Source organism: Pistacia vera, unplaced genomic scaffold (genome assembly GCF_008641045.1).
Source record: "Pistacia vera cultivar Batoury unplaced genomic scaffold, PisVer_v2 Contig272, whole genome shotgun sequence".
NCBI classification, from domain to species: domain Eukaryota; kingdom Viridiplantae; phylum Streptophyta; class Magnoliopsida; order Sapindales; family Anacardiaceae; genus Pistacia; species Pistacia vera.
The window spans coordinates 402,601-539,669 of record NW_022196082.1 but is presented as its reverse complement, the minus strand read 5'-3'; the positions used below and the strand labels follow the sequence as shown (position 1 = coordinate 539,669).

Sequence of the window (137,069 nt, the reverse complement as noted above, 5' to 3'; positions counted from 1 at the left end):
TTTAAAAGAGACTTCAAGGCTCAAGCGAACCACTTGTATGGTTTTCATATTATGTTTTTACCACTTTTTCTTTTTCCTTTTTCTTTATATTTGAAGGGTAATATTCTTTGTGCACTTTTTTATGAGAATCCACAGCCAGAGCAAGAGCATAACATAAATCTGTAAACACTGTTGATAGTTGAAGAAAGAAATACATGAAAATTATACTCTTTGTGTGTTGTCCAGTGAATGGTATTTTCACTTTTTAGTAGTAACCTTTTTATCAAACAATAAAGATTACGTACAAGAGGAGCGCGGTATGCCCACAGCCCACACGTGCTTGGTACGAGTTCTCATTTGGCTTTTCTACATTCACTTGTTTACTAGCACATAATTTTAAGATGCTTGTTCTAGAACTCTAAAATATTAAAAGCTTTAATGGGATAAGAATATGTTATTATATATAATAAAGATAACTCTCTCTCACCACCAATTTCAGGTTTTTATTGATAAAAAAATTTAAGGGTTGTCAACTAAATTTTGTAGAAGAATATTTGTTAGATTAGGTTGTAAATATAATATTATCTTATTATATATCATTATTTTTTTATTAAATATACATGACGATAATATTGTTGTCCGTTTATTTTGATGTGTGCTTTATTCCCGTAAAACAAGTCTTTGAATTGTAAATAACGTTCTTTATATTATATTTATGCTTTATTTTTATTCTCATTGACCTAACTCATAACAATTATTACAAAGTAATTATTATTTATGTTATATAAATTAATTAATTAATTAATTCATTTAATTGTTGTAGAATCCGGCTGGCTATATATCTTTTCCCAATAAAACACTCTTTAATACCCATTTAAACAAATTTGAACTTATCAGATTTTTTGCTTTATATTGCATATTTTTTTCTCACAAAATCAATAGTTGCTGAATAAAATAAAAAATATAATAAATAAATTTGGTATCAAAAGCATTATTAATTTGTGCATAAAGTATAGATCATTGATAATTGTTAATTATATCATAGAAATCTTTTTTTTTTTTTTTTTAATCTTTTAACACATAGATAACAACGATGCCGAATTGTTTAAATTGATCATAAATGCATAGGTCAAGATTCATTTAATCTTGGGTTCTAATTAATGGTTTTCTTTGCTTTGGACCATTAACTAGAACATCAATCTATTTTTACAGTTAGGTAAATCGAAGTTGGATCCAATTGCAGTAATATTACGTTCAATTATTGTATCATAAATGCAATTAAATTAAGTGTGCCCTTCATCCTACGATTTCTTAAAAAAGCCGTCTTAATTTATTATTTTTTAGTAATAGGAGTGTTCGAACTAACTTACTTAACTAATTCTCAAAGTTTATTGAACAAACTCAAAATATTATAATGTTATTATAATAAATGATTCTAAAATTTAAATCTAAAAACTAAAAGAATGAAGTAAATCTCAATCTTTTGAGATCATCTTAATCTATTACAAACTCCTTACCTTCAAAAACACCGTTGAAAGATGATAATAAAAATAATGATGCTAGAGAAGTCGGTAACCAATAGCCATAGGAGGTTTGTGATTGGAAGTGTTGCTTCCTTATCTGATTGATCTGGTAGAAAATGATTCTTGGTTTCCCTGATTAGAACGGTTGGTAATTAGAGAAACTGGAATAATAATAACATATTTAGTATTAATATATATTATTTAATTATTTATATACAGACACCAAGCAATTTGGTCGGCCAAGCTTAAAAGTCCTTTTGAGAAGAAAGACGACATGTCGACACCTTATCCCAAATTCGTTCTCGCCCTCTATCATTGCCAAATTCTACGCTCCATAATCATCAAACCCCCACGGAATCAAATGCGCATCATACCAAATCATTGCTGGCCCCATTCTGTCTATTACTCTCTTCTCTTGACACCTGTCCCTTTTTATTTATATTAGTTGATCGTCAATTAATGTGCATGTTTAATTTCAGTTGCTTTAATTAATTGCTATTTGTTTTGTTTTAAGTGTGAATTATTAAAGGAATTAGCTTTAGCTATAAGTGAAGTGCTTGGTGATGATAGGAATACCCACTAGTTTATTCCCTTTTATTATCACTTTATTGTACGGATTAGATATCGGAGGATTTGATAAATCCAATGCTTAAATTACTTTAATATGTAATTATTCCCAATCATCTCTTAGAAAGTGAAAGTTGGGGAGATACCACATCATATAAATATATAAAATTATAATTATAACAAAATATAAAAATGAAATTTTATTTAATATGCACTGTGTCAAAGTCAATGTCTATCTACTTTCTCCAACTATAATGGCTATGCTGGCTGCTGTTTGCTTTTGGTATTCAGCCACTCACTGACAAAAGATTTGGATAACCCCATTTTTCTCGTCTATTGGAGATACACCTTCTAGCTTCCCTATATAATAATAATAATAATAATAACAATCATGCTTTTTCCCCTATAATTTTGTTGTGCTCCAGTTGTTTTCTTTTCAAACTATGATATTTTTTTAGCATTTGCAGATGAACTGCGCCCAGGTGAAGAGAAATTGCAGAAGATCAAGAAATAATAAAATAATAAAAAGTAGGTGAATCACGTCGTATATATGCTCTGAGTTAGCTCAGATACATGATATATCAAGTCAGAATTGGCAAATATTGTTATGATTTTTGGTCAAGGTAGAATCTCGTAATATACCCACAATAAAAATTCCTTCCTCAAATAATTGGACCTCTTTCTCAATTGTGTTTACATTTCTATGCTCTGTCATTCAAGAAGGATTCACATTTATAAATATGCTTTAATTAATTCTTCCCCAGGAAGCACGCACGCATATATGAAGTCTCTTATTCTTTATTCACCATTTCCCCCATAATTTAAAAAGAAAAAAGAAAAAGCACTTCACTTGTGAGAGCAACCTGTGTGTTCTCTTTTATTTCCTTCCATTGATATCATTTTAAAAACGTTACAGATATTAAAAAATAACTCATCCTGATGATGATCAAGATCAAGATTAAGCTAGTCGTCATTGGCGTTCCCTCGCTGCCTTATGCGTCATGGCGCACACCTGCTGATTACTCAATACAAATTCGAAATTCCTTTTTTTTTTCTTTTTCTTTTTCTAATTAAATATCTATTTGATCATCCAGTTTCTGTCATATGCCGTGAAAACAGGTGCACCACACTTTCCTGATAGATGACTGGATCAAAGGACCATCCATGGTATATAAATGATTTTCATGATATAAAATTTGAATATAATTTGGTTTCAATGATATCATTACAAATTAAGATGTTACTAATTCATATAAATAACATGTTTTTGAGGAGAGAAAGTGGTATATAAATAAATAGAGCTAGGTTTATCATGTTTTATGGGTGACCTAACTTCTCATGAAACATAGCCGACAAGGCATTATTGAAAGTGCTTATACAATGTATAGAGAGAGAGGAGTAGGACCCAAGAACTCCAAATCAACTTTCTAGTTAAGCAAAGATCCGGATTCTTGTTGATGAATCATATTCTGGCACCATTATAACTCTTTGAAACTCCAATGGTGTCTTCTACCTACTTTCCTTTTTATTATTTTCACAAGAAACAAACAAACAAACCACGATCATCATCATACAATTCTTGATAGTGCACATCTCTATCCATCTCATCTAATCTCCAATACTCATAATAAGCAAGAAAAAAAACTACCCACCTTCTTCATTAATCAAAAGAATTTCAATTTAGTAAACAAGGTGACATGATACCCATCTCTACCCACTTAAAACCAGGCATGGAGTTGGAGACAGTTCATGTGGTCTGTCATCAAGGGAACTTGTTCAATATCCAATCAATCATGCCTTGTATTTGATCAAAAACAAACATTTTCTTTTCTTTTTAGTTAATTATCAGAGTAAGTAAGTGAGTAATCTTTGAATGAATGCATAGAACATGGGCTAGGTAGCTATTTATTAGTGTTTCGTAAAGAGTGAGCAAAGAAAAGAAATTAAAAATGAGAAATAACAAGATCACTGGGACAGGATTTAAACAAAGAAAAAGTTAGACAATAATTGATAGTTCAAGAGAGATGAAAAAAGTAAACAAGATATATATGCAGAGAAAGAAGAGCATATATCGGAAAAAAGTAAGTGGTAACAGTTAATTTTGGTACGTTAAGGGGTGGCCAAGAGCTGACGAATCATGCTCTTGATGTGTTTCCCACTCCCATGTGAATTGTAGTATTCTTAGTATGAAAGAGATAGAGAGAGAGAGAGAGAGAGAGAGAGAGAGAGAGAAAGTGTTTTTATTTATTTTTTTTAATATCGAATTTTCTTTTCTTTGTTTTTCTTGTTTTCTTTGCTGTTATAATGGAAGATAACAGTAGTGGGGTTCAAATGGTCAACCTTTGTATAGAGAGAAAAAGGGTCTTTCATAATTTCTTACACCCAGATTCGTTTCTTTACTCATTTCATTCCCTCTGATTTAGCCACCCACCCACCCAACTCCAACTCTTCCCCTACATACCAAAAAGTCTTACTCATTCTCTCCCCTTCTTAATAAGACCTCTTTTCCTTCTTCATTTTTATCATTCTCATTCTCATTCTCAAACTTTCTCTCTCATTTCTCTCACTAACAGCAATCACTAAATGGGTTTAGATGATGGATGTAGCACTGGCCTTGTGCTGGGTTTAGGTTTCACGGCAACACCTATTAATCAGAACCCTTCAAAACCCATATCTAAGAGGCCACCACCACCCTTTGATCCATCTCTTACTTTGAGTCTTTCTGGCGACTTTTATCACGGAGTTGCTACCAAAAAGGGTAGTATTATTGATGTCAACAAAGGTTTTGAAGAGGCTGCTGTTCATGACGTCTTTCGTCAAGCTTCTCCTCCTCACAGTGTTGTTTCTTCATTTTCTAGTGGTAGAATCAAACGGGAGAGAGATCTCAGCTGTGAAGAGTTCGAGGTCGAGAGGGTTTCTTCAAGAGTTAGTGATGAAGATGAAGATGCCGTTAATGCTAGGAAGAAACTTAGACTCACCAAAGACCAGTCTGCTCTTTTGGAAGAAAGCTTCAAACAACATAGCACTCTCAATCCTGTAATAACCTCTGCCTTTCCTTTTTCTCTCTCTTACTAATGGTTATTTTCTTGATTAATATCGTTCTGACCGTTAAAATCTAATCTTTTTCATTGTGATTCATCAACAACAGAAGCAAAAACAAGCTTTAGCAAGGCAGTTGAACCTTCGACCAAGACAAGTGGAAGTATGGTTCCAGAACAGGAGAGCAAGGTAAATCAATCATTTATATTACAAACCCAGTAGATATCCAAAAGGCCCACATAATAATTTCTGTCCCCCACCCAAAAAAACCGAAAATAAAAATAACCATAGTAGAAATTTTCAATCACAAAGGAGTTGTACTTACAGGAGACGTAAGATTATGTTAAATTTTGAACCTCTTATCTGTATGGTTTTATAAATCATTGAGTTTTTTTATCATTATTATTTACAGAACGAAGCTGAAGCAAACGGAGGTCGACTGTGAGTTCTTGAAGAAGTGCTGTGAATCACTGACTGATGAAAATAGGAGGCTGCAGAAAGAGCTTTCAGATCTCAAAGCTCTAAAACTAGCGCAACCTTTTTACATGCAATTGCCGGCGGCGACACTTACCATGTGCCCTTCTTGTGAAAGGATTGGCGGCGTTGGTGATGGAGCATCTAATAAACCTCCATATTCAATGGCTGCAAAACCTTCTCACTGCTATAATCCCTTCGCCAATTCAGCAGCTACTTGTTAAGTTGTCAAATAGGATTAATTAGGATAATCAAACAGGAATTGATACATAGAACCCAGAACCCCTTCTATTTTTTTGTTTTAAGGGTTGTAGTGAAAAAAGGAGTTAGTGTAATTAATTAATTAATTGGTAGAAGATAGTTATCATCATCGCTGATCATCAATCTCAATGTTATGATCATATCTATTTACAAGAAGTTTGTAAATTTTTAAAACAATTATATATTATCGGAATTTGCATGTTTTATTGTTTATTTTATTGTTTGACCCCTCTAATTGTTGTTGGGTTTAATTATTTTGATGATCAAATGGGTCTTGTCCTTTGATCCCAATCTCGGGACAACCTCAGAGCTGAGTTAGGTTTGAAGACATTTGGCGAATATTTAGCCTCATATTTGCGTTTTAATGATGAGATAATATATGTTTAGTCATATATTGACTTTGAAATGAAAATAAAGTTAAAATCTAATAGTTTGTTGATTAAAGTATTATGAACTGGTAAATACGGCATTGGATCAGTGGCCCCATTTAATGTTAAAATGAACACTTTTATGAATCAGCAATGGAGGTAGATGACTTTGAGATTAAGGAAAGATTTAGTTTAATATTAAGATATTGAAATTCAATTATTCACGATTTAGAGTGTGTGGTTTGCCGTCATTGATTTAAGGGAGAAAAAGGGTGTGAAAGAGGAGGAGGTTACCTCACGTGTATTTCATCTTAATTCAGTTGTTAATAAAAAAGAAAGAAAGAGTCAAGAGATGGGTGGTGCGTGGTGAGTGGTGAGGACTAAGGACTTGAGAGGCGTGTAGACAAAGAAAGGAATGGATGATTAAAACTCGGAAAAGAAAAGAAGAAATTAATAAGAGGCTTTAGGTCTCGTGACTTGCTCTCTCTTTTAGGGTACTTGTGGGGTCAATTCCCACGTGATTTCCTCGTGGTCGTGGCCTTCCAAATCTCTTCATCCAAAAAAGCTTTAGAACGTATCTTAGGTTGATCACCATAATCAACGGTCTACATTCATGGGCTTTAAATTTATCTGTTTAAATTCATAAACAAAGCCATCATGATTGGTGTAGAAAGCTCTCCTTATAGTTAGTCCAACACATCATGATTTGATGCCCTCAAATTATGGTGTGGACCAATAAATCATCAGATGACTTTCCTGCAAAAATGCCGAACTTTCCTGGAAACTACTCTACCTTATATTCTCATCATCGCTTCCATCATCAAAATTTTTTAAATTACTGAAAGCTAAATGTAGTTTTGCTTTTTTCCTTTGGTTACTTACCAAATTCAAAATTGGGTTGTTCCTTGTATTGGGAGACAAATCAATATCATATTAATATTTTCTACATACGGGTATTGTAATATTCAAATGGGCCTAAAAAGTTATCGGCAATAAAATAAAGTTGTTCAGAAATGTTATTTTCAATCTTAATCCCTTGTCTTTTGATGATTATAGATTTGCTTTATGTGTGCACGTCCAGATAATCATAATAAAATAACAAAAGACATGTGTCTTATGTTGGCTAAATTGTCGGCCTGTCCCGTCTAGTTTAGATTGATATGGTATTATGAATCGGATTTTGAATTATTTATTTGTATTCTTCTCATCATTTGAGATTGAAAGCAACCATAACTTATTATTTATGTTCTTGTCAAATTATACGATTATCAAAACCCCTCATTCAACTACTACGTGTTACATGTATAAATTGGCATCAATTTTGTTTTCACCAACTTTTATTTTCATTTTTAGCCAGTTGGGTTTTGTTAGGTCTTGCAATTATTTAATTAATTAACCAGATTTGGGCTCTTGGAAGCCGTCCTACAGTGGACGATATTTGCTCAATAATTAAGGTTTAAGTGACTTGAAACTTAGTCAAATTCTATTTATATAAAAACTAAAATAAATTATTTGAGTAGAAAACGTCAAAAGCAATCACTGGACTTTCAACAAATAATGTCCTACTTAAATAACTCCTGATTGAGTAATTAAAGCAAAAGATATGCACATCATGTGTTTTGTAGCCCTTCTTCGGGACAGTTCAATTGTTCATGAAAGCCTTCATCTAACCATATCATATATCGCCATAAATTTGTCGGCAAATATATCATCAAAATTATTCTAACGCTAACAGTAAAAAAATTATTATTATTTTAATTTTCCAATTAAATTTTAGGTTCAAATCAGAAGTTGATATTATTGAAATTTTGACTTCATTGGAACTAGTCTAGTCTACTGCTATTAGGATTTGATACAAAGCCTAATACTATAGTCCCTCCATGATATCTCCAATGATGGAATCGGTTACCGACTTTCGTTGCTTAAAAGTGTAGTTTAAAATTTAAATTAAACTATTTTCGCAAGCCACTTAATTAAATATGTAATTTCTTCATTCGTTGCTTGATTACCGGGCTATCACTCATCATTTTACCTAAATTCATGGCTTAATTTTTTCTTCAAAGTTATTTTAATAAACAATAATCATTATTTAATTTTAATTTCTTATAAAAATTTCATATTGGAGGTAGAAGAAATGATAAAAGAGAGAGAGAATCAAATCAATCATGGAGATGTGGACCGGATGAAAATAAGTAAAAGGTTGATGGGCCCCAATTTGTCACATGGCGGCCCATATTGTGTGGGGAGTGTTTCACATTAATTTGTAAGTAATCCAAGTGAAGACAAAAAAGATGAAAGAATTACCTATCTTTGATTCCAACCGACACTATAAATAAGATAAATATTTAAAAGAATTATTATTAGCCCCCACCAAATTATCCATAAACTAGAAACTACTGCAACCGGACAATGATGAAGGCAGTTTAGACAACAACCCTTTATGGTTAAGCATAGACAGTTACCTATCACGTTACACGAGTACTCTTCTCTTTCATACACTTTGTCAATCTCATTTATTTTTATCTAAACTAATTTTTATTAATTTTGTAATTCACGTAATAATAATTTTTATTATTTATTTATTTTTAATTTAAAGTCTAATTTTCTCAATTTCTAATATTAGGTAACTTTTCTTTCGGTATGATGACACTGTGATGAACAAAAAGGATGAAATATATTCTTTTCTTTTTTAAAATTAAAAAAACTAGAGCCTTCAAACTTTTAATTTTTAAAATTAAAATTGATTTTCTTTATTTTTATTATTATTAGTTTGATAGTTGAATTTTAATTTATTTTATTTATATTTTGCTATTATATAATTACAAATATTTTATGTGTTAAATGTGGAAGCCTGAAACAGCATCGTTTTGGGTAAAAAGAATACGACGTCATTTTAGGCATAATAACCGAGACAAATTTAGACCGCAGGATGCACTCCAAAACTAACGGCCAGGATCAACCACTCAGTCAAACCATATATAAACTCACTTTCGTTCAAAATATAGAGAGACACACATTTTTTAGGGTTTTCTGGGTTTGCACTTCTCTGAGTTAGGATTGAGATTATTATTCTAGATTGTGGTGTAATCAGTCGAGTGGTTAGGGAGATTAATCATTTAGGTGAGAGTGTTGTTCTCTCGGGTTAGGGATATTCAGAGAGTATCTTGTAAGGTTGATTGTGGTTTGTATTTGGGTAGATCTGGTGAGTGTTGAATCTATGTAATCTTGATTGTTCTTGATAATAGAAAGTGCAGCGAGCTCATACAGTTCTTGAGCTCAACGTGGATGTAGCTTATCCATAAAAGGATAAGTGAGCCATGGTAAATCGTGGCTTGTTTATGTGTCTGTTTTGTTCTTGATTCTTGGTGTTTTGTTCTTGATTCTTGGTGTGATTGATTTGTGTTGGTGTATAGATCAGTATTAAGTTTGTGTCCTAACAGTGATATCAGAGCCATTTCTTGAAGTTGAAGTTTTTTTTACAAAATTAGGGTTTTGCGAATTTGGGATTTTTGCAAAATTAGGGTTTCGTAAAATTAGGGTTTTGAGAAATTGGGGGTTTTTCGAATTAATTCCTTTGAGTCTCCAAATTGAGTCTAGTGAGTCAAATCTTGATCGAGTGTAAGGGTATATCGGCTGGAAAACTAGTAACCGCCTTAAAAACTGCTTAGTAGTAATTGACAACCTCTGGTGTAACAACGCCACGTACACCTTAGACTCACCTTCTTTGATGTTGTTTCTATAGAAGAAGTTTTTTTCACGAAATTAGGGTTTTGCGAAATTGGGTTTTTTTTTTTTCTTTTTTGAAAAATTAGGGTTTCGGGAAATTGGGGTTTTTCGAATTAGTGATTTCTTTGAGTCTAGAATTGGTTCTAGGGAGTCAAATCTTGATAAAGTGTAAGGGCATCTCAGCTGGAAAACCAGTAAACGCCCTAAAAACTGCTTGGTAGTACTTGGGAACCTCTGGTGTAATAACGTCACATACACCTTAGACTTTCCTTCCCTGCCATTACAAGAAAGATGAGCACTACCCATATGGAGATCTCCCAATACGATGAGAAAATCGATTTCGGGAGCTGGAAGAAGAAGATGAAGGCTCTTCTCTCACACAACAAGGTTGCAATCGCACTGGAAAAGGATCCCAAGAAATGGTTAGAGGAGAAACTGGAGAAGAAGGAAGAGGTTGATGAAGAAGCTTATAATCTGATCATGATGAATCTTTCAGACAGTGTCCTTCCGAAGGTAGATGGATTCGAAACTCCTCTTGGTTTATGGGTAAATTAGAATCTTTATATGCCTTACAGTCTGCACCGAATTTGGTTTTCTTAAAGGGAGCCTTATTCTCCTATAAGATGGATAATTCGAAGTCTATTGAGGAAAATTTAGATGAATCTAATTTTCAAAGGCACATACCAAGAACTAGGGCAGACAAGTCTTGCCATGATATTATTAAATTCTTTAACTGAAGACTACCAAGTAGTCAAGAATGCCCTTCAGTACTCCGGTACTGTACCCAGTGTTGATTTGATAGTTGCTGGTCTTAAGGCTAGAGAATTAGAGCTTAAAACTCTTAAGAGGAACAATAGCACTCTGTTTGTGAAGGGTAGATTAGAACCTGGTCAGTCTAGTAAAGGATTTCAGCCAAATCAGGGGGGTAAGAACAAGAAGAAATGGAAGGGAAACAACAAAGCCAAAACAGAAAGCAGGAAATGTTACTACTGTAATAAGACAGGCCATCTAAAGAAAAACTGTTTTGACTGGAAGAAGAAACAAAAACTAGGTAACATAGAGAGAAACTTAGCCACCACTAGTAACCAAATAGATAAACCAGAAGTCCTAACAGTGTCAATATCTGACACTACAAAAGAATGGGTTTTAGATTCAGGTTGTACTTTCCATATGAGCCCTAATAGGAGTTGGTTCCAAGACTTTGAGGATTCTGATCATGAGACTGTATACATGGGGAACAACCAAGCATGTAGGGTTAAGGGATTGGCTGTATAACCCTTAGGTTAAGTGGGGGAAAACTAATAAGGTTAACTAAAGTCAGATATATACCTGACTTAAAAAGAAACCTCATATCATTAGGCACCCTGGATGAAGCAAGCTGCTGCTATAAGGCAAACAATGGGTGGTTGAATGTCTATAAAAATGAAAATCTTGTGTTGACAGGAGAAAAGAAAAATGGTCTCTATGTACTTTGTGGTAGTTTTTATTCTGATTGCAACAGCACAACTCTTGGGTCTCCAAATTTATCAGTAACTGAAAGGTGGCACTTAAGGTTAGGTCATATGAGTCAGAAGGGAATGGATGTACTGAATAGGCTAGGACAATTTGGGAAAGATACTGTTACCAGTCTAGAATTCTGTGAAAATTGTGTACTTGGTAAACAGCACAGGAACAATTTTCCTAAAGGAGTTCACTTAGCAAACAAATGTTTGGATTACTTACATTCTGATTTATGAGGGCCAAAAAAGGTTAAATCTCATGGTGGAAACAACTATTTCCTCTCAATAGTAGATGACTATAGCAGGAAGGTCTGAGTATTTTTACTTAGGTCAAAAGATCAAGCCCTAGCAAAGTTTAGAGACTGGAAAACCCTTGTTGAAAACCAGTCTGGCAGAAAGGTAAAAGCCTTTAGGACTGACAACGGGCTTGAGTTCTGTAATCTGGAGTTTGACAAGTTTTGTAATGAATAGGGGATCCTGAGGCATAGGACAGTGAGAAATACCCCTTAGCAAAATCGGGTGGCTGAGAGGATGAATAGAACACTTCTAGACAAAGTCAGGTGCCTCTTGATCACTTCAAACCTTCCAAAAACTTTCTGGGGAGAAACACTCTCCACAACTGCCTATTTAGTGAATAGGAGTCCTTCCACAACAATAAGTCTAATCAGTCCAGAAGAAAGATGGTCTGGAAGAAGATCAAAACTAGGGCATCTAAGAGTGTTTGGCTGTGCTGTATATGCTCACACAATAGGGGGAAAACTGGAACCAAGATCAACCAGGTGTGTGTCCCTTGGATATCCTAAGGGCACAAAAGGATACAGGCTGTGGGACAGAGAGTCACCAGGGGTCAGGATCATAGTGAGCAAGGATGTTGTGTTTAATGAGGGAGTATTCCCATGCAAAGGCACTAACCCTGATGAAGGTACAATCGAAAGCACAGAAGAAGTTATTAGACAGACCAATACCACTCAGATTGAGGTGGAGCACATAACCCATCAATTAAATCCACCTCAAGCACAAGCACAAACTACCCAGCAGCCTGAAACTGAAACTACATCTAAGGAACCTGACCAAGTTGAAGATGAAGAAGCAGAAGAGTTCCGAAAACCACAACAAAATGAACTGACAAATTATCAACTGGCCAGAGACAGAACAAAAAGAGAGGTAAAACCACCCTCAAGGTATTCATACGCAGAACTAATTTACACTACTCTGCTTGCAGGTACTGAGGTGCTTAGGTCTGAACCTGATACATATCAAGAGGCCATGAAATCCAAGGATAGGGACAAATGGAGAACAGCTATGGAGGAGGAAATGCAATCTTTAAAGGTAAATGAAACTTGGATATTGGTTCCAAAACCAAGTAATCGGAAGCTAACCCAATGTAATTGGTTGTTCAAACTTAAAGAGGGCACTTCCATAGCTGACACACCTAGGTATAAAGCCAGACTTGTGGCTAAGGGCTACACCTAAAGCGAGGGGATAGACTTCCATGAAGTCTTCTCCCCTGTGGTAAAATACAAAACAATTAGGTTGATGTTGTCTGTAGTTGCTTATCAAGAATTGGAACTAGAGCAGTTGGATGTCACCACTGCATTCCTTCATGGAACACTAGAAGAAAAAATCTATATGAGCCAACCTATGGGGTTTACTGACCCTAAGTTCCCTGAACATGCATGCCTCCTAAAAAGGTCCCTATATGGGTTAAAACAGTCCCCTAGGCAATGGTACAAAAGGTTTGACACTTTTATAATAGGTATAGGATTCGCTAGAAATCAATATGACAGTTGTTTCTATTTTAAAATGGACAATAATCTGTCTATTTACTTGCTATTACATGTTGATGATATGCTGTTGATCAGTAAGTCAAAAACCCTGATCAGTGAATTGAAGAAGAGAGTAAACACTGAATTTAGCATGAAAAACCTAGGAAATGCAAAGAAAATTCTAGGCATGGAAATAAATAGGGATAGACAGAGATGTGAACTTAGACTACAACAACAATCTTACTTACTGAAGCTAGTCACAAAGTTTGGCATGGCTGGTGCCAAACTTGTCTCAATGCCCCTAACCAGTCAGTTTATTCTCAGTAAATCCCAATGCCCCAACACTGAGTCAGAACTGTTGAAAATGAAGTCTGTTCCTTATGCTAATGTTATGGGGTCACTGATGTATGCCATGATTAGTACTAGGCCAGACTTAGCCTTTGCCATTTTCATGTTAAGCAGGTATATGTCCAACCTTGGTATGAAACATTGGACTGCTCTAAAATGGATGCTAAAATATATAAACAGTACTATTTGTGTTAGGCTTGAATACTGTAAAAGAAATACTGCACTTGATCTGGTTGGTTTTGTAGATGCTGATTTTGCAGGTGATAAGGATACCAGAAAATCAACCACTGCATATTTCTTTACACTTGGTAGAAATTGTATAAGCTGGAAATCACAATTGTAGCCTATTGTAGCACTGTCTTCAACAGAATCAGAGTACATTGCAGTAACTGATGTAGTTAAAGAAGCCTTATGGCTAAAAGGAATTCTGACAGAAGTAAAACTAATTGGTGGAAAGGTGACAGTGTATTCAGATAGTCAGAGTGCGATCCACCTAAGCAAAAATCCAGTGTATCACGAAAGAACTAAACACGTGGATGTCCGCTATCACTTCGTGAAGGATCAAGTTGCAAGTTGAATCATTGAACTTAAGAAGGTACCCACAGAAGAGAATCCAGTAGATATGGGCACCAAGATTATCACTCCAGCCAAGTTCAAGCAACTTGTTGTATATCAAGTAGTCTGGAGTGATAAAGAGCTATGACAGAATGGTACCAGGCAAGCTGCACAAAGAGACTGTTTCCAGTGCTTCCAAGGTGGAGATTGTTAAATGTGGAAGCCTGAAATAGCGTCGTTTTGGGTAAAAAGAATACGACGTCGTTTTAGGCTGGACAAATTTAGACCACAGGATGCACTCCGGAACTAATGGCCAAGATCAATCACTCAGTCAAACCATATATAAACTCACTTTCGTTCAGAATAGAGAGAGACACATTTTTTAGGATTTTCTGGGTTTGCACTGCTCTGAGTTAGGATTGAGATTATTATTCCAGATTGTGGTATAATCAGTCGAGTGGTTAGGGAGATTAATCATTCAGGTGAGAGTGTTGTTCTCTCGGGTTAGGGATATTTAAAGAGTATCTTGTAAGGCTGATTGCGGTTTGTATTTGGGTAGATCTGGTGAGTGTTGAATCTGTTTAATCTTGATTGCTCTTGATAATAGAAAGTGCAGCGAGCTCATACCGTTCTTGAGCTCAACGTGGATGTAGCTTATCCATAAAAGGATAAGTGAACCACGGTAAATCGTGGCTTGTTTGTGTGTCTTTTTTGTTCTTGATTCTTGGTGTGATTGATTTGTGTTGGTGTATAGATCAGTATTAAGTTTGTGTCCTAACATTATGAATTTTAACATTCATCTGTTTATGTATAAGAGTTTAATCATGTTATTATTGGTTAATCAGAAAAAAAAAGTAAGCTTTTAATGGTTTGGATTTATGTAACATATTAAATAAAGTTTAGGCTTGGATTTTCATACGGAACCCAATAAGTTAAAGGATTGGTTGGGTCTGGAAAAATTTGATAGGCCGAACGGCTTACACATACCCAAGGTTTGCCGTAATAACAGATTGGTACCCAAAAGGTTTGGAAACGAAAAGCAGGTACCTTCTAATGGTGAAAAGACTAGAATGCCCTTGAAAGTTTGATATTTTTGTTTTTTATAAATTTAAAAATTTCTAAAAAACCCCATAGGTTTGCTAATTTAACTAAACACCCCAATATATAAATTTTTTGTAAAATGATAAAAACACCCCACCACCTGCAGTGCCAGATTCTGGCTACCACCACCGGAATCTGGCCAGAAAATTACATTACGACACAGACCCATCGGATATGTGTCGTAATGCGTCGATCTGGTCGTCGAGGTTGCAAAACTCCATCTTTGGCGATCAGCGACGGCCAAATCTTGGCCATCGTTGACAGACAACGACGGCCACATCTTGGGCTGTCGTTGATGGCCAAGCGACGGCCCAAGATGGAGTTTTGCGGCCTCGACGACCAGATCTGGCCGAAAAAGGCCAGATTGACGCGTTACAATATAGATCCGACGGGTCTGTGTCGTAACACAATTTTTCGGCCAGATTCTAGCGGTGGTGGCCGGAATCTGGCACTACAAGTGGTGGGAGTGTTTTTGTCATTTAATAAAATTTTTATATATTGGGGTGTTTAGTTAAACTAGCAAACCTAGTGGGTTTTTTAGAAATTTTTATGAAAAACTAATATATCAAACTTTCAAGGGCATTCTAGTCTTTTCACCATTAGAAGGTACATGTTTGTCGTTTTCAAACCTTTTGGGTACCAATCGTCATTACAACAAACCTTGGGTATGTGTAAGTCGTTCGGCCAATTTGATACGACATAAATTGCGTATATATTTCAACATGACTCATTTCTAACTCCACCAAAAATGAATATTCTCTTATTTAGTTGTATTAAAAAACATTTAAAATTCATCTAAGAGTTGATTTAAATATTTTGTTCCTTTAATATTTAGTATTACTGAAATTGATAAAAGGTTATTTTATTTTTATTTTTAATAGAAAAGGAATATTTTGATTTAAGCATTGATGTTTCTCTGTCCAATATAACATATTTTACCAAATCAACCATTTTTCAATTTCTCACACCATAAGGATTTACATTTCACTCTGCGTTTTAAATCAAATTCTTTTTTTACCTATTTATAACAAATCCACGTCAATGGAAGAACATAAAATCTTCAACTTAGTAATTTGTTGTTATGAAAACTCGCAATAACTAGAAATATCCAGTCGACCACGGCGGGACTAAGTAAGATGTACGTTTGATTATAAATAATTAGCTAGGAATGGATTGGTGAATTCACAATGCAAGAACAAAAGAGACTTTTAAAGTAGTTCGGCGGCCACTACTATATTATTGCTTATGTTTGCTTATACACCGAGTGATTACAAGGGGGAAAACATCTAACAACGAGCTAATAAATCTGACATTTAACTATCTAAATTTTCATAATTATTGAAATCTAAAATCCTCTTGTTTTGATGAAAATATGTTATTAAAAGTACTCACACAATGGAATGAATCTAAATTTAAAGAAGATAAGTATGTTTCAAATTTAAAATTGAGGAGAAAATGTATAAACAAAAAACCTAATCAAGTTTGAAATTATTGGAAGGGGTAAACCAAAAAACTAAATCAAGTTTAGAAGGTTATTTTCGGTATTAAGTTAGGTTTAAAGAGTTTTTTTCTTTTTTTAAATATAGTAAATGTGTATTCATCAACGGAGGATATTCATCAATTATATAGGAGCTAAAATTACTTCCCTTAACGTAGGGACTTGCACTAAAATCCCTTCGGGTCAAACTCACTTTGTGGCCCGATTACTTAAGTAAATCTAGCACCCTGTCCACCTACAATTATAATTAATTTCGGTTCAAACATAGTTTAAACTTCAAATCTAGTTAAAAATAGCTTATGTAAGAGAAGAGAAATGAAGTGGGAAGTTAGAGTTGGTTATATTTGAAGGCTGAAGTCATTGGATTACCATAAATCAATGGTCATGGATTTGTATTATAAAGTTGTGTTTCCAATGAGTTGGCCCACTTAAAATGTAAACCAATTTTCTTTGAAGTCCACAGTGGGTGAGTTTAAAGAGTATTGGAAATAATATTATCCCCTGGAGAGTATGGTTTAAAGATTGTAAATATTTACAGTATTATGAAATAAATGAATATTTCTTACTCTTAAAAATTGAAAAATTGAAACTTTTATTATTATAATATTGCATACAAGTGAAGTTTCTAGAAGCAGAATACATCAACCTGATTAAAAATATTTAGTATAGGCTCTTAGTTGCGTTTGGTTGGGAGTTATATGATATTATTGAGATAATATAATTTTATATTACTTGATTTTTACGTTTAGTTATCAAATAATATAAGATTCTTATAATCTTTCACGTTTGGATCATATATTATGTTTTAATATAGGAGATGTTATATTAACGGAAAGATAGAGATCACCTTGAAGATTACTGAGAATATTTAGAAAATGTATTTAGTTGGTTCAAATAAATTGGTGAATAATATATTTGGTTGGGAGGACAAATGGGTGAGTATATTATATAGATTACTAAATTGCCCTCCTTTTTAAATATTACTATAATATTATTTTTTGAATTATTTCTTTAACCTCCTATATTTGAAATTTTACTAAAACACCCTACCCATTAGACCTGGCAAAACGGGTATGGACCCGCGGGTCGGTCCGTACCCGAGTAAAAAATATAGGGTATGGGTTCAATAAATTAAACCCATTTTTGTGTGACCTGTACCCGTACCCGGTCCAATAAATTACGGGTCATACGGGTGAACCCGTGGGCATCCGCGGGCACCTGTATAAGCCTTCTATTCTGTTTTGATTTTTGAACTGAATGAATCCCTAAAAGTCTTTTATTTTTTATCACAGACTTCACAGTTCATGCCTGACGCCTCCCTCTCACGCCTGACGCCTCCCTCTGATGCCTCCCTCTCACGCCTGACGCCTCCCTCTCACGCCTCCCTTTCACAGAGTCACAGTCATCACGAATCCCTCTCACAGAGTCACAGTTCACACTCACGCAGTCACGCCTCCCTCTCACGTCTCCCTCTCTCGCATCTCATCAGTCATCAGACTCATCACGAATCACGGTCACGCCTCCCTCTCACAGTCTCACTCTCATCTGAACATCTCATCTCTAATCTCTCAGTCTCAGATCGCGGCCGCATTGTCACTTCGTCATCAGTCTCTCATCACTTCAGTCATCGCCTCATCAGTCTTCTTCGATTAATATTCGTCACTTCGTCACTTCGGTAACGAAATAGAGGCTCAGAGAGAGATCAGAAGCGAAGTTCGGCAAAAACAGGTTTCTTCAAAAACAAATCCTTTTCGATTATTTTTATTATTTTTAATTTTTTTTAATTTTTTTTTGGGAAGCGAATGAATTTTTACTCGAATAAACTTGACTTAGAAAAAGTAATGAAAACCATACAAGCAAACCTCGTTATTGAAATTTTTACTTTAGAAGAAATTGTAGATTTACTGATTTAGCGTAGTATGATGTTGGGGTTGTCAGTGAAGTAATTCTTATGTTATCTATGGGTTTTAGTTTTGCTGCTGTTTGATGTGTTCATTTAATGTAAACCACATTTCCCCTAGTCTCTTTGACACTTTTATCATAAATTTTAAACATTAGAATAATATACTCTGTTCATCTTCAAACTTCCAACGAAGAAATGTCATATAACTTATACAAGTTTAGTAGATTAATTATTAACAAAAGTATCATTAAAACATAGAAATGTCATATATTTAGACATACATACAAGATANTCATTTTTTTTTTTTAATTTTTATGTTGAGCTTCAATAAAAAATAACATAATACAAATAAATATCTTCAAAAAACACAAATTTTGTAAAAATAAAATAATTTTTCTACAATTGTCCTCGGCGAGTTTTCATACTCTGAAAACATTAAATAATCATTTCATCGTCAGTTGTATCAAATACATTTTTCTCAATGTAGGTGACCAAGCAATCATTCATCCATTGATCTCCCGTTCGATTGCATAATCGACTTTTCACAAAATTCATTGCAGAAAAAACTCTTTCAACAGTCGCAGTTGCAACTAGTAAAACCAATGCAAGTTTTACAAGTTTATACACCAACAGATAAAAAATGTCTTTTTTAAACTGAACTAAATTCTTAGCTAAATCACCAATTCCTTGTAACTCAACAAATTCATCACAAGAACGCATGTCAATTACATAAGTTTCAGCTTGGTTCTCAAGTATCATCAATTCAAGTGCAGAAAAATCAGATGGATAAAATTGGGCAAAACGGATCAACTTATGCTTGTTAAAAACAGAGAATGAGTTACTTAGATCTAAACATGTCATACAAAGAAGCAGCTCAATACCAACCTCAATAAAACGAGTGATAAGTTCTTGAAGTTTCATATCTATCACTTTATAAAACAATTCAACTCGATAGTGATGCAAATTTGTCATGTGCCCAACTCTCTGTTGTGGCCGCCTTTGAATTGCAAATATATCATCCATATTCAAAATAACAACATCATGCTTTTGGCAAAATGAAGAAACTTCACTCAACAAAAATTATCATCCTTCATCTCTCAACAATTGGAACTGTCGTTTGGAGACTTTGACTAGGGCCATAGCATTTACAATGTCTTGACCTTTTCTTTACAATGCTTGTGACAACTCATTAGTAATTGCCAATATATTTTTCATCATATGCAAGTTAAATGCAAAATCAAAGGAATATATTAAATCTAATAGATTTCATACTTCACCCCTTTGTTCATGATTTAAACCATCTCATTCAATAACCTTAAGCACATCACCCACAGAGGAGAACAAAATGATTAAATTGATCAGCTTTCTATTATAAAAATACGCAAATTTCTCCCCCTCAGTTATGTGCGAACCCATCAGCTTTTGTTCCTTTAATTTTTACTCTCAATAAAACTTTTAAAAACTAACAAATCCCCTTGCATAAAAATAACAATCGCAAACAATATGTAATAAATATATTAGGATTAAAAACGGGGTTTTACAAAAATAAAATCCAAACTTACGATGGGGTCGGGCCGTTTTATTCTTAAAATCTCAAAGTTTTATAGGAACAAAATTTAAATAAATATAAATATAAAATTTGAAAATTTAAAAAAATTGAGTGGGGGCCGTGGTTATTAAATCCGCCCCTGGACCAAAGTACTACTACCTGTTATGCAGAGGATTAGATCCTGAAGGCACCCCTCTCTTGTCATCAAGAGAGACATTGCAAGAAGCGCCATTGCAAGAAGAATTGAACTGAGTGTAATTAGAAATCCCTCGACCATCCCGCGCAGCAGCTACAAAGTTCGCAAAAATCAGAAGAATCACCACTACAGCAAGCATTCCCATATTCACCTTTCAAACATATATATACGCTCCTTCCATTACTCCATGATAACAAGAACACTGGCTTCAAAGTTCTTGATGATGAAGTGAATAAAGAAGAGTAAACACAGCTATATAACTCGAGACTTGTTCCAGAGAGTATAAATATAACTTTGTTAATTGATCTGCAGAGACCTGCGATGAAGGTTCTTGAACTTCTTCTTGGCGTCTGGCTTATTTGTCCACAGGTTTTGAAGACATAATATATAGTGTTGATGATTTGTTAACTTATTAAACGTAAATGGCAACCCAGTGGGCAGACATATTATATAACCATATCTCCTCACCCTATTCAACCGGTTATTGTCTCAGTCTTCAATGGCATCATCGCCAATCTCTAGGCTCCTGGCTCACTTTATAGACAACACCTGAAACACAGGCATGTTGTTTTGTTAGTATTTTATTCTCTTCTCTTTCATTATAGAATTCTCAAACTCCAAGAATTATACATAAATTTTAGTAATCCTCATCTCATCTAAACCACTCAATTTTTTTTTTTTTTAATACATTTGGATTATAATTAAATATTCTAAAATTCATCACAATCAGTGTTGCTAGCTCTTGCATATTGCATATTGCATAAGGGTAGTTATATTTCTATGTAGAGGCACTACTATGAACTCTCTTTGATGAAATAAATTCTCTTTTGTCTTAATTTTATCAATCTTTTGAAAAATATTGTGACATTTATACATTTTAATTCATTTATTATATTCTTTTTTATGAACTACACTAATTACAAATTTCTACTTTTATTGAAGTCAAAAATTAGATCAGTATTGAGTCATTATAAACCTCTTTAATTGTAATATTTGATTCATTTATTATGAATTTTTTATATTGAATTGAGTTATAAACCAGTAAGTTAAGAGAGTTCTGGGTGAGATGAAGCGATCATAGTGAATTTGAAAACTGAGGAATTTTAGTGGCTATCTCCAAAGTAAATTCCAATAACCATTGACTCAAACATGAGCGGTTTAAATAAAATTAGGGGTTTAAACTATTTACATCCCCTGAATATCCAAAATTGACAAGTAGACCCAAAGGTATGCCATATTACACAAACACCTCCCCTACCAAGCTACCATCAATCTTCAGGTTTTCATTTACAGTGAAGTTTTTCATGCCAAGAAGATCGATAAAATGACAGTAATACCAAAACAAGAATACGAATATTTCCAGGTTGCAATGTATATGCAGCATATTGTAGCACAAAAACCTGTATGGCAAGAAAAGGACTTGAGATTTCCTACAGATACCCCTATAGCATCAAGATCAATTTCTAACCATCTCAAAGTATTAGTAAGTGTGAATAGTATTAGAGAGGGGAAGCCTGAATTTTCAGAGAGGAACAACATGGGGAATTACAAATTATACAAAATGAAAATTTAAAATAAATGAACACAAATAATAGAAGTATTGTCATTGCACTGACCACATGAAGAACCGGTTGAAATAACCTTTTTAGAAGAGCCACCATCTCCTTTGCCGAGTCCTCTGTAACAAGATATAAGCAAGCCTCAGTCACGCATATATACACATAAAAAACCAGCTAGATCACGCTTGGAACCGCTGATTCACCACAATGGTTATCAAAAGAGTAATAGAAGGTCCTTTTGGCATGACAATTTCACTACATTAGATGCTAACTAGTAAATATTCGATGGAATCCAAGTATCACTCAATTCATTGGCTTTTGGTGTCCATAAAAAAAAAAAGAAAAAAATATCAACTAGACCAAAGCCATGTCACAATTTTATTGCATTATGCCCATAAAGCATATTCTCCACTTAGAAAGATCTTTAATTCCCACAAAGATTAGTACCTCTCATCTGGGAAAGTCATGTTACTGAACCCAAAGTGTCAATGAGATTCAAAAGTGGAAAGAATTACGGTTAGGAGAATATCTTACTTCCTGCAAGTGTTCCCAGACAGGACTTCACTTGGCCACCACCTGCCGAAGTTGATCATACAGCATAGATTCCTAGACCACAAATATCAAATTTCATGATTTCCATCCTGATTTCTACTGCAGTTGCAGTCCACGGAATTAACTATGAAGCATACAAATCAGCAACTCCTCAAAGTCTAGGGGATCCATGTCTGAGGCTATTTGTTTCATGGATTGTCCAACAAATATATAAGTATATGTGCATGTAAGCAGAAGTATATGATAAAAAAAAATGCTAATAATAACAAAATCATAATTGGTTTTAAATTAAACAGCTGAAAAACCATATCACTTCTGCTATCTACAAAGTTTTAATGTTGAAGACTACAGAAAAAAGTTATAAGAGATCTGTTGAGAATGATCTCATCCAATCAATTCATCCAATCAATTCATGGAGTAAAAGTCTTAGAAATGCATGTCAATTGATTCACTTCCCCTTCTCTGTGGCTAAGGCTTAGCAAGCATATTTCCAAACAACAACTAACAGTGAAATGTAGCATTAAGTGGAATTAGAATCTCATTCTCTAACTTCCTAAAGAATACAAGATACAGTTTCTCAATTCTAACAGTAGGACGAAAGCCTCTGTTGTCAAATACACTTTAAAAGAAAAAGCATAATACAGAACAACATTCAGCTCAAATCTTATTTCAATTTTGTCTTTAATTTACGAATTATCTTAATTTATGAATTCCATTTCAAATTGTCTTTCATGAACTCGTCTCTTTGAATTCAGGATCTTTGATATTTCCAAACCAATAATGCCTTAATAGGATCAAAATATACAAATACAAAAGTTAAGGATCTCAAAAAACGAAGAAAGAGAAAACAGAAAAGAAATTTCGAAATAGAATATATACCCACTACAACAGTTGATCACAAACCACTGCGTCGATTTTAACTTGATTCCTGCAAAACATTTTCTCCACCCATTTCTAGTAATAAACCATAATTGTTTACCGTGTTGTTTAATATGTGTCCATTCCATTCAATAAAGATGCGATAACTAAAATTATTTTATTGGCTTCATAACTAACCCATCACAACAGATTTGTAGCACATGCCACATATTATGTACATTCTAATCTCCTGGTTTCTTTCCAAATTGAAAATAGAGAAGAACCCAAAAATTTAAAGACAAATGGAGAACTTTTAGCATAAAATATTACCTCTTTTGACAGCTGCAGATGACGTTCCCTAGGATTGTGATCTTCAAAGGCATACGAATTCAAACGCTAGAGCTTCAGCAGGTAAAAGTCCCTCAACATTGCATCCACTCGGCCACTCCACATCCCTTGAACACTTGTTCTTCTCCCGGGAAGAACGGACCTATTGCCTCAGGCCTTTCAAAATTCTTTATCGTAAATATCACTTAGATCCATAAAGAATCATTAATATTGGGTTTCAATATGTTCCGATAAATAATTGGGGTTAAATGATATTTCTTGAATATGACTGGTCGCTTCAAATATAAATAAATCGCTTTAAATATAAACGACATGGCGTTTATTACTTACCAAACCGACATCGTTTCTAAAACTAAAACGACAGCACATGGAAAACAAAACGACTTGTCATTTTCTTGATGAACGACATGTTGGTTATAACAAAAAAATGACGCCATTTATAAATGAAAAAACAATAGTGTTTATTTCAGTCAACATTTTATTCATCAGATAAACAAGATGTTGCTTACTTTGACAACCACGTCATTTTAAGGAAACAAAATGACATTATTTCTGTTATGTGATAAATATATTTAAACCCCCGATTTATATCTTTATATCCAAAATGACAATACTTTCTTGATTCTCATGTACCTAAGCAATAGTTACCATAAACTTATGAAGTTTACAAATGGCATGTCATTTCTCTCCAAACAACACGTCGTTTGTTACAGCCAAGTGCCAACGTTGTTTGTGAAAAATGAGACAACATCGTTTTATTTATGAACGACGTGCTGCTTATTTGCTTAGTGGGTGGTGAATGATATTTACCATCATGAATAATGTGAATCTAAATTTAGAAAAATATCCTAAATAATCTCTCACAAAGTGTGTATTTGTTTTAAAATTAAGTTAACTTATTTGTTTATAACTATTTTTGGCTTATAGTTTAGGCATATAAGTACCAAAAAAATAAGTTGGGGACCAATTTTTTTTTTTTTTTTTTCTTATAAACACTGTTTATAAGTTATTTTCATCAAGTAAATTGAATCCATTGAGCCCAAATTAGTTTTTCATGGGCTGAACAAGTGTAGACCATTTTTAAATCCGACCCGCCTGTCTTCTAGTGTGAGAATTAGATTTTGTCGACGATTATGGAACCGTAGTACTGGTATTTTCACTGTGAAAAGCCTTCATCCGCCGTGTTATTTTCTAAGATCATTTCGCCAAATCAAATGGTACACTGTTCAATTATAAATGCTTGCTTTACATTGGTTAGAATTTCATTTGGGAATGAAAATGAGTCACTCTAATGCTTTCTGTTATTATTTGTATCTTCATTTTACTTTCAGGAACGTGTTGAACAGAACAGACACAGAGCGTTGGCCAATTTCTCGTCATTTAGTCGCGCGGTGTACTCAGAGGTGACTTGAATCGTCATTGCTCTTTCTTACTCCTAAAAATTAAACTACTTTATATGTATGTTAAATTTCATTTCTTTGCGCAAGTAATGGTGTCGAATTCAAGGATTTTTTTGCCTTTAATTTGATGTCTATTAATTTCTTTAATTTCACATTACAGATAGAAGAGGTTGGATGGGAGCATCTAGTGAGGCTGAGTGAAGACCTAAAGTTTCTTAGCTTTCGTGTTTTGTAAGATTCTTTTGCTTCAATCCTTTCTTTTATATTCATTTTTGTAGAAATAAGCAAATGTGTTTGTTGAGATTTAAATTGAAAAAAAAAAAAAAACTCTTTAGAAAAGAGCTCCTAAAAGTCTCTTTAGAAAAGAACCTTAAATTGATTTCGCAATGATCTATATTTTTGAAATCGGGTGAGACCTAAGTGATTAAGCATGTTTCCTGTATGACTTAGTTTTGGGATACCATGTACCAGATTAATCTTTTGTGTTAGGGTATTGCTTTTCTTCCTGTACAATGACCATGGCTGTTTGTTCGTTAACAATTTTGTTACTAGCACGCCAAAGTTTAAGGAAAAAAATTGTATAAATTTGTTGACTTACAATTAAGGCAAATGATAAGAATTCCAGATATTCTTGCATAGAACTTCTAGAATACCAATTATAAGCTAGGTGTCTAATATGCAATTTACATCCAAATTTAATAAGAGTAATGCTATGCTTACTCACAATCTTACTAACCATCTTACAATTCTGGAAAATATAACGTCATAGTACGGGTACCATACGCATAGTACCCGTACTATGCCGTTATATTTATCAGGATAGTAAGATGGTTAGTAAGATTGTGAGTAAGCATAGTTTTATTGATTTAATAAATTACATGATTATATTACCGGTTCTAATTTCTTTCATTTTAGGCAGATTTTAAAGGGAAAATGTTCTTTGTCATGCAGATCCATCTTACTAATAGTTATACTACACTTTTTACAGAATCTCCTGTTCCATGTGGGCCTTGTATAGTAATATACATATGCATTTCTTGGGACTTGCAAATGGAAGATGTTTAGTCTTAAACATGAGTTGGCATAAACGAACTTGTAGTTTTCTTGCTGGTATACCATATTTATATAATGCTGAGAAAGATTACAATTGTATCTCCCAGATTTTTACGATAGCATGTTGCAACTTAATGCCATTTTGGTGGCAATTTTCTTATCAATTGTTTGTGAATGCCTCATTCCTGTTATGTGCCTTTATTTCCTCAGTTGTTTATGTTTTTTTCATGCTCTTTATTGTATTTTACTTACCACTTTGCTATTTGAGTGCTAGAGATAAAAAGAAGAGAGTGCACTATATCGAAATTCAATTGGATAAAAGCTATCCCAAAAGCCCACCTTCGATTTCAGTGGTTGGTATCATATTATTTTATTATCTTTCAATTTTTTCATTTCAGTTCTTATGCCTTTTGGACCTCTTCCTCAGGATGTGCCATGCATATTTAGGTTAAAGTGGTCTAGAGATTCAAGATTGAAAGATTTGCTGCAGCAGTTCCAAGAGGTATTTGTTAAGATTTCTTAGAATTAATTTATTTTCTATATGCACTACTAGTTACCACTTGAGGACTCTGTTTATCTCATCAATAGGTCATCCTTGTGAGTTGTTGCTTTACTAAACAGTGCCGACCTCTCTTTTTACCTAGCATCTGGAGAAACTTCAGGAAATTTGGACTATTTTGGATGAGATTGACAAATCTCTTTGGGTTGTTGACTTGAACCGGCTGTCTCGTGCTAATATCTGTAGACAAATTAATTTGGGTAATATTAGCTGTGTATGCTTGAATTTATAGCTCAGTTCTCGTTTTGGTCTGTTATCATTCTAAACTCTTTCAGGTTTATAAATCTTGTCCTCCAACTTCAGGTAATGATTGCTTCATCATGTTGTGTATACATGCCAATGATCCTAAGTCTTTGCCTGAGTAAGTCTTTATCACCAATTACATACTCCACTGCATTGCTAACTTCTTTACATTCAGTAATTTTTTTTCAACTTTCGTTAGGTGTCGCTTTATGGGTTCTGGTCCGACCTTGAATTCCTTGAGGAAAACATGGCAAAGAAACAGCAAGAGATGGTGAGCTTTCATTTTCTTCTTTAGCCTGATTTTTTTAGTTTTTGAACTTGTTTAGTAGAAAGTAATAGATACCATAGAACAGCCATTTAGAGGGATGTATTTGCTTCATCTGCAAGTTGTTAATTGTCTTTTGTTTTCAATAGTCCAGCTATGTTTAATTTAATGTCCTGAGGTTTTCCTAGCAGGTTGAGATTAAGAGATAAGGAAAACTGAGATAGAATAAGTATTGTTTTAATGTTGTAATCGTTTGAAGGTTTTGGATGTTGGTAAAAAGAAAAAGAAGAAACACCTGCCTGCCTTGTCTCCTCCCCTCAAAAAATATTGGGTATATGTGTTATATTACCAATTCGGTCTCTTGCATGAGCCAACCATTTCTTTCCTATCCCATTTTACTTGTTTTCTGAAAAAAAAGTTTTCCTTTGATCTTCCAATCTGTTTTAAATTATTGTTATATTTTATACATCTATTTAAAGGAACAAGGACAAGCCATTTTTGGAAAATGTTGCAAATCTTTTGGATGCTGAACTGCCAAGGCCCCCAGATTACCAGAACAGTGATCAGCAAGTGGAATGTGGGATTTGCTATGCTCAATTTTTACCTGTTGGTAATGCGTCATACCTTTGATTAGATTTTCCCAAACATATACCACATTGATTTTCCTTGACTTTGTCAAGTTTTTGTAGATGACGAGCTGGGAGCTAAGAGTGGATGTGGAACTGATTATAAATGTGATAACACCAGTTGCAGTAGGGCTTTTCATTCTGTATGTCTTGCAGACTGGTTGCGCTCCATCACAACAACAAGGCAGTATGTTGAGTTTTCCAACTTTTGAGGTTTTTCCTTATATACCTTTTGGTAGGATACTAGGATTTGAAGCTTTATTTGGTTCATAAAGGAGGAGAGAATTAATTTTCCCTAGCTATGCATAATGATAAAAGTTGTAAGTTGATATTGTTTGTGACATTTCCTACCGTTCTGATATAAACTATACTAGTGTTCCTCGTTTTTTGGTTGTGTGTTATCTAGAATTTGCTTATCCAAACATGCAGAAGCTGCCTTATAGTTTTGCTTAGTTTTTGCAACTTTACATGAGAAGTTAAATTAATATTGTTTTGTTGCTGATTGGAAGTACTGACCGGAAGTATATATTACATAGGCACAAAGTACTTCTATTGGATTGTTTTCAAAAAATAATTGGAACTTTGCCTTGTTAGATGAAGTAGTGTTAGGATTTGTATTTTTTGAACAATGGATAAGTTTTTCTTTCTTACAATGCTCTGAAAGTATAGGTAAACTTAATCTCTAATCCTATTGTATTTCTAAATCTGACCTCATGAGTGCGTTTTCCCATTTTTGCCTGCACACTATGCTTCTGCTGCTTCCAAGCACACTTATTACCCATAATTAATTAATTATCATCACACCAAGTCATGACAACAATTTGTCTACAAGATTATTTTGGATGAAAAGAATATTTTAGTGTGTATCGGTGGATGAAGTGAATATGCAGTAGAGAGGTCTGGCTAATAATGCATCACATGTGGCATTAATCATGGATATCTTAGATGCTCTAGTGTCCATCTTGGCTGCTTGTTTTATGGTTCCAGTGTATGCTTGTGTTGCAGGTCATATGATGTTCTGTTTGGGAATTGTCCATACTGTTCAGAGCCAGTTGCTGTCAAAATCAACAATACAAAATCATAATTCATCAACATTATTTCAGTTTCATCGAAGATGGAATCCTATTTCTTGCACCCATCATTGAAGATAAGAAGCAGTGAGTTCCTCAGTTACAACTCGCAATTATTCTATTAAATATATTGGATTGTGAAGTTATGAGGATCTTTAAACCTCTTCGGCAAATGCAGCTACAAAGAACTTATCCTCCAAAGATTGAAAATTTGATGTGAATGACATTAATAGTGCACGCACGTAGTTTCCCCACTCATAGTACTCTACTGTTTCATTAACTGGGACCTATGATTTAACCATGAGTGTCCCTTGCTGTCCATACTTTTTGTTTTAATCTTATCCATTTGGCTAGTGACTTGATTATAGGTTTTTGCACATGATCGGGACCTGCCAAAGACATATGGGTATTTCAACTCCATGATTTGTAAGTGATTTCCTGCTGAAGTATATATATTTGGCCGCATGTGTTCTGCTTTGAAGCTTTCCAATGATACTGTTTGGTTGAAACATTGCGGTTGTGGCTTTCTTTGTTATCAATTCTATTTTTCAGTCACATAAGTTTAAGAAAAATTAAAGTTTGGGAATTTTTAATTCAGGTGTGTTAAAAAGAAAACCAATTAGTAAGTTTTTAAAAAGACAAAAAATAAAACGCTTAATGGTATACGGCCAATCGTGTAAAAATTCGCTTTTTTCATCAATCTCGTCGGTAACCTATTTTAGTGCTCGGTGGAGTAGAGACTGTAACATGTTAATTATATATTTGTTTTTATTAATCATCCATTTAAACAAGGAGAAGATGTTACTGATGACAAACATGTGTCTTGCCAAAGCTTTCACAGGGTGGTCCCTCAGTGTCTCAAATCAAAGAACTTTGGGGTTGAGAGAATGAGGGTTGGGGTCCGTAATTAAACCTCTAGCTAATCTCTTGTTTAATCAAAGCATGCATGATTTTGATGTCACTGGTGGGAAAACGTATTTTTATTTACAGAGGATGTAACTTGTGTTTTATTTGTAAGTCATTAAAGTTACAAGAGTCAGGTTTATCAGAATTTTCTTTCAATATCTCTTTCATTAGTTTTAATATGATATCAAAAATAGAATAAAAATTATTTCAAAATATCAAAACTTGAAATGTGTAACATTTATTTGTTGAAAAAAGAAGAAGCAATTTTATATTTGACATTAATTTCTTTACAATAAACGATGATCCAATTTTTTTTTTTTTTATGATCAAGGTGTGTGTGCCAATTTGTGTACATCTCGACTAATCATCAGGATTCATTGAATATCTTACAAACTTAATGTTCTACTGTAAGTTACAAACATAATAAGTGGCGTTAAAGCTTGAACACCGGAAACCAATGAAGACCAAACTTGCTTTGCACACTCTAGTGCTTATGCAGCAACTTGTTGGTACAAGTCGTCGTTTTCAGTTCTATTTTCTCTTTGTTGGTGTTCAATTGTTACGTTTAAAAGATTTTCATAATTAAGGAAATAATTCAAATGTGATCGATTGTGCTTCTATCTAGATTTTTCCGTATTGGATTGAGGTGTTAATTCAACAAACAAGCTGGTAAGATTAAGCACTATAAATTCTTGTATGGAAACGCATATTTGGCATCACGCTCACACATTAACACGCCAGCTTTCTCATTAATAAGGTCGTGGCCCTCGCCCCGGGACCATCTATTGGCTACGTGCGTTTAAGCAAAGAGACCCAGATATCAATCATTTTGGTGAAGTTGAATTGTTCATTTGAGGTGATCTAACTATTGTTATAGGTAACTTGTAATGAAATAGCATTTCCTTTTAAGAATAAAACAAACACAATACAATCCAATCCAAAACAGTGGCAATTCCTTCTCTTTTTCATTTCTATTCTTTTGCCCATAACAGACTCACCAGTAATAACTCAAATCTTAGAAGATAATTGCAGTGTCGGTGTTCCCTCCTATTATTTGTTTGTCTGCATTCTGCCGTACTGGACCCATTATAGACTTAACCTTTTCCTTCGATATTTCAACACTCCATTACTCAAAGTCTCAAACAGTTGAAATTATATATAGCAAGAAGATTTTTTTCTTCTTCACGTTTGAAAACTGAGTGTGTAAATTAAATTAAAGTGGGGCAACTCCGTTTTCACAACTACACACATATGTTTTTATTGGCACAGAATACTGTGCATTAGATACAGACATATATATTGTACAAAGTAGGTAGAGAAGTGACTTAAATTTCTGGAATCCCAGAATTACACTTATTCTCCTTTTCACCCACACTTTGCATGGCTATCATAGCACGAAATGGTTTACAAGGACAGTGTGAAGATATATGAATATGTATTTTGCAATTGTTTGATTGGTTTGACTTGGATTATATGCCGGCCATGCATTCGGGTGGGGTAACTGGGTATCTTGATTTATCAGTGCAGTAATCATAAATCATGTGGTTGATACGAACCCACCTGTATTTTCTTGCTTCAATAGCGTTGAGGGCTTGATAATTACTTGCTTCCCACCAGTTTCTGGGGTTTGCGGCACAGTTTGTTGGTCCTGGAACTGGGCATCCTTCAATGTCAAAGTCTTTGTAGTATGCATAAAAAGGAGCTTTGCTCCAATCAATTTTCTCCAGACCTCCTCTTGTCGCCCAATCATCCGCTTCCCACAGTGTTGAGTACACTCCCATCGGTTGGTTCGTGGGATATGGGGCCCTGCCGCTGTTCTTGTAAACCCTGATTGGCACGTCATCCACATAGAATCTGCATATGCCCACATCCAAAACAAAAGGTTCATATTTTGTAAAAAAATACATACTGATTCGAGAAACGTTTAGATGATTTGTTTATGGTTAAATAGTTGACTTACACAATATGGTGATGGTTCCAGAGAAGGGAGTAAGTGTGGAAATCAGCTGCAGGATCAAACCAGAGGTTGACTCTTTGTTCCCGGTCACCTTTCCCATGAGCATAAATATTGGTTTGAACTGTGTAAGGCTGACCAGTTCGATTCCCCAAGAACTCAAAATCCAGCTCGTCTCTTATAGTGTTGGTGTCAGAATTCATCTATCAAATTAACACCAAGAAACCAGAAATATATGTTCGTTTCATTATATTTTAGACAGAAAATTAAGTGTACTTAAGACAAATAATGCTAACTTACATAAAATGCCGTGACAGTTCCAGCAGAGTCTCCAGGAATAAGCTTGATCTTCAAGCTTACACGCCCAAACAAAAACTGCCTTTTGGAAGCAAACCCACATCCTGTAAATGCATGTTTTTTTTTATTATCAATAAACCTACAAATTTTAATCATGATCCAAAAAAACAATTATTAATTTACTAAAAATAATAGCCATCGACCCCACCTGAATTTTGGTCTAGAACCAGTTGGATGGCCCTCCCTGCATCAATTTGCCTGATATGGGACTCAGACCATGTGACTTTAAAGTCTTGAAGAAACGTAGCCGGTCGTCCTGAAACTAAGAGACAGAATGCAAGACTGAAGAAGCAAAGTAATACAACAGAAATTCTTAAGGAACCCATAAGTTTGGAGTGGTGAGAAGAAAACTATATAGAAAAAAGATAGATGATTATTATGAGTATGGTTTAGAAATGTTATGTGGGTATGTATTTATATAGGCGGGAAGCTTAATGAGATAGAATTGATGCAGACTGCTGCATTCAAATTGAAAGGGCCATCGCTGATATAGCTTTCCATCCAGCTAAGCACAAGCCGTCATCAGGCCCTACCCAACCCAACCCACCCCCATCTCTTCTGATTATTCATTCTTGTTTTCTGTTCTCACCCTATTCTTCATTTAGCCTTGTCTACCATATAATTCTTCTGATCTTTTTCTTTGAACTTAATTTAACAAAAAGAAAAAAAAAAACTAAATTTACTGTATTATTGCAAGGGATGTTAACACTGCCTAACAAAATTTGTAACAGTAAAGATGGGGTTGAGGTTTCATATTGACACGACCCACACGCAACTAACAAAAACAGAGGAATTCACTTGCTCTTAATTATTATGTCTTCTAATTAAAATTAAAACAATCTCTTGATGTGTGATTCAACTTTGGTCAACTATTCTTGAGTTGAAGTCATAGCAATCCACCCAATTATTTATTCACTCTATGTATCTGTTTACAGCCGAGAGACGGCGATTGATATCGATCGTCAATTGGCGTTTAACTCCCCATCAATTTGTGGGTCTAAATTTACAATCTCGCTAGTTGGACACCAGAAATTGTTATGTTAACCTACAATGATATTAACTCTTGCCGCCATCTATATGGTATAAGCCTGAACTTGTGAGTATGTTTTAGTGTATAACATGCGGAGATGAAAGTGTTGTCATATTTGTCATTACATTTGTATGAATTATTGGAGATGGGGACTGGTTGATGATTCGAAACCAATAAAAAGACCATTATAGAGAGGGCCATGCATAAGACTACATAAATATACGTATACATAGCGACAGCGTAGGGTAAATTGGAAATTTGTGAAGTGAGAGGAAAAGACTCATACTCAGACTCAGAAGCCAAAAGCTAAACTAAAAGACATAGAAATCACTTTTCTTTGTTGCATAATTGAAATGAAGAATCCCTGAATTTAACCAATTAATAAATGCCACGTAGAATCCTAAGTTGAAAGGAGGAACTGGCCACGTTTTATTTGGAATTGAGAACCCTAACAGCTGAACTTTGATGGTTAAAGTGGGGGAATACATCAGAGTTTTTGGGAGGAGTAGACTGACGCAGTGGGTCTAGACCTGATGAATTTGTCGGAATAGATTTGTTATTTTGAAATGAAATGAAATGAAATAAATCATTTTTATCAAAAAAAGAGTCAAACAACTCCAACCCTACATTTTATTTAAGGTACAATTATTTGAGTGAGATTTTTGATAACTGGAAATAACCAAAGTCGTTGTTGAGTGATTGAAAAAGAAAAGAGATGGATAGTATAGATGTGAGATGAAGAATGGTAATTGTTTGAGATAGAAGTAAGCTTCGTGGCTTGAAGCTATTTTGAAGATGCGTGTAAGTGACAGTTGTTTAGTGGTTGCTTAATGTGCACGAGTTTCCAAACTTTAATTCTGTTAATTAACTAATAATTAGATGGTTAATCTAAGACTGATCTTCGTTAATTTACTGATCAAAACACGACCTATAATGTGAAGATTAATGAATTCCAATCATGTTGTCTTGGAAGAACAAGATAAGAGCCTAAAAAAATTAACAATAATATTATATTTACAAAGAAATCTTACAAAGATTTGCATACAAAAGTGAGGTGACAAAAAATGAATGGAAGAGTGAAACAAAAAGTCAAACTCATTAAATTCACTCTTCCTTTTATTTTTTACCATATCACTTTGTATGGAGATCTTTGTAAATTTTTTTTATAAGTGTAGCATTACTCAAAAAATAAAGTGTACTTCCTGTCAAGCCCATACCGCTTCAAAGATATCTTATACCAACCCTATCTCATTTTAAGAAAAGAAACGATGAAAGCTTTTCATGTGTCAAAACAACTTGCAAAATACTCATTACATTGGCCTCGAAGGTGTATAAATTGACACTTCTCTTCACGAAAAGGAGGGCTAGACAGATGAGAGCTAAACATAGATTTAGACATAGATTTGAGCTTCATTATTTCTCTCTGTCAGCAAAGTATTTCTTCATCTTTGTATGTCTTACGGACAATATCATAGAAACAGTTAGAGAATAATAAAATAACAGTGGATATAAGAGTTACTTTAAGTATCCGAACCACTATAAAAACTTTTCTTATCAGTCAATTATTTATGTTTCTGCAACATATATAATATCAACACCATATTCAAATCTCATGGATCCATCTCGTGTAATTTTTAAGACTCTCTTAATACTTTACACATACGAATCGTTGGTATCCAAAATCAAGCATCAACCAGAGCCATTAACTCATAAGTGTCCCAAATGGAAGAAAACTCTCATCTATTAATCACTGTTTGCTCGAAAGTTTTGGGCAAACTTTTGGTTTGACATTTCCTACTGTGTTTTTCTAAGACGAATAATAGAAACATTCAGGATAACATTTGCCAAAAGATTTATAATTATTTTATTACTGACTCAGTAACTTTATAATTACAATATTAAACAAAATGCTATGTTTACTCACGAACTTATTAACCTTTATAAATATAAAATATAGTATGGGTACCATATACATGTACGGGTATATATGTATTTAAAAAGGTGAGTAAGTGGATAGTAAGTTCGTAGTAAGCATAACATTACCATTATAAACCATCATTGAATGACTCAGTCATCAATTAGAACTTTGAGTATGTTATTTAAAAAGTTTGAGTTCAATTCACCTTGTAATAGGGATGATACTGAAACTCTTACTTGATCGATAGTCTAAAGTGGAGGGATTAATTCCAGAATCACTTTAAATTACGGAAACTATATAGATATAAAAAAATCAACCAATAATAACATATTTACAACTATATTAGCTTTAAAATAAATGCATAATCGAATAGATGCACATCTCAAGACTTTTCATATACCATGATGATTAATCTAAACTAATTCAGACGGAAAATTGAAGAAAATAAAACAAAAAATTTAACAACTTAACATCGACTAATACTAGGTAGCTATTTGTTGACCTTCAAATTATATACAGAAATAGCAAGAAATAGAATTATGTGCATATATATATATTATATATAATAATAACATTGTCTTACTGTTAAGGATTCGGATAGCAATGTTAATATAATCATTGAGCTCCGATTATTACTATAAGGAAATTAATATAATGTATGATGAAATCAAATCAATTCTCTGAAGTCTGAATAAAGTCATCAGATTTCTGTGTCAAAGATAGGTCAATTAGTAAATTACAAAAAAGATTGTCATTTCGTATTAGGTTTTATTGCAGACATTATCTATATTCTATTTTTTGCCGGTGATAAAGTGATTGGATTGACTAACCAACAAGACTCAAATTAAGATTCTCATTTTCCTTTATAATTTCCTTTTTAAAATTTAACCCTTAATATAATGATAACATAATGTTACAAATATAAAGTTACATTTTAATTTTGTATGTCAAATGATGTGGTGATGTCTGTCAATTTCATATTAATTAAGAAAAAAGTTATTCACTTATCACATTCTTTATAATTAATAGACGTTGATCATTAACAGTCATATTTGGGATAGAAGATTGATGGAATATAATCCTAAGATATTATATTTGACTTCATTCTTAACCCTAATATATATTTTCCTTCATTATCTGAAAAAAATATTGTTTATCGCCTTTCAGCCTGCCTTTATTTTATAACAGTTCAAATTAAAATCTTCATATGACTTAATAATCAGGTATGGCAGGGTCAGCTCTTTGAATGACTGAACGGGTATTTGCCAAACCTACATGTTCGATTATTCGATAAGATGGTGTCACACTGGGCAGGGCATTTCGATCGAGTGGTGGTGATGTAAGATGTGATAGTAGACACATTTATGAATATATAATTGGATCCTTTAGTTGTTATTCATTGATGGAAAATTAATTGGAGTTGGAGCCTAGTTGGTTTTCGTTCTTTTCCCTATCCGTGCACAGACCAAAACTAAAATGATAGAGACCACAAGTAATATGATTTGAAAGATTTATTGAAGGTAATATCATCCCATTATGTATTCAAGTAAAACATAAAGACATGAATTAAAGGAGGACAACCCACATGCTCAAATAGTTGAGGTTTGGATAAGAATCATAATATATACTATTATCATGATGTGTATACTATAACCAACTCATATTAAGAAGGTTGAACAGATAAACAGCCGACAATATGTGCGTTAATTGTATATTCTTTTTAAATTGTACTCGGATGGATGATTAAATTTCATATATTATAGAGTATATTATACTTACAAAGATCTTATACAAAGTAATAGCAAAAAATAAATGGAAGAGTGAATTAATGAGTTGACTTTTGCTTCACTCTTTATTCATTTTTACCATCTTTTGTATGAAAATCTTTGTAAGATAGTATATTGATTAATATGAGTTACCAATTGGGAGAGCCATGCCTAACCTGAGTTCACATAGTGAGACAATAGGACTCCGGTTTATCTTCATTAATCAATTTCTAACCAGTAGCCTAAGTTTACTCAAACAACAATATAATAAAAGTCAGTTGTACTGTTTGACAAGCGAATAGAGAATGAGCTTTAATAGGCGGTATATTCATAATATGAATAAAATTTGGATGGCCAAACAAAGCAAGCCCACATGCTAAATAATAATGCACGGTGGCTCACACGTGCTGATAGAGACTGCTTGAAAGGAAACATAACATCCATTGATTCTGTCAAATTTTAAACCCATCACAATACGTACCTGTATTAATTAATACCACTGAAATATGCATTAGAGTTGGAAAGGCCAAGAACCAGTTAAAGGTAAACAAAATTAAGCAGCTCACAGTCGCAGTCATACTTGCTTTTACAATTAGTGCTTATCTCACAGGTGTCATGACAATATTGAAATTATTGAATAAATGTAATTTGGTCTGATCTGCAGGTCAGAGTTAATGAATTTGTTTTCTGATACGACGTTAATTCAAACTTTAATATATCTGGCAAAACACCGGTTTCTGATCAAAATATATTATGTAATAAAATAAGTATATTAGTTGAAGAATAAATACAAACAATTAATTTAAAATCTTGACTAGAACAGGTTGACCAGGGTAGCATGAAAAATATGTAATAAAAGTGGGGCATACATAAAGTTAAAATGGGGGGTGGGTGCAAAACTGGGGATCCTATCCAGAACCCAGCTAAACAATTTTTAATAACATCCAACCATCTTTGGTCAATATTACAACCAGAAACGTTCCAAATCTATAAGGAACCATCTAATTTAACTACAAGAAGCCTGTGTTTTATATACAGCTGGTAAAGGATATGTATAGCTAGAAGCAAAAGAGATTGCAGCTGTTGAGCATAAATCATGTTGAAACAAAAATATTGGCTTCTATTAACAACTTGTTTATTTCACCTTTCAGGGTTACTATCAAATCAAACATCAATAACTCGTTGAAATGTCAATTGGCCACGTGATCCTGTTTGGGAATCTTTACGGTGGAGTGAAAGGAGTGTCGAGCGACATATATAAAGATAGAGATAATATTATACAGAAATGTTTGTGATAATTCCAGAACCGCATGATGGAGAATCTCAACAACAATTTGCAGTGGAAATTCAATCATCATTATTATATTTGTCTACATTCTACTGTATTTCATATGTTTTATGTCTTCTCTTCTCGTTTTTAACACAAAACACAAGTTCAGCACATCCCTAAGAAAAGCTTTCGAAAACACTGTCCATTACAACTCTCTCTCTCTCTCCTGCATTATGAGAGATCTGTATAACAGAGAGATCTGCTAAATAAACATTCATAGGATAACTAGAACTCAAAATTTACAGACTTGTTTATATATTATTATTCAGACTTTTTATTTGTCCTATCAAAGTTCATCATACTCAAGCGAAGCTCTGACATAGTACAAATCAAAACTATAATGGCGAAGATCTAGTTGTACAACATAGATAAGAAGCATAAAAAAGAGGTTACAATTGTCAAGGACAGAAACGAGTCTCAAACAGAGATTATGAAGATTCAACGGATCGGTGAGCACAGCAGCTACCTTCTGTAATATTACAAGAAAGAGTGAAGACTCGAATACACAATGAAGGAAGAAAATTGACAGAAAAGAAAATAATTTAAAAGTGACAGGTACGATACAGCAGCCTCAGTGCTCAACTGGCAGGACGGTTAGGGAGAAACCACTCAGTTATTTTAGCAGACGGTCTTATATGTAGGAAGTTTATGATAAAATCTGGAAAAATCTAAGGTATATGTGGATAAATTCAAAAGGTTCACTAAATTTGTTGGTATTTTGAATTTCAGTCCAAATGTTAAAATTGTAGATATATTAGGCAGGGAACCTGTATCCTGATTGTATCCAAGGATGTGTACCACATGATGTATGAACTGAAAAAACATTAAACACATGAAAACGGAACCTAAAGATGCAAATATTTTAGCACCATCTTGAGAATTGAGTAAGTGGAAAACAAAAATAGTATAAACCCAAGAATTAGAAAATGAATATTCACTAACATGCTGGAATGGAAAGGCATAGAATCAAAAACTTTACATGTGCCATCCAACAGGATAACATGAAGATGCAACTTCCATAAATTTTTTTTTTTTATAAAAGTTCCCTTTACAAATGCCAAATAACCAAAGCAGCACAAAGTTCATTTTTAGGAAGATGTTTCCCAGAAAAATAAAATGTACAACATTCAAGCTTTGAAACCTGCACCAATATAGTAGCTTCGGGTAGAACATGCAGAAGACAGTAGCAGATCAAATCTCAAATGTAGAAACACCAGCCAACTCATAATCCTAGCTGTACGTAACAGTGGAATGTTAAGTAATGAAGAAGTCCTAATTAAAAAAAAAAAAAAAAAATTAGTTGTGTGTTATCAAGAATCTTGGTTGAATTTTGAGCATTAGTGGAGCCTACCTACTATTATGAAATTTTAGTCTCCACAAGTTTGGATATATTTTGGCTCAAAAAGTTTTTGCAGGCAGGTTTCGACAAGTTCAGATGTTGTTTCATCATTATAGTAAATGTTGTTTGATAATTCTTTTATAAAATGATGATGTAATCATAGAGATGATGAGGTTGAAAACAAAAATCTTAAATAGCATCAAGTACACTTTCATAATAAAGACCTATGAGTGAAAATGTTTTTTCAGTACAGAAATTAATCAATCTATAGAAGGTATTGTCTATATTAAGGCCAAATCAGTGAAGGAAGACTTGTGACTTCGAGGTTCAGTTGATGATGTAAGGATTCAAAAGGATCATGTACAATTTTGTGGCAATCAACGTTATTCTTTCAGAAAATTTCAGGTTTTCACACAGGCCAAACATCTCAATATCTATTTTTCTTTTTAGCGGTAATCATAATGATTGAGATGTTTTTTTTGCGAAGATTACACTAAGGATAATTCAACCAACATGATGAAGAAAGAGATTATATCTCTTAAAACCATTTGGACTAGTCATTATCCTATCAGCGATTAGCATCCACTGAGCATCCTAGAGGCATAGCGAGATAGTGTTTGCTGTTGAGGACAGGCTCATCTGTCCAAATTCTTGAATAGGTTAAAGGTTGTGCTTCGGATCATTTTGAACAGAGTATCATTAAACACAATTTATTTTATTTAAAAAAAAAAGGAATAAATAAATAAAAACCTAGAAAGTGTATAAGGAGAATTTTTTTTCCCTTTTGTCAGAATTTGGATTGATTGAGAGTTTGAGATGAATTATTCTGTTCACAGCTTCGATATAATCCTATTGTTATGGAGTAAGAGAGTATTGCAAAATCTTAATCACAATATTTTTTTTTTTTTTTTTTTGGGTGTACTTGTCTTGTAGTATATCTTTTCTATCGTTGTTCGATTAAATCCTTCATCGGGCCATTGTTTGCTTTATCTTAAGAAGTTTGATCTGAAGAATTTAATCTAAAAACCAAACAAATCTAGCAACAACTACATAATTAGACGTGAAATTCTGTTTGAATCAAATCAATATAAGAGCACATAATAAATTTATGTGCTATACCGACCGGCATTTTCTAATAGCTGTCCCCAATTGATTCTTATCCTTAAAACAAAAACAAAAACAAAATTCAGATTCAGATTCATCCAAATTCCAACTCTACACTTAATCAAACAATTAAAAATTAATATTTATAAAATAAAAATAATTTTGAGAGAGAACTCAGAACCTTCCCTAAGTCTCTCTTGGGGACAAATGCGGTGACGCCTCTCATCACTGAACAGAATCCCGATACGGCGCTAAATCCATAAATTATGCACAAATATTCGAACTTGAATTCGATTTCTATAAGATTTAAAGGTTAAGCTTGTTACAAAACTAATAGAACTTACCTTTGGCTCGTTTGAGTTTGGCCTGGACATGAGACGAAGCTAGGTTGACGATGCCATCAAGTTTGAGATCGAAACAATACAATTTCAAACTCAAAGCAACGGCTATGGAGAGCTTGCGTACTGCGTAGGGTTTGAATTGCCAAGAACTGTAACAGACTCGGATATGGGCCGTAATGAGCCCATTATTTCGAGAAATATTTTCAACCCCTTTTCCCCTTAATTCTAACATGATAAACGATTCTCATCAATTCTGAAATCTAGGGTGTGTTTGTTTTATTATTTTGGATAAGATTTTTTAAAAAGTTGAGTTTGATTATTACGAGGTAAGATTTGAAAATTAAGAAAAACACTTATCTAAGTTTGTTAATTTAGCTAAACATCTGTACAATAGAACATTGAAAATTAACAAAAACACTCCCATCCAATCATTGAATGTCGGCAACCGGCCACCATTGTCAGAGGGTGGCTGACATTCGCTATAATGGTGCACAACTAGCTAGATCTGGTCGGTCGTATGTCGATATGACCTTTTTCGGCTAGATCCACCGTCGATCTAGTCGGAAGAGGCTAGATCTACAACCATATATGACCATGTTTGGTCGTCAACGACGACCATATCTTGGCCGTCGTTGACGACCAGCTACGGCAAAAGATTTGACCGTCAACTGTCAGATCTTTGGCCGTAGATTTGGCCTTTTCCAGCCAGATCCATGATGGATCTGGCAAAAGGCTAGATCGGCATACTACTAGTTAGATCCAGCAAGTAGTGTGCCATTATGCCAAATTTCGGCCATCTTCCAACAGTGGTAGCTAGAATCTGGCAAATGTGGGTGGATGAGGGCGTTTTTGTTAATTTCTAAACTTTTTTTGGGGGGTGTTTAGTTAAATTAACAAACTTAGGGGGTTTAAATAGTTAAATAAAATAGAATTGGATTTTAGAAACAAATTTATCTAAATTTATGAAATTATATATATATAATTTCATAAATTTAGATAATGCAACATAAAAATGATGGGATATAATTTGAACTAATTTAATAGTTAATACTGTTTTAACAAGTCCTTTTTAATTTTTTTTATTATTATTATTTTGTTTACCATTATAGTTGATAACATATTCAGTATAGTATCTATTTTTAAGCTTCAATTCACTACATTTGAAATGGCATTGAGTATTAAATAAGAAAAAAGATATATACAACAAGACTCACGGTTTTTCTGTATCTTAAAAAAATAAAAATATTGAGCCCTTAATTTGGATTTTGGAAAGTTACAATCATCATTATTATATTTGTCCTAAATTCTACGTATTTCCATATGTTTTATGTCTTTCTTCTCGTTTTTAACACAAAACAAAGTTAGCACATCCCTAAGAAATAGCTTTCGAAAACACTGCAATTACAACTCTCTCTCTCTCTCCTGATTATGAGAGATTGCTATAACGAGAGATCTGCTAAAAACATTCATAGGATAACTAGAACTCAAAATTTACAGACTTCTGTTTACTATATTAATTCAGACTTTTTATTTGTCATAATCAAAGTTATCATAAGCTCAAGCGAAGCTCTGACATAGTACAACTCAAAACTATAATGGCGGATCTAGTTGTACAACATAGATAAAGAAGCATAAAAAGAGGTTACAAATTGTTAAGGACAGAAACGAGTCTCAAACAGAGATATGAAGATTCAACGGATCGGTGAGCACAGCAGCTACCTTTCTGTAATATTACAAGAAAGAGTAAGACTCAATACACCTAATGAGAGAAGAAAATGACAGAGAATAATTTAAAAGTGACAGGTAACGATATGACAGAGCAGCTCAGGTTGGCTAACTGGCGGATCGGTTAGGGAGAAACCACTCAGTTATTTTAGCAGACGGTCTTTATATGTAGGAAGTTTATGATAAAATCTGGAAAAATCTAAGGATATGTGGATAAATTCAAAAGGTTCCATAAATTGTGGTATTTTGAATTTCAGGTCCAAATGTTAAAATTGTAGATATATTAAGGCAGGGCAACCTTGATCCTGATGCTATCAAAGGATGTGTACCATCATGAGTATGAACTGAAAAAACCATAAACACATGAAAACGGAACCTAAAGATGCAAATATTTTAGCATCACATCTTGAGAATTGAGTAAGTGGAAAACAAAAATAGTATAAACCCAAGAATTAGAAAATGAATATTCACAACATGCTGGAAATGGCAAGAAGAATCAAACTTTACAGTGCCATCCAACAGGATAACATGAAGATGCAACTTCCATAAATTTTTTTTTTTATAAAGTTCCCTTTACAAATGCAAATAACCAAAGCACACAAAGTCATTTTTAGGAAGATGTTTCCCAGAAAAAAAATGTACAACATTCAGCTTTTGAACCTGCAACCACACCCATAGTAGCTTCGGGTAGAACATGCAGAAGACAGTAGCAGATCAAACTCAAATGTAGAAACAAAGCCAACTCATGAATCCTAGCCTGTACGTAACAGTGGAATTGTTAAGTCAATGAGAAAAGTCCTAATAAAAAAAAAAAAAAAAAATAGTTTGTGTGTTATCAAGAACTTTGGTTGAATTTTGAGCATTAGTGGAGCCTACCTACAATTATGAAATTAGTTCTCACAAGTTTGTCATATATTTTGGCTCAAAAAGTTTTTGCAGGCAGGTTTCGACAAGTTCAGATGTCTTGTTTCATCATTATAGTAAATGTTGTTTGATAATTCCTTTTATAAATGATGATGTAATCATAGAGATGATGAGTTGAAAACAAAAATCTTAAATAGCAATCAAGTATACACTTTCATAATAAAGACCTATGAGTTAGAAATGTTTTTTCAGTACAGAAATTAATCAATCTATAGAGAAGTATGTCTATATTAAGGCCAAATCAGTGAAGGAAGACTTGTGACTTCGAGGTTAGTTGATGATGTAAGGATTCAAAGGATCATGTGACATTTTGTGGCAATCCTAGTATTCTTTCAGAAAATTTCAGGTTATACACACAGGCCAAACATCTCAATATCTATTTTTCTTTTTCTGAGGTAATCAATATGATTGAGATGTTTTTTGCGAAGATTAACACTAAGGATAATTCACAACAGATGAGAAAGAGATTATATCTCTTAAATTAAACATTGGACTTAGTCATTATCCTATCAGCGATTAGCATCCACTGAGCATCCTAGAGGCATAGCGAGATAGTGTTTGCTGTTGATTGGAAGCAGCTCATCTGTCAAATTCTTGAATAGGTTAAAGGTTGTGCTTCGGATCATATTTGACAGAGTATCATTAAACACAATTATTTTTTTTATTAAAAAAAGAATAAATAATAAATAAAACCTAGAAAGTGTATAAGGAGAATTTTTTTCCCTTTTGTCAGAATTTGGATTGATTGAGAGTTTGAGATTGAATTATTCTGCTTCACAGCTTCAGATATACTCATTGTTATGAGAAGTAAGGAGTATTGCAAAATCTTAATCATAATTTTTTTTTTTTTTTTTTTTGTGGTGTACTTGTCTTGTAGTATATCTTTTCATATCGTTGTCGATTAAATCCTATCTTGCCCATTATCTAATATATTCTATTTTTTTGCCGGTGATAAAGTGATTGGATTTGACTAACCAACAAGACTCAAATTAAGATTCTCATTTTTCCTTTTATAATTTCTTTTTTTTTAATTTTCAACCCTTAATAATAATGATAACAATAATGTTACAAATATAAAGTTACATTTTAATTTTGTATGTCAAATGATATGGTGATTTGCTTGTCAATTTCATATTAATTAAGAAAAAAGTTATTCACTTATCACATTTCTTTATAATTAATATGACGTTGATACATTAACAGTCATGTCATTTGGGATAGAAGATTGATGGAATATAATTCAGCCTAAGATATTATATTTTGACCTTCATTCTTAACCCTAATTATATATTTTCCTTCATTATCTGAAAAAAATTATTTGTTTTATCGCCTTTCCAGCCTGCCTTTATTTTAATAACAGTTCAAATTAAAATCTTCCTTATGAGACTTAATTAATCAGGTATGGCAGGGTCCCGCTCTTTGAATGGCTGAACGGGTATTTGCCAAGCCTACGTGTTCCGATTAATTCGAATAAGTATGGTGTCAACACTGGGCAGGGACATTTCGATCGAGTGGTGGTGATGTATAGATTGATATAGTAGACACACTATTTATGAATATATAATTGGACATCCTTTAGTTGGTTATCTCATTGATGGGAAAATTTAATTGGAGTTGGAGCCTAGTTGGTTTTTGTTCTTTTTCCCTATCCGTGCACGCATCAAAACTAAAATTGATAGAGACCAAAAGTAATATTATTTTGAAAGATTTATTGAAGGTAATATGATTCCTTATCATTCCATTATGTATTCAAGTAAAACATAAAGACATGAATTAAAAGGAGGACAACCCACATGCTCAAATAGTTGAGGTATTGGATAAGAATAAAGATATATCAATCATAGGTTATATATACTACTTTTATTATCATGATGTGTAAGTCTATAACCAACTCATATTAAGAGGGTTGAACAGATAAACAGCCGACAATATGTGCGTTAATTTGTCATATTCTTTCTTAAATTGTACTCGGATGGATGATTAAATTTCATATATTAATAGAGTAATATTATACTTACAAAGATCTTCATACAAAGTAATGTAGCAAAAAATAAATGGAAGAGTGAATTTAATGAGTTTGACTTTTTGCTTCACTCTTTCATTCATTTTTTACCATCTCATTTTGTATGAAAATCTTTGTAAGTATAGTATTATTGATATTAATATGAGTTACCAATTGGGAGAGCCATGCCTAACCTGAGTTCACATAGTGAGACAATAGGACTCCGATTTATCTTCATTTAATTAATTTTCTAACTCAGTAGCTTAAGTTTACTCAAAACAAAATAGTCAGTTGTACTGTTTGACAAGCTGAATAGAGAATGAGCTTTAATAGGCAAGTATTTATTCACTTAATATGAATAAATATTTGCATGGCCAAACAAAGCAAGCCCACATGCTAAATTAATAATGCACGTGTGGCCTCACCCACACGTGCTGATAGAGACTGCTTGAAAAGGAAACATTAACATCCATTGATCTTCGTCAAATTTTAACCCCTCATCTCAATGACAATACGTACCTGTATTAATTAATACCACTGAAATATGCATTAGAGTTAGAATGGGCCAAGAACCAGTTAAAGGTAAACAAAATTAAGCAGCTCACAGTCGCAGTCATACTTGCTTATACAATTAGTGCTTATCTTATTCACAGTTGTCACTATTGAATATTATTAGATATAAATGTAATTTGGTCTGATCTGCAGGTCAGAGTTAATGAATTTGTTTTCTGATACGACGCATTAATTCAAACTTTAACTATATCTGGCAAAACACCGGTTTCTGATCAGAATATATATATATGTAATAAAAACTTAAGTATTTAGTTGAAGAATAAATACAAACAATTAATTTAAAATCTTGACTATGAACAGGTTGACCAGGGTAGCATGAAAAATATGTAATAAAAAAGTGGGGACATATCCACTTAAAGTTAAAACTGAGGGGTGGGTGCAAAACTCGGTGATCCTATCCAGAACCCAGCTAAACAATTTTTAATAACCTCTACAACCATCTGTTTGGTCAAAATATCTACAACCAGAAACGTTCCAAAATCTATAAGGAACCATCTAATTTAACTACAAGAAGCCCTGTGTTTATATACAGCTGGTAAAGGATATGTATAGCTAGAAGCAAAAGAGATTGCAGCTGTTGAGCATAAACATCATGTTGAAACAAAAATATTGGCTTCTATTAACAACTTATTTATTTCACCTTTCAGGGTTACTATCAAATCAAACATCAATAACTCGTTGAAATGTCAATTGGCCACGTGATCCTGTTTGGGAATCTTTACCGGTGGAGTGAAAGGAGTGTCTGAGCGACATATATAAAGATAGAGATAATATTATACAGAAATGTTTGTGATAATTCCAGAACCGCATGATGGAGAATCTCAACAACAATTTGCAGTTGGAAATTACAATCATCATTATTATATTTGTCCTACATTCTACTGTATTTTCATATGTTTTATGTCTTCTCTTCTCGTTTTTAACACAAAACACAAGTTGAGCTCATCCCTAAAGAAATAGCTTTCGAAAACACTGTCAATTACAACTCTCTCTCTCTCTCCTGCATTATAGAGAGATCTGCTAAATAAACAGAGAGATCTGCTAAATAAACATTCATAGGATAACTAGAACTCAAAATTTACAGACTTCTGTTTACTATTTATTAATTCAGACTTTTTATTTGTCATAATCAAAGTTCATCATAAGCTCAAGCGAAGCTCTGACATAGTACAACTCAAAACTATAATGGCGAAGATCTAGTTGTACAACATAGATAAAGAAGCATAAAGAAAGAGGTTACAAATTGTCAAGGACAGAAACGAGTCTCAAACAGAGATTATGAAGATTCAACGGATCGGTGAGCACAGCAGCTACCTTTCTGTAAGTTATTACAAGAAAGAGTGAAGACTCAAATACACATAATGAAGAAAGAAAATTGACAAAAAGAAAATAATTTAAAAGTGACAGGTAACCTGATATGACAGAGCAGCCTTCAGGTTGGCTCAACTGGCAGGATCGGTTAGGGAGAAACCACTCAGTTATTTTAGCAGACGGTCTTTTATATGTAGGAAGTTTATGATAAAATCTGGAAAAATCTAAGGTATATGTGGATAAATTCAAAAGAGGTTCCAGTAAATTTGTTGGTATTTTGAATTTCAAGTCCAAATGTTAAAATTGTAGATATATTAAGGCAGGGCAACCTTGCATCCTGATTGCTATCAAAGGATGTGTACCATCATGATGTATGAACTGAAAAAACCATTAAACACATGAAAACGGAACCTAAAGATGCAAATATTTTAGCATCACATCTTGAGAATTGAGTAAGTGGAAAACAAAAATAGTATAAACCCAAGAATTAGAAAATGAATATTCACTAACATGCTGGAAAGGCATAGAATACAAAACTTTACATGTGCCATCCAACAGGATAACATGAAGATGCAACTTCCATCAAATTTTTTTTTTTTTTTAATAAAGTTCCCTTTACAACTGCTAAATAACCAAAGCAGCACAAAGTTCATTTTTAGGAAGATGTTTCCCAGAAAAATAAAATGTACAACATTCAAGCTTGTGACACCTGCAACCACCCCATAGTAGCTTTCGGGTAGAACATGCAGAAGACAGCAGCAATCAAATCTCAAATGTAGAAAAACGAAGCCAACTCGAATCTAGCCTGTACGTAACAGTGGAATTGTTAAGTCAATGAGAAGTCCTAATCCAAAAAAAAAAAAAAAAAAAAAAAAAAAAATGAGTTTGTGTGTTATCATGAATCTTGGTTGAATTATTGAGCGATTAGTGGAGCCTACCTACCAATTATGAAATTTTAGTCTCCACAAGTTTGTCATATATTTTGGCTCAAAAAGTTTTTTGCAGGCATGTTTCGACAAGTTCAGATGTTCTTGTTTCATCATTATAGTAAATGTTGTTTGATAATTCCTTTTATAAAATGATGATGTAATCATAGAGATGATGAGGTTGAAAACAAAAATCTTAAATAGCAATCAAGTATACACTTTCATAATAAAGACCTATGAGTTTGAAAATGTTTTTTCAGTACAGAAATTAATCAATCTATAGAAGGTATTGTCTATATTAAGGCCAAATCAGTGAAGGAAGCCTTGTGACTTCGAGGTTCAGTTGATGATGTAAGGATTCAAAAGGATCATGTGACATTTTGTGGCAATCCTAACGTTATTCTTTCAGAAAATTTCAGGTTTATCACACAGGGCCAAACATCTCAATATCTATTTTTTCTTTTTCTAGCGGTAATCAATACTGATTGAGATGTTTTTTCTGCAAAGATTAACACTAAGGATAATTCAACCAACATGATGAAGAAAGAGATTATATCTCTTAAATTAACCATTTGGACTTAGTCATTATCCTATCAGCGATTAGCATCCACTGAGCATCCTAGAGGCATAGCGAGATAGTGTTTGCTGTTGATTGAAAGCAGGCTCATCTGTCCAAATTCTTGAATAGGTTAAAGGTTGTGCTTCGGATCATATTTGACAGAGTATCATTAAACACAATTTATTTTTATTTTAAAAAAAAAAGGAATAAATAAATAAAAACCTAGAAAGTGTATAAGGAGAATTTTTTTTTTCCCTTTTTGTCAGAATTTGGATTGATTGAGAGTTTGAGATTGAATTATTCTGCTTCACAGCTTCAGAATATACTCCTATTGTTATAAGAAGTAAGAGAGTATTGCAAAATCTTAATCACATAATTTTTTTTTTTTTTTTTTTGGGTGTACTTGTCTTGTAGTATATCTTTTCATATCGTTGTTCGATTAAATCCTTCATCTGGGCATTGTTTGCTTTATCTTAAGAAGTTTGATCTGAAGAATTTAATCTAAAAACCAAACAAATCTAGCAACAACTACATAATTAGACGTGAAATTCTGTTTGAATCAAATCAATATAAGAGCACATAATAAATTTATGTGCTATACCGACCGGCATTTTCTAATAGCTGTCCCCAATTGATTCTTATCCTTAAAACAAAAACAAAAACAAAATTCAGATTCAGATTCATCCAAATTCCAACTCTACACTTAATCAAACAATTAAAAATTAATATTTATAAAATAAAAATAATTTTGAGAGAGAACTCAGAACCTTCCCTAAGTCTCTCTTGGGGACAAATGCGGTGACGCCTCTCATCACTGAACAGAATCCCGATACGGCGCTAAATCCATAAATTATGCACAAATATTCGAACTTGAATTCGATTTCTATAAGATTTAAAGGTTAAGCTTGTTACAAAACTAATAGAACTTACCTTTGGCTCGTTTGAGTTTGGCCTGGACATGAGACGAAGCTAGGTTGACGATGCCATCAAGTTTGAGATCGAATAATACAATTTCAAACTCAAAGCAACGGCTATGGAGAGCTTGCGTACTGCGTAGGGTACGAATTGTCAAGAACTGTAACAGACTCGGATATGGGCCGTAATGAGCCCATTATTTCGAGAAATATTTTCAACTCCATTTCCCCTTAATTCTTACATGATAGACTATTCTCATTAATTCTGAAATATAGGGTGTGTTTGTTTTATTATTTTGGGTAAGATTTTTAAAAAAGTTGAGTTGGGTGGTTATTACGAGATAAGATTTGAACATTAACAAAAACACTCTCCTAAGTTTATTAATTTAGCTAAACATCCCTACAATGGAACATTGAAAATTAACAAAAATATTCTCACCCACTCATTGAATGCTGGCCACCACTGTCGGAGGGTGGCTAACAGTACCTATAATGGCGCACAACTAGCTAAATCTAGTCGGTCGTGTGTCGATATGACATTTTCTGGTTAGATCCATCGTCGATCTGGTCAAAAAAGACTAGATCTATTGCCAAATATGGTCATGTTTGGTCGTCAACGATGATCATATCTTAGTCGTCGTTGACGACCAGCTACAACGAATACGGCGAAAGATCTGACCGTCAACAGTCAGATCTTTGGCCGTAGATTCAATATTTTCTAGCCAAATCCACGGTGGATCTGGCCGAAAAAGGCTAGATCGGCACACTACTGGCTAGATCCAACAAGTATTGTGCCATTACACCAGGTTCCGACCACCTTCCGACAGTGGTAGCTGGAATTTGGCAAATATGGGTGGATGGGGGTGTTTTTATCAATTTCTAAACTTTTTTTAGGGTTTTTTAGGGGTGTTTAGTTAAATTAACAAACCTAGGGGGTTTAAATAGTTAAATAAAATATAATTGGATTTTGGAAACAAATATGTATTTTTATGTTGCATTATCTAAAATTATTAAATTATATATATTAAGGGTGGTAAATTAAAATTTGTGGGTATAGGTTTAATTAATAAGTGATGGGATATATTTTGAACTAATTTAATAGTTAATACTGTTTTAACAAGTACTTTTTAATTTTATTATTATTATTATTTTGTTTACCATTATAGTTGATAACATATTCAGTATAGTATCTATTTTTAAGCTTCAATTCACTGCATTTGAAATGGCATTGAGTATTAAATAAGAAAAAAGATATATACAGCAAGACTCACGGTTTTTCTGTATGTTAAAAAAAAAAAATATTGAGCCCTTCATTTGGATTTTAAAGTTTTAATTGCTTCCTAAAGTTATCAAGTTAACGGTATCATATACATCATGCCTAAATCCTAATAACATTATGGGTTTTGATTTTCTAATCTTAAATTAAGGTTGCCACTTAAATACACCATTTAAGAGTGACATTATTTGGAACACCTAGTTATTTAATATATATACTATTTAAGTTTCAAAAAATTATTTTTCATTAACTTTCAACCAAATATATATATATTATTCAGCATAATTCCTCTAATTTTGCACTGAAATTTAAAAGAATATGTACGATAAAATGAAATAATTTTAAAATTTTTTAATGCTACTGACAGTGAATGAGTAAATTACTTGCAGTAGTAGCATGCTAAATAATAAATGCGAAAAAACGACACAAATTAAATAAGACAAGGCTTGTTTGGTTCAAGTTTCAGAATATTACTTTTAGTATTCCCAAAAAAGTTAAACAGTAAAATACCTAAAAATTTTAATTTTTGGGAATACTACTCTCAATATTATTCAACTTTTTTTAAACCCCTTAAATTTGATAATTTAATTAAATACCGCTAAATATTTTTTTAAAAATTACAAAAACACCCAGTAATTTATATTTACCAGATTCCTGCCACCACTGTCGGAAAATGGCCGGAATCTGTTAGAATGGCGCACTCCCAGCTGAATCTAGCCTGTAGTGCGCCGATCTAGCCTTTTCCGGTCAGATCCACGGTGGATCTGGCCGGAAAAGGCCAGATCTAAGGCCAAAGATCTGGCCGTTGACGGCCAGATCTTTGGCCGTAACAGTTTATAACGACGGCCAACAAACGGTCGTCGTTGACCATCAACGACGACCGTTTATTGGTCGTCGTTGACAAGCAAATACGGCCAGATCTGGCCGGCAAAGGCCATATCGGCGCACGACCGGCAAGATCCAGCCGGTTATGCTCCAATAAGGTGAACCCGACCACCCTCCGGCGGTGGTGGCCGGCCGTCCGTATTTGACATTGGGTTGGGGGTGTTTTTGTTAACTTCTAAGATTTTATTATGGGGGGTGTTTTATAAATAAACAAATATAGAGGGTATTTTATAATTTATAAATCCTACATCGTAATACCCGCTCAATTCAACTTTTTTCAGAAAACTTTTCCCAAAAATACCCAATTGTGAACCAAACGAAGCCTAAGTTTTTGGGTACATGGCTGATACCGACAAGTTTTTGGGTACATGACTACATGGTGATTCCCTTCCTTTTCAAGGAAAACATGTAATATTACTAGTATAATATTTTTATATAATATTTTTCGTATAATTTAACATGACATAATATAATTGATTTATTTTAAATTAACGATAAATTTTTACTTAATCACCTTTTATCACATTAGTTATTAAGTTATATGAAAAATATTGTATAAAAATAATATATTTATAGTATTATGTGGTAAAATAACCTTACCCATAACAAGGTTTATACATGTAGAAACATAATGTATCAATTCAACATTATTGAAAGAAATGGAAGAAATTTAATTAAAAGAATAATGTTATGCTTACAACTGAATCATACGATCAGACATATTTTTTTTAAAATTTATGTAAAATGACTATTCTATCCTATTTTTTATATGGTTATATGATTCAGTTGTAATCATATCATTATTCTAATTAAAAATAAATAGTAATTAAATAACAAAACTGATATTAGAGGCCTAAAATCACAAGACCAATGACATAAATTACAGAATTAATTAACTGTTGGAAAATCACATGACCACTGCATGAAGTTAGACACTTTGGGGGCGTTTGGTTCAGGAATGTTAGATTACTGGGAATATTGGATTACTGGAAAGATAGATTACCTTGGAAGATTACTGGGAATCTTTAAGAAAATATGTTTGGTTAGTTGATGGGTATGTTATATTAATATGTTTGGTTATGGGAATAAATTGGTGGGTATGTTATTTAAATTACTAAATTGACCCTCTTTTAAATATTAATATAATATTATTTTTATTATTAATTTTTGAATTATTTTTTAACCCCCAATATTTCAGATTTAGCTAAAACACCCCCGCTTATAAAAAAACTTTAATTCATGACGAAATCACCCCCACCTCCTGGCGCCGCCTGCCGCCACCGCGAACAACCGCCGGAAAATCGCCGGAGCCCCCAAAAACACTGGAAATTCTGTGGGAGGCTCCGGGAGGCTTCGATATGGCCGTTTTTGGCCATATTGATGGCTGAAAACGGCCATATCGGGCCAGATCTGGCCGGAAATGGCCAGATCTATTCTGGCCATTTCCGGCCAGATCCCTGGCCATTATCGGCCAGGTCTGGACCAGACCTGGCCATTAACGGCCAGATCCCTGGCCATTATCGGCCAGGTCTGGACCAGACCTGGCTGTTAATGGCCACGGATCTGGCCGTTAGCGGCCAGATCTATTCCGGCCGGAATAGATCTGGCCGCTAACGGCCAGATCTGTGGCCGTTAACGGCCAGGTCTGGTCCAGACCTGGCCGATAATGGCCAGGGATCTGGCCGTTAACGGCCAGATCCCTCGATCTGGCCGGAAATGGCCAGAATAGATCTGGCCATTTCCGGCCAGATCTGGCCCGATATGGCCGTTTTCGGCCATCAATATGGCCAAAAACGGCCATATCGAAGCCTCCCGGAGCCTCCCACAGAATTTCCAGTGTTTTTAGGGACTCCGGCAATTTTCCGGCGGTGGTCCGTGGTGGTTGACCCGCTGTCGGCGGTGGTGGCTGGGTGGCTGTGGTGGTGGTGGCTTGGTGGCAGTGGTGGTCTGTAAATTATTTTAAATATAAGGGCATTATTGTCCAAAATTTTAATTAAACAAGGGTAAAATTGAAATAGGATATTAATGTAAATTTGTTTTAAAGTAGGGGTATTATTGTCCAAAATTTTTATTAATAAGGGATAAAATTGTAACAAAAAAAGATAACCCTGGTAATCTCAGAAAACCTAAGAAAATGGAGGTAATCAGATTACCTCTTATATTACCAATAGTAACCACTATTGGTATTTGAAGATTACTGGTATCTTATATTACTTGACAACCAAACGTGGTAATCAAGTAATATAAGATGACATTACCCCAGTAATGTCACTTAACCCCGAACCAAACTGACCCTTTAAAGTTTCTGTTTGCCATAAATAGTAACAAGAATGGCTACACTGGAAACCCCAGATTTTGGGTTCAGATTGGCTTTGTTATTCATTTTCAAAATCAATGTGTTTTCCATTTGTGTTTTGGTCTTCCCCACGCATACTGTATCCGAATCAACAATTTAGTATCTGGTGGAGAAAACCCACTGACACTTTTATAAATAGATAGTGAAATACAGTTGCTGTTGCCTTCTCCATCTCCACATCCATTAGGCTACCGCCCATAACTTCCTGCAATACATTAATGAAGTTCTGTAGTTACAGCAACCTTCACCTTCTATTGAAAGTCAAAAGCAAATGCGTACCATATTTTTGTAGCATCCAAATAACTTGAAGTAATGATATTGATCGAACTTTCCATGTATGGTAATAGGTAGGAGGTTCATTCATTATTCAGAAGCGCTCCCCTTCCACAGTATTTATGACCATAAATACCTCCACACAAACGACACAATTTTCATCAATATGGTATCCATTTTGAGGATTCAAAAAAGCTTTCATGCATAAACCTGCCTTATACTCTCCCGTCTACTGCAACAAATGGAGCACTCATTACTAAGAAAATTTGTACACAATTTTCAGTTTGCTTTCTCAATTTATCTCCAGGATAATAAGCACTAAGGAAGCACATAAACTGTTTGACGAGACTGATCAATGAAACTCTAAAAACGAATAGTCAAGTTGTAATTATTTGAGATTAATGAGATAGCAATAAAAAGGAAAATCATATTAGTTTATTACATATGTTGTTGATCAGGGGGGCTACCTTGGGGACAACCTATTTCTCCCGAAGATAATCACATTGATTTGACACCTGGACAAGAAAAGATCACTTGAATTTATTGTACTTGACGGGTTGCAACTGATATTCGAACTCCATAATTAAATAAAGCCTACAAGATACTTTAATAGTTACCAAAAACAAGCATGAATCGAACCTGAAGCCCCATGCATCAAAATTTTTCGCGATAAATTTCTCATAGAACGTTTAGATAATATTTGTTTTTTTAATGATTATTAGTGTTCAGATTTACTTATGAGTACCTCAATTAATACTTTAGAACTCTAAAATTATTAATTGAGTGAGAATTCTAGTGACTATCTTTATTAGTAGTCGATAAGAAATTTAAACTCAGAATTTTTTGAATAATATATCTTAGAGTCCTTATCAAATCACTCTATCACTCGTAATTACGTTTAGATAATTAATAGGGAGAATGACTTCATAATTTAAACAAATATGATAGAAAGATTTATGCGTGTTTAAATACAATAAAGATTGACTCATAATCTAATCTAATAAATTTTTTCTTACAACCTCAAGTAGTAATTCGCAATTGAGCAAATAAGATTTATTGCAAATTAATCAATTATAAATTATTATATCAAAATTATATGAAAAAAATTATAAAATTATGTTATAAGTATAATATTATCTCCTTTGCGCATTCAAAATCATCAAATTGTTTAAATTCTATTCTAATTGGAAATAAAATGCGTTATTAAAGTATTCTGACCAACGCACAATTTTTCCTGGGAAAGAGGTTCAGGCCTGGGAAAATGATGATGAAAGCTGATGAGTTTTATGTATCCTGAATCAACCAGCTCGTATAACAACTGTATTCCAATGAATAACCTGATGCAATATCTGGTATTCATCTTCATTGTTTGGCTGCTCAAATAAGGAAAGGACACAAGTTCATGTGAACTTTAAAGCACATAAAAAAAATTTGTTCAATAACATTTTTTATTTCTTAAAAAATTGGGGTGTGAAAACCGACCGGGAGAACGACTTATACATACCCAACGTTTATCGAAACAATAAGTTGGTACCTAAAAGGTTTTGAAACGACAAATGGGTACCTTTTGTCATATTCTGTTAGTGATTTTCGTTAGAGAATAGTGAAAAGACTCAAATGCCCTTGAAAGTTTAATTTTTAGTTTTTTATAAATTTAAAAATTTCTAAAAAGCCCCCTAAGTTTGCTAATTTGACTAAATACTCCAATATATAAAAATTTTATAAAATAACAAATACACTCCCGCCACCCACAGTGTCAGATTCTGCCCACCACCGTCGGAATCCGACCAGAAAATTGTGTTACGACACAGACCCGTCGGATCTGTGTCGTAACACACCGATATTTCCTTTTCCGGCCAGATCCGTGACGGATCTGGCCGGAAAAGGCCAGATCTACGTCTGGCCTTTTCCTGCCTCGACGGCCAGATCTGGCCTTTTCTGGCAAGATCCTCCACGGATCTGGCCGGAAAATGCCAGATCGACGTGTTACGACACAGATCCGATGGGTCTGTGTCGTAACACAATTTTCCGATGAGTTTCCGGTCTTCACGGCCAGATCTGGCCGTAGATCTGACCTTTTCCGGCCAGATCAGCCAAGGATCTTGCCGGAAAATGAAAGATCTACTCGTTACGACACAGATCCGATGGGTCTGTGTCGTAACGTAATTTTCCGGCCAGATCCCGACGGTGGTGGCCGGAATCTGGCACTGCGGGTAATGGGGGTGTTTTTGTTATTTTATAAAATTTTTATATATTGGGGTATTTAGTCAAATTAGTAAACCTAGGGGATTTTTTAGAAATTTTCAAATTTATAAAAATCTAAAATATTAAACTTTTAAGGGCATTTTAGTCTTTTCACTATTATCAAATAAAAATCACTAACAGAACATGACGGAAGGTACCTATTTATCGTTTCAAAACCTTTTGGGTATCAACTTGTTGTTTCGACAAACTTTGAGTATGCATAAGTCGTTCGACCCGCCCAAAATCCAAAAAGCCGAATCAATATAAACTGATCATTCGGGATTAGGATAATGGTTCAAAAATGCTTTAGCCCTATCTTTCAATAAAAAAAGAACTCCTATTAGTTTTTTCAATTATTAAATTATTTCGAATGATGCAATCCAAATTAAATTAGTTTTATAGTTACAAATTAAATAGACTGTTCCGAATAGATGGATACCCATACCTCTTCTTGGTGTCATGTGGATTGGCCTTACAATAAATAAACACATAGGTTCCGTTCAGTGGTGGAAAAAAATCCAAAAATAAATAAATAAGATTGAATAATAAATAAATAAATAAAGATGGGGTATGGGGAGTGGAGGGGCGTCGAATGTGATCACAGTATCATGATTGGAGAGAGAGATACGAGGAGTAAGTTATGTATTCATATTCGTATGTAATTTCTTTTCTCGGAGACAGATAGAAATCGAGATATGGCGTGATAAGGTGGGACTGCTCAGACCAACGACCACAAGAAATCTCAATTCATTACAATAAATTTATATCAAAACACTCCAAATGCGCCAAATACAGCTTTAATTTTGTGTCCATTTGCGCTGTTCGAGTCTTTATCACCTCTTTAACTTCTCTGTACTGTTTATTGTTGTGTTGTTGCTGCAAGCAGTCTCAAGTCTCACTCCATCTCATATATCTTCTTCCGTTGCTTCACTTTCTTCTATGTTGTATATACAGACTATTACAGAGAGATCAACACTGGTGTATATTGCAATGCAAGTTATGGCTCATTAAACGAGGTTTAACTTAACCCTTCTCTTTGGTTTGATTCTTCACTTTCTTTCTTTTTGCCCTAACTCCATTCTCCCATTTGTCCTTCAACGCCATCCTCAGTCTCAGAACAGAACACAAAAGAGTGAAAGGACGCTTGTATTATCATACTTAATTATGCTGTCATTCAACTACTGAACTCCCCTTGTGCTGCCTTGTTATATATACGTATATATAAAAGATAAATTATTTATCAAACCTTTAAATATTGGTCATCCATCTTTTGCTTTGAAAAGTCATCTTTCTAAACATTGCCTCTCTCGCTCTAAAAAATGGGATTTGTTCTCAGCTTCATGTTTTGCCAGAAGCTTCCTTCTCTCTTCTGTTTCCTTTTCGTTCTTTGATCATTTCCTCAACACAGATGGGATTCAAGGCTGAAGGTAAGTGAGTCCAGGTTAACTTTGTATATACGAAAAGGTACCCAAGTCATATCCTGTCCTTAAAAGCTTTTTCTTTTGCGTGTAGCAGGAAGAGTAAATCTCAAATCTTTTGACTCCTCTCAGGTGAGATTAATGGATTTTTTTCATATTTGTTTCTCACATCTCGGAGTCTCAGCACTAATTGGTTATGCGTTTGGTTAGTCTGGACAGAGAGTGGAGGACGATAAAGCTTTTCTGGGTGCACAAATGGGTCAAGGCCACCAAAATGTGACATAAAGTGTCGCCATGTGGGCACTGTGAAGCCATTCAGGTGCCTGCAAGTCTGCACAAAATGGGAAGAAGAACTCTTCAACAGTAGCCTACAATGTCGCCAATGCAAGAGGAGATGATACCACTAATTACAAAACCATGAGTTGGAAGGTCAAGTGCGGCAAATACATCTTCAATCCATGATCACTATCTACAAAAATTTTCAACTAGCTAGGTAAACAATATCCCATTCTTGGAAAATATTAAGTCAGAATTTTTTTCTCTTTTCGTGGTTTATAATATGTGTGTGTAGGAGTAGCACTCTTCTCAGGCCTACACTCAATAGTCCATCCAGGCTTCTTCTTTTTTCTCTCTACTTACGGATACATATTATCACTAAAGTTCTGTAATATTTTGGTTACTGACCATATATATATTGCCAAAATTGTAATGTGATTGCAGTGTGAATTAATGCCTAAGATTTATGACTCTGTAACGTGTAAATTCTGTTTTTTTTTTTTTTTTAGCCGAATTTCTGTCCTTCATATAGTGATAAAAACGTTACGTTTGCTTCTGGTTAGATCGCAGTAGGAGTCCATACCTGCATGCTTTTTTAAGTTATTGATTCTCATAAAAATCCAGAAGAAATTGAAATGAGGATGAAAGATTTGCTTAAAGTAGCGAACGGATTACGTCTGACTTTACCATACACGAGACCATTTGGTTTCCCCAAAATTTATTCTAAATTTTTTTTTTTTTTAATATTGTAGAATAATACGAGCAAGAAAATAACTATTCCGCGCAGAGAGTAGTATTTTCGAAGCTCTCGCAGGACTTTTCACCGCCAGATTTCGGTTGTCTTCCCAATAACCTTGACGTGTAAAAATCAAATATTAACCACTTCCCAAAAATCAAAATCTGGGTAAATACCTTTGAGTTATTGGTCAGGTAATAGTTGGTTCCCTGTTATTGAATTAAATATAAATTTCTTGTTGTCGATCACTAAGTCAGGAGGAAAACAGCGTCTTTTTTTTTTTTTTTTTTTTTTATCATCGGTTTCTGCGTATTTCAATGAATCATTCGAATTCTGAAACGATCGGGTAGTTTCAATTTGTGGGTATTTTAATTAATCATTCAAGGTTCTCAAACTGCAAATGAAGACTCAAACTTAAGAATTTCAAGAGTAGTTAAACTGTGTGATTATTCATAGTCTATCGGTAACTCAAGTCTATTAGTAACGTCAAACTTTTGAACAAGGACCCGGTAAGTATTTTCAGGAAATCTTTTGTTTTTACAATAAATGATGTGGAATAAAAGTATTTGCTACATGTGAGTGAGTGATTGATAGCAATGTTTTAAAACCCACTTGGTTCGGCCCGGCTGGTTGAATGAGGACCTAAGGGTTGAGTCGGGTTTTACATGACAGAAAATTGAAAAAGACAGTTCACTGTGTTGACACGTGGTTGGACTGGTGTTATTGTAGCAAATCACTAGTTGAATCGGTTTTGGGCCAAAACTAAGTTACTCTAATTTAATAAATCCCCTTTCAATTTTTTATTTGAATTCAATCCTACTTCCACTCCACCACAATCAAACTTCGGTCTCCTTTAGAATTACATCTTCTTGTTCTTCAGATCTTTTTCATCTTCTTCATATGCTCATCTTTGTCTTCTTCAATGCTCATCTTCATCATCATCTTCTTCTTCTTCTTTAGATCTTGATTTTCTTCTTCTTCTTCACAAAATTTTATTTATTATCGAAAGTGGAGAATATATGTAACTTTGTGAAATTGAGTAACTTTGTGAAATTGAGGTTCCTTTGCATAATAATAATTATGATGGTTTATAAGTTTGGTAATAATGATGATAAATGTATGGAAAATGACAGAGTTATAGAAAATTACACACTGAATCTATGCACCGAATGACGTGATAAAATCCTGACGGTTGATTAATATTAATTTATAATGAATCAATGGTTAGGATTTCGTCACGTTATTTGGTGTACAAATTTGGTGTGTATCCTTCGATAATTGTAGCATTACTCTAAATATATTATTTGCTTATTTGATTGAAACATGAGATTGGAGATTAATTCTACGGCAGGGTGAGCTAATTTTAACTCACCAAATTTTCTAGACTGCCCCAATGGAAAGAAAGATAATAGGAAAGTTGTAAACTTCAAATACATAATATGGTCAAACAAGAGTATTGACCAATTTGACCAACCCGAAACCCAGTCATCTAACCGATTCATTGATCGGGTCGGCTATGAAAACATTGATTGATAGAGTGAAGTGCTGTTTTTCAAAGGGTTGATTTTGATTTAAAATAACGAAGTTAAGTTCACATTTATTTTTTACTTATTTTGTTTCCCCAGGGAATAACCAACCTTGATTAAGTTGTTGTAATATTAGTAAACAATATTCAATGAATGTTGTTCCTTATTGGGTATCTATCTCGAGTATCACAATTTTAATTATAAAAACATAAATTGAATTGACATTCTTCTTTCATTCAACTAACCGCCTCTTTTCAATTCAATAAAAAACTTCTAATATCAAGTAATAATTACGCCTGATTCAGTTTACTGACTCTTGAGCTCATGTTATAATTTGATCCAAATAAAAAAAGTAGTCAGAGAAAACGAGAGGAGGCCTTCTATTTGAAGGTAATAAATCATGAAGAAAATGTTTAAACTTTTAAAGAAAGCCCCTTTCTAACAAAACTCTGTAAATGAAAAGATAGAAGAGAAAAAGAGAGAATCATTATTTGATTCGGGAGATTTGTATTGTGTCCTCTTAAAGATAAAAATGATGGAATATTTTGCTTTATCTTCTCTCTTATTCCTAGTTATTACTACAAATTTATGCATCTCTAATGTGCTTCAGAAACGAAGTGATTTGAACAGGATTTCCATACATGCAAAGTACGAGTTTACAGCATAAATCAATCAATTAAACAGTGAAATACTGTTCCTGAAAGACAACACACTGTCACACAGAGAGGCACAACATCAAAAGATTTGTTTTTTTGATCAAATGAGGCACGCCGGTCTAGTTTAATTTTAACCATTCTCTTTTCTCTTCATTGAGACACGACAATTCGTGAAACCCCATTTATAAAAATGAGAAAAAATTATCAGACTTTTTTGTCTGTGATAACTTATATATAATGTTTCACATCATCCTCACCAAAACGAAACACAAAACTTTAATGGGTTATTCAAGTTCAAGTTGATTCTGATAGCAGTGTGTTGGAGCTCTCTAGACATTTTATGATGCTGAACAGTCACGTGGAGTGGATGTTTCAGGCTTCATCTCATTCTCCATCTCCCATCTCCTAAACTCCAAACTTAGAATAATGTTTGGTAGAAAGGCTGAGGACAAGACTACTGAAAAGTTAAGAGGGGCCACATTGTAAAACCGATTCTGATTCGCAAAAGCCTTTTCTCAAATTTTTTGTGCTGTATTCCACCCTTTGGTCCTGCACGTATTATATTGTACCATAACCATCAGGGAACAGCTATAAGATTCCCATTTGCTGAAGATGGGCACCAAGAACCACGGTGGTGCATTACAGATGGCGGAATAAGCCACTGGGTGGGCCTGTGGGAAGCTTTTGAAAAGCTGGTTGGCCTAAAATAGGATTGATGTGAAACAACGAGAGAAAGTGGCTTGTCCTATATATTTATGTACATATGTATGCATCAGCTGAATTTGAATGGATTTGCATATGTAAATAAATCTACTCCATTAAAGAAACTTAATCATGTGTTTAACCTGTGAAAACTTATGAATCCTGCAATCAGGTGTACGAAAAACAGAGGAATCTTGAATGAAAATTGAAAACTTTAATGGCTTAATCAATTCTCCCATATCACTTCGTAACTCTGCTCACAGTGGAGTTAAAAACGGTTAATCAAGGTCTTACGGCCCCTCTTTATGCAGGAGTTTCGAATATCAATCGGATTTTATTGGGTGTATCATTCATAGAGTCAACTCTCAACCAAGATTTTCTGTTTTCTCATTGTAATTTTTTATTCTCATAAAATTTAGATATCCATTCAACTGAAAAAAAAAAAAAAAAAAAAAAATAAAAGGATACGAAGTTTGGAATTGAGGGAATATAACGCGCAATTAGTAAAAAATGGGAAAGTGAAGGGCATTTAACATTTATGGGCCGAACTGGATGGAATAGCCTTATTGTGAATGTTATGTATTTAATCTTATATTTTTATATTGTTAACTATATTATATCCCTGAGATATTTGTCGGGATTTTTTTCGCTTTTAAGTTTTTTGAACTTTCATTTAATTATCTAAAATTTAACTTTAGGAATAATGATGGTAGAGAGTTATAACGTAAATGAAAGTGTCACTCTTTTAAAATCTATTAAAAAATATGGAAAAAAGAATTTATGAAATTTAGGGGATGCCTAAAAAAAACTTCCAACCTTTTTACAACCGAATATAAATTTTTTATGCTTAAACTACTATTTTTGCAGCCAAAAAAAAAAAAAAAACTTCTTCTATTAATTCACCTACCAAATGTTTCTATTTTCAACTAAAATGAGAATGAGCAATTTTCAAAAGAAAGAAAAGAAATTGAAAATACTTAGAAGAACAGTAAAAAGGAGTATAAAACATGGTTATTTAGAAAATACGAAAAAAAAAAAAAAAAAAAAAAAGAGATTGAAAATGAAAAGATATAGGCACAGTTTGGTTCATAATTTTGTGTTTTTGAAAAAAGAAAAAAAAAGGTTGAATTAGGCAGGTATTATGATGTAGGATTTCTAAATTCTAAAATAACCCCTATGTTTGTTTATTTGCAAAACAACCCCTATAATAAAACATTAAAAGTTAACAAAAACACCCCCAACCCACCCTCAAATACGGACAGTTGGCCACCACCACCAGAGGGTGGCCGGAGTCATCGTATCGACGCATGATCAGTTGGATCTTGCTGATTGTGCGCCGATATGACCTTTTCTGGCCAGATCCACTGTGGATCTGGCCATATTTGCTGGCCAACGACGACAGTTTGTTAGCCGTCGTTACCGACTGTTACGGCCAAAGATCTGGCCGTCAACGACCAGATCTTTGGCCTTAGATTCGGCCTTTTCCGACCAAATCCACCGTGGATCTGACCAAAAAAGGCTAGAGCGCCGCACTACCGGCCAGATTCAACCGGTAATGCGCCATCCTACCAAATTCCGACCATTTTCCGTCAGTGGTGGCCGGAATCTAGTAAATGTGGATTACTGGGGTGTTTTTGTAATTTTTTAAAAAATATTTAGAGGTATTTAATTAAATTAACAAATTTAAGGGTTTCAAAAAAGTTGAATAATATTGAGAGTAGTATTCCCCAAAACTCTGGTTTTTAGGTATTTTACTGATTAACTTTTTTGGGAATACTAAAAGAAATATTCCCAAAATGCAACCAAACGAAGCCTCTGGTTCTTGGGTATTTTACTGTTTAACTTTTTTGGGAATACTAAAAGTAGTATTCCCAAAATGCAACCAAACGAAGCCATATATTTTTGGTAATATGTAACATATCTCCTTCAAAAATCGAAAGAATTTAATGATGATACCCAATCATCAATAAATCAAAGTTAAACCTTAACTAAAGAAATCCATTAGGCAAACATTTATAAAAGAATGAATTGTTCCAGGTTTTGCAATTCTGTATTTTCAAAAGTCTAATTTAAATATAAGGCAACTGTTTTTCCTCCCAACACAAAATTGTGAAATAGTCAGCAAAGACAAAACGTAAATATATATATATGATAAAGGTACATTTCTGACTCTTAATGCCCAAATAGAGAGATAAAAGTTGTTCCTGCATGGAATGTATATGAATTACAGAAAACTAAGCAACCACTTACGAGCTAAAATTTGGTTTCTCAAAAGGCAAACTCACAAATCACATAAGCCTAAAATTATCACGAATGACTTCTTTATGAAGCTCAAAAAACTTGGCTAGACTTAATAAAGCTCCAAGTAGTAAAGATATGCAGCTGTTAGTTCTACACAGCTAATGAGGGAATATTAAATAGGATTGATGAAAAGCTTGTCCCTAACCACATCTAAATTGACTCAACAAGACCAGCTCCAGTCAAGCTAGACCCAAAATGAACTACATTGAAATTAGATTACCCCATTCCATGATCCATATAGCTTCTGTCATATCCATCAAATCCTCTGATGCCATAAACAACATAAACTATCTTTGTTCCACTACAACCATAGCAAGTGTCTCAAGCAAAGTCCTTAGTACCTGGCATGAGAATTCACTTACCTAAATGCTACGTCTAAAGCTAATCATCTATTGACTAATACAGACAAATTACAGTAACACGAGATCCAGGCCACTTACAAGAAGAAGCAAGTTCACCAACTGGCCCTGACAGATTTTTCTGTGTTTACCAAATAACACTAGCAAGTTGCAAGTAAAAATCCGGTTTTATTGACAAAAATGAGAACTTCCTTAGATTTAAGGAAAAATAAGGTACTCGTTGGGTCAAAAGGAATCAAAATTCATCCATTGATGCCTTGGTTGTAGATTTGCATGAACATGTAACTAATTATCAAGGGATGTAGGTAGTGATGGTGAAGTTGGGAAAGCAATAGTCTAATAAAATTTGGGTGTCCCATTCCCCAACCTCTAAATATTATCTCATTGTTTCAAGAGCTTGCATAAGTAATGATTAAATAAGCAGGCTGTGAACATAAATGAGATGACAAAGACTACCATGACCATATCTCTCCTTTAACTCTCTACAACTGGGCATAGCAATACAAAGAGACAAGACAACTTAGCAACTATGTTGGCACAATAAGCATCACAGAATGAATGGAGTTCTCAACAACTCACATCCATTTTTAAAGACAAACACAATTCAAAAATCCCGTTACTCTCTCAACAATATAAGACCTTCTACAGGCCCACACTGCTTTTTGACATATTAAGAAAAAAGAATAGACATCCCAACTTACTCATCTAAATGAGTAGCTGAAAAAAAAAAAAGATTTCTATTGTTAATAACAACCAACTGGGGCAATGTATTCAAGTTATTTTCTGTAATTTATATTTGTGCAATGATTAAGTGGATATAATCTCAATGCATATAGTTATACTTATAATTATATAAGATGAATATAAAAAAGGTAATAATAAGCAATTAGTGTGCTTTTCATTCTCTCATGCTCATTTATACGGCATACTAAACTAAGAGTATAATACAAACCCAAAAGGCATATAACCACAACTGTGTTAAAACCATAAAAAAAACATATGTAATACAGTATGTTTAGACCAACCAAATGTCAAAGATACCTCTACTGCCAGAATTATATCATAGAACACTATGATAGTTCTACTGTACATCCTTTTTTTTTTTTTTTTTTTTTAGCCCAATTTCTGTCCTTCATAAAATGATAAAAACGTTACGTTTGCTTGGTTAGATCACAGTAGGAGTCCATACCTGCAGCTTTTTAAGTCATTGTTCTCATAAAAATCCAGAAGAAATTGAAATGAGGATGAAAGATTTGCTTAAGTAGCGAACGGTTACATCTGACTTTACCACACGCCACCATTTGGTTTCCCCAAAATTTATTCTAAATTTATTTTTTTTTAATATTGTGAATAATACGAGCAGAAAATAACATTCAGCGCAGAGAGTAGTATTTCTAAGCTCGCAGGACTTTTCACCGCCAATTTCGGTTGTCTTCCAAACCTTGACGCGTAAAAATCAAAATATAACAACTTCCCAAAATCAAAATCTGGGTAATACCTTTGAGTTATTGTCAGGTAATAGGCGGTTCCCAGTTATTGAATTATATAATTTTGTTGTGTCGATCACTAAGTCAGGAGGAAACGCGTGTTTTTTTGTTTTTAATCATCGGTTTCTGCGTATTCAATGAATCATTCAGATTCTGAAACGATCGGGTAGTTTCAATTTGTGGGTATTTTAATTAATCTTCAAGGTTCTCAAAGCAAATGAGACTCAACTTGAATTTCAAGAGTAGTTAAACTGTGTGATTATTCATAGTCTATCGGTAACTCCAGTCTATTAGTAACGTCAAACTTTTGAACAAGGACCGGTAAGTATTTTCAGGAAATCTTTGTTTTTACAATAAATGATGTGGAATAAAAGTATTTGCCATGTGATGAGTGGATTGATGTAATGTTTTAAAACCCGTCCGGCCTAGCTGGTTGAGGAGGACTCAGGGTTGAGTCGGGTTTATATGAGTTAGCACTCTGTGTTGACACGTGGTTGGACCGGTGTTACTGTAGCAAACATAGTCCAATCGGTTTTGAGCCCCAACTAGGGTACCTCTTTAACCCCCTTTTTTATTTGATTAATCTACTTCCACTCCACCACAACAAACTTCGGCTCCTTTAGATCTTCTTCTTAGTTTTCATCTCTATCTTCTTTTCTCATATTTCTCATTTCTTCATTGCTTATCTTGTTTCTTCAGATGCTTTAACATCTTTCTTCTTCTTATCTTGATTTTCTTCTTCTCTTCACAAATTTTATTTATTATCGAAAGCGGAGAATATGTAACTTTGTGGTTGGGTTTTGCTATTTTGTGTTTAGTTTGGAATAATGATGGTTTATTGCTTGTTTATTTGATTGACACGAGATTGGAGATTAGTTCTGCGGGGTGCGTAATTTTACTCACCCCTTTTGTAGGTTGTCCCAATGGAAGAAGTAATGGAAAGTTATAACTTGCAAATACATAATATGGTTAATAAGAGTGTTGACCAGTTTGACCTATCATCGCACCTTGACCGATCATCTAACCGATTCATTGACCAGGTCGACTATGAAAACATTGATGATAGAGTGAAGTGCTGTTTTTCAAAGGGTTGATTTGATTTAAAATACGAAGTAGTTCACATTTTTTCTTATTTTGTTTCCCCAGGTAACCAACCTTGTAGTTGTTGCAATATTAGACAATATTCAATGAAGTTGTCCTTTTGGGATCATCTCGAATCCATTTTAATATAAACATAAAATGAATTGACTTCTCTTTCTTCAACTAACCGCCTCTTTTCAATTCATAAAAACTTTCATATCAGTAATAATTACGCCTGATTCAGTTTACTGACTCTTGAGCTCATGTTATTTTGATCCAAATAAAAAAGTGTGAGAAAGGGGAGGCCTTCTATTTGAGGATAAATCGAAGAAGAATGTTTACTTTTAAAAAGCCCCTTTCTAACAAAACTCTGTAAAGAAGATAGAAGAGAAAGAGAGATCATTATTGATTCGGAGATGTATGTGTCCTCTTAAGTAAATGATGGAATTTGTTTTATCTCTCTTATTCCTAGTTATTACTACAATTTATGCATCTCTAATGGTCAGAAACGAAGTGTGTTTGAACAGATTCCATACATGTAAGTCGAGTTACAGCAAAATCATTAAGCGTGAAATACTGTTCTGAAAGACAACACATGATACACACTGACACACGAGGGACAATCAAAAGATTTGTTTTTTGATCAATGCAGCACGTCCGTCTAATTATAACCATCTTTTCTCTCTTGAGCACGAAATTCGTGAAACCCCATTTATAAAAATGAGAAAAAATTATCAGACTTTTTTGTCTGTGACTATATATATGTTTCAATCATCCTCACCAAAACGAAACACAAAACTTTAATGGGTTATTAAGTTCAAGTTGATTCTGATAGCAGTGTGTTGGAGCTCTCTAGACAATTATGATGCTGAACAGTACCGTGGAGTGGATGTTTCAGGCTTCATCTCATTCTCCCATCTCCTAAACTCCAAACTTAGAAAATGTTTGGTAGAAAGGCTGGGACAAGACTACTGAAAAGTTAAGAGGGGGCCCATTGTAAAACCGATTCTGATTCGCAAAGCCTTTTCTCAAATTTTTTGTGCTGTATTCCACCTGTCTCAGTATTATTGTACCATAACCATCAGGGAAAAGCTATAAGATTCCATTTGCTGAAGATGGGCACAAGAACCGGTGGTGCATTACAGATGGGGAGAAAAGCCACTGGGTGGGCCTGGGGAAGCTTTTGAAAAGCTGGTTGGCTAAATAGGATTGATGTGAAACAACGAGAGAAAGTGGCTTGTCCTTAAATTTATGTACATATGTATGCATCGCTGATTGAATGGATTTGATATGTAAATAAATCTACTCATTAAGAAAATTAATCATGTGTTAACCTGTGAAAACTTATGAATCCTGCAATCAGGTGTAGAAAAACAGAGGAATTTGAATGAAAATTGAAATTAATGGCTTAATCAATTCCCCATATCACTTCGTAACCTGCTCACAGTGGTTAAAAACGTTAATCAAGGTCTTACGGCCCCTCTTTGCAGGAGTTTCGATATCAATCGGATTTTATTGGGTGTATATTCATAGAGTCAATCTCAACCAAGATTTTCTGTTTTCTCATTGTAATTTTATTATCATAAAATTTAGATATCCATTCAACGAAAAAAAAAAAAAAAAAAAAAAAAATAAAGATACGAGTGGAATGAGGGATACTAACGCGCAATCTAGTAAAAAATGGAAAGTGAAGGGATTTAACTATTTATGGCCGAACTGGAGGAAGGCTTATGTGATTGTTAAGTTATTTAATCTTATATTTTTTATATTGTTTAACTATTATACTGAGATTATTTGTGGGAATTTTTAGCTTTTAAGTTTTTTGACTTTCTATTAATTATCTAAAATTTAACTTTAGGAATAATGATGGTAAGAGTATATAACGTAAATGAATGTTCACTCTTTTAAATCTATTAAAAAATATGGAATAAAAGAATTTATGAATTTAGGGGATGCTAAAAAAAAAACTTCCAACCTTTTTACAACCGAATATAAATTTTTATGCTTAAACTACTATTTTTGCAGCAAAAAAAAAAAAAAAAATCTTCTATTAATTCTACCTACCAAATGTTTCTATTTTCAACTAAACAAGAGAATGAGCAATTTTCAAAAGAAAGAAAAGAAATTGAAAATTATTAGAAGAACAGTAAAAAGGAAGTATAAAACATGGTTATTTAGAAATACTTAAAAAAAAAAAAAAAAAAAGAGATTGAAAATGAAAAGATATGGCACAGTTGGGTCATAATTTTGTGTTTTGAAAAAGAAAAAAAAAGGTTGAATTAGGCAGGTATTGATGTTAGGATTTCTAAATTCTAAAATAACCCTATGTTTGTTTATTTGCAAAACAACCCCTATAATAAAACATTAAAAGTTAACAAAAACACCCCAAACCCATATTGCAATGCAAGTTATGGCTCATTAAACGAGGTTTAACTTAACCCTTCTCCTTTTCTGGTTTGATTTCTTCTCTTTCTTTCTTTTTGCCCTGACTCCATTCTCTCATTTGTCCTTCAACGTTCCATCATCTCAGTCTCAGAACAGAACACAAAAGAGTGAAAGGACGCTTGCATTATTATCATACTTAATATATGCTGTCATTCAACTACTGAACTCCCCTTGTGCTGCCTCTGTTATATATACGTATATATAAAAGATAAATTATTTATCAAACCTTTTAAATATTTGGTCATCCATCTTTTGCTTTGAAAATTGTCATCTTTCTAAACATTGTCTCTCTCTCGCTCTAAAAAATGGGATTTGTTCTCAGCTTCATGTTTTGCCAGAAGCTTCCTTCTCTCTTCTGTTTCCTTTTCGTTCTTTTGATCATTTCCTCAACACAGATGGGATTCAAGGCTGAAGGTAAGTGAGTCTTGGTTAACTTTGTGTATACCAAAAGGAACCCAAGTCATATCCTGTCCTTAAAAGCTTTTTCTTTTGCGTGTAGCAGGAAGAGTAAATCTCAAATCTTTTGACTCCTCTCAGGTGAGCATTAATGGATTTTTTTCATATTTGTTTCTTCACATCTCGGAGTCTCATGCACTAATTGGTTATGCGTTTGGTTAGTCTGGACAGAGAGTGGAGGACGATAAGGCTTTTCTGGGTGCACAAATAGGGTCAAGGCCACCAAAATGTGACATAAAGTGTCGCTCATGTGGGCACTGTGAAGCCATTCAGGTGCCTGCAAGTCCTGCACAAAATGGGAAGAAGAACTCTTCAACAGTAGCCTACAATGTCGCCAATGCAAGAGGAGATGACACCACTAATTACAAACCCATGAGTTGGAAGTGCAAGTGTGGCAAATACATCTTCAATCCATGATCACTATCTACAAAAATTTTCAACTAGCTAGGTAAACAATATCCCATTCTTTTGGAAAATATTAAGTCAGAATTTTTTTTTTCTCTTTTCGTGGTTTATATATATGTGTGTGTAGGAGTAGCACTCTTCTCAGGCCTACACTCCATAGTCCATCCAGGCTTCCTTCTTTTCTTCCTTTCTCTACTTACGGATACATATCATCACTAAAGTTCTGTAATATTTTGGTTACTGACCATATATATATTGCCAAATATGTAATGTGATTGCAGTGTTGAATTAATGCCTAAGATTTATGACTCTGTAACGTGTAACATTTTTTTTTTTTTTTTTTTTTAGCCGAATTTCTGTCCTTCATATAGTGATAAAACGTACGTTGCTTCTGGTTAGATCGCAGTAGGAGTCCATACCTGCATGCTTTTTTAAGTTATTGATTCTCATAAAAATCCAGAAGAAATTGAAATGAGGTGAAAGATTTGCTAAAGTAGCGAACGGATTACGTCTGACTTTACCATACACGAGACCATTTGGTTTCCCAAAATTTATTCTAAATTTTTTTTTTTTTTAATATTGTAGAATAATACGAGCAAGAAAATAACTATTCCGCGCAGAGAGTAGTATTTTCGAAGCTCTCGCAGGACTTTTCACCGCCAGATTTCGGGTGTCTTCCCAATAACCTTGACGTGTAAAAATCAAATATTAACCACTTCCCAAAAATCAAAATCTGGGTAAATACCTTTGAGTTATTGGTCAGGTAATAGTTGGTTCCCTGTTATTGAATTAAATATAAATTTCTTGTTGTCGATCACTAAGTCAGGAGGAAAACAGCGTCTTTTTTTTTTTTTTTTTTTTATCATCGGTTTCTGCGTATTCAATGAATCATTCGAATTCTGAAACGATCGGGTAGTTTCAATTCGTGGGGATTTAATTAATCATTGGAGGTTCTCAAACTGTAAATGAAGACTCAAACTTAGAATTTCAAGAGTAGTTAAACTGTGTGATTATTCAAAGTCTATCGGTAACTCAAGTCTATTAGTAACGTCAAACTTTTGAACAAGGACCGGTAAGTATTTTCAGGAAATCTTATGTTTTTACAATAAATGATGTGGAATAAAAGGATTTCCTACATGTGAGTGAGTGATTGATAGCAATGTTTTAAAACCCACTTGGTTCGGCCCGGCTGGTTGAATGAGGACCTAAGGGTTGAGTCGGGTTTATCATGACAGAAAATTGAAAAAGACAGTTCACTGTGTGACACGTGGTTGGACTGGTGTATTGTAGCAAATCACTAGTTGAATCGGTTTTGGGCCAAAACTAAGTACTCTAATTTAATAAATCCCCTTTCAATTTTTTATTTGAATTCAATCCCTATTCCACTCTACCACAATCAAACTTCGGTCTCCTTTAGAATTACATCTTTGTTCTTCAGATCTTTTTCATCTTCTTCATATGCTCATCTTTGTCTTCTTCAATGCTCATCTTCAATCATCTTTTTTCTTCTTAGATCTTGATTTTCTTCTTCTTCTTCACAAAATTTTATTTATTATCGAAAGTGGAGAATATAGTAACTTTGTGAAATTGAGTAACTTTGTGAAATTGAGGTCCTTTGCAATAATAATTATGAGGTTTATAAGTTTGGTAATAATGATGATAAATGTATGGAAAATGACAGAGTTATAGAAAATTACACACTGAATCTATGCACCGAATGACGTGTAAAATCCTGACGGTGATTAATATTAATTTAATGAATCAATGGTTAGGATTTCGTACGTATTTGGTGTACAAATTTGGTGTGTATCCTTCGATAATTGTAGCATTACTTAAATATATTATTGCTTATTTGATTGAAACTGAGATTGGAGATAATTCTACGGCAGGTGAGCTAATTTTAACTCACCAAATTTCTAGCGCCCAATGGAAAGAAAGATAATGGAAAGTTGTACTTCAAATACATAATATGGTCAAACAAGAGTATTGACCAATTTGACCAACCCGAAACCCAGTCATCTAACGATTCATTGATCGGGTCGGCTATGAAAACATTGATTGATAGAGTGAAGTGCTATTTTTCAAAGGGTTGATTTTGATTTAAAATAATGAAGTTAAGTCCATTTATTTTTACTGATTTTGTTTCCCCAGGGAATAACCAACCTTGATTAAGTTGTTGAATATTAGTAAACAATATTCAATGAATGTTGTTCCTTATTGGGTATCTATCTATCTCGAGTATCACAATTTTAATTATAAAACATAAATTGAATTGACCTTCTTTTTCATTCAACTAACCGCCTCTTTTCAGTTCAAAAAAAAAAACTTCTAGTATCAGTAATAATTATGCCGATTCAGTTACTGACTCTTGAGCTCATGTTATAATTTGATCCAAATCAAAAAGTAGTCAGAGAAAAAGAGAGGAGGCCTTCTATTTGAAGGTAATAAATCAGAAAAAATGTTTAAACTTTTAAAGAAAGCCCCTTTCTAACAAAACTCTGTAAATGAAAAGATAGAAGAGAAAAAGAGAGAATCCTTATATGATTCGGGAGATTTGATTGTGTCCTCTTAAAGATAAAATGATGGAATATTTTGCTTTTCTTCTCTCTTATCCTAGTTATTACTACAAATTTATGCATTCTAATGTGCTTCAGAACGAAGTGATTTGAACAGGATTCCTACATGCAAAGTACGAGTTTACAGCATAAACAATCAATTAACAGTGTGAATACTGTTCCTGAAAGACAACACACTGTCACACACAGAGAGGCACAACATCAAAAGATTTGTTTTTCGACAAATGAAGCACGCGGTCTAGTTTAATTTTAACCATTCTCTTTCTCTTCATTGAGACACGACAATCGTGAAACCCCATTTAAAAATGAGAAAAAATTATCGAACTTTTTTGTCCGTGATGAACTTATATAATGTTTCATATCATCCTCACCAAAACGAAACACAAAACTTTAATGGGTTATTCAAGTTCAAGTTGATTCTGATAGCAGTGTGTTGGAGCCTCTAGACATTTTATGATGCTGAACAGTCACGTGGAGTGGATGTTTCAGGCTTCATCTCATTTCCATCTCCCATCTCCTAAACTCCAAACTTAGAAGAATGTTTGGTAGAAAGACTGAGGACAAGACTACTGAAAAGTAAGAGGGGCCACATTGTAAAAACCGATTCTGATTCGCAAAGCCTTTTCTCAAGTTTTTTGTGCTGTATTCCACCCCACCTATTATATGACCATAACCATCAGGGAACAGCTATAAGATTCCCTTTGCTGAAGATGGGCACCAAAGAATCACGGTGGTGCATTACAGATGGTGGAATAATAGCCACTGGGGGGCCTGTGGGAAGCTTTTGAAAAGCTGGTTCGCCTAAACTAGGATTGATGTGAAACAACGAGAGAAAGTGGCTTGTCTATATATTTATGTACATATGTATGCATCAGCTGAATTTGAATGGATTTGCATTGTAATAAATCTACTCCATAAAGAAACTAATCATGTGTTTACCTGTGAAAAATATGAATCTGCAATCGGTGTACGAAAAACAGAGGAATCTTGAATGAAAATTTTAATGCGTAATCAATTCTCCGATATTACTTCGTAACTCGCTCACAGTGGAGTTAAAAACGCTTAATCAAGGTCTTACGGCCCTCTTTATGCAGGAGTTTCGAATGTCAATCGGATTTTATTGGGTGTATGATTCATAGAGTCAACTCTCAACCAGGATTTTCTGTTTTCTCATTGTAATTTTTTTATCTATAAATTTAGATATCCATTCAACCCGAAAAAGAAAAAAAAAAAAAATAAATCGAGGGATATCGAAGACGCAATCTAGTAAAAAATGGGAAAGTGAAGGGTATTTAACTATTTATGGCCCGAACTGGATGGAATAGGCTTATTGCGATAGTTATTTTAATCTTATATTTTTTATATTGTTTAACTATATTATGTCTTGGGAATATTTGTTGGGAATTTTTTAGCTTTAAGTTTTTTGAACTTTCTATTTAATTATCTAAAATTTAACTTAGGAATAATGTGGTATAGAGTATATAACGTAATGAAATGTTCACTCTTTAAAATTATTAAAAATATGGAATAAAAGACATTTATGAGATTTAGGGGATGCCATAATAAAAAACTTCCAACCTTTTACAACCGAATATAAATTTTTTTATGCCAAACTATTATTTTTGCAGCCAAAAAAAAAATAATAATAAAAATCAAAAAATCTTCTATTAATTCTACCTACCAAATGTTTCTATTTTCAACTAAAGAATGAGAAATGAGCAATTTTCAAAAGAAGAAAAGAAATTGAATATAACTGAGAAGAACAGTAAAAAGGAAGTATAAAACATGGTTATTTAGAATTACTAAAAAAAAGAAAAAGATGAAAATGAAAAGATATATATTTTGGTAATATGTAATATATCTCCTTCAAAAATCGAAAGAATTTAATGATGATACCCAATCATCAATAAATCAAAGTTAAACCTTAACTAAAGAAATCCATTAGGCAAACATTTATAAAAGAATGAAATGTTCCAGGTTTTGCAATTCTGTATTTTCAAAAGTCTAATTAAATATAAGGCAACTGTTTTTCCTCCCAACACAAAATGTGAAATAGTCAGCAAAGCAAAAACGTAAATATTATATATGATAAAGGTACATTTCTGACTCTTAATGCCCAAATAGAGAGAAAAAGTTGTTCCTGCATGGAATGTATATGAATATACAGAAAACTAAAAACCACTTACGAGCTAAAATTTGGTTTCTCAAAAGGCAACTCCACAATCACATAAGCCTAAAATTATCACGAATGACTTTTAGAAGCTCAAAAACTTGGCTAGACTTAATAAAGCTCCAAGTAGTAAAGAATGCAGCTGTTAGTTCTACACAGCTAATGAGGGAATATTAAATAGGATTGATGAAAAGTGTCCCTAACCACATTAAATTGACTCAACAAGACCAGCTCCAGTCAAGCTAGAGCCCAAAATGAACTACATTGAAATTAGATTACCCATTCCATGATCCATATAGTTCTGTATATCATCAAATCCTCTGATGCCATAAACAACATAAACTATCTTTGTTCCACTATAACCGTAGCAAGTGTCTCAAGCAAAGTCCTTAGTACCTGGCATGAGAATTCACTTACCTAAATGCTACGGCTAAAGCTAATCATCTATTGACTAATACAGACAATTCAGTAACACGAGATCCAGGCTTACAAGAAGGAGCAAGTTCACCAACTGGCCCTGACAGATTTTCTGTGTTTACCAAAAAACATTAGCTAGTTGCAAGTAAAAATCCGGTTTTATTGACAAAAATGAACTCCTTAGATTGAAGGAAAAATAAGGTATCCTGGGGCAAAAGGAATCAGAATTCATCCATTGATGCCTTGGTTGTAGATTTGCATGAACATGTAACTAATTATCAAGGGATGTAGGTAGTGATGGTGAAGTGGGGAAGCAATAGTCTAATAAAATTTGGGTGTCCCCTTCCCAACTCTAAATATTATCTCATTGTTCAAGAGTGCATAAGTAATGATTAAATAAGCAGGCTGTGAACATAAATGAGATGACAAAGACTACCCTGACAAAACTCTCCTTTAATCTCTACAACTGGGCATAGCAATACAAAGAGACAGACAACTTAGAACTATGTTGGCACAATAAGCATCACAGAATGAATGGAGTTCTCAACAACTCACATCCATTTTTAAAGACAAACACAATTCAAAAATCCCGTTACTCTCTCAACAATATAAGACCTTCTACAGGCCCACACTGCTTTTTGACATATTAAGAAAACAGAATAGACATCCCAACTTACTCATCTAAATGAGTAGCTGAAAAAAAAAAAAAGATTTCTATTGTTAATAACAACCAACTGGGGCAATGTATTCAAGTTATTTTCTGTAATTATATTTGTGCAATGATTAAATGGATATAATCTCCATGCATATAGTTATACTTATAATTATATAGATGAATATAAAAAAGGTAATAATAAGCAATAGTGTGCTTTTCATTCTCTCATGCTCATTTATACGGCTACTAAACTAAGAGTATAATACAAACCCAAAAGGCATATAACCACAACTGTGTTAAAACCATAAAAAAAACATATGTAATACAGTATGTTAGACCAACCAAATGTCAAAGATACCTCTACTGCAGAATTATATATAGAACACTATGATAGTTCTACAAGGACAACAGAAACAAAACCTGGATTAAGCCCGAGAAAGGTTATGCTGCTCTACCCCACAGGCGGTTACCTCTATCTGAATACAATCCAACACCCCAAACTGTCTCAATGTTGTGACCATTGTATCTGTTGATGTCAATCCCTCTTTCAACATCTCATAAAGCGGGCTCATTTCCTAACTTCTCAACTGTTACAGTAAGATCAACAGCCCTGTCAACCTCAGCCTCGGTGGTAAACCTCCCAAGGCCAAACCTAATCGAAGTATGAGCCTATTCCTCCCACTCCAATGCCCTCAAAACATAAGAGGGCTCCAAACTCGCATATGTACAAGCACTTCCACTCGACACCGCCACCTCCTTCAAACCCATCAACAAACTCTCTCCCTCAACATAAGCAAAAGACAAATTCAAATTCCCGCATATTCCTCTCCATACTACCGGTATCACCACGCCGTCAATTTTCTCCCTAATTCCATTCAACAACCGATCTTGTAACGTGGTTATTCTCTTATGATCATAATCCATTTCCTGTTTAGCAATCTCGCACAGCAGAGCCAAACCCCACAATTAACGGGGTGGGCAAAGTCCCACTCCTTATCCCTCTCTCTTGTCCACCTCCATTTATCAACGGCTCAACTCGAATTCGTGGTCTACGTCTCAAATACAGAGCTCCAATCCCTTTTGGCCCGTAAATTTTATGCCCACTTAATGACATCAAACTAACATTCCATTTCTCCACATCAATTTGAATCTTCCCCAATGCTTGAGCAGCGTCTGTGTGAAATGGAATTTTAAATTCTTTACATATTTGACCTATTTCTTCCATGGGCTGAATCACACCTATCTCGTTATTAACCGCCATAACGGAAATTAAACCGGTGTCTGGCCGAATAGCTGCCCGTAATTCATCCAAATTAACAAGCCCATCCGACCCAACGGGCAAATAAGTAATTTCAAATCCTTCCTGCTGAAGATGCCGGCACGAATCGAGAACACACTTGTGCTCAGTCTGTGTCGTGATGACGTGGCGCTTCTTGTCCTTGTAAAAGTTCATGACTCCTTTGATTGAAACATTGTTGGACTCGGTTGCGCCAGAGGTGAAGATTATTTCTTTCGGAGAAGCGCCGATAAGATCAGAGATTTGAGAGCGGGCGGTTTCGACGGCGAAATCCGATTCCCATCCGAAATAGTGGGTCCGAGAGTGGGCATTGCCGTAACGGGAGAGGTAAAACGGAAGCATCGCGTCAAGGACACGTGGATCGACGGGAGTGGTTGCCTGCATGTCGAGGTAGAGTGGACGACCCGAAATTTTCACTCCCTTAATGGAAATCCCACTTTCATCTTCAAAGGATTCGGGTATCGTAGAGGCAACGGCTGCGGCGGTGGAGAGAGGGCGGAGGACAGAGGCTTTAGTGGCTCCCGTTAGGGCTTTGCGTAAAGTTGAAGCGAGAAGCTTAGAGGCCATCTCTGTGGAGTTGTTTCGTTACTGGATGTTGTGGTAAAGCTTGATGAAACGAGACAGGGATAAGTTGGGGTTTAGGGTCACCGACTGCTTGTGATTGTGATCTGGATGATGGACACGTTATTTACCCAAACCCAAAAAAAAAAAAAAAAAACAAGATGGACACGTGGCTTTCGTAGTGAGTTTAGCATTTCTTCGAATGAGATATGACCGTGACTCATTAATTACGATGAAAATATTTTGATGTCAATACTGAGTCATATTACTAATCGTTAGATGATGAGAATCAACAGTCATAAATAAAACTATCTCAAATTATTTATGGTTTTAAGAACAAACAAAATCTATTTTAGGGATGGGCACAAAGCTGCGGCAACTATTCGGGTGATTGTAACACACACATATATATATTTATATAAAATTAAAAATTAATCATATATACTTATATTAATTTTAATATTTAAAAATCAATCATATATATTTATAATAATTTTAATATTTAAAAATTAATTATACATTATACAATGACAAATTATAATTGTGTAAATATTTTATGAAACTATATACAAATAGATAATAAATAAAACTAGATTAAATATAATAAATTATATATATATATATGGTATTTGACATTATATATTATATATGGTATATACTATATAAGTATAATGTATATAACGTATATATGTTGTACATTATAATTTATACATAATTTGTTACTATCTATAATCTTACGTTAATACATAATATATATGTAATATATTATTTGTTGTTTTGATTGATTATAATAAATCAATAAATTATTATAAATTTATTTTTATCCCTTATTAAATCATTATTTCAATTCTATTACTTAATTGTCTTTATTATATTGTGATAGCTATTTATTTAAAATTTATTATAATATACATGTATAATGTATCATATGTAATACATTATATATGTTAATACTTATTACTTAATACAATAATACATAATATTATACTGTTAATATATAATATATTTATATATATGTATAATGTATTATAATTATCATTTTGATATTTGAATTCATTATAATCATTAATCAGGGACGGATCCAACACTTGTTGAGGGTGGACATTTTAACAAAAAAATACTAATATATATAATTGTGGGGTGGGTCTTTTTGGCCGTTCATGTTTTGAATATTGATAATGTCATGTTTTGAATCTTTTGATTATAAATCTGTCACATATTATAATATATTATCAATTTAGTATGATGATTTTTATTTTTAATATGTACATTATAAATTTAATTTCTTTTTTGATGATATGGTCTTTATGTTTAATATGTATATTATATATTTAATTTTTTTTTGTTGGTATATATAATTTGGAGAAAAAGATAGTAAAACTAATAAGGATACAAAAAAACAGAAAACCCTCAAACGGGCTATTTTCGGGGATTCCCCGAATTCTCATAATGGGCTTCGGCCCGGGATAGAGGATTCTTCTTGGGCTTTCGGGCCAGGCCGGAGACAGGGGTCCCGTGCCCATCCCTAAATTCTATTTCAACTCAACGATGTTATGTTGAGTATCGAAATTTCCATCACAAAACGGGCATCGTTTTGGTATTTGAAATAAATTAAAGCAGTTAAGTGACATCGTTTTAGTTAGGGTGTCAAGTTATACGGTGTCGTGTAGTGGTATCTGGAGTCTGGACATTGTAGTTGAAATGGACGTTTGATATGGTGAATGGTGTTGGTGAATTTGTAGTTTTTTAAGAAGCACGAAAAGTGGTGTTAAAAACTAATAAAATAAAAAGCAGTTGTTTTCAGTTTCAGATCTAATCTTGAACACCACACAAAAAATCAATTCCAGGTCTTCTGTCTTGTTTCATTTCTACCTATTTCAGTGGTCTCAAACATCACCTATTTGTCTATATTTACTTCCAGAAAATTAAAACTTAATCAACGCCAAAAAGCTACTTTTCTTTGCATCATCTGGGTAAGTCTAAGTTAAGTTTTTGAATCATTTAGTGTATGTTAGTGTTTCATATTTCGTGTCAATGCCAGTGTAGATCTGTGTGTATTTGTTAATGTAATCGACTGTTCAATGTTTAAGTATCTAATTTTTTTCTGTTAATTTTTTTGTGGGGTTGTCCTGATGAAGGCTAGATCTTTGTTTAAAACAAATGTTAGGTTCGTTATTCTCTGTAGTTTTACAGTCTGCAGTAGATTTCATAGTGTCTCTGTAGATCAGCTAAGTGATATGAGGATCGTATTGATTAGTCACCCTGAAAATTAAGAAGTATAAGATGTTTTCATTTATAATCATGTTTTTGTTTATGATTTGTACTTATGAATTTTTCAGGAAGCATAGATTTGTGACATTTTAGATTTTCATAGGTGTTTTTAATTGAGTGGGTTTGGTGATTGCTGTTAGCACAGGTGGGCTTATTTTATTTTGATTTAGTTGAGTTTGAGTTATTTAACAGGAGATGAAGAATTTGATGTCAGCTGAATTTTGGCAGGTGGGTGAACAAAATTCATGATGTTCAGGTCACCACGGAGTAGAAACCAAAGATCAAAAGGTTTCAAGGTGAAGCATGCATTACAACTATGCCTTTTGCTTGGTGTCTGCATCTGGCTTCTTTACCAGGTTCGGCACTCTCAGGACAAGAAATCTGCATATGAGGATAGCGCAAAAGCTGGGAATGACATCATAAAGCTAGGGAGAAAGGACTTCCCTCAAGTTGAGGACCCATTGATTAAAGATGCAAGGCACAAGGAGGTTGATGTAGAAGAAGAAGAAATCAAGAGTGAAGAACAGAGCAAAGCTGAGGAGAGTATTAATGTTGGTAAAGGGGCTGGCGATGAGGAGGTAAATGATCAGGATAAGAATGAGCAGGAAGCTGAGAATAGAGAAGATACGATTGATGGAGAGAAGGATAGGGAAGACACCAATGAGAGTGAAGAAAGCAAAGAGAATAACATTGAAGAGTTCAAGGAGAAGGATAGTGAAGACAAGGAGAGTGAAGAGAACAAAGAGAATAACATTGAAGAGAGCAAGGAGAATGAAGAGAGTAAAGAGAATAACATTGAGGAGAACAAGGAGAAGGAGAGTGAAGAGAGCAAGGAGAATAACATTGAAGAGAACAAGGAGAAGGAGAGTGAAGAGAGCAAAGAGAGTAACATTGAGGAGAACAAGGAGAAGGGGAGTGAAGAGAGCAAAGAGAATAACATTGAAGAGAACAAGGAGAAGGAGAGTGAAGAGAGCAAAGAGAATAACATTGAAGAGAACAAGGAGAAGGAGAGTGAAGAGAACAAAGAGGATAACATTGGAGTGAACAAGGAGAGTGAAGGCAGCAAAGAGAATAACGTTGAAGAGAACAAGGAGAGTGAAGAGGGCAAAGAGAATAAGATTGAAGAGACAAAAGAGAATAACATTGAAGAAAGCAAGGAGAAGGATGGTGAAGAGAGCAGAGAGAAGCAGAGTGAAGAGAACAAAGATAAGTATAGTGAAGATAAGGCAAATGATGAGAAGAAACACGTGGAGGAGATTCAAGAAAAAGAAACGAAGGAGACTGGAGATGAGAATGAAAGTACATCAAAACAGCAGTTCCACGATGAAAATGGTAATAACAATGAGGAAGCAAGGGAGAAACATTACAAGGGGGATGATGCTTCCAGTGAAGTAGTCCATGAAACTCAAAATATGAAAGCTGAAAATGTTCAAGGAGATCAACAAAAACCCAATGAGGTGGAGCAGCAAGGAAAAGAAAATAATGAATTTAAGCAGGAGAAGAAACAGAATAGCACCGAAGGTTATCACCAAGATGAATCAGCCTCAAATGTGCAAGAAACTGGAACTATTGAGAAGAATGATTCCACAAATAAGGCATCCAGTGATGGGGGTGTTCATGAAAGCAATCATCAGTCAGAAACAAATAATGGATCTAGTTCCACAACAGAGACACAATCAAATGAACACCAATCAAGCTCCAACTCCATGGAAGTCACCGGAGAAACTCATGATTCATCTGCGCAAAATGGGACAGATACAACATCTGATACAACTCAGAATCAAAATGAAACTGTGAATAACAGTTCTAAGGGAGATGACTCTACCCAAGAAAATGTTGTTCTACAGCAATCTGAGAAATCTTACTCAGATACCAATGGTGAGCAGACAGATGTGAAAGCAACACATGCTACTACTGAAAATGAACATTCAGCTAATGGAGAGTCCAAAGGTTCATCTAATAATGCTGAAACTGGGCAGACTAATGACTCCAACTCATCGTCTGGAACAGAGAACAATGCTCACGAGGGGACAAAAGAAACAGTTATACAGTTAAACACAAATAACAAAGGAGATGCAGGTCAGAACGAACAAGTTGATTCTTCAAACCATCAAGAGAACAACACATCAGCAAATGATAACGGAGATGCCAATCAAAAGGAACAAAATGGTTTTTCAAACTCTGAAGAGAAAGACAAACCGTCAAACACAGATGCAGGCCAGAATGGGAATGAAAATGCTACCCAGAACAGTACAAATGACAATCCAGAAGCAAGACAAAAAGAGGCATCGACAAACACAGATGGCAACACCAGTACCACCCAGAATGATTCTTCGATTACTCTAGAAGAGAAAGAGAATCGCATAGATCTCGGAACTTTGCCTGAGACTGGAACAACTGTGAACAATGGTGAAAATGCAGCTGCAGAGTGACATTTTTGATAAGTTGGGTTTTACTGTTTGTTACATGATTGTTCATTCGGTTTCTTTCCTTGTACTTCCTGAGGTGATTGGGCTAGTTTGTAATGTTTCTTGCTGCATCCTGTGCCTTATTGCAATAATAGTGTCTAGAAAATATTACACCTAGTACTTGGTAATTGCTAAGGTAACATAATATGTGACTCAATGCAGGTTTCAATTTTTCATAGACAAAATCCTTTTGTTAAATGGTAATTGATAATTTACTTGTGTTTCTGCGATCAAGTATTTAGTGTCGCGTGGCAGTTGACAGTCATGAAGAATTCTCTACTTTTAACCACATACTGGGTGATTCGTTGCTTGTGATTTTTTGGAATAGAGTACAGCCTTTTCTCTCCATGTCAATATCCTGGATCTAGTAGAGCTTGCATTACACAGGTGTTTGTTATCATGTTATAAGATCTGATAATGCCCCTGGAACCCTTAACCGAACCTCTACCTTAACTTCAATTCGACATCTCAACCTTCGCTCGTAGATCCCCTAACTTTTCCTCTTTAATGACTTGAATTCTACGCTGCTTTTCTCGTGTGTTATTGTTTTCTTTCTTTTTCCAATGTTTGATTTACGAGAATGAATCTAGAATTTAAAGGGTATTCGGTAGCAATCCCTTTCCTGCCTTTGGTTGACATGAATCCATCAGAAAAGGATAGTTTACCAAAAACAGTGAATCTATATTTTCTGCATTTGGTTACATGAATCTTCAGAAATGGTTACTTTACAGAAAAGATTGAAATGATATAAGTCTCTCAGAGATGAGAATGTTAGTTTCATTTATTGATTCTTAATTGACAAACTTTTATAGGTACTATTTAGAATTACACAAACTCATATTTCCTAATTAATATCCAAATAAATAACTGCAACATGATTACATTCTATTATAATGTAGTAGTCATTTTTTTTCAAATCATAAACCAGACGTCACGACGTACTTCAGTTTTGGGCATGGGTCCCCTATTTCAACTAAATAATGAAATAATTTTCATTCTATATCTCAATTTTATTTTCATCACCAAAACCGCACCGTAATTTGATTCAAATTGATGAAAAATGATCAAATTAAAATGAAATCAGTTGCTTTGGAAAGAAATACCATATGAAATCCCATCAGTTGCGTCCAACAGTGTTCAATGCTCAATCTAACAGTTGATAGCTTTACGAACCAGTAATTAGCCACTTCCCTGATAGATTCATTTTTCTCTTTCTACAGAAAGTTCCACACTACCTACTAATGCCAAACCTCTTCAATAACCAACATTTCCACATAAAACACTGTTTGATTGCACATGAATAAGAAAGGGATAATCAAATATCATTCATCAACCTTATTTGCGAGCAGAGTTTTACAGACACGATTAAAAAGGTTGAACTTGCAGCAAGCTAGTCTTTAAATCCCCAATTGAGATCCGCAAATGGAAATCCTAACATTCATGAGCAAGGAAATTATCTTGATTGTCATTAAACCAATTGACAGAATATGAGAGCTAAAGAAGAGAAGTCCCAGGAGATATCTCCATGAAAAAAAGCCATCAAACGACCTAGTGGTGCTTGCTCTCAAAAAGACCATCTGGACCTGAGTATTACAAATTGCACAAAAGATGATGACCATTAGAAGACAGAGCTATAGAAAATAAGTTCTATATATATACTCAATTTAGATTTAGAATATAGCATTGTCATTGCCAAATAGAATTATCTCAGCAATAAGCTCCAACAACTGGAAACAAAAAGACGAACACCCCAAACCTTGTTCTCCACCACCATGATGTATCATATAACAACATAAAAATGCTAAATAAGCTTTGCATTTACAAACATGCAATTTTAAATAGATAAATCAACTTCATTAGCAAGTAATAATCAATAACAAACATAAAATAGATTTGACAACCATAACAATACAAATTGCAACCAGTTCTTAACAAAAAACCTAACAGTTCCATTCACCTTGCACAAAGACATCCAAAACACTTATCTATGACCAACAAATAATACAATACTCTACCACAAACTGCAGCTATTTTTCTCATAATTGTCCTTATGAAAACATTTTCAATGCAACAGACTAATCCGTTACCCTTAAAGGTTATACAAAGAGCAACTCTTACGTTTTAACTGAACAATCCACCTGTAAGGTAGGCCACAGTAGCTAGTTGCTTAGTAAGACATTCATTGATCTCCAGACATAAGATAATTATAGCATAATGATAGGAGTTGTCAACTTCAATACATAGTACTCATATATGTTATTTAAATTAGTTTGCTACACTCCTTATTTACTTGAGAATGTAGCTCTCCACTAAATATACTGAGAAACTAAGATGACATCAAACACAAGGCACAAGAAGCAGAGAAAAGATAAATCGATACTGCTAGTTATTTAGGATAACAAAAGAACTTAAAACAAAGACATAATGCCAAACTCAACAAGCAATCAATAAGGCAACCCAAAGTTTGAATCTCAAGACAAAAAGTGCCATCAAACACAGAATCAATGTAATTAACACTATAAATGTAACAACAAAATAGACATTTCTTCTTCTAGGGCTATAGACACAAATAAATTTATTTAACTCTGAAAAACATACCCCATGGGAACTCCTTGTTGCGAATGTGCAAATATGGGTACGGCTGCATACAAGTAGATGGCATTCAGATGTTTTTCATAATGCATATAGTAGAAACCTTTACAAAAACCAAAAATAACCACTGTAAATTCAAGAAAAAAATCTTAAAGGAAAAAAGAAAAATAAAAGAAAGCTCACTGGAGGCTCTTCATGGTGGGGATGACCCTTTGAGAGGTTGTAAATAGCAAGCACAGTGCATGTAGCGATGCCTAAATATGTTATCTTCTCCCACTTCGCAGTCTCATCTAATAAAAAAATTTCAAGTAAATCAATCTCACCAATTGAAATCTTCAAAAAGATTTTTCTAAATACACAGGCTATATAGACAGAAAATATTTAGATTCTCATTTCGATATACCCAAAAACACAACTAAACATGCCACAAGACTGTTTCCTCGTTACTCTCATCTTCAAAGAGATTCCAAATTTTATAGGCCTTTCATACAAAATCCAGGAACTCCCACGCACTGTTCACGATTCATGACATAATCTAATCCTCAGAATTACAAAGCAAAAAACGAAATTCTAACACAGAATACTTCCATATACAGACCAAAATCGCAAATATCTCAAATGCATGTGATATGATGACTAAATTAAAATATGAATCAAAACCTAGATTAACGAAAATTTTTACGGATGCTTACAGGCATCGTCGTGATGACCAGAAGAAGCGAATCCTCGCTTGAGAGGAGCAGCGGATGTTCTAGAACCTCCGCGAAGAGCCGTTCTAAGGACACCAGATCTCACCATCGCCATCGCCATTTTTTCTGTTTTAACCCTTCCCTCTCACTCGTAATCGCAAATAAGATCAAACCCTTGTTTTTCAACTCCGATGTCTACGTTTCGACTGGCACGTGCGAAATTTATAATGGGCTGGGCTCTGAGTTGTCATCAGTTTGGGCTTTTAGGCATTCTCTTATTCTTTCAATTTAGAGTAATAGAAACTTTAAAATTTTATAATATAATAATAATATTAATATTTAAATTTCTACAAATTTTGTGAAAGATTTCACAAATCTAATAGCATTCTTAACCCTCAAGCTTATCACATTTTTTGTATTATAGCCAATCTCAATTCTATAATTTAATACTTTCTAGTCTGTACTTATACTTTCAAAATACAAATTTCAGAATTTTAAATGATGTGATTTTATTCTTATATCGATTTCAGAAAAAAGAAAAATTTAACATCTAATTTAAAAGAAATTTTATGACACTTAGAAATTCCTTGGTCCAAACCGAAAATTGATAAAAAAGTAAGATAATGAATCCTATACAAGATGGATAATTTATTTAATTAGTTCAAAATCTGAATGTACGTTGAGATTGCAATTTAATACTGACTTTCCTTACCAAACACTAATTCCTTCTTAACTTATTGTTCTATAGTCTCATCTGAAGACTTTGTGGCATGACTTGTATCAGCAATTGAAGAATATATCAAAGGAGAAGTCACACAGATTACGCGTTATAATATGTTGTATCAAAGAGCAATTAACATGACTATTTATTCAACAGGGAACATTTTATAGAATTTCAATTATATGTTCTTATTTATCATTCCAGTATGTATATATATATATATATATATATCGCTGAGAGTATAAGATCATGTCATACAAAAATGAACATGTATATCAAAAGACACATCCGAAATGACTAGCTGAGAAAAACCAATTTCCATCCGTGCCATCGCCGTTGGGATCAAGAGAACCACCCTCAGCCAGGTTAGTCACAGCAGAATCAACAGAGTTTTCAGACTGGATATAAAATTTCTGGCGTTCGCTGGAGTAGTTTCACATTGCCGTCTGTTAACGGTCCCTTGACTGTCAACAGTGGTTGAGCTCATCAATTAGCTTATCCATCCACTATGTCCCCGGTTCTCTATCCTTATTTGCTTCAGTCTCTATTTCGCTTCTTCTCTACTTCCACTTGCCCAAGCAGATCAAGGTACTCCACGTTAAGTGCTCCCAGAGAGGCCTTTTGGTCAGTCTGCACAAGCTAAGTTGAACCAGAATCTGGCTTCCCAGAGTGACGAAGCTCATTCACGATTGTGTCAACACCTGGATGGCCAAAGGAGAGGCTTTGTGCATTGTGATCGAGGGAGAGGATGACAAGGGCAGTCTCGGCAGCACACAAGTTACAAAATTCATTGGCCTTCTTGAGGTGACTGTATCAGCTTTTTGAGAAAGCAACTTGAAGAAATCACTTCCTTAATCATCTTCATTTTGGTCTTTTTGCGGCTCATACCTGTCATCTTCACAACAGAAAAACTACTAGACCAGCAAAGGGAGCTAGTTTCCCCGGATGTCATTAGGAAATTCAGAGCAACAGTTATTTACAGGCCTTCCCTGCCTCCGCTAGTCTGAAACCAATGCAGTTGCGCTTCTCAGATTGGTCATTTTCATTTCCTTCTGTAAGTTACCTATAATTATCATGAAATTATGAGAAAAGGTGAAAATCTTATCAGTTTTGGACTACATATTGCGTTCATATCCTTGGTTGGCAACACTTAATCTACAGTTGAATGTTTGCCTTAAAAACAAAAGAAGAGTTGTACCTCCCGAATAAGCCAACCGAAGTAATGTGCAGAGAAAAATTAAGATTGATTCAATGTTTGAAAAAAAAAATTTTCACTCTGGTCATTTGAAAATTTTGAAAGTTTTTAGACATTAAAAGGTTCATAAACCAGACAGTAATAAATTCGTAACCATGTTGTTCTTTGTGTAGCACCACCATCCTTGGAGCTGAACGACAACCATGCCAAGAGTTCATAAGCAGTGCTTCAATGCTCTATGTTTCTGGTCCAAGCGCCCGTACCCAACCAAATTCTATAATGAAAAGAAGTATCTTCGATGAGCCACATAATAACTAAGAAAATAACAACCACAACAAGATAGATAAAACTCTGCCCTCCATTAATCTCATGATTATAACAAGAAGCTAAAATATTAAAGAAGCAAAGTAGTTAAAACCATCTTTACCATTAGTTTGTTATATGGTAATGCTAAGCAGGTTGTCAATAAACAATTGAATTGAATAACTTTCCCTACCTACAGAAATATGCCTTATATGGACAAGTAGCTTAAGTTCTATTTACTGGATAAGTAGTAGTTTCTGCAAATAAAGTTGCACATCATAGCACAAGTACACACAGAGACACGTGTGTGCATGTGTATGTGTATATACTTTGTGTTTGCTTGCAGGTTGTAATATAAAAATATCACATTCTTTCTATTAATAGTGTGTCACTTACGATGATTATAGGAATTATAAAAGTTTAAATATTAGTGTTCAACCATTTCCTATAGCTTAAACTTGTTAACATCAAAATGACAAAATCCTGATAATGGCATTTTAAAGTGTGTTCAAAATCACACATTGATATCTATGTGTTTAGATTTGCATGATAATTCATTAATTAAATTTGATTATAAACAGAAGAGGACATGTTAGAGTCCTAACACTATAGTTGGGTCCTTTACTATAAGTTTAACATTGAGATTGATCATTACTCAAAAGGAACACTAATTGATTTTCTTACAACTAAACATGAACTAATCTATGCGATTAAATGTCCAAAGATATTCTCATTGAAAAGTATTGCACCTTTCACAACTTCAAACAATTAGTTTTCGTTTTTGCTTTGATAGAAGTAACTTTTTTGTTTTAAATCAAAATTCCACCAATCCAAGAATGAAGAATTTGTATGTCTAATAATAATATGCTCACTCAACTGAGACAAGGAAATTAGATAACTTTCTCATATATGAGCACAACTCAAAATAATGACATAATTTGACCGCTATTGCTCTACAAACGGTACTATGCATGCATAGCAAATACTCGTAACTAGTTTAAGTAACTTAAAGTGCATAGATATCAGCAAACATATACCTACACCTGGTTGGGGATGATATACTTCATGAATTGTACTATATTATTTTAAACTTAATGCACCTTTCTAACTCAACTATGTTACCATGTAAATTTATGTAAATACTATAAGTGGCATAACTCAATTCAACTAAAACACTACACCCCAGTCAACGAACCATTTGTAAACCATTGGTACTACCAGATATTCATCAGTCTGGACTCTGGACAAACTTCACCAATTTGCATGGAGAAGGCCAGGAACTACCAGTTTACAAATTATAATATGTATTAGTTACCATATGATGTTTTATTCATAGAAGGATTTGAATGACTACTGTGAATTTCAAGTCAGATATCATCATTGTAACATTAATATTAATGGCTTCGTAGTTCATTCATGTCAGATATCACTGTTTCACTGATCTTCTAATCTTTGCAGGTCTGATGTAACACTTGGCCTAATTTGCAACAATTCGAAGAAAGAAAATAGGTATTCATGAATCATGAGACCAGATCCAAGAAATGAAAGCACATATTACCACAAAGACTCGCAAAATACTTTGGAGCAAATAGGTAAAGTACTCTTATGATTATCATCATAAAAGCAGTACAACATCTGCTTGAGTGGTTAGGGCTCATATATTGTGGAAGATGCCAACAATTACAAAAGATTCTCTTCAAATGCTTAAATATTTCACACATCCTTTCATCTACTCTCAGTACCATAGGAAACAAGAGATTCATTTTGTAACCAGTTTTGTACTATTTGTCGGCCTTCCTAGGTTTGCCCAGCTACTTAAAGTGAAATCATAAAACATTAACCAACCAGTTATGATGAAGGATTCAACTCCATTACAATGTAAATGCAATCAAGTGAAAGCACTCACCAGTGAGCTAGTTACGGTTAACATTGCCATTAAACATCGAAAACATTTCAGAATGGCAGATCAGTAGGCATGCACGCTCATACACAGGCACACAGCAAATTAGCAGTGTCAATCACAGCTGAAACCAATGATTTCACTCAACAATTCAAGCTTCATGGTTACCACACGAACCAAATCTATAATATTATAGTCAAAGAAGAAAGGGAGATACAATGCGGCTTATATATTTTTAGATTTCCATAAATGCTCCAACATTTGAAAGTTGTTACAACCAGTATCAATTCATAAGCATGAGCTAATTAGAATAGCCAATATCATATTTCTTAAGCGCCTCTGTCCTTACAATTCAGTCCTTATATAGAAAGACTAACAAATTAGCAAAGTTCTCTATGTAACTAACTTTTAGGACGCAATTACACTAAAAGTTTCTTTTCATTCTACAATCTAATTTATAGAAAAACATCTCTAACAGTTCACCTAATCCTTGATCTTTTCACCAATTGGCCGTTTCTCTAAATTAAATGCTACAAAAACGAAGAACTAAAAACTAACGTAGAGACCAAGATTACACACAATGTAAATAGCAAAGTAAAAAAAAAAAACATATATTTAATACTGTTGATGATTGATTTTGACACCAACGACTCACACGTGCAAAGTGCTAATTGGGCTTAGAAATTATACGTGATATGAAAATATGCAGTGAGAAAATAAATAAGAAGCGGTTTTTAAAGTTGTTCGGATGCTCAAAAGCGAATCCTACGTCCACTGTGGTTATATTAATATATGGTTACAGTCAGGTCGCGTGTAGCGAGTTAAATTACAATCTAGAAAGAATATAGAGAGAGAAAGAGAGAATGTATGGTGTTTAAGACTAAAGATACGCTAATCCTGTAAATGAGAGAGGAGCCCTTTATTTATAGTTGGAGGATTCAAGGTAGTAATCATGAGTTTGCAATCCGGCAGGTGTGGTACAATTCCTAACCCGCTTCCCATTGGTTGTCAGCACGAGAGACATCCTTAAATCGCATAGGGCTTGGGCAGGTGGACAATTCCTAGCCACTCACAAGCTTGACATTCACCTGCCGCATTGACGATAGCCATACCTATTCCGTCCTTGAGCGACGTGGCACTGTCTAGACGGCACAATGCCTCCCTGAATTTTGATTGGCCTTTACTGATGAGAACCCACATCAGCCTTGACTTGACTTATCCTGAATGACGCTTGATTGAGCTAATCGAGCTATAAAGAGGTCGCAAAATAGGTCTCTAAGAATAGCACAAGCGACCTGAGACAGCCTTCTCCCATAGGTTCAGCGACCTGGGTTAGACCTTACTCAGTGCCATACCGACATGCTTTGAATCTCATCTGTAGCTCACAACCTGAGAATACTTAGCACATTTTTACTGAAACTAAGGAATCACATCATCTTGAAACCGATACATGGGAAGAGTGTTTTACTCGAACGACCTCTTCAGATGTTATCCGTTGCGTTTGACAGCTAGCCTGGTCAATAAAATAATCTTTATTCTGACAGACGTGTCTATTGTGCAATAAGTGCCAGCCATGCGCATTAAATGCAAGCCATGCTGAAACGACATTTTCTTTCAGAGTATTAAATGCGAATGAGGGCACATTTAATGTAGAGGAGGTAACCGCACCGACGCTTGGTTGCTCCAATGGAGGGAAACGTTGATTGGCATTCACGAAGTGTGAAGGTTACTTTTCCTCGTGGATTAACGACACGTGGTCGCAATCAATGGCGAGAAACGTATCCCACCCAAGCGTCGCTTGCTTAGGGAAATCAATCATCGTTTTTCTCCCTATAAAAACCCAGGTTCGCCTCAAGTTTTGCCACATAACTCACATACAAAACTCTAGCAAAATCAGTCTGCCCTTCTTTCTGTTGATGCACACTCTCCGTTACGATAGGAAGTTCGTTCCCAGCAGTCAAGAGGTAAGAAGGACTTCTCCTTCGTTTTCTTCTATTGTTTTGTTAATAGCTTAACTTTACGGTAATGGTGGGTATGAACTGCCTGATAAGCTTTTATGGTGCGTATTTCTGGATAGTGGTGAGAAGACAACTTTTTTCTTTATAAAAAAGTGAGAACTTAAGGCACGAATCCTTGGGGATTCATTCCCAAGGGTTTTTCTAGGGGTTAAGGAAGGTAAATTAGGGTTTCTTTTGCTCTTTCACGTCATCGTACGGAACACTATATGGAGACTGAGTTATCTCTACATGTTGCCCCTTTTTCAGACTTTAGGAGCAATGGATACTTCAGCTACCAGAGCAGCCGAGGGGACGAGCTCACAGGCGCTAGGCACCCTAGCAGGTTCCGTGTAAGAGACCTTATCAGTGGCCACCTAGGACAAGATACAAAAAGCGGTGGACCAGTACGCACTTAGCGTGGATGTCTACTAGCATAGGACATACACAACTCCGAATCTGCCAGAGGGAATGGCTGCGATTTCTGAGGTAATCTTTAAATGTGGGGCGTTGATACCTTTTCACCCCTTCATTAGATCGATCCTCGACCACTTCAAGGTTGCGTCATTGCAATTGACGTCTAATGCGTATATGATAGCTGTTGCTATGTATATTACATGTGGCAAAAATGGTATTTGTGAGTTAACAACGCTAGAGCTCGCATGCGCTTACTATCTAAAGAAGAGCAATGATAAATACTCTTTTTACCTTTCGAAACGATCTACGATTGAGGGAGGAATATTTGGTTACCCTAGTAATGTCGGGGCTTATGAGATCAAATTTTTCTTTTTTGAGTATGATGGCGTTTGCCAATTTAGAGAGCCGGGTAGCTTTTACTTTCCTTCAATTTGCGAACTGTTCCTTTTTCTCCAGCTCTTGTTTTTAACAAACTTTTTGTCTCTTTGCAGGAAATAAGAAGACCAGATTGACGGCTCTAACAAATTTTAACCGAATTGTGACATTCGATCGTCTACCCGAGCAGAGTTGCGATGCAAGATTACTCGTGACTACTGCCAACCTAAGAAAGTACGGTTTTTTTAATTTGGAAGCATCTTTGGAACCCTTAGTCCGTAAATATCCTCACACTTAGAACCCATTTCTTTTGTCTAAGGTGACCTTTTTGCTAACATGCTTTCATGGCGCATAGCGACCATGCCATTCAAGGTTCCAAGGCCGACCACGAGGACTAAGGGGTTCGTATTTTCCTGGGTCACCCTAACTGAGCCAACCGAGGCGATACCTAGTGATATCCCCACAGGAGAGATACAGATTGGCACCGAAAGACGAACACTCACAGAGCAACATGGGGAAGCTTCTTGGCCCGTGGCTACTCACGCCGCTAAGCAGAAAACCATGGGCCAGAAAATCAAGAAGAGGAAGCAGTTGCTGGCTGATGAGGAATCGGAGTCCGAGCTGGAGGGCTTAGGGGTGCTGCCGGGGGGATTACAGCGTTACCAGGCTTTTCGCTTAGGGGTGCCCCTAAGAAGCGCACCAGACACTTTTGCGGCCCTCGAGAGCCCGTGTAGAGGAGAGGGGGAGGTTGTGGTTGCCCAAAGGAAAGCGGGCAAACAACGGGTCGATGAGATGCCAGTTCCTCTAGGGTTAGACATGTTTGTGTTGGATTCCATGGGACAACTCCCGGAGCATCTGCAGCCAGTGGTGTATACCCTGCTAGAGTGCCAACTGGCTGTGGCTTTTAAGGAGTTCGTGGCTTCCCGACCTGCGGACCTGGTGGCCACTACTCTTCAGCTGCAAAGCCAAGTAAAACAGCTCGTTCTTGCCGAGGATTTTCTAACTTTTATGATTCTTGGAAAAAATGGAAGTTAACTCTTGTTTCTTTTCTTATGCAGTCCTTGCTCGCCTTGCATATGACCCAAAAGAAGATTGATTTGGACTCTGTTGGAGGGTTCCATGAGTTGAGGAAAGAGAATACCAAGTTGAAACAAGACTTCGCCACTTTGGATGTAGAGGCGAAGGCGATCCATATTCAGGCGAATCAGTACTTGGTAGAGAGAAATTATGTCCTTCGCACAGTGGACTTCTAGAAGGCTAAGCTTGAGAAGAGAGGCGAGGAGAACAAATAGCTCTAAAGGGCAGTGGCCAGACTCACCAAAGAGTGTGGCGAGAAAGAGAAGGAGCTGAAGGTAAACTTTGAGCATGCCATGAAGGCGAAGGAAGACAAAGCTCGACTGTGGGAAAACTCTGAGAAGCAGAAGAGAGCTCTAGAGGTAGACCTTGAGCTGGCCCAAAGGTGAGTCGCTTCATTAACTGATAAGATGAAGCGGCAAAATCTTGAACTCGAGAGGAAGGCCACTGACTAGGCAATATAGGTCATCTACAGCTTGCGACCAAGGAATCCGGGGATAGACTTCTCCGACCTCCCAAATGAATACCAGGACATCCTTGCTTCCATGGCCCAAGTTGACGATGCCGAGGAGGAAGAGGGACAAGAGCCTCCTCTAGAGGATGACCAGTTGGAGGCACACGTCCCTGAGGACCCATCAGTTGATCGGATGGTTAGCGACCATCCGGGGGATACAGAGGTTACGCCGGCAGAGCCTGGAGGCAGGGACTAAAGGTGGAAAAGTAACCCGCCCGGCCCGCGGCGGGTTACATTCTTTGGCGGGTTGGGCCTAACCTGCCTACCAACCCGGCCCGCCAATTTGGGGAAAATGGCTGGCCCAGCCCGGCCCGCCAACCCTAACCCGCCGGGTTAGGCGCGGTTGGGGCCGGGTTAGCCCGATTTTTTTTTTTTTTGTTTTTTTAATTTAACTTTTCAAATAAATAATTATAAATATAATTGTTTTTAGTTAACTTTTCAAATATCAATAATTCAATTCAATTCAATTTTTTTTTTTTTTTGTTAACATTTCAAATATTAATTCAATTTTAATACAATAAAATTGTAATATAAGAAAAATTAGACTTATTCATTTATCAAAAAATAAAATAAGAAATTACAACAATTATTGCCTCGTTAAAAACCTCACCAAGAAAAACCCAATGGGAGAAAAACTTGGTAAAGAAAAAAGAGTGCAATAATTGACAATTAATTTACAAATTACATTTTACAAAACAACTAATTTGGGGGTGGTTCACTAGGACCTCCCTCATCTGTATCATCTATATTACAAAATTGAAATGATTCTACTAAAGCATTGTCGATAACCTCGTATTGATCTTGATGGCGCGATCGTTCCCAATCTCGAAGACATGTGAGGACTTCAATCATTTTTGGAGCAAGTTTAGTCCTCCTTTCATTTAAAATCCTTCCACTTGCACTAAATGTTTGTTCGGATGAGACGGTTGAGACAGGAACAGCGAAAACATCCAAGGCAAGTCTTGATAATACCGGAAAAATACATTTTCTGGCTCTCCAATACTCTAAGATATCAAAGTGACCTGTTGAAAACATTTCGGGGGTTGCCAAATATTGTTGAAGTTCATTACTCTGCGACTCCATGGAGGACAGTATATTAGTTGTTGTTGTTGTTGTTGGTGGTGCTTCTGAAGAGGAGGCTGTGCTTCGGATTCGGGTCCTCTTCGGCCTATTCAGTGCATTCCAAGAGTATAAGTCTTCATTTGTTGTTTCTTCTGCTACAGCTTCTCTGGATATTTCGCCTCTTTGCGACTGCGGGTTCCCATACCTGTTTTCATATTGGAAATATACTTTGAAAAGACTATTTTTTACCTCTCCTATTTGATTGACATATGATTCGGTTTGTAAATTTTCACTTAAATTGTCAAAACCATTTTCTAAACGTGCTAATTTAATTCTAGGATCAAATATAGCACCTAAACAATAAAGAAAAGGAATGGGTTTCCAATATTTCAAAAAAAAAATTTCCATTGCCTTTATTGGTGCATGTAAAATTTCATTGTCTTTGTTTTTTGTAAATAACTCGGAAATTTTTATAATTGTATGTATTACCAATGGACTAGTAGGATAATACACACCAGAAAGTTGTAAAGTGGATTGGTAAAAACATTTGAGAAAAGAATGAAATACTTTAGCTATCTTCCAATCATTTTCTACCAAATAATGAGGACCTCTATTATTTGCTACAAAATAACTAATTATATTAGCATAAGGTAAACATGAATCAAGCATTAAATAAGTACTATTCCATCTAACAGGCATATCTAATGCAAAAGTTCTAGGAGATATATTTGATTTTATACAAGCTTCTTGAAATTCAACATTTCTTTTATTACTACCAGTAATCCAAGCTAAAGATTCCGTAATTCTATCAATATTTTGTTTAATTGCTTTCAACCACTTTTCACAATTAAATTAATAACATGACATGCACAACGTTGGTGAAAAAACTTCAAATTGTTATATAAAAGATAATTATTTTGAAAAAATTCTATAGCTTTACTATTAGAACTTGCATTATCTAAAGTTAAACTTATCACTTTATCAATAATATCATAATCTTCTAAAACTTCAACAATTTTATTATAGATTTTTAAACCACTATGATCCACATCCATTAATCTAAATCCTAATAAAGATTTATTTAATTTAAATTCATTATCAAAATAATGACTAGTCACACAAATATAATCTTGTTTAGCTCTACCACTCCAAATATCGGCAGTTAAAGCCGTACTAATATGACAAGTATGAAATTTATTTTTTAATTCTAATTTCATTTTTTTAAACAATTTTATTAAATCATTTCTAGTTGCAGTTTTAGAATAACTTTTAAATCCTGGAAAAAATGAATTTTGAACAAATCTTTCAAAATATTTATCTTCTGCCATATTAATAGGTTGATAAGATGTAGCAATATATAAAGCTAACTGTTCCCTATATACATCAGAATTATAATGCCAAGTAGTACCCATATTAGTTATTTGAGTTTGATTGCTTTCTCTATTTCCATGTTGATTAATATATTTATTAGCATGCCTTTTTAAAGTACTAGTACCATTACCTGAATCAACTTTATAAACATTTGCACAATATTTGCATCTTGCTTTCTTGACTTGAACACCGTTTTCTGTCTCGTAAAACTTGTCGAAATGCGCCCAAACGTCTGATGTGTGTCTGTTTTCGCTTTAAACGGCAGTTGATGATCCCGCCTCAGCTTGAGATGAAGTTGGACGAGGACGACGATTACGAGGACGACTTCTAGAACCACCGGGAGTTGTTGGAATCGACGGCATATTTTGAGGTGTATCGGATTCTGAGACTGGGATTAGGACAGCGGGACTATTTAAATCTCCTGCATTTATAGTAAAATCAGCGGGACTAGGACTAGGATAATAGTTTTCTTCATCATTGAAATTGATGGGAGAGAAATATCTATCCATTGTAGACTTGTAGTTGAAAAAAAAATTGATGTAGAAGAAATAAAAATTAAAGAAAGAGAATTGGAATATGGAAATTGGAAATTTGGAATTTAAAATTGGAAATATGAATTGAAAATTGCGAAAACTAATAAAAATTAAAATAAGAGCAAATTGATAACAAAAAGATTAAGAGAATAAATGAATAATTTAGAGAATAGAGATTAGAGAATATGAGAAAATGAGAGAATTTGAGTTGTGAGAAAAATATGAGAGTTTAGGGCCAATTTATAGAAAAAAAATGGGGAAAGAAAATGACGAAAAAGACCCCTCCAACGGCTATATTTCAAGGGTAAAAAGGTAATTGAAAAAAATAAATAAATTTTACATTTTTTTTTAATTTTTTTTTGGCCAACCTGGCGGGTTGGCCGTTGGCAATAGCCAACCTGTGCCAACCTGCCTGCAACCCGCCGGGTTGCGGTCCTCTTGCAGAGAGGACAAAATAGCAACCCGCGGGCCGCCGGGTTGCCATTTTGCAACCCGGCCCGCCCGGGGGTTGCTGGCGGGTTGAACCCTCTTCATTACGGGCTGGGTTAGGGTTGACTCGCCTAACCCGGCCCATTTATTCCACCTTTAGCAGGGACCAGTGATTGCTTCTTCTACTTTTGCACAACTTTTCTTTTTACTCTTCCTCTTTCTTTTTATCTTTTCTACTGCCCACCATACTTATTTGATACATATGTATAAAATGAGTATTTTTGGCTATTTGTGATAGCACTTCTATAATTTAGCACTTCACAAGACTAATGTTATATATCTGATCAGGAAACTTGTAAAAATATCATAACGAACAAGATCATACATGACCAATATTTGTTCATAAAGATTACAGGGAAAACTTTACAAGTAAAAGAAATGGAAAATTAAGAGCGAGTTCAGAATTACTGGTAATACGTTCCAAGCTCGCGGTACTTTGAAACCGTTAAGCCTCTTGAGCTGATACGTTTCAGGTCGTATTACCTTAGCAATGTGGTATAAACTTTCCAGTTAGGTCCCAATACCCCTGCACTCGGTTCCCTTGTACCAAGAAGGACTTCTTTCAGAATCAGTTCGTCGACCTGAAAGTCTCTTCTCCTGACCTAGAGTCAAAGAACCTTTTCGTGAGCTATTGGTAGAATGCTATCCTTAATCGAGCATTGTCACGGTGTTCTTCAACTAGGTCCAAACTTGCACGTAAAAGTGCTTCATTGTCTGTTTCATTGAATAGTTCTCTTCGGAGCGAACCAGTCCCTATTTCCATTGGGATCATAGCCTCGCTGCCATATACTAACGAGAAGGGCGTTTCTGAAGTAGAGGTTCTCGGAGTTGTTCTATATACCCATAAAAGTTCTGGGAGGTCATCGACCCAATTGCCTTTGACAGCGCCAAGCTTGGCCTTCAGTGTGTGCTTGATGGTTTTGTTGACAGCTTCAACTTGACCATTGGCTTGCGATCTTGCGACTGAGATAAACTTTTTATGGATTCCCAGCTCATTGCAAACCTGCTTGAATTCCTCATTATCAAACTACTTCCCATTATCAGAGATGAGTGTATGAGGAATCCCATAGCGGCACACTCTATTTTTGAAGACGAAGTCTTTGAGCTTCTTAGTAGTGATCACGGCCAAGGGCTTAACCTCGACTCATTTGGTGAAGTAATCTACCGCGACTACATAATACTTGATACTTCCCTTTCTAGTGGGCATGGGCCTAATAAGGTCAATTTCCCACATAGAGAATGGCTAGAGGCTGGTCATTGTTGTCAACTGGTGGGAAAGAGCTCGTGAGATATTCGCGAACCACTGACACTTGTCACATTTTTTCACAAAATTGAAAGTGTCTTCCTGAAGTAGAGGCCAATAGTACCTTTGGCGGACAATTTTATTAGCGAGGGATCATGCAACGGTGTGATTACCGCAGATCTCTTCATGTATCTCCCTCATAATATAGTTTGTTTCTTCGTCGGTTACACATCAAAGGAGAGGGGCGCTAAACCCTCGCTTGTATAACTAATCTCCAATGAGCGTGTAACGAGCAGCTCTGGTGTGCAGGATTTTTGCCTCAGTCTTGTCACTGGGCAGAGTCTTATCTCAGAGATATTGAACAACTGGAGTCCTCTAGGATATTGATTCTGTTGTAGCTACGGTCTGCTTGGGTGAGCTGATGCTAGGAATCTCTATGTACCGAACTAGAATACTTTCTGACATATCTGAGTCTAGAGACGAGGCTATTCTTGCTAAGGCGTCTGCGATAGAGTTACTGTCTCTCGGGATTTGCTTGATCGTGAAATGCTTAAAAGGCTCGAGTGCGACCTTAGCTTTCTTTAGATAGCTGATCATGTTTTCTTCCTTGACTAGATATTCTCTCGAGATCTGATTAACAACAAGTTGGGAGTTGCTGTGAATACTGATTGCGTCCGATCCCATTTCCCTCGCTAATCATAGACCAACGAGCAATGTTTCGTATTCGGCCTTATTGTTTGTAGCTTTGAACCCAAATCGAAGAATTCCATGAATGCGAGTCCCTTCAGGACTGAGAAGGAGAAGACCTGCCCCGACTCTTTTTCTGTTCGAGGAACCATCGACATAGAGGCTCCAAGTTGATAAGTTCTGAATAGTTTTGTGGATGAATTCACTGGCTTGCTGCTCGGATTCTCGATTTGGCTGGTACGAGAATTCCAAAATGAAATCGGCAATAGCCTGCCTTTTGATGGTTGCTTTCGGTCTGTAATGCAGATCAAATAGACTCAGTTCCATTGCCCATTTAAGTAACTTACTCGAAGCTTCTGACTTTTGAAGAACTTGCTTGAGCGGGTAGTTGGTCAAAACATGAATTGTGTAGACATAGAAATAAGGTCGTAGCTTCTTAGAGGCAATCAGCAGGGCATAAGCTAATCACTCTATTTCTGGATATTGCATCTCGGCGTCTAGCAGTCGCTTTCTCGCATAATACATTGGCCATTGAACTCTGCCCTCTTCTCGAATGAGAGCTGCGCCGACCGCATGTTGAGAGACGAATAGGTATAAGAGTAGAATTTCCTTGGGGACAGGCTTAGATAGGAGAGGTGGCTTTCCAAGATGTTCTTTTACACTTTGAAAGGCCTACTCACATTCTGGAGTCCACTCGAACTTCTTATTGGCCTTGAGTATATTAGAAAATGGCAAGCAATGATCTGTTGCTCTCGATATGAAACGACTGAAAGCCGCTATTCTCCCATTTAGGCTTTGAACCTGTTTTTGGTTGGTTGGGCTTTTCATATCAAGGAGAACTTCGATATTCTTGGGGTTGATTTTGATTCCTCTTTGGTTAACCATATACCCCAGAAACTTTCCTAAAGATACTCCGAATAAGCATTTAAGAGGATTGAGCTTCATCCTATACCTTCGGAGTACGTCGAACATCTCAACGAGATGCGCTATGTGATCTGAAGCGACATGCGACTTGACCAACATGTCATCAACATAAATTTCCATCGACTTTTCGATCTACTCGAAAAACATACGATTAACCAATCGCTGGTAAGTTACCCTAGCGTTTTTTAGGTCAAGGGCATAACCTTGTAACAATAGAGTCCCCAATCTGTAACAAACGAGGTATGCTCTTCGTCATGTGCGTAAATTGGGATCTGATTATATACCGAGTACGCGTCCATAAAGCTCAGCAACTTGTGCCCAAGGTCAAGGGCATAACCTTGTAACAATAGAGTCCCCAATTTGTAACGAACAAGGTATGCTCTTCGTCATGTGCGTAAATTAGGATCTGATTATATACCGAGTACGCGTCCATAAAGCTTAGCAGCTTGTGCCCAGAAGTGGCATCAACGAGCTGGTCGATCTTTGGCAAGGGAAAACTGTCATTCAGACATGCTTTGTTGAGGTCAGTAAAGTTAACACAAGTTTGCCACTTGCCATTGGGCTTTTTTACCAAGACCGGATTGGCAACCCAGCTCGGGTAAAGCGCCTCTTGAATTGACCCATTTAAAAGGAGTTTATCTACCTCAATTCTCAAGGTAGCATAGCGCTCAGGGTCCATGGCCCTCCTCTTCTAGCGAATCGGCTTGACTACACTGTCAATGTTGAGTACATGACATATGACATTCGGGCTGATCCCGATAATATCAACATGAGTCCATGTAAAAACATCGACATTCTCTCTGAGGAAGCTCGTTAGGCTTTTGGCGAGTTAGGGGTTGAGATTACTGTCGATTCTCAACACTCGGGTCGACTCATTTTGATTGACTGACACCTCAGATAGGTCCTCAACTAGTCCACTATGACGACACTCTTGGATGCGAAGATCCATGTTTTCCTCTACTAGGCCAAGCTGTGGCTCGATTCTGTTGATCGCCATAGCTTGCTTGGGGATGCCTATTGGCCTTCCTTTTCCTTTGCACGTCATCTGCACTGCTCTTATGTAGTAGTCACGAGATTCGCGTTGAGATCCTTTTACTTTCCAAATCCTCATCGGAGTGGGGAACTTCATTTTCAGATGGTAGATGGAGGTGACTGCCTTGAAATTTCGTAGTAAAGGTCGTCACATAACGCCATTAAAGGTAGATGGGTAGTCTACCACCAAAAACTCTGTCATTTTGGTCATTTCGTTGGTCTCACCAAATGTGATCTGAAGTGAGATCGTTCCTCTAGGAATAAGATGATCCCCAGTAAAACCATAGAGAGGGATGGAGGCAGGTTTCAGGCCTGCCTCGTCCAATTGCATTTTTTCAAAAGCTCGTTGAAACAAGATATTCACAGCGCTTCCATTGTCCACCAACATTCTGTGGACTTTGCACCGACCTATTTCAGGCGTGATGACGAGTGCATCCTCATGGGGATTGTGCAATCGCATCGAGTCTTTCTCAGAGAAGGTGATCTCCTCTTCCCTGCAAACCTTAGTGGGCTGCGGTGCTATGCTCATCACACTCATAGGGTCATGGCGATCTTCCCGAGCATACCTCTCCTAGGCACCTCGAGAGTTCCCCGCGAGGTGTGGTCCTCCAAAGATGATCCCTACACAGTAGAGACCCTTACGACCACAACGCTTCTTCCCTTGTTCCTCTTGATCCTTTTCCCGAATGGGAGTCGAATCATCAACATACTCTTTGAAGTGCCCTTGCTTGATGAGGTATTCAATTGCTTGCTTGAGAGCCCGACACTCATCGGTGTGATGCCCATTATCCCGATGATAGCGACAATACTTTTTGCTGTTCTTGGCCGAAGGGGGATTCTTCATGGGCTTTGGCTCTCCGAGTAGGTTGACCTCCTCTGATTTATCCAGAATAGTTAACATTGAGGTATTCAAAGGAGTTTATTAACTTTTGTTGCGATCGCGATGAGGAACTTGGGCATAAGATTTTTTGGGCTCAAATCGTAACTTCTTTCCTTTCCGCTGATCATCATTAGCCCATCTACGATCAGCCCTTCTACTATTCTCCCCCAGATCGGGAGCACTAGTCGAAGGACCGAGGTCATGGTGATTAAAAGCGGCCATAGAATTTTTGATTTGGAGATATTTCTCAGTGAGGTTGTAGAAGCGAGTGAGGGAAACATCGTCCTTGGATTGTAGTTCCTTCCATAGGTCAGTCTGCGGGCAAACCCCCACGAAAATGAGAGTCCGAACAGACTCTTCGGGAGTATGAGCCACTTTGTGGAGTTCCCTATGGAATCTGTCTATGTAAGACTGGAGGGATTCATTCCTCGCATGCTGTATGTTGCTTAGATAGCTCAACGACATCGAGAACTTCCTGTTCGCTTGGAAGTGTCTTAAGAATGATGAGCTAATTTGTTGCCACGAGCTGATTGATCCCGCGGAAAGTAATCTGAACCAACACTTGACATGGGCAGTTATATTCACTGTTGAGCAACAACATTTGGCCAAGTCAGAGACTTGGTGGAGTTCCATGAGGTCATTGAACTCATAAAGGTGATCCTGCAGATTAGAATTCCCATCGAACACCCGCATGTTGGGCATTTTGAATCTTAATGAGAGAGGAGCAGCTAACACTGCTGGAAAAAGGAGAGACGCCTCTACGACTATCCCATGCTCATTCTGCTAAGCCTTAAGCTGATCCAAAGCTCACTGTAATTCCTCAATCTGAGGTAGCAGAGCTACCTGGGGATCACTCTCTGCAACGTGGATTTGACCCTCACGGTTGTAGTTGAGGAAAGACCGCAAATCGGGCTCTTCCTCAACTCGGTCAGAAGCTTGGGCGAACCTTGACACATGCTGGCTGGGGTCGTATGAAGGCATGAATGGCTTGAGGAGTTTTCCTGATCTCCACGGTGGTCAGAACCGACCCGCGGACGACGGGGGTTTCCCGCGTGATAACGATCGAGGTTATCATTTCGGCGATATTGAGAATCTCCTTGCCTTGCACTTTGGTGGAAGTGCCCATGCGACTTGGCATGGGACAGCTCATGTTGTGACATGTCATCGAGTCGCAATGCCACAGGTATTCTACCCGTTGCACGATCGGTGTTCGCTAGTCCCTCGGAGCCCTTCGATCCACTGCTCGCCACTTGCTTTTCCTTACTTTTATGCGTAAGTATGCATGCGGTGCGGGCTTTCGCCCTTTTCTATGCTTTCGCGTGACTTGCAGACGTCTTTGGCGGTGGCACTACCTCATTAGACTTTGGTGGTACGACCCGATCCAAACGGTCCAGCTTTTGGCTAATCATTTGGAAAGTATTGTTGAACCTCTCCAGGTAATTCATCACGGCTGGATCGAGTTGTGAGCTTGAAGGAATATCCGTCATGATGCTAAATCAGGCCCTCCTTCTAGTGCCAAACTGTTGATGCTTGATTTTGACCCCAACGACTCACACGTGCAAAGTGCTAAGCGAGCTTAGAAATTACACGTAATATGAAAATATGCAGTGAGAAAATAAATAAGAAGCAGTTTTTGAAGTGGTTCGGATGCTCAAAAGGGAATCCTACGTTTACTATAGTGGTATTAATGGATGGTTACAGTTAGGTCGCGTGTAGTGAGCTGAATTATAATCTAGAGAGAATATAGAGAGTGAAAGAGAGAATGTATGCCGTTTAATACTAAAGATAAGCAAATCTCGTAAACAAGAGAGAAGCCCTCTATTTATAGTTGGAGGATTCAAGGTAGTAATCATGGGTCTGCAGTCCGGCAGGTGTGGTACAATTCTTAACCTGCTTCACATTGGTTGTTTGCACGAGAGACATCTTTAAATCGCGTAGGGCTTGGGCATGTGGACAATTCCTGGCCACTCAAGTCTGGCATTCACCTACCGCACTGACGATAGTCATACCTCTTCCATCCTTGCGCGACGTAGCATCGTCTAGACGGCACAACGCCTCCCTGAACTCTGATTGGCCCTTGCTGACGAGAGCCCACGTCAACCTTGACTTTTTAGGTATAAATACAAATTGAAATAAATAAATAAATAAAGAACTTCTGACCATTTTATGTGGTACATAAAAGAGTAAGCCATGGCTGCAGAATCTCCGGCGAAAATGATGGCAGTAGTTTCATTGCAAGATTATGAGCTCTGTAAATCAGGTAACTGGGTAAGAGATAAAAGAAGAAGCTGAGTGTGCGAGTTGACATTATTTCCAAGAATTAGAATGCACAGCACATAACATAGGTTGAACTTTGGACAAAGTTGGGCTACAGCCCAACTTGATCCAATGGACCATCCCACTCCAAAAGTCCTGCTAATTTCTGAAAAGCCCCACCATTGAGCTATTTTCTGAATTTCACATTATGATGAGAGCAATGTGAACAAATAATCCCAGAAATTCTGAAATTGTTCACGCGGCTAGACGAAGTCACGACATATGTATATAAAATACAAAGCCTAGACAATTGTCTTTTGTTACTTTTTCAAAGGCTTAAGCTAATAAGTAATGTTGACTGATGTAGACAAAGCCAAATGGAGGCGTTATTTCTTGGGTCGGTGTTGATAAATTTGACCTTCTTCACACATAAACGGTCCAAGTAATCACCCTCCTTGATTATGACATCAAACCAACTTGGGGCAAGTCAGGTTCCTGGAACTCTGAAACATGGACCATTTGATGACAACAATATTGTCGTCTCTTTTGTGTTTGTATCATGAATTCGAACCATCTTTAATTTAAAATTACAGAATTTTGAAGGGTTTAATGATAACATTATTTAAAGTATAAAAACTCTTGATATAATATAATGAGACACAAATAAAGAGTTCAATGGAGAATGAGAGAAGTAGATTGCATATCTTTTCAAAGTATCTAAATATCTTTTTAAGCTTTTGTGTGATTGTTTTTTCAAGTGATTAATATGAGGGACCGAATCTAAGAGAAATAAGACAAATATGGACTTAAAATCATAGTGGACACCGCCATTATTGGTTGGTCCTCTTTTCTAAATTTTGCTTGTTTTATTGACACGAGGAAGACTAAACAACTGAGAAAGACAGCATATTTTAACTATAACCCAATTGAGATAAGGACCCAAAGCCAAAGGCCAGCTTTAATGGAAGCAGTCATTTTATATAAATAACCTCTATAGAATTGCTTTACTTTTTCTAGGTAGTTGATAACTTAAACTCACTGCATGTGTCATGCCTTTGACGACGTTAAGCAGTATCATCATCCAACAGAAAAATAATCATAAGTTATCTGGTTAAATTTAGTAACCAATCCAAGAGCGGTTACAAACTTATATGGTAAATGTTAAACCATCCAAAGAAATAAGAAAAAGAAGAAGTTAGGGTTTAATTGATACTGCATAATGCAATCAAATACAAAAAATGATTTAACCTAAATATAAAGAGACTATATATAGATTAAACAAGAAAAATAATGAAAATATTATTCTACTCTTAATAAACAATAAAACAAAATAATCTTGTATTTCTTAACAAGGAACAATTCATTTAGTAATGGATATTACTCTAGAATTCCCTAATGACAGAATAATGTATATTTTCATATTAATGAAATTTCTGTATATAATTAAATGTAAGATGAACAATGAATTAGTAAGTTGTATATGCATGACTATTCATTTCAACTCCTTCATTTCATGTTCCTCCTCTTCTTGACAACATTCCTTCAACAAAATCACCATCATCTTCAAGATTAAGCGAGTACACCACTTCTTCCCTCCTCCACCCCGCACGTAATAACACCAGAGACAATACTCTCATTTGCCACACTACACACTCTCTATAATTGGACCCCCCTAATTGGACCCCACTCTTCACCCCCTCCTTCTCATCATCTTCATCACACCCGTTCATCATCATCATCTCCCTAACCTCTTCTTCCCTCCATCCTCCATCTCTCAATTTCCAAAACACTCCCTCCAAACAACAATCCAATCCCACCCCAACTTCACCACCACCACCGCCGTTCCACCACCCGCGCGTGTCTCCACGCGCCACCATCCTCTTCCCTCTCTCCGCCGCCTCCGTCCAAAACTCAATCCTCCGCGCCTCTTTCGCCGCCCAAACAGGCATCTCAATATTATTGATCGACTTAAAAACACCGGCTTGCGAGAACTCAACTTCTTTGAAAAACCCCGCGAGGTCAAAGCTCAAAACTTTGACCTCCTCACTGTCGATGTAAAACACGGGGTTCCCGGCGATATTAGGCGTCGAGGGAATATAACAGTTTCTATATATAGGAACAAGAACCGGTGCTTTCTGTAATAATTGGTTAACCAATGACAAACTTTGATTCTTTTCTTGCAGCTTTTGCCCCCAAGAATCAGACCAAAAGTTGTTAAGAGCTACGTTTCTCGACAGGGACAAAAAGGGGAGATTTAAAAGAAGCTGAAGCTGTTGTTGAGAAGAAGAACGCCAATTGGGGAATGCGGTACCGACGGGGAGGCCTTCCCTGAGAATGGAGCGGAGGTCAGGAGGGAAAGTGAAGTTTAAAGTGAATTCAATGAAAGTAAATTCATCGTCGTTTAGGCCAGGAAGAATCGGAATGTTGAGGGATCTTAAATGGTCGATGAGGTTCTTGGCGTAGGCAGCAAAAGAGAAGCAAACAAGCTTGGTTCTTGGAGGGGTGATTTTTGTCGTTGCGGATAGAGTTGTTTGAATTGTAGTTGTTGCCATTGAAACGTTGAATGAATTGGTGTGAAGGTGATTATTTGTCAATGAAAAAACAAAAAACGAAGAGCGGATTAAGAGGAGAAGCACGTTAATCGCAAACTGTTGCGATCCGTATATTGGTTTTCAGAGAGAAAGAGCGTGTTCGTGTTTTGACCAATTAGTTGAAGTTAACGTCCCGTGGGTTTGGTTTTCTTAACCAAGAAATAATTGAACATGTGTGGTCACGTGAGATTTCATTTACTTATTTTTTTATTATAAGAAACTTCCGATATTTTATTTTATACAGTGGGTGCTTTAGATAAGTATGAATTAATTACGTAAGTTTTTTGGACACCCCTGATGTTTAGTATAACAACCAACCCACAGATTTCATTATATAACACTTACACCCTTTGTAATGTTTTGTTAAAAATAACTATTTAACCCCAAGAGGTTGACCTTGTGATCCAGAAGGTTTGCTTTCTTCGTTAACTTCTTAGATTCAAACCACTTTGGGGTCACCTATTACATTTGTAACTTATTTGGAATATTATGTTTGTAAGGTGTTAAATGGACTTCAAAGATTAATTGAATTGCGTACAAACTTATCCGAAGTCCCAAACACTCTAGTTATAAAAAATAAATAAATAACTATTTAATATTTTGATCATGTGACAATGTCAGATATTAATTTCTTTTTATTATAAGAGAAAGATAAAATAAAGGTATATTATTCATTATACCAAACTTCTTTCACTAAACCTCAGGAATTACATAAATTCTTATTTACTAACAAAATACACCTGAATTCTTAATTAATTTAGTAGCGGATAAGATCATCCACAACAATTCTTATTTTAGTCTTCAATTAATCCCTATTTATCATGTGGCTTACAGAAGAAAACATGAAGAATAAAATATAAAATGAGGAAATAAAAGAGAAAATTGAAAACGTTTCTGTTTGGGGATGATTAAAACAACAAACAACAAAAATCTAGATAAAAGTATTTCAGAACCTTATTTTCCACATCAAATACACTTTTAAAAACAATAAATACAAACATATCCAATCAAATGTGCATCCAATTTGACAACCATCTCCATAAAGCTAGAGTATTCCACTGTCTTTCATTTCATATCTTCCAATAATAGCACAAGGGATCCCAAACTGTCTCTCAATAACGTGACATATTTACTATTTATTTTACGAAAATGTTACTTCACCAACCAGTAATATTAATATTATATTTGGATAGAGCTGAATGAAGATAAATAACATGGTGCAATTGGACCCAAAATCATAAAATTATATTTGATGACATTTTCATAGGGTTCTAGAGTGTTGGACTATCAAGTACGAAGTTGGTAGAATTATTTTGATTTAACTTACATGCTTGGCATCCAAAGTTTGAACTATATGTTACAAAATAAATGCACACAGGTAAGGTAGGATAGGTGGAAAATCCAACTCAAAAGTAGATGGAATTTGAATTCATTTAGCATGAATTTGGGAATTATTCTTGTTGAAGGAGACAAAGGAGAAGGATTCAGGTTTATAATGAGGGATCTTTTTATGAGTTGTTAGGAAAGTTAAAAAATTAAGCTAAGATGTGACTAAGACTTTGTAACTTAAGATGGAGTATAATTTTAAATTTGTGAGACAAGGACTCTGTAACTCATCGGATTCATATGTGAAAGTGATATTTGAGTGTCAACCAATACAACTTTCTGACATTTTCTAGTTTATTTTTCTACATAATTAGGAAATTAAACTGGACTGATTAGGCCCAACCTGATCCAAAAGATAAGGACTAAATTGTACTCGGGCTGCATAAACAAAATACTGTAGGAAAACTCAAGGACAGGCCTAGTTTGAGATTCCTCCTTGTTCTTTGAAAAAAGCCTCATCGGCTAAACCCTGCCCCACATCAAAACTTTGGGCAAACTTCCTCCAGTTACATAAAGAAGTTACCCCAATTGAACAGAATTGCCCATCATCAGCTACAATCAAAATAGAGCAGAATGCAATTATGCGAATTGCTGAAGCAGAGGATGTAAATGCTGTTACCAGTTACATTTTACTTATATAGAGCCTTTAGACTTAGTTCCTAGCGCACTATCCATGTATATGCTGTCTCATCTTTTGTTGGAGCAATTTCTTCACCACCTGTGCTTGCATCTTCTCCCATTTCCTCTTCATTGTCATTCTTAGCCAATCCCACAGCACCTTCTTCAAGCTGTTCCGGAGCACTCGCTTCATCGACAAAACTCCATCCAGGAATGTGCTTTCCTCCTTGTCCAATAACACTGCCATTATCATAGAAACTTTGAGAAGTTGTATTGAAAGCATTCCTACCACAGCTTTCAGGGTTAATAGTAGGCCAACCAAATCTCCCATTTGCTGTAGTTCCTATATGAGTAGCCGAAGATCCCTTGCTATGAATTCCCTTGGGTTGCTGGGAAAGAACTGAAAAGTCAGCTCCGGAGTCATCAGCGTTGTCACCAATATTCTCCTTCTTGGAAGAGGAATTAAGCTCAATACCACTAATGTGAATTCTGGGATTTTCCTGTTGAACTTGACTGTTGAAAGCAGGCATCATCAAATGGCTTCCATTAACTTCCACATTATCGCTGCTGGTAGTGATTATATTAGATATCTTTTTATCATTTTCTTGCTGAGTAGTGGCAGGGGAATGACATGCTTTCACTCTATCTTCTACCTTGATTAGATTAACCTTTTCAAAGACAAGAGTTCTAGGTTCAGATGATTGAAATTTACTTAAAGCAGCAGGCTTTCTACCTCGTGCTCGGGGGTAATGCTCGTCTGGAGTAGGTAAAACATCGACTGCAGCGGTTGATTTCCTTGGTCTTCCTCTCTTTGATGCTTGCCCAGATAAAGCAGTCCTAGTAACTAGGGCAGTGGGTTCTTCGACTGCTGGTCTGAGAGATGAAACTTCTGCTTCAAGTTTCATTAGGCGACTTTTGTAATCAGCTACTTCTGATTGCAACTGACCAATAACAGTCCATAGCTGAACATTCTCTGCTGACTGCATCCTCAGAACCAAGTTAACCCACATGTATATTATGTGTAAGCGTTAGTTTACTAAAATCACTCTAAGCATAATATGACAGTTGAAGATAAGAACTCATACTTGAGCTTCCCAAAGTTGTTGATGCTTCTGAGAAAGTTTTGCCAACGGCCTGATAATTCCTCTCTGAAAAGGTTGCCCAAGAGATGCTGTGCAACCAGGTGATGGTGGAGGCGCTGCAGAAGCATAACCATATCCTCCTGGGGAAATGTGTGTGCAGGGCAACTGCGATTGTTGACCTTGGGCGTACCAAGATGAAGGATCCCAAGGACCTGTTAACAAGAAGAGCTCCACTTTCATATGGATAATAATGTATGCATCTGGCACACTTCTAAACATTAATCTGGAAACTATGCTATGCAAAATATCTGACTAGTTTAAGCATTCACTATATCTATGACTACTGAAAATTAAATTATACATAAAAATAATCTTTGTGCACCAAAAAAGAACATCCAATTAAAAGGATATGTTAAAAGTACTCCAAGAAAAAAATGACTGGAGATGTATCATTGCCTGGAAAGCTCAGATATGGGTAACCGACAGGGTAACAGAAATTAGGAGCCTGGGGTTGGTTGCTTGAAGAAGTTTCTCCTCCTATCATAACAGGAGCTTGCCAACTAGCATTGATCATTCCGAAAGGAGTGAATGTCTGAAAAGGAGCAGGAACATTTACTCCAGATAAATGGCAACCAGGTCGTGGGGGCATCCAAAAGGGCATAGCTGATTGGGCCAACTGCAGCTGGAGCTGGCCCTGCTGAACCTGATTGTTTGTGGAATTTGGTAATTGCTGCCATTGACTTGCAACAACGGGAGAGGGTGATTGGGTGGATACATACGGTCTTGAATTCATGGAAGATTGTTCTGCATGTTGAGGTGTGTATGGCCATTGAAGAACTGGTGGATATTGCTGATTTAAGGAAGTTGCATTTTCATGGGAAGGGCTGGCAGTTTTAGTATTCTTTGCATCAAGTGTCACATTGTGTGTGTTTTGTTCTTCATTGATCTGTTCATGATGAGATTCAAATCGAACTTATTAAATAGAAAAAAACTTGATCAAATAACTTGGTATTTCCTGTCACATAATCACAAAACATCTACATGCAACAAATCATATCAGTGAAAGAAAGAGTTGCATGTTTTTCACCCCTCCAAACAACTTAAAAGATGCTTACGCTCCCAATCTCATTTTATTTAAAAAAAGGAAGCTTCTACTTAGTAATCATTGAAACGAATATGAGAAAACAATAAGATACTGACAATATCTTCGTTTGATAAATATCAAAACATGTAATGTATCATTTCAACATCATTTTTCATACGATTATGATTGGTTAATTTAAAATTAAAATTAAACTTTCATCCAGTCATATCTTACCACATAATGTTGTACGAAAAATATTGCATAAAAATGATGTATGTGTAATATTATTCTTTCAAACAAGAGTTTTCAGAGACCCTAGCATGTTATTTCTTCTGAATCTTAAATGGGAACCCAACCATTCAAAATGAACAAAGTGCAGTAGAGTAGAAAATGGAAACAACAAAACAAACTATAAAGCTTCAAGATAACAGAACTACACAAAAGTCAACCAAGGACCAGTCATGATGGGGCTTTAGCACTAAAACGGGTTTAACAAGAAGTTAAGAACTGAGATTGAGTATGCAAGACCAAGAAAAGAAACCATTCCCTTTGTTTTAGCAAGTTAAAAAAAGGATCGAAGCTCATACCAAGAGGTCAATTGTCTCAGTCTCTTGACAAGTAGAGTAAACAATTTTCTGCTCTTTCTTCTTCTTTTCCATGGCATTGAATTTAAAAAAAGAAAAAACACTTATTTATGCACAAAAAGACCTTTTGTGCAGTGGTGAATAGAGAGTAAAGTTTTTGTTGCAGGCCTAATGCAGTATTACCCTGAAGAAGAAAGAGAGAGAAGGTCAACACCATTAAAGAGTAGAAAAAGAGCCCGAATGTCTTCTTCAGCACTTTCACTTTGCAAAGAGAATGAAAAGGAATTTTACAGCCTTTTCTGACTCTCGTTCCTGTTGCAAACCTGTCCTTCTGTCTGCTGGAAACTAAATATTTACAAAATAGTTAATGGCAGGATAACATTAACATAACACACCATTGCAAACTAAGTGCCCAAATGAACATTAATTTTGTTTTGCCGTGGAAATTGAACAGTGAAACCTGAAAAATGGCCCAGTTCTATTTGCTGTGGATGGAACACCATTGAGTGTGCACATTTTCAATATTAAACATTTGCATACCAGTGTAAATCACTAAATTAAAATTAAGAACGATTATCTTAATTTACACGGACAAGACTGTTCTTTGAAACTAGCAAAGTCACAGGTGAGTAGCAGTTTCAGAGTTGCCTAGATAAACATGAGAGAGTGATAAGACAACTATTTTTACATCCTACCGACGTTAATTTTCATAATTATTTTGAAAGAAAAGATTATAACCCAAAAAGAAAAAAAGAAAAAAAAATAGTGGATTATTGATTAAAAAAATGAAAGGGTAGAGGGAAACAAGGGAAAGAGGGAGCAGGAATATGGGAATGAACGTTTAGAAATGGTGGGTGGGTGCGTCATGCGTGGAAGACCACCCCATTAAAATTGTCCTCTGGTCAAACACAATACTTCATTTGGTACGCTTAATTACTAATACAAATTAACCCTTTTTCCAATGTCTCCTCTAATTTACCTGCACTTGTACTCACCGTACGGACAAATATGCCTTCCAACTCCTGATGACACAAAAATTATCAAACCCAATAGACACCAGATGGGCTATAACAGGCCCACAACTATTTTAAAGTAGTTAAGCCCAGAGAATTAGTCTCAAGGATGCGTTTGTTTTCTATCTTATTCATATTCCAAATCAAAATACATATTTGTTTCTTTATTCTCAAAATCATATCCTAAATTATTTAACTATTTTTAATTTTCAAATTCTAATAACCACCCAACCCAACTCTACCTAACAATAATATTTCAAAAATATTATTCCAAATAACTAAAACAATCCAACCTGATTTATTCATGCTGTTTAAAGAACTCAGTATGCCTCATAAAACCATGTTTTAAATTTTACATTAACTTAGGAAATTGTTACTTATTTGTTATTGCAATGAGTATTCCTCGAGTATATATTTTTATCGCACACCTTATAGTTTTAAATCGACTATAATATCATGCTATAAGCAAATAGTTTAGCGAAGATATAAAAAATTTATTCAAAAAGGGGGCAGCATTCATATCATCGAGAAGTCTACAATAGTTATACATTAACAGAGGAGCAACTGATCAACTCAATCCAACCATATGAGCAGAAGAAACATAACATCGTCACAACATAAAAAGCAATGTAAAAAAAACAAGCTTATTATTAATTTAACAAATAGATTCTCAGTACTCATCTCCCTCATCATCATCTTCACCTTCAGCAGACTCTGCACCGACTTCCTCATAGTCCTTCTCCAAGGCAGCAAGATCCTCACGAGCTTCGGAGAACTCACCTTCTTCCATACCCTCACCAACGTACCAGTGCACGAATGCCCTCTTCGCATACATGAGATCAAACTTATGGTCAATGCGAGAGAACACCTCTGCCACACTGGTGGAGTTTGAGATCATGCACACAGCCCTTTGCACCCTGGCGAGATCACCACCAGGGACAACAGTTGGAGGCTGGTAGTTGATACCACATTTGAAACCAGTTGGGCACCAGTCAACAAATTGAATGGTGCGCTTAGTCTTGATGGTTGCCACAGCTGCATTGACATCCTTGGGCACCACATCACCTCTGTACATGAGGCAGCAAGCCATGTACTTGCCATGGCGAGGATCACACTTAGCCATCATGGATGAGGGCTCGAATGCACTGTTAGTGATCTCAGCAACAGAGAGCTGCTCGTGGTAGGCTTTCTCAGCTGAGATGACAGGTGCATAGGATGAAAGCATGAAATGAATCCTAGGATATGGGACCAAGTTAGTCTGGAATTCAGTCACATCCACATTCAAGGCACCGTCAAACCTCAGGGAGGCAGTCAGGGATGATATCACCTGAAACACGCACCAAAAAAATTTAGGAAGAAGTAACATTTAAGCAACAGCAAACAGGTTTCTAAATAAGATAGAACAATGAAATGGTACCTGAGAAACCAAGCGGTTGAGGTTGGTGTAGGTGGGGCGTTCAATATCAAGGGATCGCCTGCAAATATCATAGATGGCTTCATTATCAAGGAGGACGGCAACATCAGTGTGTTCCAGAAGTGAGTGGGTGGAGAGCACACTGTTGTAAGGCTCAACAACAGAGGTTGAAACTTGTGGTGAGGGATAGACAGTGAACCCAAGCTTGGACTTCTTCCCATAGTCTACTGAGAGACGTTCCAGCAGAAGGGATCCAAGACCTGAACCAGTACCACCACCAACAGCATTGAAAACCAAGAAGCCTTGGAGACCAGTGCAGTTGTCAGCAAGCTTGCGGATACGATCTAAGCAAAGATCGACAATCTCTTTGCCAACTGAAACAAAGGGAAATATGTAAGCAGATGATATCAAAAGAGGTCAAAGTCGCAAGAATGAGGTAAAAAATACTTACTTGTATAGTGGCCACGTGCAAAGTTATTAGCAGCATCTTCTTTGCCACTAATGAGCTGTTCAGGGTGGAAAAGTTGGCGGTAAGTCCCCGTCCTGACTTCATCAATGACAGTGGGCTCTAGATCAACAAAAACTGCACGGGGGACGTGCTTCCCAGCACCAGTCTCACTGAAGAAGGTGTTGAAAGCATCATCACCTCCTCCAACAGTCTTATCACTTGGCATCTGGCCATCAGGCTGCACATTACAGGATACAACTTAGATATTTGACAAAATAATAAGAAATTCATAAATAATAAAGCCTCAGCTGTATAACATAGAAATATTGCAACAAGGACAAAGAACCAAACAAACACTGTTAACTCCAATAACACAATCACATAAAATTGAACAAATACAAGAACCGTTCTTCAACACTAATGAGACGAAAACAGCAGGTTTGGATCATATACAATACACAAATTATATATTAAATAAAAGCCAATAAGAAAGACATGTTCTCCTTCCATTAATCTTCTCCCTAAACAAACTTCTCATTTGACAGGCAGGAAGTAAGCGGGCATGAAACAACAGAAATAGAGGGATACCATACCCTAGTTGGATAAACAATTTCAACAAACAACAGTAAAATGATCAATTTGGAATCAGATGATGTTAACATATGTCAGAGATTTTTTTTTACAATGCACTTTACTTACAAAGGAAGTGATAAAATGTTTTTAAATTAAATTTTGGTTGTTTGACCTCAAATCTGACTTACAGAGGTCTCATTCTGAATAATGGTGGAACATGGAATTAGGATTACTTATCTCTATCAAGATCGGTAATTAATATACATCAGTATAGTAGATCTTACATTTCACCTAAAGAGTATATAACGAAACATTAAAGCAAATCGAAATATAATCTAATATAAACAACAAAATATGATAAATCGCATCACACAACTTAGCAAAACAGTAGATCTAATAATGCGAACAACAAAGTTTATGTAGTACGAAGATCTTAGAACTACGAGTACACCAGATCTGAAGTTCAATGAACTAGACTATAATCATTGATATGTCAACAGATCCATCGAGAATAAACATTGCGAGTGGCATATAAACGCTAGATCTAACAAGAGATGCTTTAAAAAAAAGCCACAAAAGCCAAAAAAAAAGAATCATTTAGATCAGGGATTAGCTATGAGAAATGAAACGACAAGGAAACTGAATAGCGGAGGAAACGTACATTTCATTAATACATCGAAAATAAAAATGAGAGAGAAATTACCTGAATGCCATGCTCGAGGCAGTAAAGTTCCCAGCAAGCATTACCGACCTGAATACCGGCCTGACCGATGTGAATGCTAATGCACTCTCTCATTTTTGAAGAAAATGAAATCGGAGAAAATAAAAAAGAAATGGAGAGAAAGAGAAGGGCGTTTATTAAGACGCCTTTCTGTTTCAATTCAGATCAGATGTGTCTGTTTTGGAAATGTGAGTGAGTGAGTGTGCGAGGGTCTTCTCTCTTGGTTATAAGGAGAAGCAGAAGGTAAAGTCTTTATTTAACCTTGCCAGTTATATTCCTTAAACTACACTCCAATTATAATTTTTAACCGTTAGATTCTCCGCCTTTCACGGGATCATTGTAAAATTTTCAAATGACGGTGTTGATGCCGTTAGGTCTAGGTTTTTTTAAAATAATATTCTAAAATTGAAATATAACCTTGCCAGTTATATTCCTTAAACTACACTCTAATTATAATTTTTAACCGTTAGATTCTCTGCCTTTCACGGGATCATTGTAAAAGTTTCAAATGACGGTGTTGATGGCGTTAGGTCCAGGTTTTTTTTAAAATAATATTCTAAAAATTAAAAATGGTGTGTTTGTTTTATTATTTTGGGTAGGATTTTTAAAAAGTTGAGTTAGGTAGTTATTACGAGGTAGAATTTAAAAATTAACAAAAACACCATTTAGGTTTGTTAATTTACTAAACACTGCTACAATAAAATATTGAAAATTAACAAAATCACCCTCACCCACCTATTAAATGTTGACAGCCATTCACCACCATCGGAGGGTGGTTGGAAGTCGCCGTAATGATGCACGACTGACTGGATCTGACAGATTGTACGTCAATATCTGGCCGTTGATGATCAGATCTGACCACATTTGGCTGTTAACGACTAGACCTGGGCAGGGACTGGTCGCTCATGGGCTTGGGACATGAGAAATTTCAAGACCTGGACCGATCCTATGGACCTGAAAAATTATTTTCCACCCCCCACCCAATTTTTTTTTTTTATATTTAGGGAGCCAAATAAATTTTGTAGGGGGGTTTATGAAATTTTTAGGGGCCTAGAAAATGTATTTCCACCCCTAAGAGATTAGTAAATTTTTAATTAATTTTAAAAAATAATAAAATAATAAATAAATTAATGGTTAATTATAATTAATAATTATTTATAAATATGGGGATTTAAATTTAAACTTTAAAGAGATAATTTAATTAATTAATTTTAATATAAATGTAATATTCACACAATCACACATTCACACTTCACACTTCACAAATAAACAAACAAATAAATTTGTTTTTATTAAATTATTCATCGTCAACAATATTTACATCGTTCAAATCTGTGTTCCTGAAGAGTTCGAGCAGTTCAAGATCTTCAAGGTGCTGTTGTAGTCTTCTCTCTACATGAGTCCAATCCCGTAAACATGTTATCACTTCAATCATCTCATTGGTTAAAGAGCATCTTCTGTCTTCAACAATCTAGCCACTCGTTGAGAATGCTGACTCGGATGCAATTGTAGAAACCGATATAGATAAAATGTCACGTGCCATTTGGGTTACAATAGGGAATCGACTTTGATGTTGTTTCCACCATTGAAACACATCCATCTCACGTTTCTCCTTCTTCGTCATATAGGACATGTCCATTTGTAGATAGCGATTCAGCTCATTTGGTCCATGTATGCACGAGCTGGAGCTGCTACTTCCGTTGCTATGTTCCATATACGTTCACATGCTTGATTCGTGATAGTTGTCTTAATCAGGGTCTTGTTGGTCGTCTCTGCTAGATGTTCCAGTTCCATTGTACCTGCTCTGATATAAAGAAAAAATGCTTTCCAATTTTTGCTTAAAGTTAATCAAATAATACGTATAATCATATGTTAAATGTTGGCCTATCTCAATAACTATACAATTAACTACGTGTAATTTAAACATAGGATCTACAACAAGGCCTAATCCATATAAGAATGTAGTATCTAACCAATATTTCTCTTATTTTATTTTTCCATCTTTGAAACAATTTCCATTAAGACATCATTATATCTATATTTAGCAAAAGTTTTAGAAATTTAAAGTAAAATATCTTACGCTAAATTAGTAGTGAGATAATAAATACCACTTAATGTATTAGTGGATTCATAAAAAAACTTTAAGAAATGAATAAAAAAGTTTGCAAACTGTCCAATCATCATAGCTAATAACTTCCTGCAGATTCCTCCGGTTGACGAAATCTGTAATTTGTCTTGTGGTTGGCAAAAATTTTTCCAACATCAAGTAGGTGAAGTTCCAACGGATAGACATATTTGTACATAACTTCAAAGGTCAAACCGGTAGATCCTCTTGCTTACAATGTTTGACGTACTCTTGCCATCTTTTGTTGCTACCGCCATCGATGAATCTGATAGCCGCGCACACCTTCTCAATCTTTGAATTTATAACTTCTAAACCTACTCTAACAATCAATTGATGATAAGGCGAGCACATCTCTAGTGAAAAATTTTGCCTTCACCATGCATATCCAATCTCTTTTCAAATAAAGAGATAGTTGCGGTGTTAGCAACTGCATTATCTAGCGTTAGCGCTACAACTCTATCAGTTAATACACATTCTTGCAAAACTTCAAGTATTGTAAAATAAATAGTGTCAGCATTAAGTGCAGTATATAATGGTCTAAAACTTATCAATTTTTGTTGTAAACCCCAATCATGATCTAAGTAATGTATTGTGATAGCTAAAAAATCTGTTTTTGATTTACAAGGCCATATGTCTGAAGTAAGTGCAATAGATATATTCCTAAAATTTTGAAATTCGTTTTTAAGTTGAATATTTATTTGGTTATAAAGTTTTAGTATGTCTCTTCTACTTGTACTTCTACTAACAGGGGTATATGCTGGACAAAATACAATTTTAATCAAGTGAATAAAAGAAGAATTTTCAGATAAAGAAAGGGAGGAGTCCGTAGCAACTATGTATTTTGCTATTTCCTCTCGTGCTTGGAGTGCATTGTATTGCCATGTTGATGATTGTGGATTAAAATTAAGTTGAGTTTGAATTTGCCTATCTGGTTTGGTTGAAGATGAACCGGACAACTGCATTATTTGGGGGTACTTATTCTCCAAATGCCGTCGTCGCATCGTCGAAGTCCCAAGCACATGATCGTTGGCTACCAATGGTCACGTGCTGTATTAATTTTTTCTTTTCTGTAAAATATCAATTTAACCTTTAATATTTTTGTCAATTCAAAAAATTTTAAGGGGTTTTTGGATATTTTACAAAGGACTTTTTTAAAATTAAGCAAAGGGGTTTGGGATCGATCTTCCTCCCATAAGCCTGGTTCGGTTTGGGATAAGGCCCTCCTAGGACCAGGCCCTACAAGGACCGATCCTAGGACTAGTCTTTTGGGCTGGGTTTTTGGGACCAGTCCCAAATGCCTAAGTTTATCAACGACCACAGATTTAGCTGTCAAATGCCTAGGTCTATCAACGGCCAGATCTTTGATCGTAGATTTGGCCTTTTCCGGCTAGATCCACGGTGGATTTAGTTTGAAAAAGCTAGATCGACGCACTACTGGGCAGATCTAGCAGGTAGTGCATCATTATACCAGATTCCGGTCACTTTCTGATGATGGTGGCCGAAATCTGGCAAATGTGGGTGGATGGGGTGTTTTTGTCAATTTCCAAACTTTTTTTTTTGGTTAGGGGTGTTTAGTTATATTAACAAACTTTGGGGATTTAAAAACAGTTGAATATAATATAATTGGATTTTCAGAATAGGGAAACAAATATGTATTTTGGGTATGATTTTTGATAGAGAAACAAACACACCAACTAGACTGGAATTTTCTTGTTTTTCAAATTTAAAAGATTTGGGTAATTAATTCGAAAAGCTATCATTTGCAATAGATTGTAAGTGAAGTCAAGTGGTATTTCAGTCACATTTGTTTGCTTGGCTGGCAAAACAATGAGAAATGATGATGATGCAATGCAAATTATGCAACATCTTATAACTTTAATATTCGAATCATATCTTATATTATAGTTTCTCCACTTTTACTAAGATTGTGTTTGTATTTTTCACTAGAACTTTGTGTCACTTAATACTTTAGTTCTTTGTTTGTTTTTTAAAATTAATGATTCTAAATTTAATATTACTAATATATCCTCATATTAATTATATTATTTCTGTTACGTCTGGGAAATCAAGGGCTGACGTGGGAAATCACGTGATGGGGTGTGACCTGCTCCCGTCAGAACGGTAAGCACACGTCAAGCCTGCCAGACGCTATAGAGCTCCCACGTGTCCATTTCCCTGCTCCAAATCGCGTGAAATTAGCTTGGAAGGTGGGCAATGTGACGTGAAGCCAGATTTTGTCCTGACATTCACACCAACCGATGAATTTAATGATGATTACTTGCACTCATCTCACTATAAAAAGAGGAAGACCCCTTCATTAAGGGGATTCGACTATTTTACACTCTGAACTAGCTTTCTCTCTCTCTCTCTCTCTTGTAACTTTGTATTTACTTTTCCCTAATCATTTGTAAGTCAGTTCGCTGTTGCGACCTGACCCACAATACTAATACAAATCAGTGGACGTAGGACTTGCTACCTTAGCATCCGAACCACTTTAAAAAGCTCTCATTGCATTTACTCTACATTCTATCCATAATCACGTGTGTCTCTTGACCAATCAACGTTATGCACGTGTCGATTAGTTGGTGTTAAAAATCACGCATCAATAGTTTGGCGCTAGAAGTAGGGCCCAGATTTAGTGTTCATCCTTCATCAGGAGAATCTCTAACCTACTGGTCCTACAGCAACAAATGGCCCGCCAATCTGAACATGAGCAAGCCAACCAGCGCGCTGAGGGAGTTCCCCTGACCCAAGGGGATACCTCTTCCAGAATACTTCCAGCCCCACAAATTGCTGTGGTGGATATCCTAGCAGCTTCGCAGCTTGACCCCACCATCAGAAGCTACCTAGAGAGGTTCGACAATACTCTCAAGACGATCAACCAAAGGCTGGACCGTCTGGACCAAGGCGTGCCATCTAGAACAGTTGGGGTGGTGCAACCTCTAAAAATGCCTGCAGGTCGCGCGAAAGTGCGGCAAAGGGAAATAACCCGTGCCGCGAGCACTGCAGCACGTAGACGTAAGGGTAAGAAAGTGACAAAAAGCAAGCCTACGGGCTCCAAAGGGCCAGCAAACACAAACTGTACCCCGAGTAGGGTGCCGACAAAGCTGAGACTCGACGAAAAAATAAATCCCGAGCTGTCCCATGCCACGTCGCAGGTGAACCCAAGCAAAAGTGTTCGGCGGGGCGATTCTTATCACCGCCAGCAGAACGATCCTGATCGCTATCATGAGGGTGGTCCTTACACCTCTCGGGGTGGTTTGTACCACCGCGAGGGTCGTGAAAATACCCCGCACCGTCTATCGCCTTCACACGTCTCTAGCCAGCGTGTGTCGAGAGCGGCCAGAAGTGTTGGCCGAGGCGAAGAGGAGTCCGACCTTCGGACTCTCCTGAACCATAATCGCGAGGGCCAGACTCGCATGGGTGAAAGCAATCCCCAACTGGCTTCGTTAACACAAATTGAGGAGCTGCAGCGAGCTTTGGACAGGCTGAGAGAGCAGCAAAACGAGCAGGCCCAGGTCGCCTCTGCATCCCCCTTCTCTCCCAAAGTATTAGCTGCTCTACTCCCACCAGGTTTCAGAATGCCCAACATACGGCCGTTCGATGGGAACCATGACCTGTAGGATCATTTGTATGAGTTCAACGACCTGATGGAGCTCCACCAGGTTTCGGATCTTGCAAAATGTCGTTGCTTGGCCGTGACTCTAACTTCTCATGCCAAGCGGTGGTTAAGGTCGCTCCCAGCGGGATCAATCAGTTCGTGGCCTCAGATGAGCACGACATTCCTACGACATTTCCAAGCAAATCGAAAGTTCTCGATGCCTTTGAGCTATCTCAGCAACATAAGGCAAGAAAGGGACGAGTCTCTACAATCTTATATCGACCGTTTCCACAGGGAACTCAACAAGGTGGCTCACGCCCCCGAAGAGTCAATCCGAGCACTCATAATAGCTGGAGTTCACCCGCAAACCGACCTGTGGAAAGAATTACAGGCTGAGGACGATGTTTCCTTCACCAGATTCTATAACCTCGCGAAAAAGTATCTCTGTATAAAAAATTCATTGGCGGCACTACGTCGTCGCGATCACGGCTCTTCGGGCAGTATGTCTGGTTGGGGAGAAAGTAGAAGAGCTGATCACAAAGGAGACATTGACGATCAGCGAAAAGGGAAGAAACCCCGCTACGAGCACAAAAAGTCCTATGCTCCCGTTCCTCGTCGCGACCGCGACAGGCCCAAATATACTCCACTGAACGCCTCTGTATCTGCCATTCTTGATAAATCCGAAGAAGCCAGTCTGCTTGGAGAACCTAAACCCATGAAAACCCCTGCGACAGCTAGAAATAATAAAAAGTACTGTCGCTATCATCGGGACAATGGGCACCATACTGACGAGTGCCGAGCCCTGAAACAAGCAATCGAAGAACTATCAAGAAGGGGCACTTCAAGGAATACATCAATGACTCTGCTCCCTCGAAAGAGAAAGAGCGGGGGGAGCAAAGTAAGAAGCGTCGTGATCAGAAAGAGGTGCTCGGTCTCAACTTGATTTTCAGGGGACCGCACTTCGCTGGAAATTCACGAGGTGCCCAAGAAAGGTATGCTCGTGAAGCACATCACGACCTTATTAGAGTGATGAGTGCTGATCGGCGACCACAAAAGGTTCATCGGGAGGAGGAGATTTCCTTCTCCGAGCAGGATGCGGCCAGGTTACACTATCCCCACGACGACGCCCTCGTAATCACTCCCCTAATAGGGCGCTATAACACCTAGAGAATGTTGGTGGATAACGGGAGTGTTGTGAACATCCTGTTCGCATCTACCTTCGAAAGGATGAATCTGGACGAGGCCGACCTGAAGCCTGCCTCGTTCCCACTATACGGATTCACAGGAGACCATCTACTCCCCAAGGGAACAATCTCACTCCTAGTCACGCTGGGCGATCTTGACGAAGTGACCAAGATAATTGAATTCTTAGTGGTAGACTGCCCGTCAGCCTTCAATGGGATCCTTGGGCGACCTCTACTAAGACAGTTCAAGGTGGTCAGTTCAATTTACCATCTGAAGATGAAGTTTCCCACCCCGATGGGGATCGAGGAAGTCAGCGAGTCTCAGCGCGCATCGCGTGACTGCTATATAAAAGTAGTCCAAATGGCGCACAAAGGAAAGGACGTTCCGCGAAGTGCACCCCGCTAGGCCATGGCGATCAGCAGGATCGATCCACAACCTGGCCCGGTCGAGGACAACCTAGACCCTCGCATTCAAGACTGCCCCTCCAGTGGGCCAGTTGAGGACCTGACTGAAGTGCTGGTCGACTAGAAAGAGCCGAGCAGGGTGTTAAGAGTCTATCAAAATCTCAATCCCTAGCTCACTAGCGAACTGACAGGTTTCCTCAGGGAAAACGTCGATGTGTTTGCCTGGTCGCATGCAGATATGGTCGAGATCAGCCCGGATGTTATTTGCCATGTGTTAAACGTCGACAGCGAGGCCAAGCCAGTTCGCCAAAAAAGAAGAGCAATGGATCTGGAGCGGTATGCTGCATTAAAATCAAAAGTGAAAAACCTCCTCCGAAACGGGTCCATCTGAGAGGCACTCTACCCGACGTGGGTTGCCAACCTGGTCCTGGTAAAGAAGCCAAACGAAAAGTGGCAGACCTGAGTTGATTTTAGCGACCTCAACAAGGCCTGCCCGAAAGACAGCTTCCCTCTGCCAAGAATCGACCAGCTCATGGATGCCATCTCAGGGCACGAGCTGCTAAGTTTCATGGATACATACTCGGGATACAATCAGATCCCTATGTATGGCCCAGAGGAGGAGCATGCATACGTCCTTCATTATAGATCGGGGGCTGTATTGTTACAAAGTTATACCTTTCGGCCTCAAGAACGCTGGCGTAACCTACCAGCAGTTGGTCAACCGAATGTTCTTTGACTAGATCGGAAAAACAATGGAGGTCTATGTGGACGACATGCTGGTCAAATCCCAGGTCGCCTCAGAACACATTGCACATCTCGCTGAGATGTTTGACATCCTCCAGCTGTACAAAATGAAGCTGAATCCTCTCAAGGTTCATTCGAAGTATCGTCAGGAAAGTTCCTGGGGTACATGGTTAATCAGCGAGGGATAGAAGTAAACCCCAAGAAGATTCAAGCTCTGCTAGATATGGAGAGCCCGACCAGTGAAAAATAGGTCATGAGCCTAAATGGGCGAATAGCAGTACTTAGTCGCTTCATATCGAGGCTAATAGATCGCTGCTTGCCGTTTTTCAATGTTCTGAAGGCCAATAAGAAATTCGAATGGACTCCCGAATGCGAACAGACGTTCCAGAGTATAAAAGAACACCTCAGGAAGCCACCTCTCCTCTCTAAGCCTCTTCCGCAAGAGATTTTGCCCCTGTACCTATCCGTCTCGCAGTCCGCGGTCAGTGCAGCCCTTGTTCGAGAAGAGAAAAAAGTTCAATGGCCTGTCTATTACGCGAGCAAGGGTCTGTCGGATGCCGAGATGCGGAATCCTGAAATGGAATGATTAGCCTATGCTCTGCTGATCGCCTCCAGAAAGCTGCGGCCTTACTTCCATGCCTATACGATCCATGTAATGACTAATTACCCCCTCAGGCAGGTCCTTCAGAAGCCAAAAGCCTCGAGTAAACTACTCAAATGGGCCATGGAATTAAGCCAGTTCGACCTGAAGTACAAGCCCAGGTCGACCATCAAAGGGCAAGCTGTCGCTGACTTCATTTCAGAATTCTCCTATCTCCCGAATGAGTCAGAGCAATAGCCCAGTGAAGTCATCCAAGAGACCATTTAGAACCTATCGACCTGGAGCCTCTATGTCGACAGATCATCGACCAGAAAAAGGGCAGGAACAGGTCTTCTCCTCTTGAGTCCCGAAGGGGCTCGCATTCACGGCATCTTGTGGTTCAGATTCAAGGCGACCAATAACGAAGCTAAGTATGAAGCTCTGCTCGCCGAATTACGGTTGGCCAAAGAAATGGGTGCAACTACGATCAGCATCCACAGCGACTCTATGCTGGTCGTCAACCAAATCCTAGGAGAATACTAAGCCAAGGAAGAAAACATGATCCGTTATCTAAAAGACACTAAGGTCGCGTTCGAGCTGTTCAAGCATTTCACGATCACCCAGGCAGACGCCTTGGCAAAGATAGCCTCATCATTGGACTCAGAGGCATCTGATAGCATTCCTGTTCGGTTCATAGAGACCCCAAGCATCAGTTCAACCGAACAGGCCGTAAGTGTAACGCAATCAAACTCCTGGATGACGCCCATTTATAGGTATCTCAAGGATGGGATCTTGCCCAACGACAAGGTCGAGACACGAGTCCTGCGAACAAGATTTGCTCGCTACACACTCATTGGGGACTAGCTGTATAGGAGGGGATTCAGTGCCTCTCTCCTTCGATGTGTAACCAGTGAAGAGGTAGATTATATCATGAGAGAAATCCATGAAGGGATATGCGGTAATCACACCGCCGCACGATCTCTCGCGAACAAGATTGTTCGCCAAGGGTATTATTGGCCCCAAATCCAAGAAGATACCCACAATTTTGTCAAGAGGTGTGATAAGTGTCAGCGGTTCGCGAACATTCCGCGAGCCCCCTCTCACGAGCTGGTAACGATGTCTAGCCCATGGCCATTTTCCATGTGGGGGATCGACCTTATCGGACCCATGCCTGTCAGAAAAAAGGGAGTTAAGTATGCCGTGGTCGCGGTAGACTACTTCACAAAATGGGTGGAAGCTGAACCGTTGGCCGCGATCACGACCAGAAAGCTGAAAGACTTCATTTTCAAGAACATAGTGTGCCGCTACGGAATTTCTCACACCCTCATTTCGGATAATGGAAAGCAATTCGACAACGAGGAGTTCAAGCACTTCTGCGACGAGCTGGGCATTCATAAAAAATTTGCCTCAGTCGCCAGACCGCAAGCAAATGGCCAAGTTGAAGCTATCAACAAGACCATCAAGCACACTCTAAAGGCCAAACTTGGGGCAGCCAAGGGAAATTGGGCCGACGATCTCCCCGAAGTCTTATGGGCATACAGGACAACTCCAAGAACCTTCACCTCAGAAACGCCCTTTTCGCTAGCCTTTGGCTGCGAAGCAATGATTCCTGTGGAGGTAGGAACTGGTTCTCTTCGGAGAGACTTGTACGATAAGGTTGAAAACAAAGCACTTATGAGGGCAAGTCTGGATCTTGTTGAAGAGCACCGCAGCAAGGCTTCGCTAAGGATAGCAGCCTACCAGCAACATGCGAAGAGGTTCTTCGACTCAAAGGTCAAGCGAAGAGACTTCCAGGTCGGAGACCTTGTGCTAAAAGAAGTTCTCCTTGGAACCAGGGAGCCAAGTGTGGGGGTACTAGGACCTAACTGGGAAGGTCTGTACCGGGTCGACAAGGTGATCAGACCGGGGACTTACCATTTCAAAAGGCTGAACGGTTCCAAAGTACCCCGAGCTTGGAATGCCGAGCACCTCCAGCCATACTATCAGTAATCCCGAACTCAGCTCTCATTATAAATTAGTTTTTGATTTTGTTAGTTCCCTTTTTATTGTAAAGTATTATTCTGTTCGCTGGCAACAGTTCGCATTTATTCTGTTTGCTTGTAACAATTCGCGTTTAATATTGCCTATGTAAACAAACTGAATTGTAAACTGCACTCGTGTATGATAAAGCGAACAACAATTGAAAGCAAAATGTATTTTCATTTATTTATAACAAAAATTGTTAAGACCCTATTAATTCCAATGGAGTCGGTCTCATTGCACTATGACTAGTCGGTGGGGGGATCCTTCGAAGCAAGACCCGGACCCTCTGCTTGGTCGGATCCTCAGGCGACTGCTGCTGCTTCATCGTCTTCCCTCGCCAAGATCTGCAAGGCTTCTTGCCAATCCCTCGGGAGGTCGGACATATCCAGATATGGGTTCTTTGGTTGCAGGGCATAGATGGACTCGATCGCCTAATCGGCGGCCTTATCCTCGACCTCTTCTGATTGGATCCGCATTTCTTCAGTCAGGGAAGCAACTTTTCCTTGACTCTCCTGGAGTTCAGCCTCAAGGTCTACCCTTCCCTTTTCGGAGGCCTCTCTTTCTTGTTCTGCTCACTGAGCCCACGTTAAGGTCGTTTGAAGCTCCCGATCCTTCTCTTCGACTTCCTTGGAAAGTCGAGCGGTTGTCCTTTGAAGCTCTTTCACTTCCTCCGCCCGTCGCTCAAGCTCCGTCTTTTGGAAGTCAACTATGCGCATAGCGGCCGTCTTTTGGTTCAAGTATCTGTTCGCTGCCTCAGCGGACAGCGCTCTTTTCGTTTCAACGTCTTCTAGGCTCTGTTTGAGCTTCGCGATCTCATCTTTCAGATCGTTTTCCCCTTTCGCGGCACCCAGTCGAGCTTTCTCTAGGGACATTCTCATGGCAAGCAGAGCCTGCGAGCAAAAAGGAGTTAGAATGAAAAAGGCGGACATTCTTCAAGGACAATTCGTTTACCTTGCTTAAATGATGAAACGACGTGGTCATCAGGTCAACATCGCCTGAATCGGCGAACTGATCATATGACTCCGATAACCCACACTTAAGTAGAGAGTAGACTATCGGCTCCAGGTATTTGGGTAGGTTCGCAAGCGCTTCCAGCACTGGTGTGTCCTTCGTCTTGTCGGCAGCCATCGTCTCTTCCTCGGGTTCCTTGCCCGACCTCTTTCTGATGTCCCTTCGCGACCTCAGGGGTTCGTCCTCAGATTCGGTCTCTGACTCGTCGACCTGAATCTACTTCCTCTTCTTCGACTGCTGAGAAATTGCCTTACACCTCGGGCGAGCAGGTGATGGCTGAGCGACCTATTCTATCCTGGTCGTCTCTTCCTCAAGACGAGGCTAGAGAGGCGGGTTAGTTCGCACCGGCTGTGCCTCTGTGGGGGGAGCAGCTTCGGTTCCCCTGGCCCTTCTCGATCAAGGGAAGTTGAATGGCGCTCGTCGGGGCTGCTCGGATTCTTTTAGAGGCATGGTCGCTGCATGCAAGTACATTAGTAACTAAAAAAAAATTATTCTACGACCAAAAGGGAATCAGTGTAACTTACATTCTAGGGACTCCAAAGACGCGTTGTTACTAAAAAGATCATACTTTCTCAAGTTCGCGGTCGTCACGAGCTTCCTCGCGTCTCGACTTTCCTCGGGGAGGACTCCAAAAGACACGAGCCTGTCCGGGTTGGTGAGCAGGTCTTGGCTGGTCGTCTTGTTAACTGTAAAAGAATGTAGGTCGTTAGAATAAAGGAATCGTATAGCCAATAAACCTAGCGAAGAAGAACCTACTTGGTTTCTGAAAGCGGTAGTGGCCGTCATAGCAGAAAAAGAAGAACTTCGTCTCGTAGGCCCCCGCGTTGCTGGCATAGCTATGTATCCCTTCGGCGATGGTAGGTCGCCGGGACAAGTAATATGAGTTCTTGTCCTTACTCTTTTTTAGAAAATACGCGACGCTGAGCTCCACCGCCGTTAGCTCGCCTAAGCCACTCTCGCGGCACGCGATGTACATCGCAACGGTGATGACATACGCGTTTGGCGTCAACTGCATTGGTGCGATCCCGAAGTGATCCAGGACCGACCTAATAAAAGGGTGGAAAGGAATCATCCTTCCACCCTTGAAGATCTCTTCGGAGATCGCAGCAAGGCCATCAGAAGGATGCCGCGACAACCGAGTGGCGTCGAGAAACACCTATACGCAAACGTCGAACTGTCTTTTTATCCTCTCGAACTTTTCTCGGGTGAGAACCGAGAAGACATCAAGGGATGAGTCCGCGGGAACGTCCCGCGAAGACGAACCGGCTCCTTCCTCGGGTCTGGACGTTGAAGGTTCCATTCCACAGTCTGCAACATCGACAGACAGAAGGTTATTTTAGCCATCGCACGTTGCCCTGCACGGCGGCATGGAACAAATTCCCTAAACCTTAACAGTAACTCGAGCCTCCATCCACGGCTCGATCCCAACGCCAGCGTTGCGTCTCTGATGAAACACCAGGAGACCCAACGCCATTGCACCCCTAAAATAAAGAAAGAAAAAGACCTTACCTTCTGGGGCGCGTGACCGAGGACATTTCTTGTTTCGGATATCGGAGAGATGCAAATCGGAAAAGAAGAACTTTCGGTTTGCAAAGATTTTTCGCTTGAGGCAAAAGGGATTCCGGTGGCATCATCTGAAAAATTTGGGCTTTTATATGGACTTGAACCGACGGTTACCACCCTTCGGAATCGAAACAATAGCCTTCTCTCTCTCCGCATTAAATGCACCCCACGTCGCATTCAATGTTGTGATGAGGGTTGTCATTTCGAGTGTGTCGTGCAATTAATGCTCTGTCAAAACAACGCCGGGTCAGCACACAACTCATTTAATGCGCCTGCCAGACACTTTAACACGTGCAGAGCGCCTAACAGCGTAGAAACAGGCTCATTGAATCTCCAACCCTAAGGCACGGTAAGAAACGCTCGATGAAGCCAGGTCGCTAGGATGATGATTGTTAGGTCGTTTGGGCAAAGTTTGTGCGAGGTCGTGTTCGCAAAAGGCCTTGTCCCGAGCTTCTTCCATTCAAGTCGAAATTATCAGAACCTCCAATTGAGGCATGACTTAGTTTCCAAGGTTCGATCCTCAAACCTTAAAAACTAGGGGACTTCTGTTACGCCTGGGAAATCAAGGGCTGACGTGGGAAATCACGTGATGGGGTGTGACCTGCTCCTATCAGAACGGTAAGCACATGTCAGGCCTGCTAGACGCTATGGAGCTCCCACGTGTCCATTTCCCTGCTCCAAATCGCGTGAAATCAGCTTGGAAGGTGGGCAATGTGACGTGAAGGCGGATTTTGTCCTGACATTCACACCAACCCATGGATTTAATGATGATTACTTGCACTCATCTCACTATAAAAAGAGGAAGACCCCTTCATTAAGGGGATTCAACTATTTTACACTCTGAACTAGCTTTCTCTCTCTCTCTCTCTCTCTCTCTCTTGTAACTTTGTATTTACTTTTCCCTAATCATTTGTAAGTCAGTCCGCTGTTGCGACCTGACCCATAATACTAATACAAATCAGTGGACGTAGGACTTGCTACCTTAGCATCCAAACCACTTTAAAAAGCTCTCATTGCATTTACTCTACATTCTATCTATAATCACGTGTGTCTCTTGACCAATCAACGTTACGCACGTGTCGATTAGTTGGTGTTAAAAATCACGCATCAACAATTTCATACTATATAATTATACTCTAAATTATAATTGATTATTAATTATTAATATAATGTAGGTTATTATAATTAATAATTAAAATCTTAACTTAGAAAATTTTTAAAGGTTGTCGGCCACCGCATTCTATGACCATAAATTTTTTAATGATTTTAAGATTCCATATTGGTATTAAGGACAACAAAAACATATTTTTTTGGGATATCACACCGAAACTTTCTCTATCAGATCCCAAAAAAATACACTTTTACAAAAAAAAAAAAAAAAAAAGTTGTATCAATAAATAGATCCTTCAAAAAAGAATATTTTGATACCAATATTGTTATTATATCATATTGAAAAAAAAAAAAAAAAATTGGCCACCAAATTCCGACGGCCATTGACTATTTCCAACAAACAGTTCCAACCACTATGTTGATGAAGATATTTAAAGCTTTTCTAAATAAATAAATTTTAGACTATTTGATTTTATGTAAATTTACATTTATTATGGATAAGGGTATATTAGGTAATTTAATTATTATGCTCTTTAAAAAATTTCTGTGTTTAGATTTAAGTTATGTAATTTTACTTTTTTGAGGCATTTGGATCATATAATGTTTTTTATTTTATTTTAGTAATAAGATTACTGGAAAGAAATATTACATTGTAAATTACCGGGTTTGAATTATTATTATGCTTGGTTCAATTACGATGTATTAATAATTAATGTGTTTGGTTGATAGTAATAACATATGTCCTGAAATACCCTTTTATTAGAATGCCCTTGGGATGATTACTTGTATTACTAATTAATCTGTTTGGTTGGTTGTAAGAACATATCTCTTGATTACATTTTACTAAAATGCCTTTTAGATGATTACTGGGTATAAACAATTAATGTGTTTAGTTAATAAAAGAAATGATCAATTAACAAAATTCTTTTTCTTATATTTTAGCCAAGTATTTTATTGTTAAGTCATTTATTGACAAATTTACACAGATTATTGAAACTCCGAAAAAAACCTATTGTATTTTATGTTGGGTATACATTCAACGCCTCACCCTGCTATTTCCCATCTCCCAATTTAAAACTTTGATTTGTGTATTGCCACAAGTCATATTTCGTACATGTTAATTTCTACTTTAGTCCAATTGAAGCCCCTTTTTTTTTTTTCAAGGCAAAAGAAAAATTGTATTTTTTTGGTTTACACCATGTCTGGAATTTAGATGCAAGTTTCCAAATTTGAGGAAATTTGTTAACTTTTTCCACTTGTCCTGGACCGAAACTATGTGTGAAAAGTGTGAGAATTATTGGTACATTTGTAATATCACATATTTTGAAGTACTTGTGCATTTACATTATACTGAATCCAAGCAATGTACCGATAAATTAACTACAAGCAGAATAATGATGCTCTTTAAATCTATGAACCAATAATAATACATAATTTCGCACGTTGTAATAGTGAACGTAATCACCACAATTTTTTAAGTGAACTCAATCTGACATCTGCAAATACAAATTACACAATACTCAATACACAATAGTCATACATAAATGAATAAAACACAGCCTATGCTACTCAACTTCACACAACAGTTTGTCACGGAAGGCTGTAAATTCAGCCAGTATGAACCAATCTTGCGTCATCTGTGGAGAATAAAAATCATCAACAATAACCCACATATTATAATTGAAGAGACAATAAACAAATCAACTTGATCAATTAAATGATTGCAGTACTTACAAAGTAAGGATACCTATCGTTGATTGAAAAATCTTCTAGGGTAGCTTCCACAAACTTGGTTATATAATATCATACGAAATATTCGTAATCCATGTAGTTCCGTTGTTGAGCGACCTGGTGAGTGCATTTATCGGTCACAGCAAATACATGAAATTCTGAACATATCAACCACTAATTACCATCAACCAACACAATATACTATTTTATCACCTTAGGCACTAGCAAAGGCAGATTCTCAACCAATGCTGGATGTTGGGCATTGTTCTTGATTCATAAATATCCCTCACAAACTTGCATAATTAAAGTTGGACAATTTGAAACCCATTCCAGTACCACATCTCCAATAATACAATTTCATTATGTGCTCAAATGTGCTTGCAAATAATTGTGAAATAATCAAAGTTTATCATCGAATCAAAGGTTGCAGCCTCATTCCGTTTTCCGATCCAAGGGAATCAAGCAGCACCATGCATCGAGTTTTAATTTTCAAGTTCACATCTCCACCAAAGTTGCACAAAATTAGCAAACTCCAATGACCCCTGTTAGCATAATTTATGCATATTATCAATGTCAAGTCTGAAGCAACCGAAATCAACCCATGTCTGCATTTGGTAAGTATAAAACAAATGCCTACAGACACAATATCTTCACTCACCAGAGGACTATAGGAATGAACACATATTTCCTTGAGAATATGTCCAATTCGTCAATCTACTTCAGGACGTTCCCTTTGTACACTTCTTCTATGTACATAAAAAACCACATGCAGTCCAGGGTGATGAAATTGTGCAAGTTATCTCCTTTAAAACTCCTCCACAACTTCCTGCAGATCAGAAATATGTAGTTAATCATATGAGGTAAACATATTATGTAAATATGGCCTGAAGCATCTGAATTGTAAGACAGTTCTATACCCCATGTGGAGGTCAAACATACTATTGCTCAACAACCCCCCTCCCCTTCTGTTTGCCGATCGCCTACTCAACCTTCGTTGATTTGTGGCACCTACATATGTTCACCATTCATTTACATTAGCAAACAATTCTAAACATCTTTCATAATTGAAAGCATTAGTCGGTTTATGAGTTGTAAGGTTAGTACCTTTGCATTTGCTGCCCTATAAGGCTGAAAGAATCTCCTGACATTTTTCATGTACTGAATGACTGGTCCCGCCTACATCTGCACATCAATCAATTATGAACTACATTAAGAAGTATTATTCCCAACCATACAACAAATTAACTCCATAAATATCCAATCGTAATACCTTTCACATTGTTATCCGTACAAACTGTGTGGCTCTCTTGACATTGTTCACAAACTTTTGCACTTTTCGTCATCACTACTGGGCAATGTGGTGGTCCTTCCACCGTTCTTGCACACCAACCCATAAAATATAGCACATCAAAGAGGCAAAGAAAACAAAAATTAGAGAACTGACACTTTATAATTGCTAGTATACCTTTACCGTACTTTCTTGGTGAACTAAATGTCAGTTTCCATAAGTAAATCAAAATGCCACATTCACCATACTAAGGCAACACAAACATTAAATGCATAGACATGCACACATCATTTTATACATCACTACCAAAGTTAAGAGTTTTTTACATTCCAAATTAGTGATCCTTACCTTCCCGTACTAACTGCAAACGTAGGGCATTACCATTTAATTACTAGATAGACATGATTTTGACAAAAACATAACAAAAGACATCATCCTATATGCAGTTAGAATATAGGCAAAATACAAATACGGGAATACAACCACTGTGTCTGCATACTAATAGCCCTATGCACAAAAAAAAAAAAAAAAAAAAAAACCCATTACAAGACTTCACTAGAAATCAAACGTTGGGTGGTACTCATTACTTGCTCTAAGCTACATCTTCACAAAATCTCTCTACACGTGCATTGGTAACCCAAACAAGATATCTATCTTGTGAGGTCCCTTGCAAATCTCCGTGGTGGCTGTTAGCATCTCGGTCACTATGAACCTATCCAACTGAGAAATGACTGAATACACCTACCTTTTACGGTCTTTCTCTTGGGTCTTCTTCTTGAAATAGTCAACAATACCCTTTAGCTCAGCTCGGGTCCCAGCCAAGGCAGTCTCAAACCTGTTCAATGTGGCTTGCCAGTCTATTGCTTTTCTAGCATCATTTTTCCTCCTCTTACTACTGACCGCAACTCTGCTTTGACTGACAGTGGTTGCCTGACATGTAGAATTAACCACATCATCCTTCTGTGGTGCACTGGTCTGCCCGTTGACATCGAGATCTACATCGACATCTATGTCCATCTGTTCATCATTGTTGTTAGCAGTGTCATTATCCAAATCTTCAACAACATCAATTGTTGTCTCTGCACCAGCTCTGTTGGCCTTATCTTTGCCGTAGATGGCGACAAAGGAATCATAGTGCACCCACAGTTTGTGTCGCAGTGCTCTTGCAAAAGGATGACTCTACAAAAAAAGTTAATCATCATAAGACATATTACATTTGTATGAGTACATATAAACATGAAGTTTAGAAAATAAATATACACAAATAAACTAACACAAGCATACTTACCTGGACCTAGTCATGGAAGACATCCTTGGTACATGTAATGCATTTCTCCTCATCATTCCACCTGAAGCCGCTACTTTTCTCAAGCATCTCGTTGATTGCATTATATTGCTTCCTTAACATCTTGACCCTGGAGTCGATATGCGGTTGTGCTTTCAGACCGTAATAAGGAAGTTTTTCCCGCATCATCTTTTTGACGTCAGCTTGGTAACCAAAATGTAACACCTCCTCTTTACTACTATTCTTATAATACATACTATGTAAATTATAGATATACATAGCGTATGGAAAATAGTGGGCTCAAATTTTTCTTTACTCATAAAATATAATTCTTTACAAATACAAAAGACTATGTATTTAAAAACTTTCTAATTAATACAAAAAATCATAGCTGGTGGACAGTGGTGCCAAAACTCTTTGCTCCTTGACGTCCATCCGACTGCTGCTCCTATTTCCTGCAAAACAGAGAAGAACAACGGGGTGAGCACAACAATGCTTAGTAAGTAAAACCTCTACTACCTGTCCCCGCAACTCACTCTTTGGTTCTTTCCTTACTCTACCGTTCTTCTCTTTCTAATTCTCACTGATCCTCTCTTTCTTTCTAATACTCTTATTCTCCTTTAACTCTGTTCTGCTCTTTTTATTCTTTCTTTCTCTCTATTCTTATTCTCTTTTCTCCTTCTCTTATTCTTACTCACCATGAAGGGCAATCATGGTTCTCTCTTATTCTCATCATACTCACCATGAAGGGAAATCATGGTTCTTTCTCTTATTCTCATTATACTCTCACTAACCATGGAAGAACTCATGGTACATGCATGTATGAGAGGTACATGCAATTAATGCAAAAGAATTGCATGTTTCTTTCTTTTACTTTCTATTCTTGCTAACTCAAACTCTCTCATTCTTCCTCTTATTCTCTCTCTTTCTATCTCATTCTTCTCAAGCTTTCTCATTCTTTAATTCTTTCTATTATCTCATTCTCATTTCTGTTTCTGTTTCTGTTTCTCATAACTCTTTTCTGTTAACTCTCTTTAGTAATCATGGCCTCATCTTACCGGAGGCACGGCCAGGACTCACTCTCGCTCTACATGACTTTTCCTCATCCTAGCCGATTGGACTTGGTTATGCATGGATTCGGAACCCTTGGCCATGTGAGTGTATAATCTCTCTCTCGGGTACTCGGGTATAGCCCTCATCCGCATGCACTCTCACGGGCTACACCACTTCTCTTTCTCATACTCATGTCGCTCTCTCAATGCAGCGTACATGTGGGAATACTCTACCCATTACTCACGGGTTCCCCATCGCATAACCTACTCTATGCTTTTATCTCTCTCTTATTCTTTCTCATGTTTGCTAATCTCTTTCTCAATCTAGTACTCATAATATAGCTTAACTCTTAGCTTTTCTCATCTCTATTCTTTCTATTTCTTTTCTTTCTCATTCTTACTCATTGGAATGTCACGACCTCATCTGACCGGAGGCACGGCTG

General features: G+C 36.2%; 11 protein-coding genes and 1 pseudogene across 18 annotated transcripts; 5 read left to right on the top strand and 7 right to left on the bottom strand.

Annotated features, from left to right (window-relative positions):
• Positions 1-4,430: 4,430 nt before the first annotated feature.
• LOC116133663 (homeobox-leucine zipper protein HAT22) lies at positions 4,431-6,061 on the top strand. The gene is made up of 3 exons (XM_031419352.1): positions 4,431-5,105; positions 5,218-5,297; positions 5,521-6,061. Exons 1-3 carry the CDS (start codon positions 4,653-4,655, stop codon positions 5,804-5,806), a joined length of 819 nt encoding a protein of 272 aa, XP_031275212.1. The 5' UTR covers positions 4,431-4,652; the 3' UTR covers positions 5,807-6,061.
• Positions 6,062-20,311: 14,250 nt separating this feature from the next.
• Positions 20,312-23,817, bottom strand: LOC116133679. Its single transcript, XM_031419364.1, has 5 exons — positions 23,652-23,817; positions 22,446-22,517; positions 21,969-22,030; positions 21,690-21,866; positions 20,312-20,445 (listed from the first exon to the last, which is right to left on the bottom strand). Exons 1-5 carry the CDS (start codon positions 23,702-23,704, stop codon positions 20,312-20,314), a joined length of 498 nt encoding a protein of 165 aa, XP_031275224.1. The 5' UTR covers positions 23,705-23,817.
• Positions 23,818-24,795: 978 nt separating this feature from the next.
• Positions 24,796-29,361, top strand: LOC116133706 (E3 ubiquitin-protein ligase FANCL). Of its 3 annotated transcripts, none has more exons than XM_031419394.1 (11): positions 24,796-24,886; positions 25,001-25,072; positions 25,230-25,300; positions 26,397-26,475; positions 26,550-26,624; positions 26,767-26,881; positions 26,985-27,042; positions 27,124-27,195; positions 27,669-27,799; positions 27,879-28,002; positions 28,821-29,361. In XM_031419394.1, exons 1-11 carry the CDS (start codon positions 24,884-24,886, stop codon positions 28,897-28,899), a joined length of 879 nt encoding a protein of 292 aa, XP_031275254.1. In that variant the 5' UTR covers positions 24,796-24,883; the 3' UTR covers positions 28,900-29,361. The 3 variants fall into 3 exon arrangements, with proteins under 3 accessions (XP_031275254.1, XP_031275255.1, XP_031275257.1); XM_031419395.1 differs by having other exon boundaries at positions 27,879-28,028; XM_031419397.1 differs by lacking the exon at positions 26,767-26,881 and having other exon boundaries at positions 26,957-27,042.
• Positions 29,362-31,023: 1,662 nt separating this feature from the next.
• Positions 31,024-32,499, bottom strand: LOC116133662 (probable xyloglucan endotransglucosylase/hydrolase protein 6). The gene is made up of 4 exons (XM_031419351.1): positions 32,251-32,499; positions 32,046-32,146; positions 31,752-31,948; positions 31,024-31,645 (listed from the first exon to the last, which is right to left on the bottom strand). Exons 1-4 carry the CDS (start codon positions 32,426-32,428, stop codon positions 31,261-31,263), a joined length of 861 nt encoding a protein of 286 aa, XP_031275211.1. The 5' UTR covers positions 32,429-32,499; the 3' UTR covers positions 31,024-31,260.
• A 24,962-nt stretch (positions 32,500-57,461) lies between these two features.
• LOC116133678 lies at positions 57,462-58,778 on the top strand (annotated as a pseudogene).
• Positions 58,779-69,847: 11,069 nt separating this feature from the next.
• On the top strand, positions 69,848-70,992 carry LOC116133708 (EPIDERMAL PATTERNING FACTOR-like protein 2). Of its 4 annotated transcripts, none has more exons than XM_031419402.1 (3): positions 69,848-70,298; positions 70,387-70,421; positions 70,512-70,992. In XM_031419402.1, the coding sequence occupies exons 1-3, from the start codon at positions 70,190-70,192 to the stop codon at positions 70,755-70,757; spliced, it is 390 nt and encodes a 129-aa protein (XP_031275262.1). In that variant the 5' UTR covers positions 69,848-70,189; the 3' UTR covers positions 70,758-70,992. The 4 variants fall into 4 exon arrangements, with proteins under 4 accessions (XP_031275262.1, XP_031275260.1, XP_031275261.1 ...); XM_031419400.1 differs by having other exon boundaries at positions 70,503-70,992; XM_031419401.1 differs by having other exon boundaries at positions 70,384-70,421.
• A 5,894-nt stretch (positions 70,993-76,886) lies between these two features.
• On the bottom strand, positions 76,887-78,515 carry LOC116133707 (cysteine desulfurase, mitochondrial). Its single transcript, XM_031419398.1, is given in 4 exon segments — positions 76,887-77,096; positions 77,098-77,139; positions 77,141-77,508; positions 77,510-78,515. Coding segments are annotated over 4 exon segments (1,356 nt in total). The 5' UTR covers positions 78,428-78,515; the 3' UTR covers positions 76,887-77,068.
• A 1,677-nt stretch (positions 78,516-80,192) lies between these two features.
• Positions 80,193-83,394, top strand: LOC116133666 (myb-like protein X). Its single transcript, XM_031419355.1, has 2 exons — positions 80,193-80,394; positions 80,921-83,394. The coding sequence occupies exon 2, from the start codon at positions 80,938-80,940 to the stop codon at positions 83,122-83,124; it is 2,187 nt and encodes a 728-aa protein (XP_031275215.1). The 5' UTR covers positions 80,193-80,394; positions 80,921-80,937; the 3' UTR covers positions 83,125-83,394.
• Positions 83,395-84,411: 1,017 nt separating this feature from the next.
• On the bottom strand, positions 84,412-86,621 carry LOC116133701 (cytochrome c oxidase subunit 6a, mitochondrial). Of its 2 annotated transcripts, XM_031419385.1 has the most exons (4): positions 86,445-86,619; positions 85,936-86,042; positions 85,759-85,801; positions 84,412-84,743 (listed from the first exon to the last, which is right to left on the bottom strand). In XM_031419385.1, the coding sequence occupies exons 1-4, from the start codon at positions 86,560-86,562 to the stop codon at positions 84,709-84,711; spliced, it is 303 nt and encodes a 100-aa protein (XP_031275245.1). In that variant the 5' UTR covers positions 86,563-86,619; the 3' UTR covers positions 84,412-84,708. The 2 variants fall into 2 exon arrangements, with proteins under 2 accessions (XP_031275245.1, XP_031275246.1); XM_031419386.1 differs by lacking the exon at positions 84,412-84,743 and having other exon boundaries at positions 85,759-85,855; positions 86,445-86,621.
• Positions 86,622-106,922: 20,301 nt separating this feature from the next.
• On the bottom strand, positions 106,923-107,963 carry LOC116133676. The gene has a single exon (XM_031419363.1). It carries the CDS (start codon positions 107,961-107,963, stop codon positions 106,923-106,925), a length of 1,041 nt encoding a protein of 346 aa, XP_031275223.1.
• Positions 107,964-109,700: 1,737 nt separating this feature from the next.
• On the bottom strand, positions 109,701-111,875 carry LOC116133723. Of its 2 annotated transcripts, XM_031419416.1 has the most exons (4): positions 111,545-111,875; positions 111,092-111,300; positions 110,326-110,986; positions 109,701-110,246 (listed from the first exon to the last, which is right to left on the bottom strand). In XM_031419416.1, exons 1-4 carry the CDS (start codon positions 111,747-111,749, stop codon positions 110,056-110,058), a joined length of 1,266 nt encoding a protein of 421 aa, XP_031275276.1. In that variant the 5' UTR covers positions 111,750-111,875; the 3' UTR covers positions 109,701-110,055. The 2 variants fall into 2 exon arrangements, with proteins under 2 accessions (XP_031275276.1, XP_031275275.1); XM_031419415.1 differs by having other exon boundaries at positions 109,701-110,986.
• A 2,409-nt stretch (positions 111,876-114,284) lies between these two features.
• On the bottom strand, positions 114,285-117,049 carry LOC116133659 (tubulin alpha chain-like). Its single transcript, XM_031419347.1, has 4 exons — positions 116,908-117,049; positions 115,635-115,869; positions 115,187-115,557; positions 114,285-115,096 (listed from the first exon to the last, which is right to left on the bottom strand). Exons 1-4 carry the CDS (start codon positions 116,998-117,000, stop codon positions 114,440-114,442), a joined length of 1,356 nt encoding a protein of 451 aa, XP_031275207.1. The 5' UTR covers positions 117,001-117,049; the 3' UTR covers positions 114,285-114,439.
• Between the last annotated feature and the right edge of the window lie 20,020 nt (positions 117,050-137,069).

Bases quoted from the DNA above. Each gene is read 5' to 3' on its own strand.
- LOC116133663 (XM_031419352.1), top strand. From the start codon at position 4,653: ATGGGTTTAGATGATGGATGTAGCACTGGCCTTGTGCTGGGTTTAGGT. The intron at 5,106-5,217 runs GTAATAACCTCT...CATCAACAACAG, and splicing joins AACATAGCACTCTCAATCCT to AAGCAAAAACAAGCTTTAGC. The intron at 5,298-5,520 runs GTAAATCAATCA...TATTATTTACAG, and splicing joins TTCCAGAACAGGAGAGCAAG to AACGAAGCTGAAGCAAACGG.
- LOC116133679 (XM_031419364.1), bottom strand. From the start codon at position 23,704: ATGCCTTTGAAGATCACAATCCTAGGGAACGTCATCTGCAGCTGTCAA. The intron at 21,867-21,968 runs GTCAGTGCAATG...CTGAAAATTCAG, and splicing joins TTCAACCGGTTCTTCATGTG to GCTTCCCCTCTCTAATACTA. The intron at 20,446-21,689 runs GTATTACTGTCA...CGAACTTTGTAG, and splicing joins ATATTCGTATTCTTGTTTTG to CTGCTGCGCGGGATGGTCGA.
- LOC116133706 (XM_031419394.1), top strand. The intron at 27,800-27,878 runs GTAATGCGTCAT...AAGTTTTTGTAG, and splicing joins TGCTCAATTTTTACCTGTTG to ATGACGAGCTGGGAGCTAAG. The intron at 28,003-28,820 runs GTATGTTGAGTT...CTTGTGTTGCAG, and splicing joins TCCATCACAACAACAAGGCA to GTCATATGATGTTCTGTTTG.
- LOC116133662 (XM_031419351.1), bottom strand. From the start codon at position 32,428: ATGGGTTCCTTAAGAATTTCTGTTGTATTACTTTGCTTCTTCAGTCTT. The intron at 32,147-32,250 runs GTGGGGTCGATG...ATGCATTTACAG, and splicing joins GGTTCTAGACCAAAATTCAG to GATGTGGGTTTGCTTCCAAA. The intron at 31,949-32,045 runs GTAAGTTAGCAT...TTAATTTGATAG, and splicing joins GAACTGTCACGGCATTTTAT to ATGAATTCTGACACCAACAC.
- LOC116133708 (XM_031419399.1), top strand. From the start codon at position 70,190: ATGGGATTTGTTCTCAGCTTCATGTTTTGCCAGAAGCTTCCTTCTCTC. The intron at 70,299-70,383 runs GTAAGTGAGTCT...TTTTGCGTGTAG, and splicing joins GATGGGATTCAAGGCTGAAG to CAGGAAGAGTAAATCTCAAA. The intron at 70,422-70,502 runs GTGAGCATTAAT...GCGTTTGGTTAG, and splicing joins AATCTTTTGACTCCTCTCAG to TCTGGACAGAGAGTGGAGGA.
- LOC116133666 (XM_031419355.1), top strand. From the start codon at position 80,938: ATGATGTTCAGGTCACCACGGAGTAGAAACCAAAGATCAAAAGGTTTC.
- LOC116133701 (XM_031419385.1), bottom strand. From the start codon at position 86,562: ATGGCGATGGCGATGGTGAGATCTGGTGTCCTTAGAACGGCTCTTCGC. The intron at 85,802-85,935 runs GTGAGCTTTCTT...ACTTGTATGCAG, and splicing joins CCCACCATGAAGAGCCTCCA to CCGTACCCATATTTGCACAT. The intron at 84,744-85,758 runs GTATGTTTTTCA...TGTAATACTCAG, and splicing joins CAACAAGGAGTTCCCATGGG to GTCCAGATGGTCTTTTTGAG.
- LOC116133676 (XM_031419363.1), bottom strand. From the start codon at position 107,963: ATGGCAACAACTACAATTCAAACAACTCTATCCGCAACGACAAAAATC.
- LOC116133723 (XM_031419415.1), bottom strand. From the start codon at position 111,749: ATGCCCTTTTGGATGCCCCCACGACCTGGTTGCCATTTATCTGGAGTA. The intron at 111,301-111,544 runs GCAATGATACAT...TCTTGTTAACAG, and splicing joins CCCATATCTGAGCTTTCCAG to GTCCTTGGGATCCTTCATCT. The intron at 110,987-111,091 runs GTATGAGTTCTT...CTGAGGATGCAG, and splicing joins AACAACTTTGGGAAGCTCAA to TCAGCAGAGAATGTTCAGCT.
- LOC116133659 (XM_031419347.1), bottom strand. From the start codon at position 117,000: ATGAGAGAGTGCATTAGCATTCACATCGGTCAGGCCGGTATTCAGGTC. The intron at 115,870-116,907 runs GTAATTTCTCTC...TGTAATGTGCAG, and splicing joins GCCTCGAGCATGGCATTCAG to CCTGATGGCCAGATGCCAAG. The intron at 115,558-115,634 runs GTAAGTATTTTT...CCTTTGTTTCAG, and splicing joins TGCACGTGGCCACTATACAA to TTGGCAAAGAGATTGTCGAT.